At 38.7% G+C, this 144,179-nt stretch overlaps 1 protein-coding gene and 1 long non-coding RNA gene across 12 annotated transcripts in view; one reads left to right on the top strand and one right to left on the bottom strand.

Moving 5' to 3' along the window:
• Positions 1 to 56,970, top strand: part of Nav3 (neuron navigator 3) — a 774,463-nt gene extending 717,493 nt beyond the window's left edge. For 8 of the 11 annotated variants that reach the window (XM_017313946.2, XM_006513680.3, XM_006513679.3 and 5 more), the window contains 17 exons: positions 1,228 to 1,311; positions 10,288 to 10,399; positions 18,152 to 18,273; positions 19,144 to 19,164; positions 19,864 to 20,036; positions 21,557 to 21,710; positions 23,823 to 23,997; positions 30,273 to 30,370; positions 32,563 to 32,658; positions 33,292 to 33,460; positions 34,690 to 34,925; positions 41,888 to 42,042; positions 44,141 to 44,212; positions 44,994 to 45,190; positions 46,068 to 46,186; positions 49,241 to 49,444; positions 53,991 to 56,657. In XM_017313946.2, the coding sequence (XP_017169435.1) occupies positions 1,228 to 1,311; positions 10,288 to 10,399; positions 18,152 to 18,273; positions 19,144 to 19,164; positions 19,864 to 20,036; positions 21,557 to 21,710; positions 23,823 to 23,997; positions 30,273 to 30,370; positions 32,563 to 32,658; positions 33,292 to 33,460; positions 34,690 to 34,925; positions 41,888 to 42,042; positions 44,141 to 44,212; positions 44,994 to 45,190; positions 46,068 to 46,186; positions 49,241 to 49,444; positions 53,991 to 54,110 (2,307 nt within the window). In that variant the 3' untranslated portion in view covers positions 54,111 to 56,657. Of the gene's footprint in view, positions 1 to 1,227; positions 1,312 to 10,287; positions 10,400 to 18,151; positions 18,274 to 19,143; positions 19,165 to 19,863; positions 20,037 to 21,556; positions 21,711 to 23,822; positions 23,998 to 30,272; positions 30,371 to 32,562; positions 32,659 to 33,291; positions 33,461 to 34,689; positions 34,926 to 41,887; positions 42,043 to 44,140; positions 44,213 to 44,993; positions 45,191 to 46,067; positions 46,187 to 49,240; positions 49,445 to 53,990 lie in introns of all 11 variants that reach the window. The other 3 variants (NM_001081035.2, NM_001368815.1, XM_017313945.2) reach the window with 3 other exon arrangements.
• A 39,123-nt stretch (positions 56,971 to 96,093) lies between these two features.
• Gm40757 lies at positions 96,094 to 140,348 on the bottom strand. The gene is made up of 3 exons (XR_872022.2): positions 140,230 to 140,348; positions 135,556 to 135,729; positions 96,094 to 96,216 (listed from the first exon to the last, which is right to left on the bottom strand). It is a non-coding gene; the product is annotated as a predicted gene, 40757 (long non-coding RNA).
• Positions 140,349 to 144,179: the final 3,831 nt, after the last annotated feature.

Here is a 144,179-nt window from a genome sequence, read left to right as displayed (position 1 = left end):
TGTTTGGCAGTGTTCTCTGTCACTGCTTTCCCATACTGTTGTATTAGTGAAGAGCAGCTCGTTGATGAGCCTCAGGAGTGAAGGTGCCAATGCTAATAAGCATCAGAACCCTGATTCTTTAGGAGATTTTCATTACCCATTTGATAGGAGGTACCTCACCCTTTCAGCCCCCTCTAGAGCAACTTTGCCTTCTGGAAAAAAAAAGATCAAACTTTTGTCAAAAAGTTTGACAAGAATTGACCAGGTTCTATCCAGATCTTTTCTGTTATATGTTAAGATTAGAAAATACTCAATCTTTCAGTCGCTTTAGGGGCACAACAAATTATATTAGTATGAGGTAGTATGCCTGCAGTTGTCCCTGAAGCCACAGGAATGAATGAGACACCTCTTCATACTGAGAATTTGTATGCCATGCTATTGAACACAGTAGGAAATGACCTAGTTTACAGATGTACCATCAGCCATTCCAAATCATAAGTGTGATGGTTATACACTACAATAAATGCACTTCTCTAAAATTTAAAATAAAATCCCTCAATCCATCAAAGCTTAATGTTGAATTTGACCATATGCATTTCTGCTGGCCAGCTCTTATTTCTTAAATTGAAGGACATCGAAAGTTGTGGGTGGCTGGAAACATTCTTTTATTACAGAGATTTTAGAGTGAAGACAACTCTTTCCCAGGCAGTTCTTTGTAAGTAGCAAAAGAGAAAAGATAATGTTCTAGCTGTCAGCAGATGTCTGACACTTGAAGGAGAACATCCACACAATAGAAGAGCTAACAATATCTTCAAAGGTCATCATGGAAGTCGAAAAATGAGGAGCACTTGTCCACGGACTATTTCAGTGACCTCCTTTTGGGCTCTTTCTTTCTTAAAACTTGGCAGCTGGGAAATTTGTTCGGTATTTTGGGTGTCAGATCACTGCGTGATGTGCAAGTCAGAAGGTGTTGTTATTTGCAAAATACCATCCCCTTTTGGAAGGCCAGTTCACATTAAATGTCAAAAGACTGACACGCTTGAGTTTAGGAAACCGAAGTTTAGAAGTGGGAAATGCAGATACGTGTTAAAGGAGCATCTCCCCTGGGAAATAGCTGTGATGGTCACATGGCAGAAAACGCTAGAACAGCTGAAACTAAGCACTTTTTAAAATGAAGGGGCTTTATCTTATCCACATGAGATTCTGACACATTTTAACCATCTATCTTCTATTTTTTTTTCCTTTCAGGCTCACCTTGTAGCAGCTTTTGAAAAGAGTTTAGGGAATATGACTGGCCGTTTGCAAAGTCTAACCATGACAGCGGAACAAAAGGTATGGCCAGCAATTGCCACTAAGACTTGCAAGGATGTAGTTTACTTCAGCGAATGCTAAATAAGAGCTAGGTCTTAGTGCCTTAAAAATAACATTACAGAGCATCCCTTCTGTGCTAACCTGGAACGAGGAGAATATGGTGCCTTTTCTTTTCCAATTTTAATTTAAAGACATGATCATATTGTCCATATTGGAACAGAAACACAAATGCACACAAACTTCTGTCATACAGGTGTGTCTTTTGACTTTTAATTGCAATTATAAAAGGATACCACATGCTAAAGAAGACTTTATATAGGAGAATTCAAATTCTTGTTATGTCGTTAACAAGAATTGTTCTTTGAGAGAATGTTCACAATTACATTGACCATAAGCCTAGTGGTAAACCATGGGTGTAAGCTGATACACAAAGAAAGAAGCTAGAAAAGGCACTGGAACTCCAAAGGAGAGACATCAGACTACACCAGTTATGATATTTATTTTTGCATAAAAATTAGTTGGCATCTGTGATGCTGCTTCTATTGGAAGCAACTTTACTTCAGTTACATCAAAACCTTAAAATCCATATGAAGGATTTTATAGTATGGAATGAAGAATACTGGAAACAGAAACGAACTCTTAGGGACAAATACATTTAAATATTCTACTCTATCAAGAAAGAGGTTGACCACTGTCCTAGCAAGACCAATTTTCTTCTCTACTGATACTGCAGTGTCCTTGACCTCCATGTATTGTTGGAAGTAACTGGTGTTGCCTCTGAAATTTATGGGAAGACTTTAGAAAGGCTACATATGTATAGAGTGTGCGCAGATGTCTTTGTATTCATGTGATTCCCAAACAGGATCTATGTTCGAAGAAGATTTACAGCTTGTGCATTTATCTATCTAGAGATATAGCTTTGGGTTTGAGTTTAGGTTTTGCAAGGTATTGTATTACCATGTTTTATAAGTATATAAAACTTGTTTTAAGAAAATATATTAACTGATGAATTTAAAAGAAGATAATCTAATATTCTCATATAAATTAACTAATACAACCAGAAAATGGTCCTCTGGCTTATTCTAGGTCTTTCTTAGACTGCTGCCCATGATGATATATGGCTCACGTTCTTCAAAGGGGGATGTCTAGAAACCTCTCTGAACTCATAAACTGTTCTCTTCCCTTCTGATTTCTTGTGTCCTTTCCTGCCCCCTCTCCCTTCTCCTTTCCCCTATCTTTTCTCTCCTCTCACCCCCTCCTTTTCTTCCTTTCATCCTTTCTCCTTTTCCTCTTTATTGTGGATTGATACATCACTATCTACCATAAGAACTCAGCAAACAGGAGTATCAAGCCCTTTAAGTAGCCAAGCAGGAAAGAATATCTAATGGCATTTGGAACCAAAAACCTTGAACATGAATTCTGGCTATGTTTCTTTAAGAATTTATTTAATCTTGAGCAAGCTTAACCTCAAATTCACTGCTTTAGCCATTAGATGGTTCTAACTATTACCTTTTAACTATTCATATCTTTGAAGGTCACAACAACAACAATAATAAGCACCTTGTAGGATTATCATTAAAAATAAGGAAAATGTTATGATTGCATCATATATACTGGGACAATCAAGAAATGTACATTTTTTTCCTTTTAAAAATCCTAAGAGGCTGGGAAGATTGCTAGGTAAACCTTTGATCAGGCAAATGAGAGATCTACAGTAAAGGGTCCGCAGAATGCAGCATGAGAGCCACACGGCTATTAGAACCCATTATAATTCCTCCAAGGGGCAGAAACATGCAGCTCCAAGAATGAGCTGGCAGACCATATCCAGGTTAATCAAGAGACCCCCAAATACATAAAGATAATCAACATCAACCTCAAACTCCACCCAGACATGCATGCACAACTATACACACACACAGATGTGCACACCCATGCAGAGGCACGTACACCTGTGCAAAAGTGAACAAAGAAAGAACATAAACTATTTCATACCTCACTAATGTCACATATATTTTTGAAAAGGATGGTTGGCAACAGTTGTGTTATCTTGAAGAGAGCCAAGTTAACAGTGACAACTGACAATCCCTTCATATTTCCTTTAAATCTTTTATATGAGTGCAAGTAAATTTTCTTTAAAAAATTATTTAAGATTTCACAGTTCTGTTAACTTATAATATCTGGGGATAATCTATATATAAATACTTGAAATATAACTCTTTCCTACATGAAATTCTGTCATTATGTATAAAATATCCTTAAAATAACATCACCATAGTTCTTTAAATTGTCCAGAAATATCGTGTGTGAAATTGTCTTTGCTATTTTTAACTAAACATAAGGTAATTCTTCAGTTCAGAACTGTACAGAGACACAAACATTAGTAATTATTTATGTACCTCAATTTTGCGTATTGATGTTTTCCTTTGAAAAGATCTATAAAATGATTTGTACTATAGCACAATTCGGTACCAGAAACGGATTCAAAGCAGCAGATGAATGGATATAACAAGTTATCTAAACCACATGATGCAGCCCTAAACTGAAGCAGGTTTTAAGGAAGCTGAGGGACAAAGGGGGATTTCTTGGTGGTTTTTGTTCTCTTTGTCTGACCAGAAGACTGTAATTTAGATTAAAGAGACTAATGTCTTGGCCCAGGATTTAAGGATAAATGTATTGCAAGGTTCTTAAATTGGGGTCACAGAGTAACAAAAGACAAAACACATTGTTCACTTAGACATTTTTCTAAAAGCTGAGGGCAAAACATTTAATCGTATTTCAAGAAAGACATTTCTTCAGGGAACTAAGATAAAAAGGGTATTTTGCTCTCTGGTGATCCGACAATCCTGAGCAAAAGCCTCAAGAAAGAACTGTATTCTTAATCTAAGTCCCTAGAGTTCCAAGGTACATTTGCCCATTTAGTCTTTCACCAAATTTATATTGAAGTTCTAAGAAGAAAAAAAAAATGTATGGATTAAAACATAGAAAGATAGGTTATTTTGCTATCCCTATCTGTATCTATAGATATAGGTATCTGCTAGAATAGAAACTCTAGAAAGAACATGGATGTTGCTCCTGCATTAGAATGTTAGATTATAGATAGTATATTTTGAGGTATTCACTCTTCATATATGAAATATTCCTACAGAAATATGTTCATATAGACATAAGATCTGTATTGATTTTAATAGCCATCATGTGTATGCATCTTCTTATTAATGAATATATTTTACCTGGAATTTTAATTCTGATATGTAACAAATGATGATAACTATATACATATACCTATGCCTATGCCTATGCCTATGCCTATGCCTATACCTATACATATACATGTGGGCTGGTGGAGGTGAGATGGCTCAGCAGTTAAAAACACTGGCTGATCTTCTGGAAGTACTGAATTGAATCCCCAGCAATTACATGGTGGCTCATGACCGTCTACAAAGAGATCTGATAACCTCTCCTGGCATGTAGGTATACATGTAGACATAGTCCTCCTACATTTAAGTAAATACATAATTTTAATAAGGTTCACAAATATATAAGTAAAACATGAGTCACCAGTGTATTGAACTGTACTGAACAAACTCATACTGAAAGTGAGATCATGGAAAAATAAGAATTGAAGCTTCTACATGGAGAACCAAAATCCAAGATTGATACATATGCTTGGATACATACTTAAATATAAAAACTAAACAATTATTCAAATCATGTTCTAGCTTTATTGGGTGCTTTTAGAAATCACATGGTGACATCATCACCTGTAGCCTGTTCCAGGCTCCAAGAATGAATTGGCGGCAATGGGCCTCCCCCCTACCCCCTTTATAAGTGCATTTGCCATTAAACATTTGGGCTTTGATCAGAAAAAAAAAAAAAAAAAAAAAAAAGGGCTGGTGAGATGGCTCAGTGGGTAAGAGCACCCGACTGCTCTTCCAAAGGTCCGGAGTTCAAATCCCAGCAACCACATGGTGGCTCACAACCATCCATAATGAGATCTGACGCCCTCTTCTGGTGTGTCTGAAGACAGCTACAGTGTACTTACATATAATAAATAAATAAATTTAAAAAAAAAAAAAAAAAGAAATCACATGGTATTAAAAGTATGTAGAACTGATATTTCAATTGATTCACCAAACTAACTGCCTTGGATAGTAGCCTAATAATTTTTCTTTTTTCCAGATGCCAAACAACTCCAATTCTTTTTCCAAATGTTTATGCCAGAATACTGTTTTTTATGTACTTATAGCCAAGAAAGCAGAAAATATTTATAAAAATAACTCAGGAGGCAGAAAACTATGGCTTCCTTGGAGATGTAGCCCTACAAAGCCATGAGTATTTTCAGCAGGGTTAGACTGGGTCATCTTAGCTCTTCAGCTTTGAGAGGATAAAGCAGATTAATTCAAGGGAAATTCTAGGTAGCATTTCATGAAAACAAAGCAGCATAAGCAGCGAAAAGAATGAGGGGAGGTGTCACTCAAGTATTGATGGGAGGTGTCACTCAAGTATTGATGGGAAGTGTCACTCAAGCATTGATGACAGGTGTCACTCAATGCATTGATAGGAGGCGTCATTCAAGGCATTGTAAGAGGCCTAATTTTCTCACAAAATATTAACTAAGGAAGGCTGTGATACAATCATTAATATGGAAAAACTTCTGCAAATACTTAGTTTTGGGCATGTGAAACTTAATAGAATTGTGAGATCTTGTTCAAATTTGCTATTGTAATATTCCCTAATATTTAGGAAAAAATTCCAAAGATGATTAAATTAGTTGTTTGTAGACATTGAAATCAAATCATTAGAACATAGGTATTAAGGTGTGCTAGACTAGTCTTGTTAGTGGTCACTGAAAGATAGAAAACTGTCTTCTATGAATGATGGGTTTGGGGTATTGACAACTATGCTAACTCTAAAGTCATTGTCACCTAGGTAAATGACATAGATGACCATGAATTTTAATCTTGGAAAGTGGGGATATTTAGTGCCAAGTATTTGAACTTAACACAGATAACTAAAGATAGAGTCTGCTTTGTCTTTACATATTTTATGCACAGAATTTTTCCATCTAGAACTGTTTATAAAAATGTATCTCTAGAACCTGACAATATAACTCTTAAAGTTTCACAGCATAAAGTGAATATGAATCTCTAATTTTAAAAACATAAAGATTGGGTGAGGCTCTTTCATTTGAATTTAGATGCAGTAAACACAGCAGGGTCTTTTGGTAAGAAACAGTAATAGCAAGATTTCGAGGCAAATGCACAGAAGGCTGGGGAGAGAGAAATGTTCTCAAGGGAACCACATCGGAGCAGTGTGAGATTAACTGAGTGGCATCAATAGGAATTAAAGACAAATTTAGTGTCACATTAAAGAACCTTTCTGAAAGGTTCAGTTGGTTCACAAGATTTGTTGTCAAGCTTGTAGGACGGTTAATGGAACTTTACTAATGAGAAATTTTGAAAGAGATCAAATAGAGCTAGGAAATTGGGTTGAGAAAGAACACCAAAAAGGCTTGTATGGAGGAAATACTCAATTGCTTTGTTTTGAAGCATTTCCAGTATAATTTTTTATAATTTGTTTAGCATGTACGATGTAATGACAACCATCCAAAGAGATGTGAAGTTCATCAAGATGGTTTAAAAAAAAAAAAACAAGCTAGAAAACACAGAAATGTAGACACTTACACCATCTACAGGAGTCAGGGCTTCATTTCTGGAGTACATTACAGGAACTGGGTAGTAACAATAAAATAATATCTGATACCTTAATTCTTAAGAATCTTTGTGCACTTGGGTAGAACTGCATTCTCTTATATGTCTGAAGAGAGAAAGGGAAGTCTGAATGACTATGTTGCATGGCAAACCGAACAGTTATCTCTGTGGTAAACATTTTCAGAATATTTTCATGAAGTCCTAACAGTGACCTCCTAGACTTAAGTACTTCTGTTAACCACAACAAAATACAGACTATCTGAAGTTATTTCACATTATTTTATGATTTATAGATAACTATCTTTGTAATTCATTATTGACCATAGTCCTTACCCAAACTTATCACCATGAGGCAGCTAAATAAATAGACAGGCAGGTAGGTAGGTAGTAGGTAAGTAGGTAGGTAGGCAAGCAGGTAGGTAGATAAGTAGGTAGGTAGGTAGGTAGGTAGGTAGGTAGGTAGGTAGGTATGTGAGTGGGTGGGTGGATGGATGAATGGATGAGTGGATGAATGGATGAGTGGATGGATGGATGGATGGATGGATGGATGGATGGATGGATGGATGGATATATTAGACAGACAGATAAAAGAGGATATATATCTTTGAAAGCAACATTGCAATTTCAATGCATTACAGATATAAAACATAGCTTGACAATATGTTTGATAGCCAACTCCAATGAAACAAAACAATAAAGACTAGAATAATATTGGGAAATTTCTATATCTTAGTCAAATACTTAAAATGTTTTATGTTCATTTCTGTTCTATTACTGAGGAAGAAAGAAAGGGAACCTTGGCTTCCTTGATACCCAATGAAAATATTTCTATTTACTTAGCCACGCTGAGACTTTCTATTTATAATAGGCTTTGGAGGTTTTGATGTTTTTATATAGAACTCTTGCTCCCTAGTTGAACAACAACAACAACAAAAAAACAAAACAAAAAACAAAAAAACCAGCCTATTATACAACCAAAGGCATGAATACTAAAGTTGAAGTTTTGTTCTTCAAAGAAGAAATACTCCTATTGAGTATAGACCAAAACTTTTCATACAATCACTGGAGTATTTAATGAATCATAAATCAATTGAAAAGAATGATCCCCTAACAACTACATAAGATATTATATTAAATGGTATATAAGGGACCTCTTTTAATTTTTTTTTCTGATAGGGAAAAGGTTCACAAACATAGGAATATTTCACCTTGGCTTGTAAGGGAAATAATATTTGGCAAAAAGTAAATGTCCTATAAACTTCTCAGGAAGGTCATGGATGTAGCATGAATGACAAACTAAGGATTTCATTTATAACATTTTGCAGATGTAATGAATAGTGAGTATAGATTTGAATGATTGTGTCAATCCACGTAGAATTTGGCCATAATGCAATGTTATAAAATCCAACACTCTATGAATATCCTGCTCTTTTTTTTTTTTCGAGAGAGGGTTTCTCTGTATAGCCCTGGCTGTCCTGGAACTCACTTTGTAGACCAGGCTGGCCTCAAACTCAGAAATCTGCCTGCCTCTGCCTCCTGAGTGCTGGGATTAAAGGCTTATGCCACCACACCCAGCAAAAATCCTGCTCTTAATCACCTGTATAAATTTATAGCAAAAAAAGGGACATGGTGGTGCACATCTTTAATCCTGGCATTTTGGAGGCAGAGGCAGAGGGATCTCTTTGAGTTCAAGGCTAGCCTGATCTATAGTGATAGTTCCAGGACAGTTAGGGTTTGATAGAGAAATTTTGTCAAAAAAAAAAAGAAAAAAAAAAAACAGGAAGAAAAGAAAAAAGTTTGTAGAAGTACTTCTCTAGAAGAGATTAAAGCTTTGACACTTAAATAACTCAGCCAGCTCAAAATTAAGTTCAATTATTAGATATTTGCATACGAACTTATTTCCATTTCTTCGTGTAAAGCCAGAGCCAAATATTTTAGCAGATTTTAAAAATCTGCGGTATAAGCATCATTGATTCCAAGCCCAAGGATGAAAGTCTGACTTTAATTAAAATTTAACACTCACCTAAGCACTGGTTATAAAATTAATTTTTAAATTATGTGAATCCATTTCAAGTAAATACTTTATCTCTCTGGGGTTTCAAGTGGAAACATTAAGTTTTAGTAAAATTGCCTGTGTTAATTGGACAAGGGACATGATACAGAAGTTGGGGAGACTAAGTAATTACAATGAACCAGGTTACAAATTGTCTACAATATGATGTTTCCTTTATGAGAAGTGAATGCTTACAGTGAATTATTTGAAATCCATGTATAAATTTAATAATTTCCTTCTAATTTTCGTTATGCAGTGTTTATTTATTAACTATTAAAGTACTCAAGAGTTTCTCTTTAAATCTAACCAGTATCTATCAGGAATATATGAGATGGTCAAGAAAATATACATATAAAATAGAGCATAATGTTCATGACTATAATTTCAGCACTGGGGAGGCTGGGCTGTTGTATTGTTGCCTAAGCAACAAGAGAAACTCTTTCTCAGAAAAAGAGAGGATAAACAAACATGAAGCACCAAGAATGTATTTATTCTAACTTCCTCTGTCATTTCCAGATATTGCAGTATCTACCTAAGTTAAGGATTACCAGACATTCCAGTATGTAAAGCCATGAAATTTTATGCAGTGAAATTACTTAGCTTTCCCTCTTTATTCTTAGAGACACTGAGAAAGTACACCAACATTCTTTATTTTGTGACATCTAAGGGCTTTTCATTACATATGTTTCTGTTCACTGATGCATGAAAAAAATATCAGAATGCTAAGGTGAATTAGTATGCCATATAAACATATCAAGGTGGAGGTTCAAAGAACCGAGTTTAGAACAAGAGCAACAATTTATGATTCAATACAGATAATCAATTTTTCAGGGTACAAGGCATTTCAAACAAAATCTAAAATTGGAGTATCTAGACAGTGAAATATAAAAAAACGTACAATGTTGAAATACTGATGATGTTAAATATCCAACATTAGCATTGCTAATGCAAAAATAAGTGATAATTCATCTTACATTGCTTTGAAGGGATCAGCTTTGTGCTTTCGCTTTTTAAGGATTATGGACTATTGAAATTACTTTTATAGGATAGGATTCTTAAAATTTCTTCTTAAGCTAACAAAAACTTAGATACAATTTGACAAAATCAACCAAGTGTACAACTCCTTCAGGAGTTTAGGGCTACACGATATCAAATGCATTTAACAAAAAACTATAAGCAAAGGCATTTTGTTCATTCTAGACATTCAACTTCCAAATTCTGCTCATTCCACAGGAATCTGAGCTTATCGAACTGCGGGAAACCATTGAAATGTTGAAGGCCCAGAACTCTGCTGCCCAAGCAGCCATTCAGGGAGCACTGAATGGCCCAGACCACCCTCCCAAAGGTATTGTGCCATATCCCATATAATAAGCATTATTATCCCATTTAATAAGCATTGCATCCCATATACTAAATATTGAATTTATGCACTAGTTACAGTAAAGTTTCACATGCTCAGCAGAACTGCCTTTTATAGTATGTAGAGTTAATTTTTTTTTTCAGGATGGCAACCTTTGTGACCATTAGCTTTTATTAGCAACTGATTTTTAAATTATGAACTTGTATCCAGTCATACAAATTGTTTTCTACTTGACCTAGTAGGTTGAATCTAGTAGGTGGAGAGAATTGGTAAATATGTGCATAGCTGACTTTGAGCAAATCAAGCCTAACAAGGAATCTGCTAATCAAGATGTGGCATACAGTGGGAGCAAGGTCTTCTCCTCAGGGTCAGTGAAAAGCTAGCCAGAAGTTTTAAAGTAACCAGGAGTCAGATGAAAGGTTATCATTATCATGTCTCTTTGATTCTTTGCTCCAATCCCCATGTTCTGGTATAGTATAGAAGAAGAGTTTATTGTTTTTAAGTCCTGTTTGCTTTACAAGTGTTCTACATTTATATATGTCCTGACTTATCAGCAGGTATCAGAAGGAAGTACATATGTTCTTCCTTCAGTGTAAAATCCTGCCCTCTCCTGGATGTCTTCTCATTTCCAGAGCACTCTTGTGCACTCTTTCAGCCTCTTCAGTTACGAATCACCTTTCAACCCACTGAATGAAACCCCATCCCCACCTTTATATCAAAATTAGTCTATCTAAAACCAATAATGACTTATATGATACTCAATTCATAAACTATTTAAGTTCTTGTATTGACAAGATTCTACTATTGATGTCCAAACCCTCACACTTGAAATGTTAATTTTTGCTGATATTCATGCTGTCATGCATTCGTGCTTAGGGACCATATTTCTAATCATCACGACATGATATTATATTTCATTCTTATTCTCTCACATGCTGTTCACTTCTGCTCCTCTTCCTCTCTTCTTTCTGGTCCCCTATATTCCTGGAAATTGTTCCATCTTCTGCTTTCATGAGCCATATGTTCAGTCACTCTCTTTTCTTCTCCTCACAACTTCATACTAGCCCTGTTATGTCGTCTCACAATCACTTTCTGCTTTCACGTCCTACATACACAGATAAACTTAAATCGACATTTTGCATGAAAGAACACATGGTATTTGTCTTTTGAGCTTGGGTCATTTCTCTTGGCACAATGGTCTCCAGTTCCATTCATTTTTCTACACATGCAACGATTTTGGTTTTCTTTACAACTAAATAAAACTCTGTTCTAGAATGTCTAGATGTCTTGTTGGTGAACATCTAGTCTAGGTTGGCTATCAGGATAGTGCCACCTAAACATGGCTGTGCAAATGTATCTATGGTATAATGACTTAGAATCATTCAAATATCTACCTAGGTGTGGTGTAGCTGAGTTACATTATAGTTCTACTAGTTTCTGTAAGAAGCTTCCATGCTCATTTCCATGGTAACTATAGTAGTTGCTATGGACTAATTATATCTTACCCTTACCCTGGTCAGCATTTGTTGATGATGATCATGATATTTTTCAACTAGAGTCATGTGGAATCTCACAGGGTTTCTCTGTATAGCCCTGGCTGTCCTGGAACTCACTCTGTAGACCAGTCTGGCCTTGAACTCAGAAATCCGCCTGCCTCTGCCTCCTGAGTGCTGGGATTAAAGGCGTGTGCCACCACCGCCCGGCTGTATTGACTATTTTTGCTTTATTATTTTTTCTTAAAAAAAAAAACTGTCCAGTTGATTAGTCTGCTTATTGATTGGGTGACTCCTATTTTGGTATTTTATATTTTAAATTTCCATATTGTTCTTTACTTATATGAGTGTTTTGCCTGGATGCATGTGGAGGACATTGGATTTCATAGGACGGGAGTTCAAAGGGTAGCTAGCTGTCATGTGGGGTCTGGATATCAACGCTGTGGTCCTCTGAAAGAGCAGTCAGTGGTCTTAACAACCCAGTCATCTCTCACACCTGGCATTTAGTTTTTGAAGTCCTGTGTACATTCTCCATGTTTGTTTCCTGTTAGATGTATAGTTGGAATAGATGTCCTCCCATTCTATAAGCTAAGTCTTTACTTTGCCTGATTGCTTCCTTTGTTGTGTAGAAGCTGGGAAATAGCATGCAGTCCCATATGACAACTGAGTTATTTTGGATCATTTCCTGAGTTATTCTGATATTTCTAATCCTTCTAAATTCTATTTAACATCTATTGTTACTGTTGTTAAATGTCCATTCATTCTTCTGTATCCATTTTTAATCATTAGTATCCTAAATTCTCCTCCATTGTGATTCTGAACATTATGGTTTTATATGAACTTAGGTACTGTTCCAGCTACAATTACTGCTTTTACTAGAAACTGTCTAATATTCCTTGACATCAAGCTCACCTCTTGATGCTGAAGGAGCAGTCCATTAAGATATCTTTGAGTTTCTCTTTGGCCCCTAAAGTTCAACTTGCCATGTTTCCACTCACATTTCCTCCATCTGAGCATCCTTTGTCTCTGAAATAGTATCCCCACCTTCTTGTTACACCCAGACATGTCAATCATGAGACCGCTCTTCTGACTGGATACATCTCCAGGTTTTATTGGCTACATGCCTTCAGTAGGTCTTCAGCATTTTCTCTGACCCACCATCATCGCCCATCAGTCCCCTGAACAGCTACTGCAGACACTTAAGCCAGTTTTACATTTCTCCCTACATTTTGGACTAGGGATATAGACCGGTCACAGAGTGCCCATCTAACATGCACAGGGCTCTAATTCTAATCCTAATGCCACATTAAAAAAAAAAAAAAAACAAGCCCAAAATCCTCAATCTTTCTGATGCTGTGTCCTTTAATACAGTTCCTCACGTTGTGGAGACCCATCCATAAAATTATTTTCTTTGTTTCTTCATAACTTTAGTGAGTTGGAATGTAAAACATGTTTTTTTTTTTCCCATTGATGGTCTTTGAGGGTCATGACCCACAGGTGGAGGACCAGTCCTCTACACCATAATTTTTTCTTCTTTTTTAAATCAATGCCAGAGATGGGCTAAAGAAATGGCTCAATGTGTTAAAAGCCCTGGCTGCTCAACCAGAGGACCCAGGTTCATTTCCTAGCACCCACATGGCAGCTCACAACTGTCTCTAACTCCAGTTCCAGGGGATCTGATACCCACACCAATAGATATAAAAATACAGTTAAATAAATCAAAGTCAGAGACGTCGTGTAAAAACATTTACTAACCAGGGTCCCATTGTCTACTGAGAGAAATACACACTATTGAATGTGACACAATCTCTTTTTTACCAGCTAAACTCACTCAACAGATACCAAATACTCAGTGATTATTAATTTCCAGACCTATTTTGTTGTTGTTGTTGTTGTTGTTGGCTTTTTCTGTTGGTTTTGTGTTGACTTGTGCTTTCCATATTAAAATTTCCCTATCTTGAATTTCTTATTGCAGCCTGATTACTTCTGATATTCTCACCTATTTGTTAAAAATTTAAAACGCTTTGGAAAACTGCAGGATTTAGCCAAAGCCAGCCTCCTAGTCCCCTAAGCTGGAAAATGTTCTGAAGATAGTATTCATATTTATGTTCATCTCTTAGACAGTATGAATCTTTTTTTCTTGAATTATTGTAGAAAGTCTTTTGCTCTTTATTTTGACTTAGGTGATATCCTACAGGTACGGGAGGCTTTTTCGAAGTTTACAGAAAATAATAACAAAATCGTATATTATATAGTTGAATTTAAGTTTACAAAAAGTACATAAGGGGGTATAGTTATTCTGAAAGGCAGACTCTTTTTCTTGTGCTACTTCTGTTAAGGATTCAGCAACTTTTCGTGTCACGGAGTTGATTTATATGCTGCATGGAAAATTGCTGCATATTTAAGGCTTATCTCAGAGCTATAATAAAGCAGCTTATGTTCTAAATCTTCATGTCGTAAATAGGTCCAGAAGGGATTTAGAAAGGCTTAATCCTTTCCTTAATACAGCACAAGTCAGTCACTGAAGTGAAACTTTCTGGAAGGACTCCTTTTATCTTGGGCAACAGGTAGCTTAATGTATCTGCTGGAATTCAAATCGAGGGATTTCTTTGCTTGGGAGCGTGGGGTGGGTAATAAGTTATGTCTGAATTCATCCAGAAGTATTAAAAAATATTAAAATGTTACACCTTTAAAACTGTAAAAAAATGGATTTATATTTCTAAAATATTGAAACAACATTCCATTCTGTGAATACAAGTATGTCGTTTGTCTTTTATTGACAGCTGAGGTTGCTTGGTAAAGTAGTCAGTTGTGCAAACCGTGCAACGTCTCCCTGGTTCTTCAAGTGATAAGAAGGACATACTCTCCCTGAAACTCTTTAACTACAATTTTCTCTACATCTGGTCCTAAGAGAAATTAAGCAAGCCAAACTGGCATATCCTAACTGATAATGTGCTTTCACTCTTCTCTAAATTAGTATGCTACGTTTATGACCAGCCTGATAAATGAGCCTACCTCAAAAGATATGTCTTTACTTATAAAAATATTTAAATTATTGCACTTGGTATTCTATTGTTTCTTAAAAATAAAAAAGAGAAAGTAAATATTAAAGAGTAAGCAACTGATCAAGTAGTTTACAATGTGTTCAAATTAAAGGAATAAAAATATATGCATATTGTGTATACAACTATTCATAAATGCATTAAAACTATAAAAAATATTAGAAGCCTGAAAATTAGAAGCATGGAAATTTTTCTTTACTCAAATATATCAGTCTATAGGTGTTTTCCCTTAGCCATGAACTCTAATTCAAGTATATATATATGTGTGTGTGTGTGTGTGTGTGTAATATAAAATCATGGCTAACAGTAATGTTTTATTTTTTATTAGATATTTCCTTTATTTACATTTCAAATATTATCTCCTTTCCTGGTTTCCCCTCTGAAAACTCCCTATATCCTCCCCCTCCCTCCTGTTCACCAACACACCCAATCTCACTTCCTGGCCCTGGCATTCCCCTATACTGGGGCATAGAACCTTCACAGGACCAGTAGTGGAAGAATATGGTTATGTTAAATGAACAATTAGAATGAATCCACCTGGCCCCCTGTATTTATTATCTCCAATATACTGTGCTCTATACAAGGTGCAGGATACAGACAGTAACAGAATAATAAAGAAACAATAAATATAGTTTCCTCCTTTGAGAATTCTATCCTGTAAAGACCAGATAAAAATGATTGTATGTAGTCATTCATGTAGTCAAATATGCATCTCCGAATAGGTCTATGATTATCATTAGTATGAAAAACTGAGAGTCTACCAGGAAGCTTACTACAGATTGTGTAGGCAGGAAAAGGACTTTCATTACATCAGCATTCAAGAGAAGATTCGAAAAATAAATCTAAAGTCATGTAAAGAAAACATTCTCAAGAGACCTTGGAGTAAAACTAAGGAGATGGGTGACTTTACGACTCTCATGCAAGGAAAATAAGGAGACAAGATTAAAGGCGTAGAACTTTGCTGGCGGTGTAAGTACTCACCAGATGCCTAAGGGATATGGATAGAGAGTGCTGTTGGGGAGCCAGAGTCTTTTATGTTCTCGTTAAAATTAGAATCTACTGAGAGGTTTAGAGGAAGGTATCAAGGGGTGATTTTTTTTCTTCTAAAAAGAGATTTCTAACTCCCATTTATAGTCTTGTTTTAAAATAAGTAACTTGATAGATGTTCTATGAGTAGAGCGGGTAAGTGGTATTGCTCTCTTCAGCTGGGCATGGCTGGTGCAGAGGATGAGCAATGGGAAATAAATGAGGGGAAATGTATGCCTTGATAAATAGTGTCCTTATAAAAGAATTGGAACATGGCTTATTAATTCTGAATAGGATAAAGCCTCTAGAACCCTTTAGCGCTGACCTGATCTATTTGTGAGCGCTACTAGGAGAAATGGAGCAAAAGCTCTGCCTTGTGTACCTAAGCCCATGGTCACCAGCAGCAGGAAGGGGAATGTGAATGTTATACTGTACCACACATTAAAAGATGTCCAAAGAAAGCATTGTGAATTTACTGATCTAGGTTTCAGATTGGTAATATTCTATTTATTTAGAAGCAATCATTATTTTTATTGTTACTGATAAAAATTATTATAAGAAATCAAACTCCAAAGATTTAAAAAAAATTTTAGTGCATTCTTCTATAAGATTTTCCAATGTGATTACCTGGCAGGAAATACTAATAAGATACTGGTATTTGTGTATATGACCATGAAATTTATGAAGATATGGTTTTAGTTATCATCCTCTCCACACATGCACTTCTTTGTGCTGTGCTCACAAAGCAATCATTTGCAGGTCACTACCATCTGCTGTTCTTATTCCTTATTAAATTAATAAATGGATCAAGAGTTATTTCATGCTGTTATTTTTTGGAAACTTTTAAAATGCTATATTGCAATTTTTGGCATTTTACAAATTCCACTGGACTGTTTATTTGTTAGGCTAATCTACATTCATGGCAAATTAAATATATTTCTACTAGTGTCCTAAAAGCAAATTTTACTTTATAAATTTTCTTAGTGTTCCACTGACCATACCGGTTTGCTACAAATAGATAAAATTTCAATTTAACTTTTAATTCTAATAGATCTAATGTCTATAAGCTAATTTTTTGGAATGGGTAGATTCCTAAATAAAATATTCAGTACCAAATGTTCTCTTTGAAATTTCGCACTCTAAGATGAAATACCTACATTCTAGAACTATAACACAGACATGTAATAAATATCAGAACTAATGCAGCACCAAGGGTCACACCACTGTTTTTCATTTGTCTAACAAAATGAAGTAATATTTAGTAGTTAAACCTACCTTGTTGCTTTGACAATAAAATTATATCAGGAGCATGCTAAGTATTGCTTTGAGTATTACTATTTCGTGTCAAGACAGGGAGCAGGGTTGTGTTTGTAAGACTTGTACTATATTAAACTCATCTGATTTTCAAATAACCTACTTTGGTTCTTGCTTACACAGAAGTTAAGCACACACACACACACACACACACATACACACACACACACACACACATACACACACACACACACACACACCGGCACACACACCGGAGACAGTTTTATTTAGTTAGGAATCTGTTGGAGGTTTTTCCTCTCACCTTATTTAACCTTGGTAAAATTATAAAGCATCTTTGACGTGCTTGTTCCTCACCCAGCACCTCACCTGTGAGATGATGTGCTTGCATGGTTTACAAGGATTATGTTGGCACTAACCTGGTTTGATTCCATGAAATGGAAAGTTAATGAATTGGCTTTGGTACATGTATTTATAGCACAAATATTAAGAGGACAGAACTCATTCTTGGCATCTTGTAAGTTTCCATTTGCTCATTGGAACTAATCATTTAGAAACAAGCCATTTTGGAAATGCTGTCTGATGTAGGTATCTGTAAAAGTCATGAGTAGAGACTAAACTCATTACTCTAAACTAAAGTCATTTTGGACTAAACTCAGAACTCTTCAAACCACTGGTGCCATGGGCCCATTTGAGAGTATCACTTGACTGTTCATGTATACAACTCTGCTAATTAAAACCAATATGGTCATACTCTATTAAATACATCAGAACAAACTACAGTGGAGTGATAGCTGTAGAAAGCCTTGCGGAACGTGAAAGCCACACACGCTGTGTCTCCAGACTGACCTTGAGTGAACTTGATACCCTCCGTCTGTTTCTAGATCTCCGCATCAGAAGACAGCACTCCTCTGAAAGTGTTTCTAGTATCAACAGCGCAACGAGCCATTCCAGCATTGGCAGTGGTAATGATGCTGACTCCAAGAAAAAGAAGAAGAAAAACTGGGTAAGGCATCTTTTTCTCATCGCATTCAGAACCTGTGAAGGGTCAGGGACTTAGCTTTCTTTCTTGGGGAATGGGGCTTTAGAAATCTGTGGCTGTTGGCAGGGCCCCTTCAGGGACCAGCATCTCAACCCCTTTACTTCTCCTAAGATTAGGGACAGAAGGTGGTGAAGACCTCGTATGCTGGAACTAGAGCTGGTAGTAGGATGGTATTATCATGATGGAGAAGAGGAGAAGGAAGGTGTTAATTAGGATGAGGAGGTTAAAAATAATGATAGGAGAAGGAAAGGCAGATTGGAGATGGTAAAGAAAAAGGAAGAAATCTTGGAACCTCAGCCCTCCCAACCCCTAGATTCTACAGAGTATAGAGTGAATAAATCACCAGCCCATAAGAAATCAACTATATTAGTTTCTAATGATTATATATTATGTGTAACATATATAATATATACTATATATGTGTGTATAGAGAGAGAAATAATGTTGGTATATATCCATATATGGGTATATGGATCCATACCCAACAGAGCCTAGTAGAACTTGAAAAGAACCATTTCTTAAATTTACTGGAGTTGTTTTTGAATAATTTATGATGATATTAATCAGCCACTAAAAAGCAAAAACCATGGGACAGTAAGGAACAGAATTTCTATCAGTTGCCTGAGACAAAAGTCAGCGTTCACATAGATACAACCTTCTATAACCTTGGATGAAACCCAAAGCTAGCGAAGACTTTTACTGGTGCTCTCTGTAAATAATGCAAACAAATATCTTTTTGTTTTAAAACAATGTTTATGCAGGTAATATTTTAAAATACTGATCAGCCTTCCTTGCCCTGATTTGTAATTCCACACTCTTTCATGTTTCTGCAAGGTGAACTCTAGAGGAAGTGAGGTGAATATAAACTATAAACGGTGGACATTTGGCATGCGTCTATACAAAACACCCTACCTTGGCATGAATGCTATTCATTTTGGCAGCAGGCTTTTATACCTTTCAGAAGTCAGAATACCTTGTATGTCTTTCCTTTGTGCCTTTTCATTTTAATCTCAAATGTTAAAGAGAAGTAAAAAACACTTTCTGAATAGAGCTGTAGGGGTACCAATTCTGTTTCTGAATAGTCTTGGAATTGGAAATTTGAATAGAGAGAAAAAAATCACAATTAATGAAGTCTTGGGTGAATTTGGTTTCATTTTGCTTTTTAAGTTTGTACTGTCAGCAGGATATAACTTGATTGTACCGCTAAAGTGGCCATTTAAAACAAATTGCCTTGAAGAGAGAAGCCTTGGGAACAGAGATCCCTTCAAGGTACTTAGTTTTAAATGAGTGCTCTGATGGCAATGCCCTTGACCTTGCACTATTTAAAAGCCCTCCATGTTTGCGCTGCGCTGGATTAATCCAAGAACAAAAGGGAAACACAGAACACAGTATTTAATGTTCTAGGGATACTGTGCTGCCATTGTTAAAACTCTTGCTTTTATATACTGACCCCAGGCAGTGGCTAGGGTGGCACCTGCAAACTAACGCCCCAAAGCCGATTCCCCCCAACAAAGTTCAGATGACAAGAAGCATAACTGTCTGTCCTTCTTGCAGCTGAGAAGTTCTTTCAAGCAAGCCTTTGGCAAGAAAAAGTCCACCAAGCCGCCTTCCTCGCATTCGGACATTGAAGAGCTGACAGACTCATCCCTGCCAGCCTCCCCCAAGCTACCCCACAATGCTGGCGAGAGTGGCTCTTCATCCATGAAGCCCTCGCAGTCAGCCTCAGCGTAAGCTCTTCCCTTTGGAGAATTTTGACCTACTGTTGAAAACTGACTTCAGCCCAGGTCCACAGCTCCATCCTAAATGCAGTCAGGTTCACTCTCACAAACACAGCAGCCATCTCCACCCATCATTTCTGTTCTTGCTATGAATGGTGGACAATATTTGTTTCTCTTATACTTTCTGTTAGCATCTGGTGTTTTTCAATCTTGTTCTACACTCTTCTAAATCATTCTCTCTCTCCTTTTTTTTTTTACTTGCATTTATCCATGTGTCTGTCTAACTGTGCATATGTGCAGGTCACCCCTTGTCTGGCCACCCAAGAAACGAAAAAATGGCCCCGTGATCTACAAACATAGATCTCGGTAAAAAAAAAAAATGGTGTGTTGCATGAAACTGTAAAGACACGGGCTCTAACCTAGCCATGGTTTTGTTGTGGTGGTGGTTGTTTTGTTTTTGGTTTTTTGCCTTTTCTAAAATCATTTGCATGTGTTACAGCCTAGAGTAGTTCCTTGTTTTTCAACTAAACATTACTTTTTTCAAACCCAACCTAAAACCCAAGTATCTTTGATTGTATTCGATAAGGTGGCATTCCAATAGTACCCAAATTTTGATAGTAAACCACCGCATGTAAAAAATAATTGATGAAATAATCCTGTAGGTTGTATAAACAACTATTGAATGTGAATTATCTTGTATGTACAGTGACATAGAAAGCAGTATCACTGTCCTTTGTCCAGGTGATTTCATCACTTATATAAGGAAATACGAATCTTGTCATTTTGTGATCAAGTACCTAAGTCTTCAGGTTGTAAAACGAAAAGTCATTAGTTAATATAAAGAAATCTCTTGACAGATTTTTCTCTAATGCAACTATCCATGAAACCCAAGCAAACCAATAAGGACAAATAGTGCATATGACCTTGAGACTGCTTGCGGCTCCATTGCCAGTATGGGTTGAAATCGGTGGCTTGACTCTATTAGCTCTGCTCGCCTAAGTCTGCAGAGTCCAATGGGAAGTTTATGTAATACCCATCCATTATTTAAATGTCCAAAGCTAATCTCTGTAATTTATTTTCTACAATATTTATATTGGATTTTCACAGAAACCGGATGACAGCATAGCAGCAAATAAGGTTATTGTTTGCACAGTTTTATAAAAGAAGAAATCAACATTCTGAGAGTATAATGATTTGGCTTTTAGAAGGGAGAATTTCATGTTGCAAATGGAGGGTTAAGCCCCTTGACCAATACACAATGATTGGACTTCTAGCCGTATCAGCCACCAGGGATGTCTAAAGATCACTTTTCCATCCCAAACTACTAGACTGTTTTTTAAACTTCAGAAAACAAGACAAAAAAGGTGAAAAGAAAAATAGCTGCTTTCAGTTCTGAACCTATGAATAAATGCTGGCAAAACTTACTCTCTCTCTCTCTCTCTCTCTCTCTCTCTCTCTCTCTCTCTCTCTCTCTCTCTCTCCTCTCTCTCTCCTGTAGCCACTTATTTTGTGTTTGGTTTTTCCCTTAGGATCTGCGAGTGCACTGAGGCTGAGGCCGAGATCATTCTGCAGCTGAAGAGCGAGCTCAGAGAGAAGGAATTAAAATTAACAGATATAAGGCTGGAGGCCCTCAGCTCTGCTCACCATCTCGATCAGATCCGGGAAGCCATGAACCGGATGCAGGTCAGTCCAGGAGCTCTTTCAAGGGACAAAACGGAGAGATCAAAAGCCAGCCCTTTCTCTTCTCTTAGTCATTAGATAACAAAAAACACAGTCTTTTTAAATTTTATTTTGGCAGTCTTTGCAACTCAGCTGTTAATACCAAAATGGGGGATTTGCTCAAATCTAGGTTGTCAGTAGGAGGGCAAACAGGCAGCCTTGTACTCAAGGACTATTCAAGATACCCAGGCAAGTGAAAGGATTCAGGCAGGGAGTTAAGGTTTAAGAAGCTACTATGATTTTTTGCTTTGTTCCTTTCTTACCAGCTACCTTTGTGTTAGTTCTTAAAAGATGTCCTTTTAAAATCTGACTTTTACACATTTTCTATCAAAAAGCTAAAATTAATAACAACGACAACTTGAGCCACCCATCAGAAGCTTTGAGATATGGAAGCAGACGTTACCCCAAATGCTGTTACACCAAAGCCCCCGCCCTTCAGCAGCATCTCTGGTCTTAAGTTCAGAAAGGGTCTGTGCTCTGACCCTTTCCACTTTATTACTGTAAAGCAACAGTGGTTCCCCAGACTCCGGAAAGACGCAAAGCAAATGTTAAGCAGGTTTCCCTACTGCTGTAGAGGCTAACAGAAAGGTTTCTGTGGTTTTTCTGAGTGTAGTACCCTGCTCTGCAAAACATAAATTTCCCCCTTGGTTAGCTAGAATGCTTAGGTAATTTAAATCACCTTATCATTAATTTTGCTTTGCGTGTTTTGTCTACTTTGTATGCATTCATAGAAGTATAACTGGTATAATTTTCCTGGGAAAGTTTAATATGATTTTTTTCATTAAATAAACCATTTTATTCTTTATGAATTTTACTTCAATCCTATTCATCTCGCCATCGCTCCAAAGGAGAGGTATTAGGGCTGATGAGTAGCTTCCCATTAAGGTTGTTCTTTATTTGTCAAGAGAATCTGAACTCAGAAACCAGCACCTAAGAATTCTGGCCAAAGGAGTGCCCATGGTGGGACCCATGGCTCCAGCTGCATGTGTAGCAGAGCATGGCCTTGTTGGGCATCAATGGGAGGAGAGGCCCTTGGTGTTGTGGAGGCTCGATGCCCCAGTGTAGGGGAATGCCAGGGCAGGGAGGCAGCAGTAGGTGGGTAGGTGGACGAGCACCCTCACAGAAGCAGGGGGAAGGGGGATGCAGTAGGGAGTTTCTGGAGTGGGAACTGGGAAAGGGGATAACATTTGAAATGTAAATAAATAAAATATCCAATAGTAATAATAAAGAAAAAGAAAAAGGGTTGTGGCTGACAAACTCCTGAAAATACAGGAGCTTACATGGGATCTGACACCTCCTTTGAATTCTAGAAGCATTGCGCTCAGGAGCATAAACCCACATGTATGTAAGCACATATGCACAGATAAATTGTTTTAAAAAATCAAAACAGAAAAATTTTAGGAACTATCCAGTTACATTCTTTTAAAATGTAGTTTGTGTCTGTCTGTGCGAATGTATATGCACACCTGTGTGCAGCAGTGTCCTGCAGATAGGTCAGAAGGTCAAGTGTTCTCCAACCCTCTCTGCCTAGTCCCTTGAGGTAGGATCTCTCCTTAGCTTACAGCTAACCGATAGGCCAGGAACGCCCAGGGATCTCCCTGCCTCCATCTCCAATCTAAACTACTCTTATTTAACTGCTCGGCTATCTCTTCAGCGCCCCTCCTTTTTTTTTTTTTTTTTTTTTGGCAATGCTAAGAATTGAATTCAGGACCTTCCAAGCCAATCTCTCAAATATTGGGCTATATCCTTAACCTTAAAACTTAGTTAAAGTACATTTTAACAACAGTATGGGACAATGTAGCTTAGTGTCAAACACTTGCCTTGTATGTGTGAGGCCCTGGTTTGATACCCGGTACTACAAGTAATGACATTAGTAATTGCGTCTGTGTCGGAAAATGTAGTAAGTTATGCAGGTGAAATGGGGAACGGGTTCTCTTCTTTGGAATCGTGTTTTCATAATTTATTTTGTTTGACATTTTACCGTAGTATTTAACAAGCGTACAAATTAAGTCTGATAAAAAAAAATTTTTTTGTCATTTTCTCAAATGCTTTTTACGTTTTACTTCTTCACGGTAGAACGAAATTGAAATATTGAAGGCTGAAAATGATCGGCTGAAGGCAGAGACTGGAAACACAGCTAAACCTGCCAGGCCCCCTTCTGATTCCTCAAGCACAGCCTCTTCTTCTTCTTCACGCCAGTCCTTAGGGCTTTCACTCAACAACCTGAACATCACAGAGTCTGTTACCTCAGGTAAGTCAGTGCGCATGTGCATGGGTGGGTGGATGCACGCGCGCGCGTGCGTGCATTCATGCATGTGTGCCTACATGCATACCTGTGTGCTTGTGTGCCTGTGTGTGTGTGTGTGTGTGCCTGCGTGCCTCTGTGTGTGTATGTGTGTGTGTGTGCGCATGTGTGTGCATGTGTGTTGTGAGTGTGACATGTATTTGTTCAGATCCCCACAAGTTTATTCTTTACTCCCCTAATGGCTACTAGAGGGCATCCTGAGATCAGGAAAACCTTACCTGTCTTCAAAATCCTCTCACCAGTGCTCAGATATAGCTAAAATGTATCCTAGAAAGTCATTTATTTTGTTTGTTTATTTAGCTCAATAGTTCTGGGGAGACAGGGTGTGGCCTGGAACTAGCTATATAGGCCATCTAAACTTGAATACTCAATGCTGTACCTGCCTCTGCCTCCCAAGTTCTGGGACTTTTTTTAATAGTTATACACCAACATTCTCTAATACAGAATCTTAGAGACATAGTTTTCTTATCAGTGTTCAAAAAAAATCACAGTGAAGTACTTCTGATTATGAATAGGATGAATGGGAATAAATACTCTCTGTGGTGACTGGTGTTCATGAATATAACAATAATAACTCCGTGCCAGTTAATAGAGTTTTCCTTGTACAGAGCCAATTTCTAAATTTGACTGCACTAGCCTTCACGATGTCAGCCAGAGAGCTGCTGTATCAACCATTCTGTAGCTCTATTAAATTTTCAACAAAGGGAAAAAAGAAAAAAAAAAAAAAAAAAAAAAAACGCTGGATTCTCTCGTTGTAGTCAGCATACAAATGATAGGACAGGGGTACACTTCTGATCTGATTTCAAGTAGAATCATATGACATAATTTCATCTTCATATCTGAGGTGTAACTCAATTATAAGGTACAACTCTTCCTGGGACATTCAATCATCGACATAAAATTTCCTTTAGGACTTGTTTACATGGTATCTGCGGTAATTGCATAGCACAACCACCAGAGGACACCGGAAACCAATGTTATACACATTCCTGGGTAGCTAGACAACACTGTCAGAAACAAGATACCTAACCATTTCCCCCAAATCGCACCAAGATGCACAAGGATAAGAGGGTGAGAAGGAATATTAAAAAAAAAGCGATATTAAATACTCTAAAATTGATTATAATTTTATTAAATTGCATCTTCAAATAAAGTCAGAATACTTAAAATTCTGTTTTGACAGCCTTTCATGTTATAGAAGAAGTACAATAAAAGTACTTTCCTTCACGATCTATCCAGAAAAACAATGAACAGTTCCAATTATTCAGACAAACAATGCTTTTAACCATTTGGGACAGTAGCTTATTGTTCCACTAAAGAAATTACAGAGACTTCATGACTTGAGATTGTATTCTCCTGAGAATTGTTACCTCGGGTGATATGGAAGGACATGGAGTGAGAGACGCTATCCTACTGCAAAGAGGAGGGTTTTAATATTGAGCACATAGAGAAAGAAGTAATATTATAGATAGCAAAACTTATGAACCATGTAAAATGGTGTTTTTAAAGACATTCTTTCGGTAGTCTCCCAAGGTAGGTAGTTTCCACCCCATTTTACACAGGAGTAAACCAAGTCTTAGGAACATGACTGTAGTCATATCTGTCAACATAAATAACGTATCCAGCAAGCGGAAGAAGAGGTTTTCAAGCCCAGATCTGGATGGATCACTCACTGGCTGGAGGTTTTACTAAGTTTTGCCTTAATTATCTATCTCTATAAAGCCAACGCCATTGCTCATTTGTTTAACGGTGTGGGCTTACTCCATGTTGTCAGGAGAAGTTTTTGTATTTTAAGCTTTTCAGAGCTAGTATGTCATGGAGCGGAATGACAGGCATGTGGGAACAGCAACCGAGGTACATCTGATTGGAAGGACAGCTACCTACTCAGCATCATTGCAGAGGACTCTGTACTCTCTCCTTGGTCTTTCCCTTCTCTCTGTCATGAGCACATTCTTAGAACTTCCTGATTCATTTTAGTAGGTGTGGCTTTAGTCTCAAGTGTTTATGTAGGTATCCCACGAGCCCAAACAGATAACCTGAATTCACTATGTTTTACCTCGCCTTCCCAATTTCCCTGTCTCTTCTTCACACATGCTGGGATTACAGGCATGTGCCATTATGCCAACATCATAGCCAGATCTTAAAATATGGCCTTTCCACTATTTTTGTTGTTGTGGTGGTGGTTGTTGACTGAACCAATTTTTCCTGGCCTTTTGCTTGCCTAGAGCTTGTCACTCTTTGGTCTTATGCCCAGTGCCACCTCCTGAAGGAAGCTCTATCAATCTAGGACTTTCTCCTGTCAGACTCTCTCTATTTCACTGCCCCATTCATTTCCAGCACATCCTGAAACCACTTTGTTGAGGACATACATCCAGAGAAGAAAAGAAGTTTATTTTTTCTACTTTGATATGCATCTCAATATTCAGATTACTTCCTTTTTATTCAAAGTGTTTACTTGATATTTATGAATATTTATGAGTAGCTGAGCAAGAGACTGAAGAGGAGCTTTAGTTATGAGTTATAAGAAGTTTAAATATGAGAAACCAATGGTGTGCTCCTCTAAACCGCCAAAACTTGGAACAAGTAAATTTAAGAAACAGTTTTATGAAGCTAGTATTTATATGGGATAATTCGATATATATGTGCATTCTATAACTACCAGCTCAAGTTGATGAACACTGCTGTTTCTTCAAATGCCAATAATTTATATCCTTTGAGAATTTCATTCTATTCCAGTCATTCTAAAAGACATCATAGATTATAAAGTCCTTTATTTATCCTTTTTATTGCTAAAGAATAATTAGCAATAATTCTACAACATTTTATTCTTAAGAGACTGGAAAAAGAGAAAAAGATTGACAATATCACCCCGGAAGTTTGTTAAATTAAGACACCGTCAATAAGACAAAAAGACCACCAACAGATTGGGAAAGGATCTTTACCTATCCTAAATCAGATAGGGGACTAATATCCAACATATATAAAGAACTCAAGAAGGTGGACTTCAGAAAATCGAATAACCCCATTAAAAAATGGGGCTCAGAACTGAACAAAGAATTCTCACCTGAGGAATACCGAATGGCAGAGAAGCACCTGAAAAAATGTTCAACATCCTTAATCATCAGGGAAATGCAAATCAAAACAACCCTGAGATTCCACCTCACACCAGTCAGAATGGCTAAGATCAAAAATTCAGGTGACAGCAGATGCTGGCATGGATGTGGAGAAAGAGGAGTACTCCTCCATTGTTGGTGGGATTGCAGGCTTGTACAACCACTCTGGAAATCAGTCTGGCGGTTCCTCAGAAAATTGGACATAGTACTACCGGAGGATCCAGCAATACCTCTCCTGGGCATATATCCAGAAGATGCCCCAACTGGTAAGAAGGACACATGCTCCACTATGTTCATAGCAGCCTTATTTATAAAGCCAGAAGCTGGAAAGAACCCAGATGCCCCTCAACAGAGGAATGGATACAGAAAATGTGGTACATCTACACAATGGAGTACTACTCAGCTATTAAAAAGAATGAATTTATGAAATTCCTAGCCAAATGGATGGACCTGGAGGGCATCATCCTGAGTGAGGTAACACATTCACAAAGGAACTCACACAATATGTACTCACTGATAAGTAGATATTAGCCCCAAACCTAGGATTCCCAAGATATAAGATACAATTTGCTAAACACATGGAACTCAAGAAGAATGAAGACTGAAGTGTGGACACTATGCCCCTCCTTAGAATTGGGAACAAAACACCCATGGAAGGAGTTACAGAGACAAAGTTTGGAGCTGAGATGAAAGGATGGACCATGTAGAGACTGCCATATCCAGGGATCCACCCCATAATCAGCATCCAAACGCTGACACCATTGCATACACTAGCAAGATTTTATCGAAAGGACCCAGATGTAGCTGTCTCTTGTGAGACTATGCCGGGGCCTAGCAAACACAGAAGTGGATGCTCACAGTCAGCTAATGGATGGATCACAGGGCTCCCAATGGAGGAGCTAGAGAAAGTACCCAAGGAGCTAAAGAGATCTGCAACCCTATAGGTGGAACAACATTATGAACTAACCAGTACCCCGGAGCTCTTGACTCTAGCTGCATATGTATCAAAAGATGGCCTAGTCGGCCATCACTGGAAAGAGAGGCCCATTGGACATGCAAACTTTATATGCCCCAGTACAGGGGAACGCCAGGGCCAAAAAGGGGGAGTGGGTGGGTAGGGGAGTGGGGGTGGGTGGGTATGGGGGACTTTCGGTATAGCATTGGAAATGTAAATGAGCTAAATACCTAATAAAAAATGGAAAAAAAAAGATTATTTTTGATGACAGAGAACTTTCCAATGGAGAAAAGAACTAAGATTGAGTCCCAGAGGAGAGGACTTGCTAAGAATGCACAAAGCCCTGAATTCAACCTACGTGTAATATTGTTAGTTACAATAATAATAAACCTTTGAGTGATAATTTTATATACCTGTTGCTGAACCCAATGACTGCTCAAATCGTCCCTGTGACAGTGCTCCTTGCTACCCATCCCCAATGTTCTGGATTCCTAAGTGAAACACACACAGAAAGAGAAGGGAGGTGGGGGGGGGGGGGAGAAGGAAGGAAGGGAAGGAAGGAGAGAGCATTTTATAATTTAATATGTCTTAAACATTTCAATGACTAGGCCACTTCCAATCTTGCACATGGCTAACACACTCCCCTCCGATATTCCTGAGTTATTACTTACTAAAACCTGTATTCCATCTTGGCTGCCCCAGACCCAGACCTGCAACCCTCTCGGGCTGCGTTCGCCAGCACCTACATGAAGGCTATGTTCTCTGTCTGGCACAACTCAGGCATGGCTTCTCCTCCTTTCCTGGCCTGGCCTGGCGGTTCTCCACCTTCCTGCTCCTTTCTCAGTCCCTTGCCCAGGAATCCTAAAGTCCCGCCTCAGTTTCCCTGCCCAGCCATTGGCTGCCAGCAACTTTGCCAACCAAAACCAACAGGGGGCAGGGTCCCTCAGTGTCTTATGGGTACACATGTCCATTCTCGTGCAACTTGGGGGACCAAATCCACAACATATACCATATCTCTAAAAGTTGTTTATTAATTGCATGATATTTAAGTAATTTTTGCCTCTTCCTGTATGACATTATCCATTTAATTATTACTGACATAATAGAGGCCATTCCAGGAAGGAATGGTAGCTCCTAAGTATATTCCCAGCACTCAGAAGACAAGGATCACCTTGAGTCCCAGGCTAGCCCATAAGGGAATATGATCCTCCCTCAAACAAACAAAAATAGAAAGATTCCATTGTCAGGAGTCATCTTAATAAGTTGTTGTGGTGATGATAGTAATCACAGTATTTGTCTGCATGAAATTATTAGTGCAGTTGGGTCAGACACATGCCTCATCTTTATCCACAGAATAATATCTTCATATTAGTATTAGGTATGACTCCATAATATCATCGCTGCTAAAGGAAAACAACATGTATGCGGGATGCTTTTTATATCACTCCTCCAAACTGAACATTTATCTTCTATAACATGTTTTAAATTTTAACATTTAACTATGTTTAAAAATCTGGTGTTATAAATGCAAGTAAGCATTAGCATACCTTAGTAACTATTAGACTATGACTAAAAACAGAATTTTAGTTTTGAAGCTGTTAGTATACAGGATACAGGAGAACAATGTGTAACATGTTTCTGTAGGTGTGTATAATGTTGTCACTCTTAGTATCATGCTTGACATCAGTCCCTGATGATGATAGACATAAGCAAGGGCTAGCACAACTGTATCTTGTACCCCATGGCTGAAAGGTGTTTCATTTGATGGCCACTCACATCTTAGCACCTCTGTAGTCTTTAAACGAGGAGCTGGATTGCTTTTCAATTCATTGCCATTATAATGGTGCCGAGATGTTACGCAAGTGTTATCAAGATCTATCTATAATAAAGTAAAACTCATGTCTTCACTTAAAGGCAATGGCCCAACACTTAGGTAAAGATCTTGAGGTGCATAAATAAAATTCCTAAACTGAAATATTAGTCTCACCACATAACTCATTCTTTTGAGAGCTGAGAATTTTTAAACAGATAGGTGAGCATGATAAACAGGTACCACTGCACAATATTTACATGGTAGGAGGGGGAAAAGATGGAAAGGAAACAACTCTAACTTAATGTTAATCCATAGTGATTGTTTCTTTTGAATCCCATAGATATTTTGCTAGATGACACTGGTGATGCAACAGGACATAAGGATGGCCGCAGTGTGAAAATTATAGTGTCCATCAGCAAGGGCTACGGTCGAGCCAAGGTATTCTACTAATCTCATATTTAATCTCCTTCTCTGTAAGTCAGGAATGAGAACTCTTATCAATTTAAATGTATTGTATATCTGAGAGCTTGTTCTTGTTGATATTTTATTTTTCTGTATTGGTGCCAGTTGAATATATTATATACGTCGAAAAGATAGAGACAATCTGGGCTCTAAAGCTGCTGTGTGATCATTATACAGATGGAAGACTATAAGATAACAAATATTGTAGATGCCAGAGCAACAGTCTACTGAAATCAGAAGAGCAAATCCCATTAATGACACTTGTCTATGTCCTTTTAAAGCATAGTCCTACCCAATCAGGCAACTTTTTAACTTCTGTATTTAAAAGTTCTCTTCAAATTAATGTTATTTGACTCTGTGTCCCAAACCTCAAAGAACTTTTTTAAATGAATTGTTACATAGTAGCCCAGAATACATATTTGTATTTTTAATCAAAAATAAAGTCCCAGAGTTTTAGAAGGGAAATACTGCTTCTGAAAATGTTGCTCATAACACAGTGTCTCATCTTTTTGCTTGAGCTATAGGCTTGTGCCTGATTTTCATAAGTGGACAATTATGTCTAATGGAATCAGTGAAGCCTACACGACTTCCAATTGAAAAGCAGCTGTTCTAGAGCTCTGTGCATATACCCATTTTCACTGCCCTAGAAACATATCAGAAAGAAAAAATTTCCACTCAGAATAACCTAACTCACATTGTGTTTCAATATCTTTTCCCAGTACAACCCACGAGGGTTGTCTTGATACGCAAGGATAGCCACGATAAAGTGTCATGGTAGAGATGACTTTAAAAAGTCATTTTCTACCAGTTCCAGAGGCAGACAAGTCCAAGATCAAGCTTCTAGCTAATTTGGATGCTGGTATAGGCACTGTGATAGTCATCTTCTCGGCTGAATCTATGGTGCCTTGACTTGTGGGTCTCTGATAGGAATAGAGAGGCACTACCACTTTGACGTCCTCACTCTCATAGTCTGTGCTGACCCTGAATGTCTCTGAAAGAGTGGGTTCCTCTGTATCATGACATTGGAGATTAGGACTTCAACAAATGAATTGGCAGAACATATTTAGCCCCTAATAGTACTAAAATGAATAATATCAAAACCACTTAGCTAAATGGTTGTAAACTTTTTCTATATTAAAAATGACTCTTAAGTCATATTATATCTCTGTAAAAAGTGACAATGATTTACACTTTCTGTGTTAAATATTATAAAGAAAATGAGGGTTAAAGTCAGCTGCGTGATTTACTTCTGATAATATTTCTTAATGAGGTGGTACATGTTATATGTTGTAGAATCCATGTATTCTAAATGCTTGGCTCAATTATTATTTTATTACATTTTAATGGCCACTAGACTTTTAAAACTAGAATTGTAATGTGTTAACTAAATCTACCCACTGGTATCATAATTATTATACCATATAGTTACTTCCACCTAACCAAAAAATAAAGAATATTACAACTTAATTGCAGCTGACAAAATCTTGAATTTCTCATATACCCAGGGAAAAACCCTCAATTGCCTACTCTATAAATAATTTAGATACGAGACAATCATTTCTAGTATTAAGGTCTGCCTCATAATAAGTCCTATAAGTTCCTCTTGTGGGTTCCTAGAAATTTTCTGACAAATTCAAAATCATACTTCTTTTCAAATAGGCAAATATGTTACCCATAGGAGCACGGGGAACCTAGTTGTTACTGATGCATTGGTTTTTTAAAAATTCAAATTAAAAATGAAAACACTGTGTGTTTGGTTTATCAAAGATAAAAATCACAAAGTAATAAGACAAAGTTCCAGATTTGTTTGACAAGATCCATTCTGTATTCTATATTTTCCTTCTGCATGGGTTCTCAGAGGAGGAATGAGTCAAGTACATCCCTATGAAAAGCAAATCTGTCTGACAGCTGTCATCTTCTCTTTCTTCTAAGTAGCTTATGCACCAGGTTCTTTTGGCCTGCCATGTCATCTGAGCTTTTTTCTTTTTTGTTGTTGTTCGGATGATTGCATTATTTGTTTGGTTGTCTAACTCATTGGGTTAAATTTCATTTTATGTAAGCCACCAGATACCGTCTTAAGCAGTAACTCCATTAATACATTTAATTAGGAATTATAGTGATAAAGTAATAAAACTATTGGGTCTTATCTTCATTTTGTTCTCCTTAAGGACCAGAAGTCTCAGGCATATTTGATAGGATCCATTGGTGTTAGTGGAAAAACTAAATGGGATGTCTTAGATGGTGTCATTAGGCGTCTCTTTAAGGTAAGTTTTTGAAAGTAGCTTAACATCAATTTTAATATTTCCCCTTTTGATGCTGTACTTAACTTTCATAGCTTAAATGCATCTGATTCTCCCTACCCCATCTCCATATGGAAAGATTTCTTTCCCAGTACTGTTTAATACAACAATTCTTACATAGTCTATCATTTTATTAATTTTAAAAAATGTATTTGTTTTATGTGTCTGGGTGGTCTGCATCTAAGTCTGTCCACTATATGCATGCCTGATATCGGTGGCCAAAAAAATTACATCAGATCCCTTGGACCTTTGAGTTGCAGCTGTTTGTAAGCTGTCATCAGGGTACTGGGAGTTGAACCCAGGTCTTCTGGAAAAGTAGCAATTATTCTTAACCACGGAGTCATCTTCACACCCAAGAAGCCTGTAGCACTGAGCATCCCAGGTTGGTTTCCCATGTAACTAATAAAAAAGGTCCAACCACAGTTAGCTTCTGAGACCGGGGAAAATCGCACACATTCCGGGTGACATGGCCATAGAGAAAATTGTGACTCAAAATTCTTGACAGTGTGTGTTATAACCTCATGAATTTATATTTGTTGCAGAGGAGTTGAAGTTCTATTTTGACTTTTTTCCCCCCTTTGGTGTGGACTATTTTAGGAATATGTGTTCCGAATTGATACATCCTCTAGTCTTGGTCTGAGCTCTGACTGCATTGCTAGCTACTGTATAGGAGATTTAATTAGATCTCATAACCTGGAAGTGCCTGAACTGCTACCTTGTGGATACCTGGTTGGAGATAATAATATCATCACTGTGAACCTGAAAGGTAAAATGAAAAACATAACCTTTACCCAGACCCCTCCATTTCATTTGCACTTATAACTTGTTAAAGTTTGCATACATTATAAATTATATTGACCTCTGTCATAATTTTGGTATGAACCAGACTATTGGGTTGTCTATATATATAAATTCCTACTAAAACCATTAAAATCCCAATAAATTCATCTTTTCAGTCCTGTAATAAAGTTCTGAAGAGTCACCAAGATTTGTACAAGAAAGGTATCTTGGGGAATTTCATCTTCTAGATCGTTTTTTCTATCTCATCTTTATAAGAGAAGCTTTCAATGAAAATTATTGTATTTCCTGAACTAACATATTCATCACTATATTTTGGAGATAAAATATGTATATTCAGTAAGCATCCACATTGGAGTAGAGAATGAAAGTCAGAGATAATACATGCTGCCTCCCGGGTTCTGGCTCTGGTGACTAGTTATAGCTAATGTAACATCTGATGCCGGCTTGCCTCTTTAGTTCCTTGTTTGAATGTGTTCAAGAATGAGAAGGTGTCTGTATAAACTGTGGGATAATAGAGGGATTAGTCAGTATTTGATTTTATGATGAAAGTAATTGGGTTAGTAAAAGAAAACAATGTTGCTCTCTTCTTAATCCTTTACCAAACACTGTAATTTATATATATACTTTTAAAAAGCTCAAAGGGTAATACAGCTATGGTGCTTTTATGACTGACAGAAGCTAATGCGTATGGGGAGGAGTGTAAGGATTGTCCTCTTTAGTTTTGGCTTTTTGAAAGTGGGTTTCAGCATGTAGTCTCTGCTGGCCATGAACTCATATTGCCTTTCACTAAGCCTTCCTCACTCCTAATGAAGCCATTTTCCCATCTTCGTTCTATAGAATGTTACAAATCTCCCGTTCTTCTGTAACACTTTAAATACAGTTCTAAGACAAATTATTTATTTTAATAAATAAATTATTCTTTTTTTTAAAAAATCAATTTTTATCTTTCATTCTTTAAGCAATAATGGAAAATATGCAGCCGACAGTGAAGGAAACAGCTTAGATTTTTCACTGTATCTTCTAATCAATACGTCCTCTTTTCTAATGACATCCAATATGTGCAAGTTAGAAATAGCTACAAAATTATTTCATAAGAGCTACATTTTTATGACTCACGAGGTTTTATTTGGGTAATACATTTCAGTTTTTCTCCAGAACAATAATGCCTATTATCTCCTTTGTTTCTTCCTTCAGGGGTAGAAGAAAATAGTTTGGACAGTTTTGTTTTTGATACACTGATTCCTAAGCCAATTACCCAAAGGTACTTTAACTTGTTGATGGAGCACCACAGAATTATCCTCTCAGGACCAAGCGGGACGGGAAAGACCTATTTAGCAAACAAACTTGCTGAATATGTCATAACAAAATCTGGAAGGAAAAAGACAGAAGATGCCATTGCTACCTTTAATGTGGACCACAAGTCAAGTAAGGTAAGTCACAGATACTAAGAAAACAACCCTCATTTACCCAGAAATATCTTTAGCAATTAGGGTTTAAAATGTTGTGCATTTTCACACTTGAAAAAAAAATCGATGTTGTTCACTAAAATTATAATCTAGTAGGTGAAGAAACTTTGCTTTAACTAATATGCATACAAAGGCTGCTTTTACAAACAGTCACTTACCATGTACTTGGAAAGGCACTGGGATTATACAGAATCAGATGCTGATTTCCCTTAAACATACTTTTACAAGATGCTAGACAAAGGGGGCAGCTATTATTTATGGTGCTATGGAAACAAGAGAGTTACATGACTCCACAGGCTGAGCCAGGCTCTATAAGAAAACAAGAGTTGGTTTATGCATCAAGAAATGGACATAAATTAACTGGGGCATTGCAGAAATCGGATTGATTTGGGATCAGCTGTAATAGCTGCAGAAAGTCTGGAAAAGCAGCAGTTTGCTTATATCATGTCTCCAGAGAACTTCTGCTTGAGAAGTTGGCGACAGTGAAGAATATTGCAGTGGGCCACAGTTCTAACATGCCTTGCTAATCCAACCAGTCTACATTGTCATGTGAGGCTAGAAAAATCTCACCAGCACTTTCTATGATACTTACTTGAATAAGAATCAAGTGGTGGCTAATGTGTTCATAACACTGCACTAATTTTACCACTTGTAGATATTAAAATCTCAGCTACTTCTACCTGAGCACTCTTGGGAAAGTGCATCTTGTCATAACCATTATGTTGATAGAGTCCTAGTGAGAGAGAGAGTCATACCATAGTTTCAAAATGACCTAGTTGGATGATGTCAACTTGACAAGCCTTTCTGTGTGTTGGTCAATTATTGTCACTGTATGTAATGAAACAGCCGTGAGAAACTTAGAGCAAGGGAAGAGTTATTCTTTCCTACACTTTCTTGAGAGCTCAGTCCGTGGTCATCTGGGCCCATTGGTGAAATGGTGGTGTAGAACATCACAGACACCAGAGGACATAGTGAAATGGAGATGTCCAGCATGGTAACTAGAAGTCAGAGAGAAAGAAAAGGGATGTTTTCAGAATCATAGGGCTATGCTTTAAAGAGATGTCTCAAGGACACTCTTCCATCAGAGCCTCCCTTTGAGTCTCCCACCTGGTATCAACACCTCAGCAGATGCATCAGTTGATGGTATTAGCAGTCCCTGGATAGAGTCAGTTCCTTGAAGCCTGCCCATTAGCATTTAACTGCATAATGAGTGAAGCCTTTGAGGAGTCATAGAACATAATATCTGAGATTTGCACATTTGCAGAAGTACCACCACTGCTCTCAAAGTCATTGGGTTCTTCAAATACCCCAAACGTGGAACTAAATGAACAGAGCCATCTCAGACGGTTCATTAAGTACTGGGGGGATTAGGATCTATTACTGAATTCCTTTATACCTTCATTTTGATTTCGAAACTTTAAAGTGAAGAAAATTGTGGGGCTGTGGTAAGAAGTCAAAGAAAATCTGTGTGGGTTTCTTTTTTTTTGTTTTGTTTTATTTGGGTTATGACACTAGGCATATATATGTTAGCACACATACCTAAAGTATACTTATTAATTATTAATTATAGCCCTTTTTCCAATGAAGATTTTGTGCACAAGTACGTACCCTCTCCCCAACAACACACATAAACTTTGTTTCAAAATTATTCCCAAATTATACATACAGTACAATGGGGTGTCTTAAACTCAAACATTCAAACACACACAGCCTTTAAATCCTGGATATTTTCTTGGAATTCAGCATTATTCGAATTGTGGTTACCTCACTTTTTATTGCTGCTCTGCTGAGTGACGTAGAAACTGAGCTGGAAAACCTGAGTCTTCTCTGAGCTGAAGGAGAAGGAGATGGTTGCTCATTTGTTCCTATCTGCATGTTTAATGTCTCCTGTGATCTTCCTTCTTTATATCTTCACATGAAAGCCTTGTAGTTGCTGCACTTTCCTTTCCAGCCAAAAGATAAAAGGACCCAGAGGTCTCTTGGGTACACCCTATGCTCTCTTTGGCTTTTCCTCAATGTTGACATGCCAGAAGTCCACACAAGTTCTTTGTTTTTGAAAAATAAAACAAAGGTGGGTAGGGGGGAAGTGGTTAGAAAATAAGGAGAAAGGATTCAGAAGAGGAGATAAAAGCATTTTGATGAAGTGTGGGAGTATTTTGTATATGATTGGAATCAAATTTACCAACTCTAAAATTAAATGGGATGCATTTTGACAATGTAAAATATAGTTGGTCAATATCTGTAATGAAATGTTCTCCTTTGAAAGATCTATGTGTTTATATATAATCTTTTCAGTTTCAATTATTTTTTTAAATAGTACTTGGAGAAATTTTTAATAATGGTCATTAAATTTCTACCTACATATTTTAATGCTCTTTTTGCTTTCAGAAGTGCAAAGGCATTATGAGATCAGTTCATATTTTCTTACAGCTAAGTGGTCAGGGGTGGGATTTTTCAGGAGTATTTAAGTAGAACATGATTCTAGGAAGTAGTGATGGGAAGAAACTCTTAAATAAATGACGGAGCACTAATCTAGAAAACGCAAAATTCAAGTGAAAGATGTTGATTTTTCTCCCTCAGTTTTTCACGGATGAATGATCTGTCATTCAGGATGCTTGCAGAAGTCGGACAAGAGAATATGCCTTATTATTTTGAAGTTTAAAGCAAATACACAAAGTCATTTAGGGAGTTGTTTAGAGGAGAGGTTTTACGTGGGAGGGTGATGTAAATGAAGAAGGAATATCAAGTGAAGATTGTGCTATGGGTAGCAATAAGGAATATAGAACTTTCTAAAAGAAATTGCTAATGAGGCATAAAATAATAAGTCTTTTGCTATAAAAAAATAGAGAGCCATATAATTGCTGCTTGGTTTTATGCTATGGCATTACAACGCAGAGGACATGTGGCCAGCAATCAATTACTCAAAAAGAAAAAAAAATAAACAATATCAAACAATAATCCATCAAAGGGAAAAAAAAAGCAAACTGTCTCCTCGTGTTTTTGGGTACCTCTTCATTTTACATTCTGTTCCTCTTCCCACACTTCAAGCCCTCCCTCAAGCTGCCAGCTGGAATATTGTGATTGAGAGCCGAGCACACAAACAATTACACTTTGTGGCATTTGATATAACAGACCCAGAAGGGTGGAAATGGATTTAGAAAAGAGTATGTGGCCAGCTGAAGCCACTTGGAAGGTTAGGTAAAAAAAGATCAGAAAACTGGCCTTGGCAGAGTCCTTTGTAATGTGTCTAGAGTCGAGATCCAAGAAAACCAGGATTCAATCTCTATAGAGTGGTAGTGCTGCCACAGTCTCATGGTCTAGATGGGGAGTCATCTCAGTGCCAGGTCTATCTGGCTTCAGGCATTGCTCTCATTTACCTACCTCAGTAAGAATGGCAAATGCTTAATACAACTTCATCAGTCCATCCACCTAAGAGTTGTATCCCATAAATTGGACTGAGAATCACAAAGTGCTTTCCAGAGGGCCTGTAAAAATCTCTATTTGTGCTGTGCACTGGTGGCCCAGGTGCTGGTGTGCTCTAGGCAGAGGCAAGTGGATCTCTGTTCTACAGAGAAAGTTCCAGGCCAACCAGGGTTACAGGGAGAAATCCTTTCTTGAAAATAAATAGATAGATAGATAGATAGATAGATAGATAGATAGATAGATAGATAGATAGATAGAAAGAAAGAAAGAAAGAAACAAAAACCTGTATTAGCACAGATGAGTGGCCCATGGCTTTGTCCTATTTCCAGCACTGCATTATATACCTTTTAAATGTTCTTCTGGTCTGAATTCTCTTGCTTCCTTGCATATACTATGCCAATATAAAAAAAAAATTGTTTTCTGAAAAAAATTGTTCCAATGATTCTGATTATTTTTTCTTTCCTTCCTACTTCTCTGGTCAGATCTTTCTTGGTTAGTTCCATTGCTTGCTCAACTTCACCTAACTGTAAATTAAATATTCCCAACATTCTCTCTCCTCTCCCTCTCCCTCTCTCCCATTCTCCTCTCCCTCTCCCCCTCTCCCTTTCTCCTCCCTCTCCCTCTCCCTCTCCCTTTCTCCTCTCCCTCTTCCCCCTCCCTCCCCCCTCCCCCTCCCCCTTCCTCTCTCCCTCCCCCTCCTCCTCCCCCTCTCCCTCTCCCTCTCTCTCTCCCTTTCCCTCTGTCTTTCTCTATGTCTTTCTCTTTCCCCACTGAGCACCATTGGCCATGTCCACTCTCCCCAGTCAGAGAGTGCCCTTCCAACCTACAGATGTGTTCCAGATCAAATTATATGTAGAAATGACAGATGTGGCCCTGAAAGGCATCAGAAGACAATCCTGCTCCATCCACCTCTACCCCATTCATCTTCCTGCCTTCTTAAACTCCCACAACTGTTTTGTTTCTGACTTTGTGCCTCACAGCTCCCCTAAAGCCCCCCTTCGTTCTATCTGTTCACATCATGGGAAATAGAAACTCTCTTCATAATTAAAATCTGCCTCAATTATAATTCTCCAGTGGTTTTTGTTGCTTTCTGCACTAAACCCAAAACACAACACTTCTCCTGTTCAGCATGACAGTGTCCCTTGGCTTCAACAATCTCAGGGTTCTCTTGGCTCATCTCCTTTCTGCACGACAAAACCCCAATTCTACATTTCCTTTCTGTGAACGCTGCATATGTCTATGTGGTCAACAGGAGAGGTTGTGTTATCTCACCAATCATTTCAGACTGTAAATTTCCCTTTACGTTATGTCCCTCTGTGTCTTTTTCACAAAGCTCACACTTAGAATTTGTCTTTGAACAATATATTCTCCTATTTCTGACAGAACTCGTTCCTGTCTTTCTATGTGAGGAGCTTCTCTCCCATTTCTAAGTATTAAAATATTCCCTGCTCTTTAAAAAGAAATACAGCTATAGTGACAAGTGCTTCTGCTACTTGAAAATATTTCCCAGAAGCTGTGAGTGATCTTTACATGTTATAAAAGAAAATATAAAAATAATGTCATTTATGCTTAATTGTAGTTATATATATGTATTGCCAAACCTCTTTGTAGATAATAAACATTTTGAATTCTTTCATTATTATATATTATATTATGTATGTTATATATGCACAATATATAATTATATACACATATGTGTATATAATTATATATAATTAATATATAATATATCATATGTCATTATAATATATGTATATAATTATACATATGTATATACATATAATTGTATATACCTATACATGTATATACATATACATATAATTATATAGAATATATACTTATATAATATATAATGACTATAATTTTATACTATGTATCTATAATTATATATGTGTACATAATATATAATTATATAATGTGTATATAATTTTATATATGTATATATAATTATATCATATATTGTATATTATCATTGTATGTTTCTAATGACAAATAAATTGCTCTCTCCTACAACAGATGAACAACAAAGGTTTCATGGTCCACACTTTTCAGTGTGATATGTTTCTATTCTGTGTTCATGAATCCAGGTTCTTTTATTTTCTTCCCTTTCCATCATTTCACAGATCACAACCATGCGCTGGTTCCCACTCCTCAAGATCCTTATTATCTTCCCAAATATATCTTGCAGCTGTACTTCCTAACTTTTACTTTTGTTCTTCATATTTTGAACATTTTCCTCCTTACATTCTGTTGTTTAAACCTACGACAGACTTCTCTTAACCCTCAGTGTGCTGTCTCATGAGTTTTACTTTCTGTTTGGTATTGTGATGTTCTTATTGACTTGGTTGTCTGCTCATCTACCAGATGTTCTTGGAACAAAGAAACTGGGTTTCTGAATTCCTAGTGCCACTGTGCCTGGCACATGATAAAGGCGTGTTGAAACAATGAATAACTTTCCAAACTTACCAGTTGGAGTTTTACTTATTATTCACGATTCACCTCATAGGCTGTCTCCCTATAGCTCATGAAAAAACCTGAATGAAGATCACTCAGGGCCTCTGCTGCTCCCTTGCTTGCTTTGTCTACTAAGCTGTTAGTTCTCTAACTTAACTTGGTGGAAGGAGTAAGGAAGCATCCGGCATGCGTGCTGCATGTGTTTACCTGACTGACAGAAATTGGGATCCTGGAATTGTTTTAACCCTGAGCAAGATTTACAAATTGAAAATGGCATTATGAATATGCAAATCATATGGAAATGTTCCAACTGATTAGGATAATTCTAAGAAACCTGATTTTGCTCCTGACCTACCCATCTGCAAGAACCGTCAATCAGAGAACTGGTTATCATATTTAGGTTCAAAGTTATTAGACAAGAATAATGCCTGAAAAATGAAAGGAACCACAAGGAGTGCCATGTGCTGATGCTAAATGGTCCCATGAAAGATGAGAAATGCTTTCTGTGTTTAAAATTGCAGCAGTCACCTGCAAGCTATAAATAAATAATTATCTATTTTTTTTTATCTGAGCACTGAGGCTATGTGGTTAGATTCAACTCATCTAAATAATTCAAGTCAAAATGTTGGGAGTGTATTAGAAACCTTAAAAAGTGTCATTTTGGCTTTATTCTCTAACTGAAATAGCTTTGGTAAAAACCTACTTCATTGAAATATCAAAACCAATAAGAACCTTGATACTTGTAGCTGACCATGAGGGATCCTATCCAGAACTCATCTGGCTTTCCATAGGAGGAGGAAGGAAAGGTATCCATGCTTTCAGTTTGGAAAGCCTGTGGCAATAGCCTGCCTTCTTCCCTGCCCCTCTCTTCTCTTAAAATGTGAGCCTCTCCATTTTAGATTTGCTTTGTGGGTTATTGCCATAAAATCTTCTTATGAATATTAGCAGAAAAAAAGCTGAATGAAGGACACACTATGCTCTTTCTCAAAATGTGGATGCTTGCGTCATCTGGAGACTTATTAGCGGTGGGTTTGTTCTGTGTCTTTAAGGAACTGCAGCAGTATCTTGCCAACCTGGCTGAACAATGCAGTGCAGACAATAATGGGGTAGAGCTCCCTGTTGTCATAATTCTGGACAATCTTCACCATGTGGGCTCTTTGAGTGACATCTTCAATGGTTTTCTCAATTGTAAATACAACAAATGGTAAGCTCATAAAATAAATGGAATCATCAGGTAGAGAAACAGTGATGTCATTTACTTCTTTATACTGTTTTATGTTTTAATACTTGTAGTGGATACCATTAGTGTAATTAATATCTAGTGATAGCCTATATCTCTACAGAATTTGTGTGCATGCTTTAGAATGTCTATTTATCCACAGCTACGTTTCAAGAAGGATTTTTGCTTTGTTTGTTTCATTTGTTGCTATTTGGGTTTTTGTTATTGTTTAGAGACAGGGTTTCATTATATTAACCAAGTTAGCCTCAATTCCACAAGTAACCCCCTTCCTCTCCCTCCTCACAGCATTGTGTTGGTCTTCAGGAACTTTTATGAAAGCATTATGCATTTTTGTGATGATGTTAGTTTCCATAGACACACTGGATGTCTAGAAAGCCCATGGTAGGATGCTTTGGCTAGGGCGTGTAATAACTAGAAGGAGATTTTAAAGCTCCCTAGGCGTTTATTCCATCACTATCAAAGTAACAGTTCAACTTTTCTCTAGAGATGAAGTTAATTCACTCAGATACATCTCCCTCCAATAATGTAATGCTTTATTATGCAAAGTTAAGGGACACATTAAATCAAGGCATAAAACAGTATAAAAACCTGCATGTGTGTTGAAGAATGATCTCTAGAGAAAATCATACAGAACACAACAATATAAGTGGCACTAACCATATTGTATTGGTGTTTTAAGTAATCAATCATTGCTAGTGACAAGCGACTACCAATTGATCAGCATAAAATAAAGGTTAAAGGAGGAATCAAAGCATCATGTTTAAGAAGGCTGGGGAGATGGACAGCATCACTTGCTCTTACAGAAGACCTGGGTTTGATTCCCAGTGCCTACGGAATTGTTGCTCCTATTGATCTATCACTCCAGTCCCTGGAGATCTGGCACCCTCTTCTGACCTCCATGGGCATCAGGCACACATGTGACACACAGACACACACAAGAGCAAAACACACATGCACACAAAATTAAAAATATCTGTGCTAAATCAAATCTTCAGATAAACTGAAAATTAACAGGGTATTGGAATAAACACACCAGTTATAACATGCTAACATATGCTGGATGTAGTGGTTCATGCCTTTAATCATAGAACTTTAGAAATGGTCATATTTCTGAGTTCAATGCCAGCCAGGGCTATATAGTGAAGCACTATCTTAAAAAAAATTAGAATAGACAAACCATTGTGCTTATTCTGCACATCCCACCCCACCTCTCCCCCACTCCTGTTGTGTTAATTGATTAACACTACTCTAATCACTTGGCAGTGGCATTCCTCACTACCTGCCCCAATGTTCTGAGTTCCTGAATGAAAGGCACACACACACACACACACACACACACACACACACACACACCCTTCTACTTTAATATGCCTTAATCAGCTCAATGGCTGGACCACTTCTAAGCATCCAAATGCCTAACACCTCCCCTCCAGCACTCCTTATATTACTTACTAAAATCTATATTCCATGTTTGCTGCCCTAGACCCGATTGGTGGGAGGGTGGAAGCTGGGGCTGCACTTTCCCTGCTCTTACATGATTGGTGTGCTCCCTCTTCTGCACTTCTTAGGCCTAGACCTGATGCTTTGTCTGGCATGGTGGTTCTAATTCCTTTCTCTCCTGGTCCCCTTGCACTGGAATCCTAAAGTCCCACCTCCTCTGTCTCTTTGCCCAGTGATTGGTTGCCGGTCGCTGGCAACTTTATTAATCAATTTTGGGAACCCAATTAACATAATTCAAGTGTTAAAACAAATCCACAACATCTCTATCTATCTGTCTGTCTATCCATCCCCTATCTATCTATCTATCTATCTATCTATCTATCTATCTTCACAAAGGTTCCCATAGGGAGAGAAAGAAGTCACTTTGCCTCAGTGTTAGATTTCAAGTTAGAATCCCCAGCAGACACTTTGTTTCTATTATTTTGTCACTTTCCAATTTAACATTATGAAATTTTCCTCTTAAAGGAGAATAATGTGTATTTTTCTTAATTGTTTTTCTGAGATGCATTTAATCGCTTTTCCCTCTAGAACAACTTAATGCTCCATTCTCCATTTTTCCTAGCCCTTATATTATTGGAACCATGAATCAGGGAGTCTCCTCATCACCAAATTTAGAACTACATCACAATTTCAGGTAAGGACTTGAAAGATTGTGTGTGTGTGTGTGTGTGTGTGTGAGAGAGAGAGAGAGAGAGAGAGAGAGAGAGAGAGAGAGAGAGAGAGAGAGTGTATGTGTGTATGTGTGTGTGTGTATGTGTGTGTGTATATGTGTGTGTATGTGTGTGTGTATGTGTGTGTGTGTATGTGTGTGTGTATGTGTGTGTGTATGTGTGTGTGTGTGTGTGTGTATGTGTATGTGTGTGTGTGTGTGTGTGTGTGTGTGTGTGTGTGTACGTGCGTGCGTACATATTCTCTTCTGTGCACCTGTTCTACTTTCTCTCTAATCATAAAGGTGTCTTGAAGGCTATTTTCCCTTTCGGCTCCTGAGAATCCTGCCCACAGTGACTCACTTCCCCTGGCACTCTGTTTAAGCAGACATCCTGGGATCTTTAACCTGTAATCAGAAGTGTTTCTTTTCCTGCTTACTACTTTCGTGGATAAGATAGAGCGCTCTTCTTCTGAGTGAAGACTGTGAAGAGAGCTCCAATTTCAGGGTCTAGGATTCTGCTACATAAGCTCCCTCAGCATGTGTGTACCTCCTCACTCTCAGGAACATAAGCCCCTCGGAAGCTCTCAAGTAAAACTCACTGTATTATTACTCTAATGGTAATAGATTTGCTAAATGTTTGCAGCATCAAACTGTGGCCACTAATTAACAAGGGAACATCAGTGATTTGTCTTGCAATGGAAGTTACTATGGAAATAAAGTTTAGGTTTAAAAAAATTAACATAATTTTTCTTTTCTTTATTTGTAGGTGGGTATTATGTGCAAACCACACGGAACCCGTGAAAGGCTTTTTAGGCAGGTATCTTCGCAGGAAACTGATAGAGATGGAAATTGAGAGGAATATACGTAATAACGACCTGGTCAAAATTATCGACTGGATTCCTAAGACATGGCATCATCTCAATAGTTTTCTGGAAACTCACAGTTCTTCTGATGTCACCATTGGTGAGTTCCACAATTACAATTGTCCATTTTGCAGACACTGAGCATACTGGGTAAACGTAACAGATTGGGAGATAAAACCACAAGGATAGCTTGTCCTTTCAAAGATTCCGAAGATTAAGAGATTCTTTTCTAAAACTGTCCTCTTCTAAGTGTTCTGTCTGCAGTGATTTCACTGTGTCTGACAATTATGGATAGTGAAATTAAAGTTCGCAATGGGAAGGTATCTAAAGACCACATTACTAGCCAAAAGAAAAAAGTACAAAGAGTAAATTTTTTTTATTCTAAAAGAAAAAGAAACCACATGTTTTATCTATTAGCCCATTCACCTGTGACTGTGAGGGAATGGGCTTTTTATGAACAACTTTTGTATTTCACTTTTTTTTAAAAAGATAAAACCAAGTTAATTTCTTTGGGGGAACAATGCAGTTTGTTTTTTCTGCTCCTTCTTAAGGTTCATGTGCAGAGGGGCATTTCTCAGTGCCATAAAATAATCAAAAGGTCCTCAGCTGCAGGCAGGAATTCTGTCCTCAGCTCACAGATCTGTACTGATTCCATGTACTGCAAATAACTGCTTTTTGCCATGAACCATTCGTCTAGCTGGAACAGAACTCTGTACAGTTTGTAAATCAGGCCTGGATTAGACACTTCGCTATTTCTCATGAATCCCTGTTATGCCTTAGATTAGTATTTCATTGTTAAGGAAAAAGACAGTCCTGGAGGCCCTCTTCCATAAATATGTGTTCATGATGACTGAGCTAATCAAGCTAGGAATTTTCTAGGAATATGTGTATTATATTTCTCCAAAATAAGTCTAAGCATGTGTTTATATTGGTAAATGTAACACTTCTGCAACATTGTGCCGATTGTGTCTTCTCAGGTCCTCGGCTCTTCCTTCCTTGCCCCATGGATGTGGAAGGTTCTAGGGTGTGGTTCATGGATCTTTGGAATTATTCCTTGGTACCTTATGTTCTGGAGGCAGTGAGGGAAGGCCTACAGGTAGAGTACTTGATTTGTATTATTGTGAAGAGAAAAGAAGCCAATAACTAACTAATTAAATAAATAAATAAATATAGAAAGAAGGAAAGAGAAAAGAAAACCAAATTATTTTAAGAAATAAAACCATTTATTTATTTATCTATTTGCTTGCTTGTTTGGCTATTTATGTAGAAAATTAAAGTAGGGAGCAAGAAACACTCAGCAGTATGTCTATTATGACGAATGTGCAGTAGTTTGTCTGTTAGAACAAGGCTGTTATTGTCTGTGTCTGTGCAAAATGGAGTTCTTCCTACCTTATGCATTGAAAGCTAAGATTGTTGCAATGGGGGTTTAAAATGTTCTTAGTAAACAGATATGTAATTACATACTTATACGTCTTAGAGCACAGACTATGAAAATGACACAGCTTTAGTTCTTCATAACATTTTGCATTTCATGAATGTTTAAAAACCAATGTGCTGTGTACAGTATAAGGTGGTCTTTCAAACTTCATTTGTTCAAAGAATTCATATTATCATTTATGAAAACACATTTTATAGTAGAGAAATCATATTTTTAAATTTATATTTTGGGAAGTTATTTGCTCTCCAGATATAGTTTTCATATTAGTAAGCTATTATCCTCATCTTTATATGTCAAGTCTTATTTCATATTTGCTTGCTAACAAATAAAAAGCAACAGAAGCCTTAGCAGCTCCAAAGTGGTGATTATAAACGGCACAATTTCCTCAGATTTTTTTTGTAGTTTGGGAGATAAATGGACTGTTTATATTACAGTAAATAATACCTGTAAGTCTCTTCCTTGATCATTATAATTGTGTAAAGCTTCCATCTGAGTGAGTGATTATCATTTAAAATTCATAATCTCTCAAACAAAACTTCTATATGCCTCTAGCTTCGTGCTTTGGCTCACGATGCTTTGGTACTAGATTAGAGTGAAAACCGAATCAGTTACCCTGTAGGTGTAGAAGATCAAGTAGTGACCCCACCTAAGAAAGGTGAGGGTGTGGGGGAGAACCCTCTTCTTGGCTGATGTTCAGTCCTTAGTGAAGCTGAAACTTTTACTCTGTGAAAGACTTTAGATAGTAGGAATCTTGGAGAACTCCAGCTATGACCTCTAAAGCAGAAAAGGTCATATACTGTGCTCTTGCATCTACTAATGTCAAAGGACCTTGAGCTAAAAGTGCAGAAATGAACCTGAGTCTCTCCGTTTGGAGGAATGGAAAGGGAAAGTCATTTTTGGATGAAGGCTAGTGCCTGCTGAGAAACCATATGGGGGATGCTCTCTGCCACATGATCTGTTTGGAAAGGATGCAGCTGACACGTTGAGTTATTCTCCTGGTGATTCCATCTTTCTTGAAATGTTAGCGATTAAATCAGCTCTTCCTGGGTGTTCAGATTTATCCTATTATAATATTTACTTTCTGTAACCTGGATGCTTGCTGTCCTAGCTGATTATGAAAGACTGACTCTGGTTGTTTATACACACTCAAGTCCTTTTTAGGTCAATTCTAGCCTCCAAATTAATAATAATAATAATAATAATAATAATCAACTGTCTTGTGTTTTATTTATCTCTTGTTTTATTCTATGTGTATGAGCACGTTGCCAGAATTTATGTATGTGTAACACATACATGCCTTGTGCCCCTAGAGACTAGAAAAAAAGTGTCAGTTACCCTGGACCTGGAGTTCAGAAAGGCTGTAAGCTGCCACCCAAGTGACAGGCATTGAATCTGGATCCTTTGGAAAAGTAGCCAGTGCTCTTAACTGCCGAGTCAGCCATCCTTCCATTCCCTAAACATAAACTTTCTATGAATTGTACATTTTTTTCCTTTTAATTAGCTGTACACATATCTGTATTCTGTACCCTCTATTAAGCAGTTTTCAGCTGAGACAAAATTTACTACTCCAAGATGAGACCTATTTAAATAAAACAAAACAAAACTAAACAAACAAAGGAGACTAATGGGCAACAAATAAGCTTTAGATGTCTGCCTCTGTCCCCTCTTCCAAAAGGCATCTTGGGGCGTAGATAATTTCGTATTGTCACAGATTCAAACTTTAATATGATTTCCAGAGAATCCTAAAAGTATTGTGTGAGCTGGTACTCACAATGCCTATGTTTTTCTTTCATCTTACTGAGAACATTATCATCTCTGGACACACCATGCACCACCCTCTGAGGTGGTGACACTAAACTCTGGATACCCAGAACGGTCCTGGGTGGTCCAACACAGGTCACAAGGGTAAAGAAAGGACACTTTCCTCTTCCTAGGTGTGGCATTTTTGTTCCCACGTTCTCCTGGCCTGATGCCTTCTTTATGAAAATCTTGCCAGTCTGTGTCCCCTCGGCAGTTTGATGTCAGTGTTGTTCCTAACTTAGAAAATCCTGGGTCCACCTGCTCCCCTGCATTCTCCAGATATTGCTTTGTGCAGTCTCTTACATTTCTTTTTTAATAGGTTCATTGTTTTCACATAGATTCTTACAGAATGCATATTTGGATTTCCATTTTTACCCCTCCTTTCTCGGTGATCTTATTTATAAATATATAAAACGTCTTTCAACAGGAATCAATGGAATTATGAGGTTATTAGAGGGAAATGGTTATCACCATACCCGAATGAGAAAAGCCTTTCTTTCTTTCATTCATCATCCTTCCAAAGTACAGTTTGGCACAGAACTCCCTTTACTGTAAAAAACATATTCTGTATTTCAGACCTCTCCAAAATTTAGCTTTTGTTTATCAACCTTGAGATGTTTGGTTTTTTTTTTCACCTGCATTTGAAAAGTTATTCATAAAATCAAATGTGTGCACTGATGTCTTTATTGCCGTATAATACACCTCCTTCATGCTTCCCTCCACATCAGGTGCTCCCTCCTATTTTGCAAAACTTTTAAGCATCAAGTGAGCCGCATAGATGGACATATTTAACCCATGGGTAATTCTCTTGACACATATGCAGGAACTGGATGTGAGAATAGCTACCTGATTAGCATTCACTTCATATTTTTTACCTAATAGAAATGTTTTTTGTTTGTGGTGAACCTTTAGATGTATGGGAAACGTGCACCGTGGGAAGATCCCTCCAAGTGGGTCCTTGACACGTACCCATGGAGTTCTGCATCCTTGCCTCAGGAAGGCCCAGCTTTACTGCAGTTGCGGCCAGAAGATGTTGGCTACGAAGCCTGCACATCTACAAAGGAAGCCACAACGTCAAAGCACATTCCCCAGACTGATACAGAAGGGGACCCCTTGGTAAGGATGTCTGATCATTCCTCTCTAGCTAAGCCACTGTAGTCATTTTTACAACTGTAAACGTGTAGTCATTAGTACTAGCTAATATATCAAAGGCCAGCTACTATAGGGAATATATGGAACCAGCCTGATACAAGTAATCATTTAAACTGTTAACTTTAGTGCAGTTTCCCTGGTTGAAAATTTTCAAAACAACAACAACAACAACAAAACTGTTTATCTAAAATAAAAAAGTAAGAAACCCTGAAACTGGGACAAATTCCATGACAATAATTTTTCTCTGATTATACATTAAATTGTGTCAATATTTAAATAATCAGTATATTAAATCTTACCACTCGGTATTGAAGAGAAAACTAAAGTTTGTTCATAAATAAAAATATAATCAAATGTATACAGAACAAAAACTGTGTTTTATAGAGATAGAGATAAAGACAGAGATAGATATCTACTAGCCTAATTAAATACAGTCTTCTGTTGCTCTCAGTTTGGAAAGATAAAGGCTTTTGTTTTTAAGATTTATTTATTTGTATATGCAATATCGTTTTACCTGCATTTATGTCTGTGTGAGGGTTTCAGATCTCCCAAATCTAGTGTTACAGACAGTTTGTGTGCTGCCATGTGGGTGCTGGGAATTGAACCCAGGTACTCTAGAAGAGCAGTCAATGCCCTTAACCACTAAGCCATCTCTGTGACAATATGAATGGGGTTATCTTTACCACTTTTTTATTGTACTAGTGTATATAATTTTTTTTTCACATTCCAAAAACATTTAATCAGGTAAACAAATCTAGTCTAAACACACTTTTACTTATTCATAAATACTGATTTACATATAATACCCCAGACAGTTTTATCCTCAAAAACACCATCCAAAACTTCAAGTTAGATATATTTCAGGATTAGGTTGGGTTCTTATTTTTGAAGTTTGGTTTTTAACCATGTCTTCCTTCAGGTATACATCATCATCAGAAAGTGTATATAATTTTAATTTTAGAAACAATACAATAATTTAGGTAAGTGTATAGAACTCTAAGATATGAAAATATTAAGTACATAATGTAATTAGCAATACAATTATTTTTAGTATATCTTTTTAGTATAGCTCTACTCTTACAGCATTTTACTAGTGAGAACCTCAAGAGGAATTCATTGTCCTGTTTGCTCAGTGCTAGAAGGCATCACCTAATACTAAACCTTGGTTCTGATGTGTTCTGTTGGGAACACATATACACCTTCTCTGTCTTTGTTTTTATATACTTTCATAATCACCATTGGAAAGAAAAAAAATTGTATTGCGGTTAATATAAATAAGAGTTCCTAGTGAGAAAATTACTATTGTCAGGAGCGTGTTTTCGAATCTTAACAGGGATTATATGCTCTGGTATACTGAACATTATTTTAAAAAATGCAGTGGGCAATCGCCATCGCAACGCTAAATCTTGGCACATGCATACTGAGTGCTAAGGTCCAGGGATCAGAGTGGGGATCGCTTACAGTCTTAAAAGGACATCGTCCAGTAGTGGTGTGCGTGCCTGCATAAACTGCCTAAGATGTAGGAGGCATGGTGGGCAAAGCTATGAGTCTGGTAAGGGACCTCACAGATGGTGTGGTTAATCTGGATGCTGAAGCAGGCATTGGCAGTTTTCATGTGGTTGAATGTGGAGCCTCTAACATTGAGGGACTATCACACAGGACACTGCCAAACTGCACAGTGAAAATTAACAGTTAGAGGCCAAATATCCGTTAGTTTGAAGAATTAAAATGATAGACTTACCCAACTGTTAGATCACTTTGAGCCATTTTATTTTTATGGGTAGTTAAAACTTTATCACACAGACCGTGGACAGCCAGTGGGTATTTTTTTTTCCGATTTTTTATTAGGTATTTTCTTCATTTACATTTCAAAGGCTATCCCAAAAGTTGCCTAGACCCCCCTCCACTCCCCTACCCACCCACTCCCACTTCTTGGTCCTGGCATTCCCCCATACTGAGGCATATAAAGTTTGCAAGACCAAGGGGCCTCTCTTCCCAATGATGGCCAACTAGGCCTTCTTCTGATACATATGCAGCTAGAGACACGAGCTCCAGGGGGTACTGGTTAGTTCATATTGTTGTTCCACCTATAGGGTTGCAGACCCCTTTAGCTCCTTGGGTACTTTCTCTAGTGCTTCCATTGGGGGCCCTGTGTTTCATCCAATAGCTGGCTGTGAGCATCCACTTCTGTGTTTGCCAGGCCCCGACATAGCCTCACAAGAGACAGCTATATCAGGGTCCTATCAGCAAAATCTTACTGGTGTATGCAATGGTGTCAGCGTTTGGAGACTGATTATGGGATGGATCCCCGGATATGGCAGTCTCTAGATGGTCCATCCTTTTGTCTCAGCTCCAAACTTTGTCTCTGTAACTCCTTCCATGGGTGTTTTGTTCCCAATTCTAAGAAGGGGCGAAGTGTCAAGTGGATATTAGCCCAGAAACTTAGAATACCCAAGATATAATTTGCAAAACACATGAAACTCAAGAAGAATGAAGGCCAGTGGGTATTTTTGACTAGTGTTTTATCTGTTTAGATTTGTAGTATCTTAAGGTCTTTCTAGTAACAGAGCAGAGGGCGGAACATGGTGTTGGGGTAACTGGCAGTGGGAGACACACAGAGGAACATGGTAAAGTAATAGGTATTATCTTGGCTGTGGGTCTACAGAGGATGCAAAGGAGACCAGGGGAAAATGATGTCCAGAGACTCTACGTTGATCATAATGATAATTGAGTGATATGTAAACCTACCTTCTTTTTATAATGTCCTTTGATTTCAATATGCAAAAGAATAACCATTAGTCACAGAGTAAATCTCATTGTGTGTGTTTACTACAGATTTCAGATTGGGAAATTATGCTAATTGAACCTACTATATAGCAGCATTTCTTTTATTTATTATTTTATGTCTATGAATATTTTGCTTGTGTGTTTGTTTGTGTGTGTGCGCGCGTGTGTGTGCGCACATATGCATGCATGTGTACCATATATGCCTGGTGCCCAGTAGGGTCAGAGGATGTTGTATCGTCTCTTTTAAAGTCAGGAGGGTGCTCAGACACGGTCCTCTTTAATAAATCAGCTTCTTTAATGCTTTAAGCTTCAGACATTTTCACAAACTACTTTCATCCCATATTCTTGTGTAGGTGGTTTAATACATTGTAGTAGTTATGGCAGAAATGCTATTGAAAAAAAAATGTCCTGAAAACTATCAAAATGATTTCAAAATACTCTCTAACCATAGCCTCTGTGTCCAAACGACATTCCTGCTGGAATTGATGGTTATCAGCTCATTACTTATTTCCCAAGCACTTATCCAACACATGGTTTCTTTTTCTTTTTTTTTTTTTCTTTTTTTTTTTTCTGACATACAAATATCCATAGCCTGATTACAGACCAAGAAACCTTGTTTTAGATATCCTCTCTCTATTTCTCTGAGTTGAAAGATAAAAGACAACTTTGATTGCTGAGGAGAAAAAAAAAAACTATAGTTAGCATTTGGCACTAAGAAATATAAAGTTTACTGTACTGTTAGAAACCCTCAATAAGAAAACAAGCCCCTGACCCTCAAGAAGACAGGTGCCAATTACCCTGTGCCTTCCGAAATTGTCCAGCCATCGATTTGCCCAGACTGGTTTTAAACATTCTTTTTTCCCTAGCTCCTGTCTCTAATAGTGGAACTGCAGATCTATTGAAATCCAAGCCTTTTATTTTATAATACATTGGAGAGCTCTCCTTCTCCCCGGGTGCTTTCAGGCACAAGTCCCCTCTACTGGAACAAACGCTACCGTTCCCCTAGGACGCTGAGACGCCTGAGACAGCCGCTATTGTTCCAGGAGGAGGCTTTTGTTCTCAGTGATGTATCAATCATATTTCAGCTAGAGCCTCGGTGACAACAAACACTTGACAGTGATTCTTTCCTTCTCCCTCTTCAAATGCTCACGGTCTGCTTCCTCCAGTTACCCCCTCTGGAGGTCAGTTCCTGAACAACAGATGGTGTGTGCTGTGTGCAGCAGCTGGCTTCATTCCACTCCGTTGTCTCCTGCTTCTCTCAAGGGACAATGCTTGCAAGCCTCTATGCTGTGTGTGTGTGTGTGTGCGCGCGTGCGTGTGTGCGTGCGCGTGTATGTGTTTGTGAATATTCACAACTTTCATTTGCCATTCAGTGCTCTCTGTTTCTCCCAGCCAAAAAAGTGGGGAAGCCTGGCTTGCTCTCCAGCAACTAACCCAGATGTCCAGCTGTGATAGGGTTTCCTTTCCAGTTTCCCCGCTGAAGTAGCATTCATTCACAGCCCCACATAAAAGAGTTATCTTACGGCCCTATTTTGTTCTTCTGGAGAGAAACAATTTAAGAGCCAGGTCGGGCGAGCGAAAACCCATAACTGTTATGTGCATTTTCATTTGGATGGGATGAGCAGACACAGTTCTACTGAGATGGCTCAGGGCCCTGCTCGTTCTGGGGCTGGCTGACTCAATGCATGGTTGCTCACAGGGATGTCTCTTTTCCTTTCTTCAGATGAATATGCTAATGAAGCTCCAAGAAGCCGCCAATTACCCCAGCACTCAAAGCTGTGACGGCGATAGTGTCAGCCACCGTGAAGACATTTTGGATACATCTATTGAATCCACCCTCTAAAGGGTGAACGAGTTAGGCAAAGGACTATGCTTTTCAAAAGGTGTTTTAAAAGACAGGTATTGTCACTAAACCACTGCCAGTATGAAAAGTCCCCTGTCCAGGGCCCTGGCCCAGAGTTGTGGTGTCCACGGAGGTAGCAGAATTAGGTTGGAACTGACAAGATGCTAAATTGAAATGGGAGCTTAAGTTTACTTTATTCCCAGGCATTTTTATAACCATGGAGTTCGCAACGGCTCCATTGCTTGACTGGAAAGGGCCCTAAAGACGGGGCAACCGAGTAGATTACACACGGGATAGTGAGACTGGACTTTATTTTCTTCCTCTTTCAAAGTTTACAGTGCAGGCCTATTTTTTTTCTTTTTCTTCTTTTTCTTTTTCGTGCCTTTCTTTTGTTTCCTCGGGGCGGAGGCTGCCCTTCTCAGGCAGGATCCTTCTGATCCATGGAACTTCCTTTGTGCCACATGGTGCTGGTGACAGGGCCCCAGTAGAGTTTGGGCTGTGTGCTCCCTCACTGCAGAATGAACCCACGAGGCCAGTCCTCCATAAGCACAAAAGGAATTGTGCACCCACCGCAAAATAAAATCGCCTGTGGCCAACGGGAAGGACCAGCTTCCTTCTAACTGCCGTGCGCTCCTCCTGAAGGGCGCTACCCTCACTTAGGGTATGAGTCATGGGTTTTATAAGGTTGTTTTTACCACAGTGGTCTTTTCAAACCACCTGCCAACTCCCTGAACCAGAGTTTTATACCAATTATTAGTCAACACTGACAAAAGGCTTTTTAGGGCTTTGTTTGTTTGAGCCTTTTCAGTGAAAGAAGGAACATTTTCTATGGTGCTGTCTCACTGCCTTAAACCAGACTTCTCCAACAGTTTCAACAGTTCGTTTCAACACTAAACCATTGGTAATTTCCACTGTCTCTTCATTGACAACCAAGCAACACACCAGTTAACACAGCAGCCTCATTTTCTGTATATCATCTTTTTAAATTTTCCTTTTCTTGAAGAAATGGATAGGAGAAAGATCAGTATTTTTTATCATATGAATAGAGATTTCTTTGCCTATCCTGCAAATAATTCGAGAACCATAGAACCCTTCCTTGGCCATCACTTAAAAGCAGAGACATGTGGCTGCATTCTGCCTAGTTCTAAAATGAGAGCATTTCTGAAGGTGGGAGATTCCTAATCTGGATCCAGTTGAACTACAAGTACTGGATTCGGCATGAGCACAAACCATTTGGCTTTCCTCCCCTCATGTTTATCTTTCAAAGACAAAAGTTAGTTTTTGGTGCATGTTTTGAGTGCTATCGTCATACACGAGACATTCTGCATTAAGGAGCGCTGATCTGGTCAGTCACTGTGGAAGAGGAAGTACTTATACTGTACAAGAAGGTTAGATTTGCACAGTCTACTGGGTAGGTATTGTAAATAATGATTTTTTTTCCTCCAAACTTGCACAAATTCAAAAAAAAAAAAAAAACCAGACACAAACAAAAAAATTGTATTTTATCCTGTTGGTGTTAAGAGGCGTCTCGCCTGCTGAGGCTCCCTGTCTGCTGCAAGCGAATACAGAATGCAAACCCTCAAAGCTGTTATTATCTGGTGTGTTTGTCCTGTACTTAACAAGTTGTTGTGACAATGCAGGAGCCATCAGTGCTAGAGTGAGCATGCTTCAGAACTGTACATGAGGCCGGTACAATTTTGGATGAGTAACTGCCTGAACGTACATATCTCGTGGCGGGCTATTAAGACAGTGCCTGAGAACTAACCAGTCACTGGCAGACGTACACCAGCCACAGAGGACAGGTTCCAAGTTTATGAAACCTAAGGTCTATGTCACGGTAGAGATGAAGCTCTGTGCGCCTTTTAGGAGATATCATTGGTGCTACCCTCTGTGACCACCTTTGGGTTGGTTTCCGTAGAGCAAAATTAGCAATGAGAGGTATCTGGTGCAGATTTCGGAATGTCGCTAAGAATCTAGGTCCTTTCACGGTGCTACTGCCCCGAGGGATACCAGACTGAGCTGAGGCACACAGAATTGTCACCCTGACTTTGGAACCTCAACTGTGGATCAAACCTATTGTGCACCATCAATCTATGTAGCTGGATGAGTGGACTAGTCGCCCTTGTATGATATGTGAGCTAAAGGAAATTGCTCATCTTTCATTTTTTTCGAGACACACAGTCCACACATGAGCATCAAGAGAACTTCCTGCAATACATCCCAGTAGGTACACCTAGTTTACAATTTAAACTAGTTTGTGAAACATTTGTCTGTATACATTTTATATTTTGTACATTTTTTGATGTAACATATCATGTAAATAGGAAGAAGCAGTGAAAAAATCATCCGAAAAGTTTTGTAGTCTTTGTAAAGCCCCATACAATAAGTATTTGGTGTCAATGGATCTAACGGGATGATGTATTTTCTATTGGTTTATTGTCCCCCTAGCTTGTAAACCAGCTTGCATATATTTTTTTGCAAATGTGCACCCTGTATCTGTCTAAATTATTACCTTGCCATTAAAGTGGAATTATTTATTGACAACAAGGTGTGGTGTCTATGTATGGGGAAATTTTGAATAACTATGTGCAGGGACATGTCAAGCTATACAATGTTTCTTCACTATTAACACACCATCATTAGGCATCTGTGTCCATCTAAATTCCATAAGCACCTGAGGAAGGATTCCAAAGCTTTTAAGGAAATAAATTTAACTAAATGCAGTACCTATGTAGCTCCTAAAGTGAAAGTTATTTATTCAGTGAATATTTTTGAAAATTCTGAATGGTATTCAAATATGCCTGATATCAAAACACAAATTAATATAGAAATAAAATGTCAATATTCACTGATTTAAATCAACTCATTCTGTGTTTGTTTTTTATTCCATTAAGTTATCTGTTGGCCTCTTAATTCTAATACTGATTTTAAAGCAAAAGTAACTCTGTGTGTGTGTGTGTGTGTGTGTGTGTGTGTGTGTGTGTGTGTAAAGAATGAAAGGGAAGAAGGAAGAGAGAAAGAAAGAGACAAAAGCAGAAAGGCAGAGAGAAATTTTAAAAATGCAAAGAAACTTCCTTTAAAATTGTGATTTCTTTCCAAAGAGCCTAGACAGTTCTTTAATCCTAGTAGTAGCATGTATATTTGGATACTTACTGATTTTTTAACAGCTGAAAAGCACTTGAATGACTTATAATCAGTGTCCTTATTTCTACATTCCGTTGAGAAATACAGGAAACTTCGACAGTTCGTCTCATTCGGATTGTTTATGAATTAATCCGGTGCCTGGGCTGGCAGTGTAGCTTAGTGGTAGAACACTTAACTTGCATGTCAGAGGCACTGGACTTTATATATATATATATATATATATATATATATATATATATATATATATATATATATTACTTTGGGGGAGAAAACAGAACTTGAAAATGACTCTTTTGAATGAAACATAACACTGCACAGTGGGAATCCCAACGCCACCATTCTTCTCCTGCGTCGACCACCGCAACGCTGTACGTGTCTGTTTTCTCACTGTAAAATGATAAGAAAAGTACCTGCCTCTTAGATGTCACTGTGAAAACCAAATGTTATTTATTATGTACAACTGAAATGGGCAGTGCATAGCCTTCCTATTGTCACCAAAAGTAACATAAAATATTTATTGACATATTTTCAATATTTTAAAAAAGTAGTATGTGGAAAAGTTATTTTTGAAATAATTATTTTGTTTGGTTTGGATGCTTGGAACCGAACACAGGAAATTGTGTATGGTAAACACATGCTGTGCTACTGAACTACACCCTAGTCCAATATATACATTTTTGTAAGCATATATGTTTAATTTAGCTTTCTTTTGTGTAAAATGAGGCTTGTGATTGTTCGCATTCATAAGGTTTCTTAGGAGTGCTGAGGAATAGACCTTAAAGTGCTCTGAACAATGCCCTCTATTCCAGAAATGTTTAATAGATGTTTGTTGTTGTATTAACATTATCTTCAATTTAAAACATCAATAATAAAAATAGTTGGGCTTCAATTTATAAATATACTCACTGTGATAGAAGGCTGCTATTAACAGCATATCCTGCCAGGATCTGAAAGAGATGGCTCAGTGCTCACTTCAGATAGACCACAGTTGCTCCCAGCACCCAGATCCGTAGGGTAACAATTGACTATAATTTCTGTACATTATGTACATCCACATGGTGCACATAATATCACATAGGCACACACACACATAAACACTAGATAAATCATTTTTAAAAGAGTATCTAGTTATCCCATTATTTTGAAAACTGGATACGTTAGCAGAAAGCTCTGAGAAAAGTAGCTGGCACATCATAAATGCTACCCAAGTGCTAGCTATCATTACTATTGTTCAATGAAAGTTTATTATATACCTAACATATGCCAGACTTCTTGTGGAATCAGATGAAAAGGGATGTAACCCATTTTTCCACAACAAAAACAATGTGGGGGGGGGGGAAGAAAATCATTAAGATCTCCCTTCCACATGAAGTATCCATTATCTGAGTAGTCACCAGGGTCTTTTAACTTGGTTGCTAGTATATTCAAAATAAAATATCTTGTTCATGTGGTGGCTTGCTTGAAAGGTACATTTCTGTTGAATAGTTTGTTGGAGAAGTCTGGAGACATTTGCACAATGTGGTATCCTCCACCATCTCGTGTATACACAAATAGGAACAGTTCCTCACTTAATTGGCTTTGTACATCCCCCAGTTTCCCATGTTTACCATTTCAGTTCAGGTTGCTATAACAACAACCTAGTGTATAATCTAAACTGACTTATGTAAGTACATACAATAACTTTTGAGACAGCCTAGCTATGTAAGCATGGGTCAGTGTTCTGTAATCTCCCATATGCTGAAAATGCTAAAAGGTAAAAATGTGAAGGGTTCTCTCCTCATAGACATATTTAGAAAAGGTTGAAGAAACCAAAACAAATGATTATTTAAAGATTCTCAGGTCATTAGCTGTCAAGGAGAAGAGTGAATGACTGATCCGTAGGATAAATATTAATCTTAAACCTCATTAAATCATCAATGAAAATTGCTTAATGTATTCTAATTTACTCAAAGAAGGTAGTCACAAATGACATCATCCATGACATCTTGTCTGAGCCGAATTTGGAGTGATACTCATATGGTCTACTCTTCTGCCTCAACCACAGCCCTGGGATTGTAGTCAAGAGCCACATGCCCAGGTTAGAGCACTATTTTTTCTTTCAGAGAACCTTCTTCTTTTCAGTCTTTCTCATGTGTGATGCCCAATTTGTCATTTTGTTTTAGATGAGCCTTTCAATCTGTCAAATTAGGTCAAAGATCTGAATCATTTCCTTTTCCAGAACCAGTGTGTGAATGAGTAGGGTGGAGGAGGAGGAGGAGGAAGAGAGCGACCCACTTACAAGGTTTCACTCACAGGGACTAGAATGTACTTAATCCTCAATAACTATGTGCTGAATAAAAGTATTTTTTGAATATGGAGATAGCAACTAAGCTTACCACATGCTAAATGATTATATTAAATGGAAGGTTAACCACCTTTGGAAGTGATGTTTCTTAGGAAGCCAGACAATTAATTAGAAAGCCAGACTACTAATGAGAACAGCTAATAATTGGTGACCAGAGAAGGAAACAGATAACCTAAGGTCTTGCTAGTCAGTGAAGGTGGTATATTACCTAATATTCACGGTGCTTTTCTTACTTAGATGTAATGATCTGGAGACTTCCTTTTAAATTTTCTTGTTTCTTCTGCTCTTCAAAATCTCCGCTGCCTTAGTTATGTGTAGGGCAATTTCAATATGTGAGGTTTCTTTTTTGAACAAATATACACCAAACAGTTGGTAATGAAATGTTAAGAGTCTAGAAGGCAGGTGGCAGCTGAAGATTCCGAAATGAAAACCCTTAGCATAGGAAGGGAGCCTGGAATTAATTGCACTTTGGGATGGTTCCCCACAAGGAAAAGTCTGACAAAGTGAAGCAGACTGAGAATAGAACCGGAGGGTTCCAGCACCGATCCTCAGAGTTCATTTGGGTTTTCCCAAAAAAACTTTTACTCATATATTTGCATGCATTTAATGTAATGTTTGTCAAGAAGTGTGTAACTGGGGAATTATTGAAAGTGAGTACGAATGTTTCTGTTCTAGCCATTCTGTATGATTGTTTTGGGATGAGATTTTATACCCTAAAAAAAGGTGATCAGTAATAAAGTGCAACCAATATTATGGGGTCATTCTGTATAAATAATGTTTACCTATCCAACATCCCCCAGTAGACAGGGGAATATCTACAGACCTACTCATAAGTGATTTAGATATTCATTCTATGTTAATCCTGTGCATATTGTGCATGAAGTGCTATCTAAATTGTAGAGCTGAGACCAAACTCCATTTAGAGAGAGTATAGTGAAATCATCATTTGCTAAGAATCGAAGGTTTGTTATCCAGTTCTCAGACAAGGTTCCTTGCCGGTAAGATTTTCTATTGCATTTCCTGATTTCTTTCCTGTAGTGCACTGGACTAGGTAGTCTCTTTCGACCTTTCTGGTTGGGATTTGAGACTTAGTGATGGAGCATTGCTAAACAGAAAGATGACTCTGATTAAGCTTATGAGGCTTAAGACTTGAATGGGGAAGAACCAAATTTAGCTTCATTTTTACAGCATGGCTACTGTGTAGCCACAGGAATCTCTAGTACCAATAGGTTTACAAGGAAGGGAAACGCATCTCCTCTGCTTACTTGAGATGCTTTATGTAACTCAGACTACAGCAGTACTCTCAGGAGAAACACAAGAGCCATATAGGCAATTCTAGATTTTTCTCATGACCACATTAACAGGCAACTACTACTATAGCCAACATACTACTTCAATGATTAAATAGAACTATTTTTATATAATAGTTATATTATATAAAAGTTATAAAACTTTTGCATGTTTTGCCACCTTCCTTATTTATGAGATTTTTAAAAATCCTTAAAATTCATGTATTCTATGCTTACAATTCAGATGTCAAACTTCAATCAGAATAATTCGGTCTGTATTTAGATTTCAGTAAAAAATGGAAAAGATTGAAATAAATACTGAAAGTCGGTATCAGTCTTGAATTTAAATTTTAGTAATCGCCATAAAAATATAACTAAATGTTGAGTTCCTGAATTGTTCTGCTCTCAGGTGCTAAAACCTCTCTGTGCTCAGTGGTTAGTACTGAATAGGACCACAGAGTTCTAGCCACACTTGATCCCTCTTGAGATGCTGGGGCTTTCAGCTGAAATGCAAGCAAAGAGCTTGGTTCAGAAACCTTATATATTGTATCTATTTGAAGAACTAATTAAACTCAAGATCATTATAGTTTCACTCTAAAGTTTGCCTCTATTTGCAGAAGTTGCATTTCTTTATCTTGAAACTTTGGTAATAGCTTAGTTTCTGATTTCTGTGGCTGTGTTACAAAATCACTAAAGGGAGAAACATACAGGCCACCATGATGATGAAGTCAAAGTAGCAAGAACTCGAAGAAGCTGGTCACATCGTCCACAGTCAGAGGCAGAGCAGCCTAGATGCAGGCTGCCACTCAGTTCCTTTTCTCTAGTTTTACAGTTCAGAAGTACAGCCAGGGAATGGCACCGCCCACAGTGGCCAGTTCTGCTCAACAGGATCAAGATAAACTCCCATTTCCTAGGTAATTCTAGACCTGTTACATTGAAAATGAACAGTAACCATTACAGCTTACCACCACCCATGTCTGTCTTTTCTAATATTTTCCACCATGTAGTATAAGGCCATAAATTTAACCATGAAGTTAATAAATGTGACTATCCTTTCTTTAAATAGCTTAAATTTCTGTATCAACCTATTTGTCTCATCTATCATATATCTAAGCTACTGCTAATCATCTGTCATCTCTATTGAGATATGTTTTTAAAACAGTAACAGAACAAATTTTTCTTGCTGTCTAACTTCATTGGGGCAACTATAAGAAAGTTCTATCATGAACAATGTGTTTTCCATATTAAAATATCTATTTCCCCATGCTTCTTGAGAGTAGCTAGCCTAAGATTAAAGAGATAGAAGACTCTGTATATGGTGAGGTCCCACTTTCTCATAGATGGCTTCTGCCTTCACCCTTATGTGGTTGGGAGGTGAACGAACTGTCTAGGATTTCTTTGATAAAGCCATGATACTGTTGGTGATGGCTTTACTTTCATGAACTAATCACCTACTAATAGACACCCTACTGGTCCATTCAAATTGAGAGGCTACGATTTTAACTCATGGTTTTTATGGAGACACAGTCTATCATACTTTATTTCTGTATTTGGGTAGTAACAGAGCCTTCCTCACTTTTAAAAATTTACCTATCTATCTATCTATCTATCTATCTATCTATCTATCTATCTATCTACATTCTGAATGTTGCCTTCTCATGTCCCCCCCTTGCAGAGTTCCTCCCTAATCCTCCATCCCCTTCTTCTCTGAGAGGGCAGCCCCTCCAATATACCCCCCACCCTGGTGCATCAAGTCTCTGCAGGATTAGACATATCCTTTCCCACTAAACTCAGACAAGGCACATAAACATATGCTACATATGTATTAGGGAAACAGGACCAGCCCATGTATGCTCTTTCGTTGGTGGCTCAAACTCTGGGAACTCCCAGGAGTCTAAGTTAGCTGACACCATTGGTCTTCCTATAGGGTTGCCATTCCCTGTGGTATTCTCCAACCCCCATCCAATATTTGTCTGTGGGTATCTGCATCTGTCTCAGTCAACTTCTAGGTAAAGCCAACCAGAGGACTGCTACGCTAGGCTCCTGTCTGCAAGCACACACAACATATCATCATTAACAGTGTAAGGGATTGGTGCCTGCTCATTGGATAGGTCTCAAAATGGGTCAGTCATTGGTCAGCCAATCCTTCAGTACTTGCTCCATCTTTGTCCCTGCATTTCTTTTAGACAGGACCAATTTTGGGTCAAATGTTTTGTAGATGGATTGGTGTCTCCATTCCTCCACGGGGGGGGGGGGGGGGGGGGGGTCCTGTCTACTACTGGAGTTTATGTCTTCAGGTTCCATATTCCAACTATTGGGCATTTCTGCTAAGGTCACCTGCATTGACTCCTGGGAGCTTCCCTCATCCCAGGTCTCTGATACTTCTTAAGGCATCTCCCAGTCCCTGACCCCTGGCAGATGCATATTTCCATTCATTCTCCTGGCCCTCTGGGATTCTCTCCTGTTTCTTCCCATATCTGACCCTATGTCCCTATTCCTGTAGCTCTTCCCTTACCCACTCAGGACCCTTCCTCTCTCCCTCTGCCTCCCATGACTATTTTGTTTCCCCTTCTAAGATATATTCAAGCACCCTCACTTGGGTCTTCCTTCTTGTTTATCTTCTCTGGGTGTGTGGGGTGTATCATGTGTATTCTTAAATTTTTGGATAATATCCACTTACCAGTGAGTACATACCATATATGTCCTTTGGGGACTAGGTTCCCTCACTCAGGATGATATTTTCTAGTTCTTTCCATTTGCCTGCAAAATTTATGATGCCCTTGTTTTTAATAGGTAAAATAATACTCCATTGTGTAAATTTATCACATTTCCTGTATCTATTCTTCAGCTGAGGAACATCTGGATTGCTTGCAGTTTCTGGCTTTTAGGAATAAGGCTGCCATAAACATCTGGGAGCATTTGTTCTTGGGGTATGGTGTAACATATTTTGTGTATATGCCCAGGAAGGGTATAGCTGGGTCTTCAGGTAGACCTATTTCCAGTTTTCTGAGGAACTGCCAGATTGGTTGTACCAGCTTGCAATCCCACCAGCAATGGAGGAGCATTCCTCTTTCTCCACATCCTTGCCAGCATCTGCTGTCACTTGAAGATTTTGTTTTCTTTTGTTTTGTTTTTGTTTTGTTTTATCTTAGCCATTCTGCATGGTGTGAGGTGGAATCTCAGGGTTATTTCGATTTACATTTCCCTGATGACTAAGGATGCTAAACATTTCTTTAAGCGCTTCTTTGCCTTCCTCACTTAAAAAAAAAGAAAAATCAGGTCAGGTTCTATAGACTTTTTTTTAAGGATAAAAAAACTTCAGAGATCCTCAAGGGCATTTAAAGGAGTAGGACTGCTCCGAACACAAGATCGGAATCTCATGGCAGATAAACATTATCTTAACATTTACAAATACAAACGAGGATGGTATTGAGAGATTTGGGGATACCGTAATAAGAATGAAAAACCTATAAACACTTAAACTGTGCTATGTAGACAAACTATGTCAGAGGAAACAGACTGAGGAAATACTTTTCCTAACTGGTGTGGTTTTCCTCTGGCTTTGTTCCCTTTTATTCTTTCGGTTCACCGTTTCTTAGTCCGCTTCTGCTTGCCAGTCTGACTCCCTCTTAGGGAAAATTGTAGAAATACTCCTAAAATGAAATGTATTTCCCCACTACATGAATGTTTTGGCCTTAACACAAATGTTTAGTGGTTATTTTCAAATATCAAACAAATATCTTGACTAGATATGCTTTCTTATTTGTATAAACTAATTGTAAAAAAAAAATCATGGGTTTCACTGTGACACCTCCATACTTTTATAGTTTCTTAACATCTGAAAGTATAAATGTAGCTTATCTGAAGAAGTTATAGCACTGATTATAGAGAATACTACATATATATAGTTCCTACTTGAGTGTAACACAGCAATTAGCCTTATTTTTTCCTGTGTGCCCTTTAGCTGTTGGTTTTCCTTGGCATCAACTGATAATTTTATTAGCCAGCTTGAGTAAAAGATGCCTTTCATGCTGAGTAATTGCTTGGAAAGATGAAGTTATTAATATTACCAGTATATAAAAGCATCAGGACTTAAGTAAAATGAAATTAATTTTACCATCACAATTAGAATTGGCATTGATTGTATTGTAATTGTCAACTGGAAAATAATGTGTCTATATTCTATTAGCATGGAAAATAATGGCAGAAAGTTCTGTGTGGCCAGCTGGTGTCCTCACTGGGACAGTGGCCTCCCTCCTTGCTCCTGGAGGACACTGTGGATTTGCAGTCTGCTCTGGAAATTTCCTTCTCAAAGAACAAATTGCAAAGGATCTGTAAGACCTCCAGAGAACTAGAAAATAGATCGTGTGCAAATAGATGAAAACATTTCTCCAGCCAAGCAAATATTGATACGGCTAGAATCAGACCTATAGTCACAATGTGGCCATTAATTTCAGAGAAAGGTCAAGTTAGAGATACCAGCAACATCTGTAAGGCACAAATAAAAGGGAAACTTGAAAAATCAAAGCTGAAGGCAGTTTTACAACATTGCCTTTTTTATTGGGAAATTAACCAGTGTTAATTTAGGTATAGAACCATAGACTATAGGAAAAAATTCAAACTCATAATATAAAGTATTTTAAGATGCTTTAGTAATATAAGGTAGGTATTGGAATAATTTTTAGCTATTTTTCTATAAAATGACTTATTCTACTAAATGATTCATTTAGAATATAACACCTAAACCTAAGAAAAGTTGATAGGATCCCAAAACAAATACAACTGTGCAGCTGTCAACTGTTAAGTTCATGCCACATTTTTTTTAAAGAATTATTTATGTATGTTGAGTACACTGCTGCTGTCTTCAGACACACCAGCAGAGGGCATCAGATCCCATTACAAATGGTTGTGAGCCACCATGTGGTTGCTGGGAATTGAACTCAGGAAAGTGCTCTTAACCGCTGAGCCATCTCTCTACCTTCATGCCACATTTAATCTATATAAAACATAAACTGCAAAATTCTGAAAGTAACACATTGGTAGTTATGGTTTCACGTACATTTCAGCATTTCAAAGTAGATTTTAGTAATTATCCGTTACTCTCAAAGTAAGACATCTGTTTGATTTGCTGACATATATTTTATAATCTTATTAAGTTAATGAATAGTTTAAAGACAAGTGAATGGCTAACAAAAGGATAAACTCTTTAGGCTTGCAAGGAATTGTCATTTCATTATAAAGAAGGCAATAAAGAACTCAACAGTTTAGTTCTATCCCCAAAGCAATAGAGGATGGGCTGGGGAATCCACAGACAAATGGTAGAAGCAGGAGGCTCTCACAGCCCACACGTATCACATTTGCATCTTGCAAGAAGAAAAGTCTTCTTGGAATGACTGCTAGCCAACGGTGAGGGTTTGACAGGTCTCCAAACTTCCATGTAGTTAGAGCTTAATCGACCAATTCACATATGGTATTTGGAGGTTAGACTTTTTGGAGATCTTAGAATCAAGAGAAGGTTTCCCTAAAAAAAAATGACTTGCCCTGATCAATGGTTTAATCTCTTCTTAGAATAATGGATTATTGGGTTATTAGTGATGGCTTTGTTATTTTAAAAATGTTCTATTCAATGTTCTCCATCTTATGCGTTCTAACAAGTTATCATACAGCCAGCAAACCCATACTAGATCCCAACACATGCTATAGAAACTGGAGACAATGAGCCCAAGCACCTGTTTTTTAGAAAGACTTCATGGGAAGTTTATGACAGCAGCAGAAGAGGAATGCCAGATTTTCTTTAAAGCCGTTGCCTGTTTTTAAAAGCCCTACTCTTCCCGAATCTTCTTCAGAGTATCAGGAGTACCTAGTGTAATGCCTATGGCATACTAGTATGTCACAAGAAGAGAAAATGTTCTCCTCAATATGTTGGTATTCAGACCCACTTCAGTGGGTCTCAGTGATCTTTGCAAGCATCAGAAGCCAATGAAAGCCCCAACAGCCTCTGCATCCCCACCAGCAAGCAAGTTCAAGTCTCATGTGTGCTGTGTTTGTGTATATGGTGTGTAGAGGGTAGTTAGGAAATCTTAGTAAAATTTGTTTTGGATATTTTATTTATTTTTCAAATGTTATCTCCTTTCCGGATTCATCTCCCCTCCCCCGAAACCCCCTACCCTATCCTCCTTCCCCCTGCTTCTAAGAGAGTACTCACCCACCACCACCCACTCCTGACATTCCCCTATACTGGGGCATCAAGCCTTCCCAGGACCAAGGTCCTCTCCTCCCATTGATGTCCAACAAGGTGATCCTCTGCTACATATACAGCTGAAAAAACATATACATGTTTACTTTCTTACTGTGACAAGAGGTTTAGAAAATAGACAGTAAGAAAATTGGAGATAAGACTTTATTTTTATTTTCTTTTTATAAATATTTTTTATTATTACGTATTTTCCTCAATTACATTTAGAATGCTATCCCAAAAGTCCCCCATACCCTCCCCCCCACTTCCCTACCCACCCATTCCCATTTTTTGGCCCTGGCATTCCCCTGTACTGGGGCATATAAAATTTGCCTGTCCACTGGGCCTCTCTTTCCAATGATGGCCAACTAGGCCATCTTTTGATACATATGCAGCTAGAGTCAAGAGCTCTGGGTACTGGTTAGTTCATAATGTTGTTGCACCTACAGGGTTGCAGATCTCTTTAGCTCCTTGGATACTTTCTCTAGCTCCTCCATTGGGGGCCCTGTGCTCCATCTAATAGCTGACTGTGAGCATCCACTTATGTGTTTGCTAGGCCCTGGCCTAGTCTCACAAGAGACAGCTATATCAGGGTCCTTTCAGCCAATGCTTGCTAGTTTATGCAATGGTGTCATCGTTTGGAGGCTAATTATGGGATGGATCCCTGGATATGGCAGTCTCTAGATGGTCCATCCTTTTGTCTCAGCTCCAAACTTTGTCTCTGTAACTCCTTCCATGGGTGATTGTTTCCAATTCTAAGAAGGGGCAAAGTGTCCACACTTTGGTCTTCGTTCTTCTTCAGTTTCATGTGTTTTGCAAATTGTATCTTATATCTCGGGTATACTAAGTTTCTGGGCTAATAGCCACTTATCAGTGAGTACATATCATTTGAGTTCTTTTGTGATTGTGTTACCTCACTCAGGATGATGCCACTGTTGCTGTCTTCACACACACCGGAAGAGAGCTTCTAGTCTCGTTACATATGCTTGTAGACCACAATGTGGTTACCGGAAATTGAACTCAGGACCTCTGGAAGAACAGCCATGCTCTTAACTGCTGAGGCAAGGCCTGACACTATTACTGATGTTATGATGTGCTTACAGACAAGAGACTAGCATGGCTGTCCTCTGAGAGGCCCTACCAGCAGCTGACTGAGACAGACACAGATACTTATACCCAACCATTGGACTGAAGTTGAGGACCCATATGGTTGAATTAGGGGAAGGTTGAAGAAGCTGAACGGGAGGATAACCCCATAGGAAGACTGGCAGCCTCAACTAACCTGGACCTCAGGGAGCTCACAGTGACTGAGCCACCAATCAGGAGTAGGATGGCAGATAGATATACAGCACACATATAGCAGAGGTCTGCCTGGTCTGACCTCAGTGGGAGAAGTACTTAATCCTCTAGAGACTTGAGACCCCAGGGAAGGGCAGGGAAGCACCCTCTCAGAGGCAAGGGGGAAGAGGAATGGGATAAGAAACTGTGGGAGGGGAGCCAGGAAGGGGAGTAACAGCTGGAATGCAAATAAAAAAATTGTTCAAAATACAAGGTTTTTGGTGGTTTTTATCCAAAAATAGAAATTTAGAGTATTAAAAAGAAAAATTGGAGATAACTCTATATTTTGTCTTTTTGGTCCATTCTTCGTCTTAGCAGTCTCTTTATAAGACAGTGACTTGAACATGATAGTTGTTCAATTAATGATGCTGACTGTCTGAGACTTGTGAGAACTTCTGGAATTGATGGTTGCTGATTAATCATCTTTAATTTTTAAAAATTACATTAGCCAAAATGTGCTATCTTTAGGGCCTGCTGGTTGAGGAGAAATTTATTCCCCAAGTTGATGGAAGTAAACATACAAAGTTTGATTACAAAGGGTAACAGTATCTTGTCAGTACTCGGAATTTGTCTTACCTCTACTGAAAGTCCATCTTGGAAACTTGGTCTTGCAAATATTTCCCATGTGTTTGAAGGCCAGATCCTTGGTCACAAAGAAATGAGGTGAATTTATAGATTGTGCAACCGAGTTTGAAAGAGATAACTATCCTTGATTCATTTCTTTTTTTTTTTCATCTTCATAATTCAGATTTATTTATAATAGAATGGTCCAGGAGGAAAACAATTCTCACCCTATTTTCTTTTTTTTTAATTTTATTTTCCTTGATTCATTTCTACAAAAACAAACAAACAAAAAAGAAACCTTGTTGGAGAAAATCGCTCTTCTTGGTTTACCTCTATTTCAAATCCCCAGATGCTCTCACATTCCCACAAGCTAACTGATTAATCTTTATGGATGCATTTCGTCATGTCTTTACCCTTCATTTCTTTGTGAGTTCATTCGCATCTCAATAAAATAAGAAATAAAAAATAAAATTAAAAAGACAAAGAAAGAAACACAAAATATGACTGATGCTCGGTGGAACCTGTGGTGTTGGTGTGGCATGGGAAGATGAAAAGATGCTTAGGATACTGCCAGATACAGTTTCAAAGTGAAGCCTTATTGACTGGTGTCTGTAAAGTTTGCTACAACAAATTTTAAATACATTGAATGGCTTGTTCTGTTAGCTTTCTATTACTGAGTGAAACATAACCATATTCGTTTACTAGTGCATGGTTTTGTAAGTCGTAAATCAGGCTGGCACCCTTGCTTTCTGTGTGGACAGTCTCACAAAATTGGGATGAAAGTGTCTGCGAGATGAGACAAACCTACAGAAAGGGTGCACATTCAGGGGTTGGCAGAGTTGGTGCGATTAACGCTTCCATTTCTTTCCTGAACATCATCTTGGCATCCCTCTCAGATCCAGGAACCAGGCTGAGTTCTTTCTGGTTCCCTACATTTTCAGTGCCTGGAAAGCTGATGAAATTGTTTTCCTTGGACTTTACTTATCGATTACAGTGTGATTAAGTTGAACTGACCTAATCACCTGCTTTCTGAATAATTAATATTAAATATGCAAATATGTCATCACAGGAACAAATTCTACTTCTGACCCAAAGGAAAATTATGTAAGAAATAGTATCATTTTCTCTCACTCTTAGACCTTGCCAACCATAGGTGCCAAAGCTTAAACATTAGACTATTTTAGATAAAAGGAATGCCTTTTCTCCTAAAAAAGAGTCTCTGTTTTCAGCGTAGAGTGTACCACTCCAATAACCAATTATACCCCAAAGATGACAGCCACCCTTTGCAGATATTTTCTAATCTAGTACCATGGTGAGTACTACCATGGTACTCACTCTTAATATATTCCTAACCAGGTTCCCTATACAAGAAATCCAGTTTTCTACAATGTCGGTAAACAATACTGAAACACAACATTTGTGATAGAGCACATATTCTCAGCTCTCCAGTCCCAAATTTCCCCAGAAAATGAACCCTTTCAAAGAGAGCTGTGCTTTAGCAATAATGAAGCAATCCTGAGCTAAACATTTGTGCTCTTCTTGCCTCCCAAGGCCGAATCTTATAATAACATTCCAGTACACTTACTCATTCTGAACATGTACTGGTTTGGGTCTGATAAGTGAATAATATCGCAGAAATTAAATGCTACCACTGAGTTAGCCCATGCAAATGACACAAATGTACTCTCAGTGGACAAATGTGTTCCCGTGTAATCATGCCAGCAGCAGAAAATGGAATCTGTCATAAAAAATAAATAAATAAATAAATTATCCGAGAGTCAGACCACGCTCGCTGAGCGCGGAACTAAATTTCTTTTGCCTTGTTCTTCGGCTGAAAGCCTAAATAAGCACTTTAAAACAGAATGAAGGATCACATTGTTCACCCACTGTGGTTGCTACAGTCTCAGAATTCAGATATATGAGACACTTGGGGAGAGGGGCTTCTGTTCTTTGTATATGTTATTTTCTGTGAGCCCCCAACTCATCTACTATACATTTGCAGTTTCAGAATGGAGTAGGAGAGACATGTAGAAATGATCCAGGACATGAAGATACAGAAATGAAAGAGATAGCTACAAAGAGCGAGGGTGTGTGTGTGTGTGGTAGAGGACAGCCATTGTCCAACAGGGAGAGCATGTGGTGGAGACTGAGATCATAAATGATTGAAATCGTGGAATTCCATACAAGCTGTTGGGAGCTTGTTAGACATTTTAGTGTCCGAATAAGATATTAAGGAATTAACCTACAGTGAAGGGGAAATGCTTTAATTTAGGATAGTAAAGGACTAATGTTACTGAGAGCATAGCTTTTAGAATCAGTCTGTATGGGTTCAAATCCTACCAGTTATAATTTTAATATTTATAAAGCCATCAAGGTTTTCATTGCAACTTAATTCCCAATCAATATTATGAAGTCATAAGGTGATTACAAATGAATGATAAGTCATAAACTCTTTTGAGTGATATAAGCAAAATTATAAAATGGTCTGGAAAAAGTACACAGGTCCTTTTGTTCTGACCCTTGATGATGGGAGGTCACAGATGAGGACACGCCCTCTGGAAGCAATGGTATGGTGTCAGCAGAGAGCAATGTTAGCAACTTAACCACAGACATTTAACCTCCAGATCTGAAAAGTATGACCTGAGCCCACCAGAATAGGGTCCTAAATGGTGAGTTGAAGAAGAGTAGACCCACTGTGAGAAATAAAGAAGATGGATAGCTAGGACCCAGCCTTGTACAAGTGAGTTTATTGAGTCTCTCATCTTATATACTGTTTGTAGGGGGAAGATGGGCCCAAGGTCAGCAGAGAGCTAAATCAAACAATGTTGGCAAAGAAAACACAGGATATCTCAGACAGAGATGCCTTAGCACTGATAACTACAGCCCTCCAAGGGAGAAAGTCAGGTTTCCAGGAACCAAAACCTTAAAGGGCCCAGGCTCCAGCCCCCAGCCCCCAGCCCCCAGCCTCCAGCCTCCAGAATGGACCTGGCCAAGTTGACCCTTGCAAGGACACAGAATTAACATCCCCTTTTAACCTTACCTGGAGGCCTCTGAGAAAGTCTTCAGTTGGTTTGGCTCCCAATAGATATGCGGATCTCATAAACACCCAGTCTCTAAGACTTGTATACAGTAGCCTTAACAGCGACCTTTCCCTGTTACCAGTGTATGTGACTTTAGGCAAGTTATTTCTAAACCCCGTTTTCTTACCATCATATAAAATGACAAGAATGATAGGGATGGGTTAATATGTTCATATTCAATTAGAATATGCCTAATGCAACTGTGCAATAAATATCAGTCACTCTGCTGCAGCAATCCAGGCTAGAGCTAACACTGAGGTTCCTAAAAAGTAAATAAGTAAATAAATAAATGAATAAATTAACTGGTAGGAGATCATTTTTTTAATTTTAATTTTTAAAGTATGTTATTGTCATTTGCTGTTCTAGGGAAAAGGCACAATTTATCTGCCTAAGTTCCTCTGACATCAGTGGTTCTCAACCTTCCTAAGGCTGTGACCATTTAACACATGTCCTCATGTTGTGCTACTTTAATTATTTTGTTGCTACTTCATAACTGTAATGTTGCTACACTGACAGCACCATATAAACATATGATATGCAGGATATCTGATATGTGACCCCTGTGAAAGGGTCACTACCCACAGCTTCGTATCAAATTTCTTGCCCTCTCTCTTCCATGGCTTCATGCCTTGCTTGCGGCTCTACAGCACAAACCCTAATCTGGTTTATCTCTGTTAAGGCCCTGAAAAAGGAAGTATGGACGTTTACTCTTAAATGTAGATCTCAGTCTAGGCTGTTTTCTATCTGGCCAATCCACTTTTTGGATATCTGTCCAGCCGGTAGGTGCCTAGCTATATCAAACAGCAGTTGCTGGCTTAGATGGTTGTGTCCCCAGTGGCAAAAAAAAGATGCTCGCATACATAGCTCCTCTTCTCCCTCCCGGCGTCTGAAGAAAGATGGTTGGCTGGCAAGTTCTTTTGCCGTCTCATTTCCTCTTCCGGTCATTGGAGCTTTGGGCTGTGTCTTGCACAGCACGGGACCCATGAGGATGATAGTCTAAAATGAAGAGCTCTTTCCTTGCACTGCCGAGTATGTCCAGTAGGGGGCCCAGCCTACACTTTCGCAGATGAATGAGGAAGTACTTTGAAGACGCTTTTCTAACTGCTTTGGATGAATGCAGTAGAATCATATTAAATCATCGGAACGTCTTTTGTTATGTTGATTGTGTCCTGGTTTTCTGTTTGAATTGGATGGAGACTTAAAAGATCTGAGTGTCTCCCTCAGCGATGTGCATGTGATTCTCTGCAGCAGCTCTCAGAGCTAGATCAGCCCTTTCCTTAGTAAAACAGCTCAGCCTCAGGACCTGCAATTTACTCTAGTGTCCTTTTTTTCCTCTGTTACACGCTGTCCTTTAAAATGTCATTCCTTGTTTGATAAGAACAAAAGAAAGAGAAAATGCTCTTAGTATCCGTCAGTCTGAGCTCAAGTGCTCTCTCTTGGACTGTCTCCTGTTCCATTTGCAAACATCTGTCATCTTTCCTTGCTGGCTTCTTTCTTGTACACCCCTGCCCCAATATATCCCTCCCTTCCTTACCTTGCTTGGATTTTCTTTCTTTAACTACACTTAGTTATAACTATTCCAGCCTTCGCCTTTTCAGAAGTCTCTCCAGGTTTTTCTTCTCAAGCATGTTGGGACTTGGTTGCAATCTTCAAGTTATATATTTTTCAAAAACAAAACAGGTGACATCTTCCTGTGTTGGGGGGAGAGAACGTGACTGCTTTCACTCAGTCGTTTTCTGAAGCTCGCAGAATAAATGAGAGCACTTGGAAGCAGAATGCACTTGCCAGTGAAACTGTTTTATGACGGGGGGGGGGGGTAGCTTTTCAGTTTGTGGACATTGCGTTCTGTATGAAGAACATCTGCACGACCTTTGCTGTAAAATGCTCACCTCTGCCAGACTTAGATGCTGAGGGGACCCACACAAGAAATGAGACCCACCATTTTATATAGACAGTCTTGTGTCAGTAATTTTTTTTAAATGACACTTAATGCATAGGTGTCAACATTGATAAAAGCAGCCTAAATGTAATGGGCTAGATTAAAGCATGTGATACATGAGGAAATACGTCTGTTAAAATATGTTCGTAAATAGTAACATAAGGTGTCAGTGGTCTGGTCAGCACAGTTGTCTCGTGCTTTGCTTTCTACAAGTCTTTCATATCCTTAAAATGTTAATGAATGCAATTATACTTCTGTAGACTATTGAGTCTTTGGGTCATGGGAAACTTCCTGAGGTTACATATATTGGCTGAGAAAACAGCAGTTAAAAGTAAATTTCGGGTTGGTGAGATCTCAGTAAAGTGTTTGCCTTGGAAGCATTTGTTAGGAAAAAAAAATATATGCATATATATATATATATAAAATGTTTATATGTATATGATGTATGTGTATGTGTATATGTAAATGTATGTATATATTATCCATACATACCTTCTGGTTCAAGAACAGAATTTTTGGGCTGGTGAGATGACTCAGCAGTTAGGAGCACTGGCTGTTCTTGTAGATGCCCTGAATTGAATTCCCAGCAACCACATGGTGGGTCACAACCATCAATAAAGGGATCTGATACCCTCTTCTGGCATGCAGATGTGCATGCAGACAGAGCACTCATACATAGAAAGAACAGAAGGGGGGAGAGGGAGAGAGAGGAAAGAGAGAGAGATGGGAACAAATACAGACTTCTGCAGCCAGACATTGTACAGAAAACGAAAGACTTTGAAATATTCAGCCCTAAACGTGGGGGGGCGGGGCACGTTGCATGGGGGCGGGGCTCAGTCAATCAATTGATTGTCTCAATGAATCCCTCCCCTCAGGGCTCAGGAAATCCACAGAAAAGGAGGCAAAAAGAATGTAAGAGCCAGAGGGAACAGAGGACACCAAAATTGCAAGGCCTCTGAAACAATAGGGTCTAAGCCAGCGGTTCTCAGCCCTCCCAGTGCTGCAACCCTTTAATGCATATTGTGGTTGCGCATGTTGTGCTGACCCCCAACCATAAACTTTCATTCACCACTACTTTGTACCTAATCTTGCTGCTGTTATGAATTTAAATGTAAATATCTGGTATGCATGATATCTGATAGATAACCCTTGTGAAAAGATCAGGGTCACTACCCACAGGTTGAGAACCACTGTTCTAAGAGTTCCTGTTACAGATATAGAAACTTACCAAGCCAAGGTCATGTCGCTTACAAATCTGCCCACCTTTTTGAATTAGTCAGAAAAATGTAACTTTCCCTTTTACTTTCTTTCTTTCTATCTTTCTTTCTATCTTTCTGTGAATGCTTTCCCTAACACTGGGTTTGTTTGTTTTTGTTTTTTGTTTTTTGCCACAGTGTTTTGGTTTCCTTATTCTTTCTCCAAAGCCTTCCTCCCAACCACGTGGCTACGTGTCTGCCAGGTACCTGACTTCTATCCGTGTTTAAATCACTGATCCTTTCCCCTTCTCTGCTCCATTCCTTTCCTCCCCCAGGCATCTGTGGAGGGTTCACAGCATCCTTTTTCTTTTAAACCCCAACAAAAATTGTCCATAAGCTTCTATTTGAGTCCATTCTTAAATTTATCAGTGAGACTGAAAACCCCAAGAAGCGGCCCTGATTTTCTCTGGATCACATAGGAACCTGAATTGTGATCAAGATATAAAGGGAATTTTTTTTTAAAAACTGGAGACAAGAAACACATACCTGGTGTTTGCTGGCCAGCCAGTCTAACCTACTAGGTAAGCTCTGGGTCAAATGAGATTCTCTGTCTTTGTTGTGATTGTGGATAGTGCTTCAGTGTGTGCTCCTGTCCCACACAGACGCTCCTGCACACACACACATACACACACACACACACACACACACACATACACACACACACACATACACACACACACATACACACACACACACACACACACACACATACACACAAACATGCACACACACACATACACACAAACACACACACACACACACACACATACACACACGCACACCCACAGAAAGGTGCACATAGACATAGTAAATTATATAGCTCTAACCCTTGAAAGAGAAAGGTTGATTTTAAAGCACTGGACCTTTTGGTTGATGATTTCCTTTCAGAAATAACCCAAGAGAACTTTGTACAGACCATTTCTCCACAGTCCAGGCTTGAAAGACTGTCACTAATCATTTAGGGAATTTTCTATGTGTGGTCGGGGCACTCAAAATTATACCTGAAAAACTAGGTATGTCAGAAATGCATTTTTAAAAGTCTATGTGAGATTTTAGAATACCTTTGTGTTAATTTTTGAAGTTAAATTCATAACCAATTTATGAGACTGAATGTTAAACCACATTTTTCTTTTGTTTCTGTTTTTATATGAAAACTATTGTTTTTTTTATCATCTAAATACAGTATTATGAAACAACCATGTTTATCCTCATTCATATTTTGACTAGATTAACTGTAATGGCTTAAAACTCTCTTAAATAATAAAAAAAAAATGTTTTAAACAGCTTAATTAAAACCCTTCAAATATTTTAAACCAAATCTATAGATTTAATTTTTAAGTGCTCCATTTTATGCTAAAACATCAACATGACAAACTTTTAGCATTTCAGGCATCCAGAAATGGTCTACTTGCTTCTTGCATGAATTTCACAGGTATGTATTTCTCAACGGATTAACATAAGAAACTCATTTTATGTTTACCATCTCTCCATATCCTGCTGAGCTGCCCACCCAATCAAGCAGATTTCTTCAGACAGTTACCAGATAAGTTATTTATTTCTGAGTAGAGAACTGGAACAAGGCAGTGATCTTCTGACAGCCCTGAAGAGAAAAGAAGAAAACCACAGGAAGGATATTCTTTACTCTCCTGGTCTACATGGAAGCTTCTGTTCTGTTCCCCAAGTTCTGCCATCTTCTGACCCTTTGAGCTAAACCATTAAAACTCTGATCTGCACAGGGCTCTCACTCTGTACATGAGGACATCAGTCTGCAGGTGTAAGAGAAAGCCTGCCTTAGATGCAATCTGTCAAGGAAGAGTTATTCAAGTCACAACAACAGTCAAAAGTACCGCAGTATGGGAAGGAGAACACATTCACTCGCAGAAAGCAGGGCCATTCTTTTTTTTTTATTATTTGAAGTTGAAATATAATTACAGAATCTTCTCTCTTCCCTCTCCTCCCTCCTAGCCATCCAATCCATGTCCATCCTCTCTTCTCTTCTCTTCTCTTCTCTTCTCTTCTCTTCTCTTCTCTTCTCTTCTCTTCTCTTCTCTTCTCTTCTCTTCTCTTCTCTTCTCTTCTCTTCTCTTTTCTCTTTCTTCTCTTCTCTTCTCTTTTTCTCCTCTCTCTCTCTCTCTCTCTCTCTCTCTCTCTCTCTCTCTCTCTCTCTCTGTCTTCCATGGTCTCTCTCATCCATGGTCTCTCTTTAACTGTCGTTACAAATGTGTATTCCTAAATATAGAAATACAACCTGCTCAGGCCTTACAATGGTACTTGTATGTATATGATTTCAGGGCTAACTACTTGGCATGGCTGCTTAAGCAAAAATCTGAACAAGGATGGTGCATGGCTGCTTAAGCAAAAATCTGAACAAGGATGGTATCAGTAGACATGTTAACATGGAAGGAAGACGACTCATGGGGCCTCCTCAGCCCTAGACAAAGAGTATGGGCAACTAAGAAATATTGAAGGCAAAAGAAAGAGTCTTCCCTAGCTAGGCAAGAGCTCCCCAAATCGGCTGTTCACTTTTTCAGGTGCCGCGGCGAGGTAGTGAAAAGATACCAAAAGGCAAAGGCTGGGGGTGGGGTCAAGAAAATTAGGTCATTTGTATTTGCTAACTTATCCTAAAGTTACATTGCCACCTTTTCAGATACTGGAAGATGGCCTCTCTGCTCTTCCTTTCTGTCTTGTTTCTTTTCTTTTTAAAAAAAAAAAGTGTATTTACATGAGTGTTCTATTTGCATGTGTGCCAGCGTGACAGATGAGGACATCAGATTCCATTGTAGATGGTTGTGAGCCAGTGTGTGCTTGCTGGAAATTGAACTCAGAACCTGGAGAAGAGAAGTAAGTGCTCTTAGCCAGTGAGCCTTCTCTCCAGTCACCCAGCTCTCTCTTCGCTCTTAAGATGCATTTTCTCTCAAACCGGGATATACACAGTGCTATCTCATGCCTATCTCCTGGACTCTCTGAAGCTAATAGCTGCAGGATTCCCATGCCTGCTAGAGAAAGGGAATTCAGAAGCCTTTCATTAGGATAGACCTGCAGAGAGTTTAGTCAGGCTGAGAAAAAAGAAAACAACATTCAGGCCATTTGGTAAGTCTCTAAGTGGTTGATGTCAGGTTTGTTTGTTGTTTGTTTGTTTTGTTTTCTTAGAACAACTAGAACTAGGTGAAAATAGAGCATGTATGAATCAAATCCAAGCCCTTGTGCACCCAAAGATAAGTGACTAAGGAGGCAGTCAGTCACTTCAGTCCTGTAGGTTGTCACTTGAGGTTTTCTACTATCTTAATAGTAGACTATTTTCTATTTTAATAGCACTCCTATTCTAGTCTATTATTTAATGTATATCTATCCCATCTGGTTCTTCCAACTCCAACGCTTCTTGATGTTAGAGCAACACCGTACACAGTAAGCACAGACGTGCATAGACACTCGTTATTCTGGCTTAATGAGTTTCCTAAGGGTGGGGATTGCTCTTCATTGTAAGATAATGTTACCTGTCAACTTGCAAACTGTGCACGATAACTGAGGTTGAGCAACTCACACTAAAGGAAACGTATGCCAGTCATATACTTTTAAAAGGAGTTTTGTGATCGTCTGTATATACTTTCCGTTTTGTTTTCCCAGGTCTTTCTAAGGCTCCGCATCTCAGCCTGCTAGGAGTCAGTCAAGTGCTTGCTCTGATTTAATAAAAAGCAGAGGCTGTCCTGTGGAAGGTGAGCAGAGGTGGATTGGATTCATAAGGGAGGAAATTAAATCTGCACATTTTAATTGATTCCCCCACCTATACTTCTGCTGATAAGTTGATAAGATATTTTACACATAGCAAAGCTGAATTTAATAAAAGTATAAATCAGGAATACTAATTGAAAAAAAAATGTTAGAAAGCCTTATAAAATCATTTCAGTTTGTTTGGGCCCTGATAAAAGACAAAGGTGCTTTGGGGGGATTTATGTAAATGTAATGAGTTAAAGCATTTATCTTACAAACCTGATAAACAGCAGGAGGTACCTTAGAGGATGAAAATAATTAGTTCCCCCTCCCCTCCCCTCCTGTCCTCCCCTCCTTCTCTCCTCTCCTCTGTGAACCCAAACTATTGTTACAGTTATATTTGTTTATCACTTCCGAATGACTTATTTCAACTCCGCACCGGCACCTCTTTTCTCATAATCTTTGTATGCATTTCATGTTGGGGATAGATGTCCATCTTTAATAATGGTACCACTTTTCCTCCCTCTCCTCAGGACACAAGTTCCTGAGTTGCTGTAAGAACTTGTTATGAACAGTCACTCCTTGCTAGAGTGTCCCTAATACATTCTCTTCGTCAAAGTCCTTGATCTGTTTCAGTGGCTATGAGGCTGACCTTGTCACTTCCTGTCTGAAGATCTTTTGAATATCTCCCCATTGTATACCATGAAGTTAACTGACTCTCACTAGCCAACACAAATTCATTCTGTACACATTGTCCTCACCGTTTCAGTCACACTGGATGCTCACTGTCCTCTTAAGATCTTTCCTCTTAAGATCTTGCCCCTTACGATCTAAAAGCAGATGTTTACACAAATATAATGTGATACATTTTAGTGTGAATACCCGGATATCCCTTCCACCACTAAACTAGTATTGTTTGGTACCTACTATATGCCATGTATCTTATGAGGCTCTAGAACACAGTGATAACATGCCATAATTGTGTAAGCATGTTAGCATTCCTTCTAGCATCCGTCCAATAGTTACCTAGCAACAGCCAGGTATAACCTTGGCTTGCTATAAAATGACTGTTTGGCTTCTTAGACTGTCTAACCCTTTTCTCCCTCTGATCCCTCTCCCTCTATGTCTTCTCTCTCTCTCTCTCTCTCTCTCTCTCTCTCTCTATGTATTCTCTGTAGGCCTCTTCTCTTCTTCCTCTCCTTCCCTCTCTCCATCTATTCTCTCTCTTTCTCTGCCTCAATGCCCCTTCCCATGCCCCCAGATAAATTTCATTTTATACTAGACCCTTATTGCTGGTACCTGGAGTGGGGGATGCCTCAGCATGGGCCCACTAAGGGACTCCCTGCTGCTATACCACAGGCCATTTTACAAAAAAAAAATTACAAAGTACATACTTGTTCGCACACACTACACTCACATACATAACAGAATTCTCATATTTCATAGAGGGAAAGATAATTCTCAAGTAAACAAGCAATTATGATAAGGTCCAAAAACGATAGGAAAGTGGGACGTGTCATCCTAGGAGACAGAGGGATGCACAGAACATCTGTATGAAATGCAGAGTGTTCTAGCTCATATCTAGCATGTCTCCCAGGCCCATTTGCTAAAGGGTTGATCACTAGCCTATGGTTTGATAGCTGTGGCCTAGTGAAAGGAAGTTATGTCACTTGGAAAGTGTCTTTAGAAGAGATGTTGGAACCCACTCTCTTCCTCTCTCTTGACTCCCCATCTCATAACATAAGCCATTTCTTCTCTTGAGTGCTCTGGCCACCATTGCTTCCATTAGTTTGGGATCAAATGCAACGGAGCCAACCAGCCATGGCCTGAAATGCCTGAAACCGTGAGGCAAGATGAATCTTCTATCCTTATAAATTGTATATCTTGAACATCTGCTACCACTGCCGAAAGCTAATATGGTGGCACTGACTTGAGTAGCATGAGGAAATTATTTGGACTGTCACCTGAATGTGTGGAATAAAATATTGTCATGCACAAAAATAAAATAAAATAAAATAAAATAAAATAAAATAAAAATCTGGACAGAGCAAAGGAAGTTAAGAGTCTGTGTAAAATACGAAAATGTAAATGTTGGGAAGCTCATTAGAAAGTGATTGAAATGATTAGGGCAAGAAACTGTAGTTTGGACCTGGCTCATAAATAGAGTGGATCAGGTGGGAATCGGATGATTGATTTCCAGATCAACGAAGAGTCAAAGATGACTCTTGTAATAGTTCATTTTATATTAACTGAATGAACCGTAATGATTAATTTAATCAAATACTAAACCTGAATATTATTAGCATGTGTGTGTATGTGTATGTTTATGTTTAAGACATGCTCAATATCTATAGTCAAGTAAAGAGTACTTTTTCTAATGAGAGGTTTCTTCCAGTCTTTAGTTACTAAAAGTAAGGATTTAAGTTTATGGAAAAAGAAGGAATTTTGACTTCAGAGTTAACCACAATGTCAACAGTAACAGACATCAGGGAGTAGATTCAATCTGGAGGTCAATTTTGCTATATTAAGCTTGAAATATTCAAGCAGACAGATGGCATAAAGGATTTGCAGTACTAGGGAATGGTCTCATCTGGGCATCATGAAGTCAGGCCCTCTTTAGTCTAGAGGATCCATAAAGCCAACTCTAAAAAGGAAGGAAATGTCAAGTAAAGAAAAGATTCTCTATTTTCACCTCTTTTTATCTCTGTCTCCAGTCTCATCCCATTGCTTCCTCTTGTAATGAAACATGAATTATAATAAACAAATAACCTTCCTTGTCCTGCTGTTCCTCACCTGAAAATAACATCTCTTTGTCATCTTGGGAAACATGAAATCAGAAATAGCATCCCAAAAGGTTTTTGTTTGGTTGGTTGTTTGTGTGTGTGTGTGTGTGTGTGTGTGTGTGTATGTGTGTGTGTGCGTGTGTGTGTGTTTTGATGAAATTCTCCAAAACCCAGCCAAAATGACTTCCCCAAAGAAGACTTCTGCTGTTTATTTCTTGAAAAAAAAATAGTTTGTTAATCAAAATATTAAACGCTAGATATATAAGATTCCATTCTCAAACCATCAAAGTCATTAAGGGCCATATGCATATAAAGGGAACTTAGAGACAAAATAAACTGCAGTCATTAGGACTGGAAAGGTAGACAGGAGGCTATGAGATGAACTAATTGCAAACGGGTTCTTAGAGACTTCAAGTTAGCAGCAGCTGAGTCTATCTATCACTCTTCCTTTTATTGGTTGTTCTTGTTGCTTGTTTTCATTTGTCTGTTTCTGTTCAAGATTCTTTTTTAAGTTCTTGTTTGTTTGTTTGTTTGTTTGTTTGTTTGGATCAAAGAAGGTTCATTCAACCAGGTCTGTAACTCATGCCTGTAATGAGCTACCAGAGACTGAGAGGCCAAGAACCCTGCTAATGCTCAGTTAGCCTGGGCAGCTTCTCTAGAGCACTGTCCTCAAAGCATTGCATCTGTTACCATTTTATCTGAGCATCTGTGAGTTCTCCCAAGAGAGCCTCAAGATTGATCATTAGACCCTCAACTAAGATCTCAGCCAAGAATTCCCTCACCTCCAGCTGTATGTAATTTCCCTCAAGGTGCAGGTGGTCTCAAGAGGCAATATATATATATATATATATATATATATATATATATATATATATATATGTGTGTGTGTGTGTGTGTGTGTGTGTGTGTGTGTGTGTGTGTGTATGTGTGTATGTGTGTATGTGTGTATGTATGTGGCATGTGTGATGTGTGTGAAGATGGCACATGAAAGAGAGAGGGAGACAGGCAGTGGGAGCTGCTGAACGGGATTCTCCATGTAGGCAACTATGAGGACGCCGTCTTCCATTCTGGGACAAGACTCTCTATCATTGTGGCTGTTTCTAACCTGGGCCCTGAAGGTAAAAACAATAAGCTCATTGGTTCCATTGTTTTGTCACCTGTTCTTTCATGTGTGACTAACTAGAGTTTACTTATACCCAAATTATCTCGTGAGTTTCTGATGAAGAAGTTCACAGAAATGATGCACAGCATAATTTGCATAGACTCGAGTTATCTTCGACGCGTCCCGTCGAGGAAGCATGATGCTCAAATGCTTTGTGACCAATGCAGTTGACCTGGAGCAGTTGCTTAAAGTACTTTATGCTTAATTCTCTACTGGTAGTTTGATTCCAGCCGCATTATCATGAATTCATATTGTTAGGAGTGACTGTGAGATTGTGTCCATCTGATGTTTTCTGGAAGCTTTCATCTACCGAATTCAGCATCTCTGTGTTGATTTTATTTACAACAAGCTTTACTGCGGAGTAGGCTGGGGATGATTTTGTGTTTTCCTCTACCTTACTAATCAGAATCTTGTACAACAGAGCTCTTCCTTCTCTTTTTGTCACTTGTTCAATTGCTAATACATGAAAGCAAAGAGTTCGTGAGTGTTTATTATTCATGGATTACAATCTAAGACTATTTTTTTCCTCTCAAATAATTCTAGCTTTGGTCCCTGTGAGTGCCTGTGTTTTTTGATGAAGCCCTTTCCATTTTATTGTGCCGTGCCTGCTACCACATCATGGTCAAGTTTAGATTGCATTTTTACCGCTCGAATCCTGCCATCAATTATTTCTCCAAGGATGCTTCATGCTCTTTAACGGAGCACAGTGTTTAAAATCCATTATCTAGCGGCTATGTTTAATGCTACTGGAATGTCATTGCTTTTGATTGCACTTTTATGAGTGTCTGGACCTTGTTAGGTTCTGGCTACAGGTTCATTGGGTCACACCCACCTATAGCAGCATCTTTCTTACAGCCATGGTAAAAAAAAAATTAGCAGGTTCTCTTCTGAAAACTGGTCTGAGTCTCTAACCATCTAACTCACTGCAGAGAGGCCTAGATCAGACTTCCCACCTCAATTGGGTGTGTCTGACTTTCTTCACTTCCCCTATATCTTGGAAGTCTCACATTATATTTCTAGAATTCAGGACCCTCTCCCCTTGCCATCCAGGAGCAAGGGGCAGCCTAGCTGCCATCTCATGCTGTGGCATGCTCACTAACAGAGGAACATAAACCCTCCCCCTTCTTATGAGAGTGTCACTGTACCTTGTGAGCCTGGACTCTCATAAACGCACCCACCATGCTGCTGTCTACCTAGCTGTCTTCAAAGCTCATATCTTTAATAAAACTATTATGTAAAATGACTATTGTTCTCAATATCTCCCTTGAATCTCAAAATAGAAACCTTTTAACTTTTGATTTCTTATCTTGATATTCTCTATCATAAATGATAATTCTTGCTGTGGGTTTTAATTAGGATTATTTTTTCTTTCCAACACTCTGGAATACTTTCTATATCACTGGGATTGTACTGCCCTTGGGGGTTTATGGAATTTTGTTGTGAAAACATCTACCTTTGGGACCTTTAGTCTTTCTAATTTTTTAGACCAACTCTCACTAGGTAGTTTTACCTGCCCTAGAACTCACTATGTATTGTAGACCAAACTGGGCATGAACTCACAGAAATCCTCCTGCCTCTTTCTCCTAAATTCTGGGATTAAGGGCCTGCTCCACCATGCCCAGATCCTGGCGCTATGTAACAATAAAACTATGTTTTATCTGGAAGCGATGGGGCATCCTTGTATCCTAGTATTCAGAAGGCAGAGCAGTAGGATTGCCACAAGTACCAAAAGCAGTAATGGCTGCATAAAAGACCCTGCCTCAAACAAGTAAGTTTTAAAATAACCTTTTCTGGGTCTTTTAAAGGAATTTGTCTTGAGTAGGGCAGGGAAATGTTTTATAAACTAAATCAAAATACTATTTATGTAATAGATGAATGTTCTGGCTGAATTGTGTCTCCTCAAATAAGTGTGTTAAAACTCTACCCTCTTCCCCTTGTAGTACTTACATGGTGATGGTGACTATGCTTAGAAAAGTCCCCTTTGCATGGTAGTTAAGTGAGTATAAGGTCAGGATTTCAAGGCTTCACCCAGTCTCACAACTGTCCTTAGAAGAGGGGCTCTGAACACACAGTGATTCATAGTGGTGCACATGCATGTGTGCGTGTGTGCATGCATGTGTGTGTGTGTGTGTGTGTGTGTGTGTGCCTGTGTATGTGCGTAGAAGGACTAGTGTAAATGCAGGAAGAAGAAAACAAGATCTATACTTGGTCATAGATGTCTAGCCTACACACTGCTAGTTCATAGTCTGTGGCACTGTAGTTAAAACAGTGAAATTCGGAGGCTACCTGCTTTCCATGCTGTTTTTTGGGGAAGTCCTTCTGCTTTCTTCCTCTCAGCCACTCTTCCTCCTTTCCTGAGGGACCCTCGGGATATTTTCATTTGATTCTTTTCCTTCTTGGATGTGTTTCTACAGTTGGTGCTGCTGCAGTTACTCTTTAGGAGGGTTTGACAATTAATGTTATAAACTAGAAATCATACTCTACATAAGCAGAAACTTAGTATGCAAACATCAATGAGGCTTTCGTAAGAAAGATTTGGAAAGTGGAATGTTATATTCTTCAGTTCAGAAGATCAGAAAACTATATACCAACCTGCCGTTCTTCATGTGTGTGTAAAAAAGACCAGCATAGTATAATCAGTGCCTGTGGGTACAGAGTGTGGCAGTCAACATAGCAGAAGTAAACATTAGTTGGAAAACTATCATTGGTTTTCTAATAAATGGCTCATGCCCACACAGTGATGGAAAAACATCTTATCTTCAGGAAACTAGTGAACAGAGGGAGATGGCTAGGGAGGTGGCTGAGGGCGACTGTCATAGCCAGCACTTCCAGGATTTTCCACTCTGCCCATTTCTTATTATTTCTGCTCAATGCTAACACTTTGTCATCAAAGACACATCTATCCCCAGCAAATGGCAACTAAGCTCTCTAGGTAAAGTATAAGGTACAGACCAAGATAACCAAGCACAGAAGTGATCTATGCTTAACCCACCAGATTTATGTTGAATATCTATTAGACACAGCATAAAAATCTCATCAGGAGCTCATGATGACAGTGTGGGATTTCCAGGAGATTTATTTATACTGGAAGAAAGGCAGAACAAATATCTCAGGAGATAATATAATCAAATCATTGAGGATTCTAAAGTCTATAGATTTTTCTCTTTGTTTCTGTAAAAGTATAAACATTTTCTAGTCTTAAATTCTCTCTTCCCAAACTGTTTGCTCTCCTTATCCACTGCTTGGAAGAAATAATTCAGTTCTGGATGTGTAGCTACTCTGGGCGCAGAGATAATACATTGAAATACTGAACCTGTGCTCAAGTGTACGTGCCCTTCCCCTGAGAGAGTCACTGGATGCACATTACCGGGAGAATTAGAATGTTGAAGCAGAGAAGCGAAGGGAAAGAGACAAGGTTCGTGTTTTTGACTTCCAAATTGGCTCTGCAAGCCTCCAGCAGAAGCAGTGGTCAGTGCCAGGAGACTGTTGAATGTTGTCAGACTCTGTGCCAGGGGGAAGCATAAGAGACAAGCCAAGCCTGCAGACCGTCCAGGCCATGTGAGCAAGCTCATTGTGTTTCTCTTGCTAGGGAGAGCCTCATTAGCAGCTGTTGTTAATGCCAGGTAACTTCACTATTAAAACGTGCCTGAACTCGTCCAGGTGAGACCCACCTGTGCTTAGATTCCATGCTGCTGCTTATTAAATTGCCCTTCTAAGGAGCCTCGCTCTCTGCTTTTTCCCTCCTCTCCTCTCTTGGGCCCATTTTCAATCACCTCTGACCTTTAGAGGGAAATACTCAGAACAGAAAGCAGAGTACAGGGAAACAGAAAGAGTTAATCTTGCAAACAGATTGAAGGAGACCTGAGATTATATTATTTTTAATTTGCTTAGTATGGGTATAGTATACGCATGGGTTCCTATGAGTGTATGCAGATGTAGGTAACTGCATGGGTACACATGTATGCATAACTGTGTAGCAGCCTGAGACCAATATCAGGTCTGATTAAGTCACTCTCCTCTTCAGTATCATCATCATCATCACCATCACCATCACCAGGAACCTGGAACTCATGATTGGCTAGGCTAGATAATGAACCTTAACATCCACATGTTTCCCCAGGGTTAGGGTTACAGATGCCTCTCAATTTGGCTTTTGCATGAGTGTTACACATTGGGACTTAGATCACAATGTTTTCAAGGAAGCCACTTTACTGACTGAGCCATAGTCCCAGCCCCTTCCTCATTTTTAATATGTACATCCAAGTGGTTTTTCACATTCACTCAGAGTAGAGAGCAAAACCTTTACAGTGGGCCACCCCGAGCTGCCCCACACTATATAGCTTAGGGGAGTCAAAGCCATGACAAACCCCCTCAATACACGATGAGGAGAAGGTTTGAAAATGTGTGTGAATTGTCATGAAGTTGTGTCAATGGATAGAAGAAGAGTGGTCATCATGTATAGTTTAGTTACTTGAACGAATTTTGCACATTGGTGGTCTCTCAACTCAGAGTAGAAGCTATCAGCTTTATACTGGGCTTTGAAGTTATAAGCTCAAGGGCTAGACTATTCTACTGGTGGATCTTCGCCTTGGTTGATTCATTGATTGATTGGTATTTATTTGGTCTTTTTTTTTTTTTTTTTTTTTTTTTTTTTGGAGACAGTTTTTCTGGGCAGTCCTGATGGTTCTGGAACTTGCTCTATAGACCAGGGTGTCCTCAAACTTGGAGGTGTGGGCTACCACTGCCTAGCAGGGTCTCCATCTTTACATGTCTGACCTCATACGTTTCTCTCTGCTCTCTCTCGTCACTCCAGCTCTGGTGACTTTCTCACTTGTCCCAGGACTGCTGAAGCTGCCATTTCATGAATATGGAATATCATTCTACACAGAGATACATCTGCACCGCGTGTTCCTTTAGGCTCAACTGCGGCCTTTGAACACATCCAGGTTCCAGTCATTGGAACCTGTGAATGTTACTTAATAAAATAAAAGACACTGCAGGATGTCACTAAGTGAAGATCCTGAGACAAGGGAAGTTTCAGAAATTTTCCAGGTGGGCTCCAAGTACAGCCATTCGTGCTCCTTAGAGAGGAAGGAAGGGGGAGATTTGATGCAGAAGACGGTCATGTGACCCGACAGGCACATCCTATCCTGGCTCTTTAGAAAGGGAGGGAGGGGCCAGGAGTCAAGGCAGGTAGCTCCCTTAAAAATGTCAGTCTCCTAAAGTTCTCCCGAGCAAGGACAGCCTGACCTCCTCCTACAAAGACTCTCAATGAAACTCTCCAGGATTCTGGGATACAATATGGAACTCTAAGGGAGTAAAAGTTTGTTGTTTGAAGCCAACGAGCTTCTCACCATTCATTAAAGCAGAAACAGGAAGAAAATTAAAAGCAGCCATATTTGCTTAAAGGGTTGGGTGGTTGCCCACCGAATGTAAAACTGCAACCCTCTCTGCTCTCTCCCCCACCTCTCTGATTCTATGCTTGGTCCATCTTTAGTCACATGAATGTCAGACTTTTGCCAGTTTCTGTTTTGGCAAAACAGAGTTTGTTAAATGAGGCAATGTCAGCCTCATTAGTGAATGGGGAGAGAATATTATTCTCTATATAACACACTGAACAAATACCTTTACACAGGGAGTGTGAAAAAGACCATGTTTCAGATAGGAACTGAAGAGTATTGAAGTTTCAAATACTCTGAAATGAATGGGTAAGCCAAGAGCAGGAAGAAACGACTTCATGGTTTTGATTTGTTTTATTGGTGAAATATGTTGAGTTGTGGTAGGGCGTGGGAGTGGATACCTACAGCTCTGAACTGAAATTTTTCCACTGCCCCTCCCCTTTATCCATTTTGTTGGGACTTCTGTAGGGAATAAGAGTTCAAGGACAGGAGAGATTGGGATGAATCCTTTGGGGCCAGAAGCCCTGAAGTAAACCAGTAAATCTTGATGTCTTCACAGTTTTGTTTTTCCATGAGAATGTAACAACATAAACACACAATTTCCTGCATGAAGGGCCAAGCATATAAGCTCTATTGCAAAGTAGCAGAAGGAGGAAAAAATATATGACTTTAAGAGCTGGCACAGAATTTCTCCTAGGGAGAGAAGAGTCATGTTTGGTCATAAATATGAGAATGAAGCCCCTTGGGCATATGAACAGATGGTTTATGATCAAACAAAGGACTAGCTAACGCTCTGCAGCTGAAATGATCTGAAACTTTGGTGGGAGCTACCAGCATATGCGGTTAGTCTGTGGAGGAAGGCAGGAAATAGCAGGCTACAAAGCTAGATGTCTAGTAGGTTTAAATAGAAAATCCTGAGAAGTTTTAGCATCAAGAGTACCTAGGAGACAATATAAGAATTTTCTTGCTGTGCAAATGGGTTAATAAACCTTTCCACCTCTGATCCCCAAATGATAAAGTGAACTATGAACTATGCATAGCCTTGGGATGGAGGAAATATGGCCACTTAAGACCCCTGAGGCTAAATCTTGGGGATAACTGGGGGGGGGGGAGGAGGCAGAAGAGTTCAGGAGTAGGATGTGGCATGGGGTAGAAAAACTAATGAAGTATAAACTTGCCTGCCATATCTTTACTCAAATAATCATACAATATTTAGCAAATTCAAGCCAAGTTCATGCAAGTATTTTGGATGCAATCACTGTGGCCAGCTGTAGCTACTGGACATGGCAAAGAAGCAGATGTTTGGATTATAAGCTTAACTAGGAACATTCCCGTTGCATTTTCTTAGTCTTTAAAGGAAAAAAAAAACCCAAAAACCTATAGAGGAATGAGTACAAGGAGAGAAAGTGCTTATGGCCCCTTTTGTTGGCTACTCTGGTCCACATTTGTCCTTTGGATCTTTTCTTTTAAGAACTCAGTTCTGGCCTGTTTTGTTCTGGGATATGTTCCCTTCCCTTCTTTTCTGCAACCATACATACACAAGATCTCTTTTCTCATCATGCCAAGTGTCGTGCTCCCTGATGCCCGCGTGCTCCCTGGCACCTTTGAGAGATGTCCTGCCAACAGAAGCTGTGCCGGCCCCCACTGCAGCTCCAGTGATTCAGGCTTCGGAATCAAACAAGTGCAGACCCTATTATTAATCAAAGTAGGCTCAGAGGAGATTTGCTTGGGAGCAGTGCAGAGAGCAGTAATAACATTAAATAAGTGCCTGTGGGTAGTTACACAGGGAAAAATGTTTCTTTTCTTGTAAGATGACAGATAAGTGGAAAAACACATTAGGGTTTGAGAGCCTGGGTGGGAAAAGTGCTGTCAAGAGTGGCCATTTCCAGACCTCTGCTGCTCGCCAGAGTGTCCTGTGTGTCCCAGTGCCTCCTCTGCTGGGGCTGTCAGAGGGCTTCACTCAGAGACCACAAGATGAGCTAAGGCTCAGCACCTTTTCATTGTTTCAAATTTTAGATTATTTTTTTAAAAAAACGGTTTGTTTTAAAAGCAATAATGCACTATCCCTGGGATGCAGAACTGGTGGTCTTAGTTCTTTTGAGTGTTCAAATGGCTCATTCATTTTTTTTTCTAACCAATTTCTGTTCAGTGCATGCTGCAACATAATACAAATATGATATAGGTATATACCGCCACATAAAGGAACCTTTAATATATATATATATACATATATATATATATATTAAACAAGTAAAATATATTACTTAATATACATATATACATATATATGGCAAAATGTAATACATATATAATTATATAGAGAAAGGCAATGTATGTACTATGTAATGTGTAATAAATATGTACTATGTAACACATAACATATAATACATAACATATAGGTTATATATATATATATATATATATGGCAAAAATACATGTCTACATGCAGATACAAACTAAAGCAATTAATGTTGTAGTCACTATTATATTTTACATGCCTCATTTTCTGTCATCATACTTCAGGAGCTGTGGTAAAAGAGAAAATACACACAAGAGGATTAGTCTTCTTGTTTTCAAATCTCCTCCTCCTCCTCCTCCTTCTGCCCCTTGCCATCTGTTGGGCACCCATGACCATGTATAGAAGGACCACTGAGAACGACACCAGAGGCATCCAAATAAGAAAACACTCAATAGATAATCCAGTCTTGGAAACAAGATGTCTGCACCATCTCCCTTCATTTCTTCCACTCTCTTGTATTCAATAGTTTCAAAGTGGATCAATCATTTCATCAAGGAATTCATTCTAAGCTGTGTGGGGGATGCTGAGCACCTGTAATTCCAGCATTGAGGAGGTTGACACCCATGACCGTGATTTTAAGACTATGCTGGAATATGTAAAAACAAAACAAAACAAAACAAAAATACCGTACCTCAAAACTAACTACAAGAAGAAAATCAAAGAACAAAGTCTCCATCTTTCCCAACTCCCCGAGCCTCTCCCAGTTCTTCCCGACCTTGCTTATCACTGTCTCTCCAGGGGCAGAACCGGTGCCTACACCACTTGTGGAAGTTTCTCCACACGTGGTGCTTTATCTTATTAGTCCTGTTACACATTTTTCTTTGAAAATTTTTACATGTGAACCAGTCATTTTCTAAGATATTTGCTGTTGGTTCACAGATTTCTATCTTCTCTCCCAGTATTTTCTATGTTCCATATCTGCATTCCCAGTGAAGAAGAAAGTCTCTTCAATAGTTCCTACCCACACCATATTCCTCTTTCTGAACTTGTATGTGTTGAGTAATCAGTACACCCCTTCCCGTCTACCTTAACCAGAACACCCTATTTTCTTTATCTCAGAGTGTATCTTCCTAGTGATATGAAGTAGTTCAATACAAACAAAATAAGACAAAAGCAAAAACAAACCAAACAAACAAAACCCAAGATCTACCTTTTCCTCCCAGTGTTGCTCATTGCCATGGTTTTCTCCTACAAATGTAGTGATGGTCTTCATAGCATTTGGCTTATAGTCTTGACGTAGGTCCTCGAATTATTATAATCAAGATTTCTCTGCAAGTTCTTAAAGAGACTCACGATTTTACATAAAATCTGTAAAGATCAATAATATTAGATAAAGACATAAATATCCTATGAAGTTGTTTTGTTCATCCTCTGTTGTTCTTGCTATGAGAGCCACATGGGAAGTTAGAGCCACTGAGAGTTCTTATGTCCTATCTCTCCTCATACATCCCAGTTCCATGCAATTGCTGGAGAGGATGCTGAGTGGGGTGCCTTGAACTATGTAATCCTTTCTTTTACTCTTTTTGTCTCTGAAAGAATACCTAAGAATCTGTAGGATTAAAAACAATCTTCATCTATAAAATAGCATGTAAAAGGCTCTGGGTTTATTTCCCAGCATCACACATGGACACACAGGCTCAGACATAGTCACATGCATGCATTCACACACTTGAAATGCATAGGATATATTCAGGCAAGATCATTAGATTTCTGTAGAAGTCAGTATTTGGCAAAGGTTGAAAGAAAAGACATATAAATAGATCAATGGATGAACATGGATCTCTTTGCTAGTAGAAATACACAGTAGAAAGACCCTACATTTGGATTGTTTTTATAGATATGGAGTGTTGTCTAAGGTTCCCCTTCACTTAAGATCAACAGGACTCTTGAATCTCTTAAGTATCTGTAAAGTAGAAAGAACTCTATTTTGGAGAATGACTGACTCATACTAATACTAGGTCTCACCTGTGGGAACAATAGCTATTTATATCCTTATTGCTCAGGAATTCTGTCAGGAGCCTTGTTCGTGTTTTGCTAATCCTTTTATGCTGCCACAAGTGAAATAGGAACTTTTTTCCCATGGGTGCAAATTGTCACAGACTTGGCTTTATTTGTATTGAAAAAGAGATGTTTAGTAAGCTTGTGATCAACAAGCAGGATTTTTTTTTTCTCAATTTAAGTTTCACAGGATAAAGATCATCAGTGAACTTACTTGGAAATGGTTGACAGGACTGGGGAGCTAAGAGTTGTAAAAGATCTCCTAAAATACATGTTGACACCTGAACTGCTGATACAAGAAAAGAAAAAAGACATATACATTGGTCAAACCCACGACTGTCTTGGGTTAACAGTATAAAAACAAGCAGAATGTTGTTCACACTTCTGTGTAATTCATCTACATGATTCAATCCCACACTTTTTGATGGTGTGCATTAGGTAATACCAGCTGACTTTGAAGTTTCTCAATGTGCTCTCAGAAATTAAATGGTGATTGACATGTCTGTGAACTATTGATGTGAAACCAATGCATGCATGTGCATATTTTCAGACATTAGCTCTTCTGCATCAGATTCCCATAATATCAATCAGTGCAAACTATTTAAGAAACTTTGCTTCTGAGAGAGGTATGAAATGTCTGTCAAATTATGTCAATGCCTTGGGGAAAAGGCTGTGAGGCATAAAAACAATGTATAGGCTTTAGAAGGGCCCAAATGAGTGGGAAAATTCATTTCAGATGGTCATAAATGTAGTTATCATATCCACACTAGTTAGCCTATAAGCTCAAATGGCTTGAATAGATTATCTGATAAGGTCTAGATTATCCTAGCTGGAAAATGATGAATAATAAGGAAATAATATCAATCTACAAAACAAACAAACAAAAACTAGAAAGATGATGTCTCTGTTCGGAGAAAGAACAAATGATGCAGGACTGAGGGTAAGCATCACAGTCCATCACACAAAATACATGATACGGACTTTGGAGAAGAGCCACAAGGATAGTCTAGATAAATAGTCTTTTGTTTATTTTCTTCCATGTGGGAAATACTTAACTGGTCCAGTGGTGGGACAAAATACTTGGTATTTAACAGAAAAATAATGTTATTTGCTTAACACTGTTTTGTAGGTAGCAGAAGCTGTACTGTGGAGTTTTTGTAACTGGGTCACCATGGGCATCCTGATTATCAGAGCTAATATTTATGTGTTCCATGTTCCTCAGTGCGTTGTGAAGTTTATGTATACCACAATGCAAATTTGTATGCAATGGCTATTCAGAGCAGATTCAAATCTGAAGCAAAGCTCCTGTATAATATGTGCCACCCGAAAGCTAGAGTTCAGGAAAGGCAGAATTCATTTCCTTGCCTGTTGCATAATGTGGAACACACTCAGCTCTGTGTGCTGGTGAACTCTATTATAGCATGTTTCTAGGAGTAAATTTCTATCTCAATGAAGCACTAAGAGGAAGAAGCTGAAGAGAACTCCCTATACTGTCTCTAGCCTCAAAGCAGCGATTTCAAATGGTATACACTATAAAAAGTAATGTTAAAAAAAAACAAAAACAAAAACATTGGGTAGTGACTTAATCAAAGCTCTAAAACCTACAGAGCAGGTTGCCTGGACTTCCTAGGGGGAGAAAACACAGGAAAGGTGCAGGAAAGAGACTAAAAAGAAAAAGGATGGAGAGAAGGATTGGGGAAATTAGAAAGAGGCAAGGCAGAGGAGAGACTAGATGTTTCCACAGAACAGGAAGCCCTTCCTGCGTCATTCTCCACCCACATACACACTTGGACAGAGCGGTGTGAAAAATCTGTGAAGTACTGAGAACATGCCCACATTTTCTAACCATCTCCTCTGAGCTGTTTATTCAGAATTGTTCCAAAACTCAAGAAAATCATCTTCCTTCTGCATCTATGTAGCTGTCTGCAGCTTCTAGCCTGTGGATTTTTATCTCCTCCAAATTAAATCCTCGCTTATTTGTAAATTCTTCCAAAATATAATTTGGGGGAGCCAAATTGAATTTTGGATCTTGCATATTTACCTATCCCATTTCTGATTGATCATCTAAGTGTATTATTCATGGTGGTTGGTTTGCACTGACAATCTAGAACTTTCCAGGGGGAGACGGGAGAACAGAATTTCGAGGAGAGAAGGCAATGTGGGAAAAGTGGAGAACACAGAAGTGACCCGAGTCCCTCCTTTCAAGCTGAGTGGATCAATGCTAACAGCTGAGGGAAGCCAAATTGTCCACAGTTGGGCACAGTCAATCCAAATCTGCCCTGAGCAGCCGAGACTACGGTACATTCAGACCATGGCGAGTTCAGCCTTTGGTTCTGATGTACACATATTTCAGTTCCAAGAGTAAAGTTTAATTTGGGCAGAACAAGCTCACTGGAAGAAGAATAAATGAATAAATGAGCGTTAATATGGTTTAGATAGCATGCCATTGTGTGCATTGAATTTTCATTGAAACCGTGCACGGCAGCATACCTATGGAGAAACATCTACTATTTCCTTTCAAAATCAGTTGACAGCTTCTGGCTTGAAGAGATTTCAAATCTATGAAAGCATGTGAGCCTGGAGCCAGAGTCTCTTTCTCTTTTCTTTGTTGCTGCTTAGAGTGTCTTACATAATCATGTTGCCCAAATCAAACGCATAAAAAGTAGATTCTAGGAAGTGACAAAAGACCAAGTGGCCTTAGCTTTCAAGGCCACTTCCTGTCAGAGCTGTGGTCAGATGCAGTGATATATTTTCCATTTAAGTACCCAATGAATTAGTATGGTTCTTATTATAATGGTGACCTCATCTTATCATTTTTAGTTTGGCTGAATACATTTCAGGTCCTTGGAAACAAAGGGAACATCATTAGAATATGCATGAATTAGATGAATTGGGTAAGCAGAGAAAAGTCAAAGGTTTGGGAAAGGGGAAATTGCATTTTATGGAATAATAATGGATGTTTCATCCATTCATTGCTACATCTTCTTAAAACTAAGTATAATTGTGATTCTTATGATAACTTTGAAGCAACCTGATACTTTGACCAGGATGTGTTATAAGAATTATCTATGGACATAACCTACTTCTTAATAAATAGCACAGTTCAAGCTAAAGAGTCACATAGATTTCTTTTTATGTCACCGTCTCTTTTTTTTTCCCCCTCTCAAACAAGAACTTTAAGGAATAGCTTTGTGAAAAGGAGGTAAAGAAAGCCTTTAGGAAATGATGTCGCACTGAGCAGTTCGTTTGGATTGATTGACTTCTCCATTAGTCCCTCCCGATTGAGGACAATAAGGGTTTAAAACCCGTCTGTTCAACCTATCAGCTCGAATGCAAATTTCCACTAGACTCGGTGAATTCATTCCGATGTAAATTATAAACAATAAAAATCATAAACAACTCACAGTGACAGACAGAGAATAAACAGGTCCGTGTCTAGCACTTTGGAAGCTGCGGTTGCCTAGGAAAATGTAAGCTAAGAGATGCCGCATCACCGAGTTCAGGCATCCCAGGTGACAGATGGCACAAAATCAATAGCTGATCAGAGACAAGCACTTGGTATTTTGTCCTGTGGGTGGGAGGAAATAAGTGTTAAATTTTTAGGGGCGGGGGAACCCAGTGCAGAAACAGAATCTGCATACAGACTGAGAAGCAGGCAAAAGTTTAGCTGTCTTTCCTTAAACCTGTAGAAAATGTCGGGTGTCCTAGCAAAGTTAGACAGATTCTTCACTGGCCACAGACCTCGTACTAACCACTTTAGATGTAAAACTTATCCCGATTGCTTGTTAACATGGGAAACAGAAATTCCTTGAAGTATTTAGCATTGTGCAATATTTGGGACAAGGTCTTAAAGGTGGAATTTAAAGTGAAAATCTCACATGTTCATGTGGCCAAAAGTGTCCTGGGATTTTGGGTCCATCGACATCGTCCACGCTGTTCTGCTCCAAATCTTAGCAGCTTGATCACAAAGGATCTTCCCATTTCACCACATTAAGAAGCTGGCTGGATTTAGGCGCTAGAAATCTGGCAATAATCCTTGATAGCTCCTCCTTTCTTATCATGTAAATTTATCTATTTTTGCCTCTGCAAATTAACACCTCCACTGCAGGTGCTTTGGTGTCCAGAGAGACCTCTCTCGTTTGACAAGGAAAAAGAATGGCTCCTTGTAGTCTGTTTTCACGCCTGCCCTCTAAGGATTCCTCTGCAAAGCACGGAAGTGGGTCTCTTAGAGACAGGTCCTTGGTGATGCTGTTTCAAACCCTCAGTCACTCCTACAGCGCTCTTAGGAAATCCTTGGGTTTGCTTGCAGAGCTCTGCATGACCAGCATCCCAGCATCCCAGCATCCTGAGGTTTCCTTGGCTTTGCCCTCCTCACAAACACTCCTCTGCTAGCTCTCCTGCATCTTTCCCCAGGGTTTTCAAGTTCACAGGCATCTCTTGCTGCGCTTGAGTGAAGGACCTCTTTCTCTTCCAGCATATTCAATCCATTAGCCGGTCCAGACTGACTTAGCTTCATAGGAAAAGTCAGTTTCTCAGAGCATCTTCCCTTTCTGACACATCAAGTACCTTCATCCAATCGTACTGTAGGCTAATAATTTCTTCCCTAGGCTTGTAGCTGTAGTTGATCTTTGCCACTTAGTGGTTTCTTGTTTTCTTCAACCTTTACACCCCCCCCATATCCCCCCTCCTCTGTTTCACTCTTTGTTATGAGATAGGATTGGAAGGTGGGTCTAGGATGGAGAGAGGGAGAGGGAGAGAGGGAGAGAGGGAGAGAGGGAGAGAGAGAGAGAGAGAGAGAGAGAGAGAGAGAGAGAGAGAGAGAGAGATCCCTGAATCTAATTTCTTTCCTTTTGTTTCTTCTTTGAGCACAACTACGAACAAACCACAGCCAACACCCCTGAATGTCCAACAACCACCAAACCTGCCTTTCAGAGTTCTAGCCTTTCCAAGCCCTCTAAAAAGTTGCCAGAATTCAAAATGTCTCACAATCCCAGATACGATCTGCAGTTGGCAGATCCATGCTTTCTGCCAGAGCACAAGGCAAATCAGAGTTAGCTGCTGCAAACAGTCTCAAGCGCCCCGGCGCCCCACGCCCCACTCCCCACACCTGTGATTAAAACAAAAACACATGCTTATATCATGTCTGTGTTTTCTAAAGAAACCAAAATTCTAAAACTGTCATTACACTGGCGCATAAACACGTTCAATGGCTTTTGAAATTTACTGAGTAAATGACTGTGTCTCCATCCCCCACCCCCACCGCTCCTTTCTATGAATTGAACAGTTTCTTTAGGGGCAAAGAGAACCTCACAGTCTACTTTGAAATCTTTTGAACTTTATATAGAAAGCACTTCCTGAAGGCCCCATAGATGTTGCACTGCATATTACAGGGCTCTTCGAGTCAGGCAGATAGATAGATGTTCAGTGGCCTCACACTGTGAGTTTGTATTTACTGTGAAGTAGGTTTTCTTGAAGAGCAGTTCGGTGACAATCCAGACATAGTTGTAAGCACAAGTAATGTATAAGTAGGTATTTTTCTCCGCTTCCAATAGTGCTTTTCTGCTTAGTAACAGGGGACAAATTAAAACAGATTTAGTTTAGTAGAATCCACTGGATTATGAGAGCAATCACGTGGGAACATTCTGAGTTGTATGAGAGTCAAGCAGAAAATAGCCTTGTCTGAGAAGTTTTTGGTGCATAGCTGAATTAAACACCTTTACCATCATCATGAACCTTTATATGTATATATATATATATTCAAAGTTCATTAAAGCAGTTTACCAACACTTTCTATGTCTACATTTTGACACCAAAACAATAGATCTTTCCTGATAATGAACAATTAGCTAAAACAAAATTTGAAGTACTTACTATCTATCTATCTATCTATCTATCTAATCTGTCTACCATCATCTATGTATCTATGTATTTTTTATTTGTCTGTGTATCATAATCTATCACCTATCTTCTGTCTGTCATCTATTTATCTATGTGTACAGGTGTTTTGTCTGCATGTTCATCTCTATACTATGTATATTCATGGTGATTGCAATGACCAGAAGATAGACTTGATCCACTGTAACAGGAATCACAGTCAGTTGTGAGCCACAATGTGGTTGCTGGGAATTGAACCTGGGTCCTCTGGAAGAGCAGCTGATGCTCTCAGCCACTGAGCCATCTCTCCAGCCCCAAACTATATTTTTTTAAAACAGTAAAGACATTAGAAATGTATCTTCTTATAGTGCTATGGGCTGGAAGTTCGAAATACTTTTAAACAATGACAATATTAGAATTGTCACATCAAATTCCATGTATTAATATGTCCTTATTTATAAATCTCTCTCATTTTTGCTTTGTATTTGACTATCAGAGGCATCTATTGTATCTTTACTGACTTGTCCAAGTTAGGTTATTTAAAAAAAAACCTTATATTGTTGTTGTTGTTGTTGTTGTGTGTGGACACATGTGCCATGTTGCCCCTGTGAAGGTCTGAGGACATCTTTGCAGAATCTCTTCTCTCTTCTCCCTTCTCCCTTTTACATAATGATCTGGCCAGTTTTATGTAAACTGGACACAAGCTAGAGTCATCTCAAAGGAGGGAACCTAAACTGAGAAAATGCCTCAGGAAGATCAAGTGCAAACAAACCCATGGAGCCTTTTCTTAATTAGAGGCTGATGTGGGAGGGCCCAGCTGATGGTGGGCCCTGCCAGCACTGCGCTGGAGGTCCTCAGTTGTTGGCTGAGGAAGCCAACAAGCACCATCCCGTATGGCTTCTGCGCCAGGTCCTGCCTCCAGATTCCTGCCCTGACTTCCTTCCGTGAAGAACACCAATCCGGAAACGTAAGCTAGATAAACGCTTTTCTCTCTAACTTGTTTTCGGTAGGTCTTGCTGCTTTATCGTAGCTATAGTAACGCTAACGAAGATAAATGAGGTCCAGGAATCCATCTTGGGCCCTCAAGCTTGCAGAGTAGGCATCTTTAACTGCTAAGGCAGCTCACTGCCCCCAGTTTTATTTTTCCCAATAGAAACATAGCAGAAATATGAAGGAACGTTTTACTACTAAGAAATTCTACGGGCTATGATATGGCTATATAAAACAGATAATGCGTACCAGAAAAGCATATTTTTAAGGTGTGACCCTTTGCATTTTCATGTTTTGCTAGAGGGTGATATGTTAGGCATTTAGGGGCACACGCAGCTGACAATTGGTATGCTATGAGGGTTTTCAGTCCAGCCTATGTTGAAAACTCAGTTGACAGATACTTTGTCCAATATTTACTTCGGTGATAAATGACTCGGTATTTTTTTTCATCGTATGCAGAATATGCAGTTGACTAACTTTCTAAGTACACAACCAGAAGGTTCTTGTGAAAGGAAGCGTCTAAAGGCAGCAAAATCTTTAATTGGTGCTTAAATTCAGGCAGCTGTCTTTCTGCAGCTAGGCTGCCCCAGAGAACCTGCCTAATGTCGTGCTCAGGATTCCTTTAGAAGCAGCTCCCTGTTACCCTCTCTCTCGGGGTAAGAGTTGTGCGTTCGCTTCAATTAACCTCCTCACTTTAAGCAAAACTGTGTGGAAAGACGCATAGAAAAACGCCATCCTGTTTACAGAGCTGAAAGCAGCCCTGCCTTAAAGGCTCGCTCTTGCTTCTTAACCTGCAAGCTAATGGTAGACAGAGTTCAGCCCTTAAACCCAGCAGATGGCTGAGTACACAGGGCCATTATCCACCCGCCCGTCCCTTTTCCGCCGTAGAATGTTTGCGAGAAAAGCGTCCACAGAATGCATTTCTTTTCTCTGCCTTTTGACAGGTAAAGAATACGTGGAGCATTCTATAAATCATGTCTCGAGGTGCTAAACCTCATCGATTTCGTAAAGGGTTTCAGAGAGTTAGTGCATGTGAAAGGTCCCTTCCAGTCTGCTGTTCTGAAGTTGCAATATTATTACTGCACTGGCCTGATAAAGTCTCTCTGGTTTTCAAACTCATTAGCGGAAGATTTGTTTTCAAACTATCTTCCCCTTGCCGCAAACAGTCCCTTCAAGTGACTAATCTGAGGACCAGTTTGATGGGCGTCACCTGAGAGTTCTTTAGGAACAAGTTCTTGGACCCTTCCAGGTGAATCGTATGTTGCTTAAAGCTTACAAAGGAAAAACCTTCTCAAATAAAATTTAATTTTTGACCATTTCATTCATATATAGAATTCATTCTGTGAGTAAAAGAGGGTTAAGACTGTAGACGGTGAAGTCAGACTACCTGAATTCAGAAGAGGTTGGGAGTTTTAGCCAGCAGTGAGTCTGTGGGTAAGTTACCCCTCTGGCTAAGCTTATCTAAGTGCACGAGTGGACTTCCTCACGGCGCCAATGGTCAGCCTAGGCTTAGAAGGGTTCCAAAAGAAGGGGTGTGTGGGAACGGCAAAAACAAATGACTCAAAGTCAAGTCATGAGTCTAAGCTGGCAGCCTATGCTCTCTTCTGGAGATGGCTTTCCAGCTTGCGTTCTCTCTGTTCTGCATTCTTACCCTCTGATCTGCTTACTCTAGAGATCTCTGGACAGCTCTTTCTCTTTGTTCTCCTTAAGACCGTTCTCCAAGCAGTTCTCTCTTGCTATTCTAAAACATTCTCTGGGTGGCACATCTCCTGCAGATCGTTAGCCCAGTCTTTAATTTTCCAGATCAATCCAATCATTTACTTCAGGTTTCTTCTTGATTATCCTAAAAATCAGCCTCCAGGGATTCCCAGCCCTTTTATGCTTAAAGAGACAACAAGCACACATTTTGTTTTAACATTGCAAAAGAAATCGGAGTTCTAAAGTCCCAGCATTTACCATTTTTGCTGAGACAGAGTCATACCTTTGCCTCCCAGACTCATGCTGTCTCTGATTATCATCGAGTCTTAAATGTTAATGGGAAATACATCTGCACAATGGAGTACTACTCAGCTATTAAAAAGAATGAATTTATGAAATTCCTAGGCAAATGGATGGACCTGGAGGGCATCATCCTGAGTGAGGTAACACATTCACAAAGGAACTCACACAATATGTACTCACTGATAAGTGGATATTAGCCCCAAACCTAGGATACCCAAGATATAAGATACAATTTGCTAAACACATGAAACTCAAAAAGAATGAAGACTGAAGTGTGGACACTATGCCCCTCCTTAGAATTGGGAACAAAACACCCATGGAAGGAGTTACAAAGACAAAGTTTGGAGCTGAGATGAAAGGATGGGCCATGTAGAGACTGCCATATCCAGGGATCCACCCCATAATCAGCATCCAAACACTGGCACCATTGCATATACTAGCAAGATTTTATCAAAAGGACCCAGATGTAGCTGTCTCTTGTGAGACTATGCCAGGGCCTAGCAAACACAGAAGTGGATGCTCACAGTCAGCTAATGGATGGATCACAGGGCTCCCAATGGAGGAGCTAGAGAAAGTACCCAAGGAGCTAAAGGGATCTGCAACCCTATAGGTGGAACAACATTATGAATTAACCAGTACCCCGGAGCTCTTGACTCTAGCTGCATATGTATCAAAAGATGGCCTAGTCGGCCATCACTGGAAAGAGAGGCCCATTGGACACGCAAACTTTATATGCCCCAGTACAGGGGAACGCCAGGGCCAAAAAGGGGGAGTGGGTGGGTAGGGGAGTGGGGGTGGGTGGGTATGGGGGACTTTTGGTATAGCATTGGAAATGTAAATGAGCTAAATACCTAATAAAAAATGGAAAAAAAAAGAAAAATTAAAAAAAATGTTAATGGGAAGGACATTCCTAAAAAGAGGAATGTAAAACATCTACATTAGTATACAAACAAGCCTTATGCCCATAGCAGTCATTGACAGTTCTGAAGGCCCATGGCTGCTGGCCCTGTACCAGGGGCAGGAACCATGTCAGTCTGTCCCCACCAAGGCTGTGCCAAATGAGGTAGAACCCATGAACTGTTGGCAGTCATATTCCATACATACATACCAATATGTGTCATTCTTTAATACTTGGAGCTTTTGTGGAAATATCTAGCAATATTTATGTGACCATGAGTATTTGTAGGCTATTTCAAGACAACCCAAAGGATTGAAGAAAAAAAAAATAGAGAAATCGGAGGGAAGATCTTTTCAAATAAAATTTAGTCTTTGATGATTTCATTCACGTATAGAATTCATTCTGATGACCCTCACAGCACCCTCTCTACCTTGTCCTTTTCCCCATTCCAACCTGCTTCTCTTCTTTCTAGGTCGCTCTTTCACATTCATAGTCTTTATTTTGTTTCCCACTGAGTTTAATGAGGACTGAATACACAGGCAAGGGGATGGAAATAGTCACTGAAGCATGGTAGGTGCACCAAGAGCTACACAGCTGAAGACAATGACTTCCCTTCCTTGGTCTCTGTCGATAGCCCACACCTCCCTAGGGCACACATTATGAGCGCTTCTCCTATCTGTGACTGACGACTGACAGTTCTAGAGTGTTGCAGATCCAGCACTGCCACCAAGTATAGGTTCTGGGAGTTCCTGACTGCAGTGGCTGTATCCTGCCCAGAAGTGAGCATTTCACAGCCCTCCAACCTGGGCATCTGGCTCTTATATTTCTTTCAGGTCTCTCTTCTCAGATGTTCCCTGAGACTAGACAGAGTGATAAGAGATGTCTGAGAATTCTCCGAAGCACAAGTAAAGTTCTATCATTGTTTAGTCTAACCAAGCATGGCTTCGTGCCAGCCATTCTGAAAATTCATACAGATTTGAAAACAAAATCAAAATGGGATGTGAGAGAAAACAAGTTAACATTATAGGCATTTCTCTAGGAGCCAGAGTAAGTTTAAGCACAAGTTTTATAGCTGACTGCTAAGTCCCTCTTTTTCCTTCATTTGAGGTGGTATGTGTGTGTGTGTGTGTGTTCTAAGAGATACTGCAAATGCTTGCTTATTGTCTACATAGCAAAACTTTTCTTCTGTGTGTACTAATAAAATCAGCCATCGCCATCATTCTCTTCTATGTCTATAATCAGCTTTTGAGTTCTTTGGGGGAAGTTGGATGATATACGGGTTATTTTTATCATTTTCCCCTCAAGAACATGTTCTTCTAACAATCTCAGTATTTATTGCACAGAATCTTCTCCCGTGCCCTAGAATAGTCTTTGTACCTCCAGGCGATTTGTATATGCTTCTCTGTCTGAGTTTATGTTGTGATCTCATACACACCTAGACAGGAGTACTGCCCAAAGATGATTATCATAGCACATAGAGAACTCTACAGTTTAGAAGCCTGAGCTCTCAAAGCTTGTTTTTACTTTAATACTTTTTGCTGACCTATGTACTTGATATTATCACCTACATTTCACAAGCAGCTTGTTATTTCTTTTCATACTTAGAATAATTTAATCAGATTTGGTTTTTGATCTAGAATCAATGTGCTACAAATAGGTATTTTATAAATATGATTTTTCTGACCGATAAACATGGTAGAGAGTTTCTTAAATTATTTCAGTAGTAATGGTGCTTATCAATGTATCTGACATATTTTGTTTTTTTCCAAGTATGTAATATTTGGAGCACTATATAAATGTAACTGCATTTTTTTGTTTTCTGGTAATTTTCTTATTTATAAATAAGGTCCTTCTATCTTCTTGAACTCCTTTATTTGTTCAAGTATGTATTTTTTGTAAGTTATTTCAGATTCTATAGTAACAAGTGACAAAAAAAGGATTTACTAAAATTATACACACACACACACACACACACACACACACACATATAGATAGATAGATTCTGGCTTGCTAGATTGTCTAGGAATTCTGCTACAGTAATCACTAACAAATAGCCCTTCTGGCTCTTTAGTGTTCTTAGATTTTTTTTAAAAAGTCCACTATTAAGCAGAATGTTGGGTATAAATGCTGATTTGTTTACTTCCTTTTTAAGCATTTGAATCTATTCTTGTGCTATAAGGTTTTGTTTTCTCAGTGAAGACCATCACATTGCTGCAGGGGAGTTCACGCAGGGGTTAATCTGACCATGAGCTCTGTAAATTTCACAGCACATCCGTAGGTGTTCTGGGCTCTGGGGAGCAGGTGGGTGTTGAATGACTAGACCTGTGTTTCTCAACTTATGGGTCTGGACCCTCACACAAGCCATATATCAGATTTCATTTGTATCGGATATTTACGTTGCCATTCATAGCAGTAGCAAAATCAGAGTTATGAAGTAGCAATAAAATAATTTTATGGTTGGGGTCACCACAACGTGAGGAGGTGTGTTAAAGGGTTGCAGCATTAGGAAGGTGGAGAACCAGTGCACTAGAGTATCAACACTTAAGTCCTTAACTTAAGCCGTGCGTTCTGCATTATTGAGCATGTGGAATAATATGACACTGGGACCTTGGACAGTGGCCTTGTGTCCTGCTCAACTGTTTGGTCTCAGCACACCTACCAACACCCTTATACCTCCAGAACAACATACATTGCTTAGACATCTTTCAGATACTTGGTGGCTTTTTGATATGCATATATTTCATAGACTAAGCAGTTTTACAGTTTTTATTTGTTTTGTTTGTTGGTTGGTTTTTGTTTGGTTGGTTTTTCTTTCTTTTTTTTTTTTTGTATTTTCTTTTTGTTGTTGTTGTTTGGGACAGTTTCTCTGTGTAGCCCTGGCTTTTCTGGAACTTATTCAGTAGCTCAGGGTGACAACCTTGAATGCAGAGATCTACCTGCCTCTACCTCCTGAGTGATGGAATTCAAAATGTGTAGCACCATACCTGGCTCACAGTACTACTGTGCATGCTACCCAAGGAGAAAGGTGAACACCAACCCAGCTACAAATGCTTTGATCTACAATGATGATCTGCCTGCAGTCGTATGGTGCAATGGTGGCACAAAGCTTGTGGGAACAGGCAACCAATATTTGGATTTAAGACCCACTGAACTGAAACTCATCTCTTACACTTCTCATGTGGCCAAGACCCTGAGACTAGATAGGCCATGGGTACTGGGGAAAGCAAATAATTGTACAAGCCCTATGGATGTTTCCCCAATCTCTGTGAGTTCCTATGAGTGTCATTCCCATTATGTTTCGGTCTTGATTTTTGGGCATCCTCTATCCCCCCCTGGCTCTTATACTCCTTCTGCCAACTCCTTCCCAGCCTTCCTGAACCCCAAGGGGCAACATTTGATGGAGATATATCATTTAGGTTTGAATTTCCCTCTTTCTGTGCATGTCTCAGTGTTTATTCCATGGACTGCAGAAGGAAGCATCTCTCTGATGATGCATGAGCAAGCCACTGATCTTTGAGTATGGCGGAATGTCAGGTGGAGTCATTTTATTACCATAGCAGAACAGTAGTACTTCCTACAGAGTACATTCCAGCACCATGAATACTAGTCCATAGGGAGAAAGGGTGTAAGTAAACACCAGTTCATCATCTCTGTGTCCAGTGAGTTGTATAGGTGTTGTCTTTAGTAATAGAGCCTTGCTGTCAGTTTGTGGAAAGCAATTATACCCTGGGTTGTATGGGACTTCCCATGGGACCCCTTTGGGCAACAACGACTCAATTAGATGTAACCCCTTCTTGGTACTAGAATCTTCAATAGGTGGTGAGAGATGTTCAGTTTAGAGTCTTTCTCCTATGTTATTTGGTGATTTCATTTAGATTGCCTTCATCCTATATATTCTAGGAAACTTATGCTGTATTAGATTTTGACACCACCCCTCAAATGGTCCAAAATTTTAGCCCTACTTCCCTGTATTCACTCGATAACCCCCAAATCCCTCTCCCTCCATATTTGATTATTTCTAGTACCCCCCACATGTCCTTCCATAAATATCTATGCTATTTCCCATTCCTAGGAAGATCACTCCCTTTTTACTAGTCACTTTACACCTCATCTCTATTATCATCTGGATTGTAGCTTAGCAAAGACTTAACAGCTGTCTTAGTCAGGGTTTCTATTCCTACACAAACATCATGACCAAGAAGCAAGTTGGGGAGGAAAGGGTTTATTCAGCTTACACTTCCACACTGCTGTTCATCACCAAAGGAAGTCAGGACTGGAACTCAAGCAGGGCAAGGAGCAGGAGCTGATGCAGAGTCCAGGGAGGGATGTTCCTTTCTGGATTGCCTTCTCTGGCTTGCTCAGCCTGTTCTTTTATAGAACTCCAGACTACCAGCCCAGAAATGGTACCACCCACAAGGAGCCTTTCCCCCTTGATCACTAATTGAGAAAATGCCTTACAGTTGGATCTCATGGAGGCATTTCCTCAACTGAAGCTCCTTTCTCTGTGATAATTCCAACTGTGTCAAGTTGACAAAAAACTAGCCAGTACAACAGCTAACTTACACATATAACTGATTGTATACAACATTTGTCTTCTGGGTTGCTGGTGTTCTAGGTTACATGGGATAATTGAAGAAAGAGACACTGGAGGATGGATTTAGGCTTCTCAGCAGCAGGATAGATCATCCTCTGAAAGATTGAATCTGCCTTGCAGAACCTTTTTGTTGTTACACAAAAGGAACATTTAGCAAGTCTGTTTCCACAAACCAAACCCTGTTATCTGATCTAGGAGTAGTCTGAAGGAGCCATTGCCTAAGCAAGTCTCAGCCATAGGAAACTTCCTAGTTTACTTGATAAGTCTTAGAACTAAGTTATGCAAGGGCCTTTTAATCCTTCAGGAAAAACAACTTCATAAACTTCAGAGAAGAATCACGGACTATTTACCAAAGGATGCTTTAAAGCCTAGGTACTATCACTCTGAAATTCAAGCCAGATACAATGGCTCTGTTAAATTTCTGTTACACCAAGTCTGGTTGCCTCACTCAGGATAATTACTTCCTGCTCTATCCATTTACCTGGGACTTGCATTACTTTGTTTTCTTAAAGGCTGAGTAATATTCCATCATGTAAATGTGGTAGCATCTGTCAGGGGACGTACAGATTGTTTCCAATTTCTGGCTATTATGAAAAGACCAGTAATGAACATAATTGAGCAAGTGGCTCTGTGCTAAGGTGAAGTATTCTTTCAGTTTATGCCCAAGAGTGGGATAGCTAGATTTTAAGATAGATCAATTCTCCACCAGGTGGTGGTGGCGCACGCCTTTAATCCTAGCACTTGGGAGGCAGAGGCAGGCAGATTTCTGAGTTCAAGGCCAGCCTGGTCTACAAAGTGAGTTCCAGGACAGCCAGGGCTATACAGAGAATCAATCCTCATCTTCCTGAGGGAACCATAGTGCTTATACACATTTGTGCTGCTCCAGCAGTGAATGGGTGTTTCCCTCATTACACAGCTTTGTAATCATGAACTGTAATCATTACTTTTATCAAAATTAGCCATTCTGATAGGCATAAGATTTTCAAAGTCGTTCTGACTTGCATTTCCCTGTTGACTAAGGGTGTTGAACATCTCCTCAAGTGTTTGTCAGATGTTTTGAGTTTCCTCTTTTTGAGAATTCTCTGTTTAGATCTGTACCTCACTTTTAAAATTGGGTTATTTGTTTTCTTGATATATCATTCTTTGGATAGTAGCCATCTGTCATATATGTATTTAGTGAAAATCTTTTCCGATCCCATTGGCTGCAGCTTTGTCTGAATGACAAAGTCCTTTGCTCTGCAGAAGCTCTTCAGTAAATGAGGTCCCATTTACTAACTGTTGATCTTAGTACCTGTGTTTATGGTATTCAGTTCAGAAAGTCTTTTCCTGTGCTAATGACTTCAAGGATATTTCCCACAACCTCTTTTGTTAGATTCAGTGTATCTGGCCTTATATTTATATCTTTGATCCATTTGGAGTTTTGTGTAGGGTGACAACTATATATCGATTTTGGTTTCTTCTACATGCAGAGTTCTGGATTGACCAGCACTGTTTGTTGAAGAGGCTGTTTTCTTTCCCATGTGTATTTCTGGCTCCTTTATTAAAAACCAGATTATGGATTATATTAATCCTGCTGATCCATGAGCAAAGGAGATTTTTCCATCTTATGATATCTTCTTCAGTTTCTTAAGTATGAAGGCTCCTGATTTTTCTGAATTAATTTTGTATCCTACATAGCTGAAAGTGTTTATCAGCTGTTGGTATTTCGTGTTAGAATTTTTATGATCGTTTAGACATGCAATCATACTATCTTTGTGCAGGATAGCTGTATGTCAAATGACAAAAAACTATAGTTATTTGAGAGAAGAAAACCTCGATTAAGAACAATGCCTTGTGGTTGATAAAGTTGTAGGCAAGCCTGTGGAGCATTTCTCAGTTAATGGTTGATGGGCAAGGGCTCAAATCACTGTAACTGGTACCACTCCTGGCCCCATGATCCTGGCTGTTATAAGAAAGCAGACTAAGCATGCTATGAAGAATATGCCATTAACAGCCCTTCATGGCTGCTCAGTGGTGGACTATCCTGTGGAACTAAAAGGTAAATAAGCCCTTTCCTCCTCAACTTGCTTTTGGACATATTCTTTGTAGTAACAATAGTAACCCAACTAGGGCAATCTATAGCTAAAGATACTTTGGTGACTTTCTCCCTTATTTATTTTCTATTTTTTAACTTTATGTTGAGTCATTATGAATTTCACATCATGCAACCCAATCCCACTCATCTCCTCATCTCCATGTTCCTTTGTACCCACCCTTGGCCCTTGCAACCTCCCAGTATGAAAGAAAATAAAGATAGACTATTCTCAAGTTCCATCCATTTGCCTGCAAAGTTCATGATCTCTTTGCTTTTCATAGCTGAATAGTATTCCATTGAGTAGATATACCACACTTTCTTTATTCATTCTTCAGTTGAGGAGTATCTATGTGGTTTCCAGTTTCTGGCCATTATAAATAAAGCAGCCATGGACATAGTTGAGCAAATGTCTTTGTGGGATGGTAGAGCATCTATTGGGTATATGCTCAGTAGTGGAGCATAGCCGAGTCTTGTGGTAGAACTATTCTGTTTTCTGAGAAACCACCAAATTGATTTCCAAAGTGGTCATACATGTTTGCAATCCCACAAGAAATGGAAGGGGTATTTTTTCCCTTGCTCCATACCCTTGACAGCATATGCTATCACTTGAGGTTTTGATCTTAGCCATTTTGACCTATAAGATGGAACCCAGATTTGTTTTGATTTTCACTTCCTTGATGACTTTGAACATTTAAGTGCTTCTCCACAGTTAGAGATTTCTCTGTTGAGGATTCTGTTTAGTTCTGTACCCCATTTTTAAACTGTTATTTTGGTTGCTAACTCAGATTCAGACATTCACAGTGCATGGAGCTTGGGAAAGCTGTAGTGTGTCCCAGTGTGTCACACAGTAAACCTTTTTGTCCACACATTTTTACCTGCAAATGTTCATTGCGATGAGTCTCTAGTCTGTTTCAAGGCCTTTGGCTCCTGCTATACTGTCAATACTGGAACTTCACTGGGATTTCTCTTGGATATCCTGTTCTTGCCCTGTGTCATCAAGATCCTGCAGCTTTAGATATGCAGGCACAGCCCTTTCACAAGTTTAGGGACATCTTGGCTTCACTTTCTCTTCTATCTCTTCACAGTTTACCCCATCTGTTCTATCTCTCCATTATACCTTCACACACTGTAGTGCATGCATGGTTGGTGCCTGGATGTCTTCTTCTGGCTGCCCCAGCTGGGTGACCTGTTTCCTTCCCTATTGATAACCAATCCCTTGATCTCCTCCTGTTGTCTAATTGTTCTAGCTAAGACTTAACTGCTGTATTGAATAGGTGTGAAGAGGGTGGACAGCCTTGTCTTGTTCCTGATTTTAGGAGAAGGGCTTCGTGTTTCTCTCTGTAGGTTGATGTTGGCTGTGGACTGGCTATAAATGTCCTCTATTGTTTTGAGGTATGCCCCTTGGTTTCCCTAGTCTCTCCAGAACTTTTATCATGAAAGGATGTTGGGTTTTGCCAAAGGCCTTTTCTTCATCTAACTCTAAGAAAATGAGATGATGATCATGTGGTCTTTGTTTTTCAGTCTATTTATATGCTGAATTACATTTCTCAGTTGTCATATGTTGAACCGTCCTTGTATAGATGAGATTGAAGCATGATTGGTTATGCTGAATGATCTTTTTGATGTGTTCTTAGATTCAGTTTGCAAGTATTTTATTGAGTATTTTTGCATCTATATTCTTAAAAGAAGTTAGCCACTAATTCTTTTTTCCTTTTGAATCTTTGTGTGGCTTGGGTATCAGAGTGACTGTGGCCTTGTAAAATAATTGGGCAATGCTTTTATTTTGTGGAATCTGAGTAAAATTGGCATTAACTCCTTGAAAGTCTGCAAAAATTCTACATACACACAAACAATTTGGCTATGGGCTTTATTTTGTTGTTGTTGTTGTTGGTTGGGAGACTTAATTACTGTTTCTATTTTACTAGGGGTGAAAGATCTATTTAAGTTGCTTATCTGCTCTTGACTTAATTTTTATAGGTGGTATGTATAAAAACATTTTCATTTCTTTTAGATTTTCCAATTTGGTTGGGTACTAGTTTTTAAAGTATGTCCTGTGATTCTCTGAATTTCCTTGGTGCCTCTTTCATCTCTAATTTTCATCTCTAATTTTGGTAATTTGTATCTTTTCTCTCCACCTTTTTGTTAATTTGGACGATGATTTGTCAGTCTTATTAGTTTTCTTAAAGAACTACTCTTTGTAGCCTTGATTCTTTGTAATATGTGATGTTGTTTGTACCTATTTCCCTTATTTCAGCCCTGAGTTTGGATGATGCTTTCTGTCTACTTTTTAGGAGTGTTATTCTTCATTTTTTTGTTTGTTTGTTTGTTTTGGAACTTTCAGGAATGCTGTAAAATGACTAGTATGAGATCTCTCCAATCTTTTCATGTTTGGGTATGTTGTGTATTCATTTTCATTGAATTGTACGAAATCTTTAATTTCTTAATTTATGTCTTGACTTTTTTTTCCTTCAGCAGAGAGTTTGTAAGCTTCCTATCTCTGCTGTTGTTGATATCCAGCATTAATTTATGGTGATCATTAGGATGTAGAGAGTGTTTCAATATTTTTGTATCTGCTGAGACTTGCATTGTGTTCAAGTATGTGGTTAATTTTGGAGAAAGTTCTATGAGGTTCTGAGAAGAAATATAGTCTTTGCATGAAATAATCTGTAAATATCCTAAATTAAGCTGTCATTTAGCTACAGCTTTTCTCGTTTTTATCTGGTTAAGCTGTTTTGGTAGTTTGAATATGCTTGGCCCAGGGAATGGTATTATTAGGAGGTGTGGCCTTTTTGTAATAGGTGTGGCTTTGTTGGAGATAGTGTGCCACTGTGGGGATGAGATTTGAGACTCACCCTGGAGCCAGGCAGGGGACACACTTCTCCTGTTTGCCTGTTGATCAAGATGTAGAACTTTGGACTCTTCCAGATCCCTATCTGCCCAGATCCTGCCATGTTTCCCTCCTTGATAATAATGGACTGAACCTCTGAAGCTAGCCCCAATTAAATGTTGTCCTTCATAAGAGTTGCTTTGGCCATGGTGTCTCTTCATAGCAATGGACACCCTGGCTAAGAGAGCTGTCTATTGGTAAGAGTGTGGTATCACCCTATTACTATGTGTGGGTCATTATGCATTTTAGGTAGTGTTTCTTTTATAATCTTGAGTGCCATTGTGTTTTGTGCATACATGTTTAAAATTGCAATATCCTAGGTTGCTTGGGAATTTCCACAGGAACCCCCTAGATCAACAACTCAATTAAATGCAACCCAGTCATGCCTCTGGAAGCCTTGCCTGACAGTAAGAGATGCTCAGTTAAAACTCTGTATTTCCCCATTACTCCATTACTAGGAATCCTCATTATGATCACCTTCATAGATTCTAGGAAGTTTCCACTCCACTAGTTTTTCATACTACAACCCCAAATGCACCAAAGTTTAGCCATCTCTCCTGGCACTCTTTTCTTCTCTCCATGTCTCCCCACCCCAATCCTGTCCATACCCACTGGCACTCCTTACATAAAAATCTCTTTTTTCCCCTCCCAGGAATATCCATACATCCCCCTAGAGCCCTTCTCTCTGGGTCAAAGAATTGTAGCTTGTTATTTATTTAACAGCTAATATCCACTTATAAGTGAATACATACCATGTATATCTTTCTAGGTCTGAGTTACCCCACTGTAATTAATATTTTTCCAGTTCCCTCAATTTTCCTACAAAATTTAACCCATTTATTTTTATTTTTTAATCATCTGAGTAATACATTATTGTATAAATATATCATAATTGCATTATCCATTTTTATGTGGAGGGACATCTAGGCTATTTGCAGTCTCTGGCTATTATGAATAAAGTCACAATGAACATGGTTGAGAAAGCATTCTTGTGGTAGGATGAAGCATCCTTTGATGCCAAAAATTTGTATAGCTGGGTCTTGAAGTAGATGAATTCACAGTTTTCTGAGGAACTACCATATTGATTCCCAAAGTGGCTGTACAAGTTTGCACTCCAACTAACAGTGGAGGAGTGTTCCTCTTGCTCCACATCCTTGCCTGAATGAGCTGTCACATGTGTTACTGATCTTAGCCATTCTAACTAGTGTAAGATAGAATCTCAAAGTAGTTTTAATTTCTGTTCCTCTGCTGGATAAAGATGCTAAACATTTCTTTAAGTGTTTCTCAATTATTTGAGTTTCCTTTATTAAGAATTCTTTATTTAGACCTGTATCCCATTTTAAATTGGATTATTTGGTTTTTTAATACCTGGTTTCTTGAGTACTTTATACATCTTAGACTTATTGGATGTAGAGTTGGTAAAAAATATCTCCTTTTAGGTATGCTGCTCCTTTATCCTATTGGCAGTGTCCTGTACCTTAGAAAAACTTTCAGTCTCATGAGGTCCCATTTATTAATCATTGATCTTAGTGGCTATGCTATGGGTATACTGTTCTGAAAGTCCTCTCCTATGCCAAAATATTCCCCACTTTGTCTTCTATCAAGTTCAGTGTATCTGGTTTTATGTTGAGGTCTCTGATCTACTTCGACTTAACTTTGTGGAGGGTGATATGTGCAAATCTATTTGCATTCTTTTACGTGCATGTATTCAACGTGACCAGCACAGTTTGCTGAAGATGCTTTCTTATTTCTGGTGTTTATTTCTAGATATTTTTTTAATAAAAAATCAGGCCGGGCAGTGGTGGCACACACCTTTAATCCCAGCACTTGGGAGGCAGAGGCAGGCAGATTTCTGAGTTTGAGTCCAGCCTGGTCTACAAAGTGAGTTCCAGGACAGCCAGAGCTACACAGATAAACCCTGTCTTGAAAAACAAAACAAAACAAAACAAAACAAAACAAAAAACAAACAAACAAAAAAATCAGGTGTTCAAAATCAGAGAGGGGACTAATATCCAATATATATAATAAACTCAAGAAGGTGGACTCCAGAAAATCAAATAACCCCATTAAAAATGGGGCTCAGAGCTAAACAAAGAATTCTCCCCTGAGGAATACTGAATGCTCAGAAGCACCTGAAAAAATGCTCAGCATCCTTAATCATCAGGGAAATGCAAATCAAAACAACCCTGAGATTCCATCTCACACCAGTCAGAATGGCTAAGATCAAAATTTCAGGTGACAGCAGATGCTGCCAAGGATGTGGAGAAAGAGGAACACTCTTCCATTGTTGGTGGGATTGCAAGCTTGTACAACCACTCTGGAAATCAGTCTGGCAGTTCCTCAGAAAATTGGACATAGTACTACCAGAGCATCTCGCAATACCTCTCCTGGGCATATGTCCAGAAGATGTTCCAACTAGTAAGAAAGACACATGCTCCACTATGTTCATAGCAGCCTTATCTATAATAGCCAGAAGCTGGAAAGAACCCAGATGCCCCTCAACAGAGGAATGGATGCAAAAAATGTGGTACATTTACACAATGGAGTACTACTCAGCTATTAAAAAGAATGAATTTATGAAATTCCTAGGCAAATGGTTGGACCTGGAGGGCATCATCCTGAGTGAGGTAACTCAATCACAAAAGAACTCAAATGATATGCACTCACTGATAAGTGGATATTAGCCCAGAAACTTAGAATACCCAAGATATAAGATACAATTTGGGAAACACATGAAACTCAAGAAGAATGAAGACCAAAGTGTGGACACTTTGCCCCTTCTTAGAATTGGGAACAAAATACCCATGGAAGGAGTTACAGAGACAAAGTTTGGAGCTGAGACAAAAGGATGGACCATCTAGAGACTGCCATATCCAGGGATCCATCCCATAATTAGCCTCCAAACGATGACACCATTGCATACACTAGCAAGATTTTGCTGAAAGCACCCTGATATAGCTGTCTCTTGTGAGACTAGGCCAGGGCCTAGCAAACACATAAGTGGATGCTCACAGTCAGCTATTGGATGGATCACAGGGCCCCCAATGGAGGAGCTAGAGAAAGTATCCAAGGAGCTAAAGGGATCAGCAACCCTAAAGGTGGAACAACATTATGAACTAACCAGTACCCCAGAGCTCTTGACTCTAGCTGTATATGTATCAAAAGATGGCCTAGTCGTCCATCACTGGAAAGAGAGGCCCATTGGTCATGCAAACTTTATATGCCTCAGGACAGGGGAACGCCAGGGCCAAAAAGTGGGAGTGAATGGGTAGGGGAGTGTGGGGGAGGGTATGGGGGACTTTTGGGATAGCATTGGAAATGTAAATGAGGAAAATACCTATTAAAATATATATAAAATAAAATAAAAACCAAATTAAAAAAATCAGGTCTTCATAGGTATGTGGATTAGGGTCTGGTACTTCAATTCTATTGACCAATGTATGTTTTTATGCCAACACTGTGACTTTTTTTTTCTGTAGCTAGAGAACTCTAGCAGTTATTGCATTTTTCACAATTGTATTAGTTATCCTTAGATTTTTGTTTGTCCATATGAAATTGAGAATTATTCTTTTAATGTCTGTAAAAAAAATGTGTCAGAATTTGGGGGGGGGTACATTGAATCAGTAAATCACTTTTAGGAGGATAGGCATTTTTCTATGTTAATCCTACCACTCCATGAAGGTGGGAGATCTTCCCATCTTCTCATATCTTCTTCAAATTCTTTCATCACTTTCTTAATGCTTTCTTCGTACAGATCTTTCACTTCCATGGTTAGATTAGATTTACCCCAGGGCATTTTATATTATATGAGGCTATTGTGAAAGGTATTGTTTCCCTGATTTCTTTCTCAGTCCATTTGTCATTTGTAGATAGGAAAGCTACTGATGTTTTTGAGTTAATCTTGTATCCAGCTAATTTGCTGAATGTGTTTATTAGCTGTATGACTTCCCTGTTTGAAATAATAGGGCTACTTATGTATACTATCACACCTTCTGCAAATAATGGTATTTCAACTTCTTCCTTTTTTATGTTTCCCCTACGTCTCCTTCTGGTGTCTTATCTAGCTAAGACTTCAAGGACTATATTGAGTACAGATAGAGTGGACAGCCTTGTCTTGTCTGTGATTTTAGTGGGATTGCTTTGGTTTTCTCTTCATTCAGTTTGCTATAAATATGATTGCTGCTATTTGCCCTTAATATATCTAGGTATGCCCCAGGTATCTCTACTCAATCCAGCACTTTTATCATGAAGGGATGTTGGTTTTTTTTAAAGGCTTTTTCTGCATCTACTGAGATGCTCATTGGGTCTTTTTTTCTTTCAGGTTATTTATATGGTAGTTTACATTTATTGATTTTCTTATAATGAACCATTCCTGAATCTCTGGGATGCAGCCAACTTGATCATAATGAGTGATCCTTTGATGTGTTGTAGGATTTGGTTTACAAGTATTTCATAAGGAAAATTGATCTGTAATTCTCTTTCTTGGTTGAATCTTTATGTGATTCGGGTATTAGAGTAAATCTCCTAAAATATGTCAGGCAATGTTCATTGTTTCTGTTTTGTGGAACAATTTGAGATGTCTTGAAGAATATTGGTGTTAACTCTTCTTTGAACAGCTGGTAGAATTCTGTGCTAAAAACATGTCGCTCTGAGATTTTTGTTTGTTAGTTTATGAGACTTTTAATAGTTGCTTCTGTTTCACTGGGGGCTATATGACTATTTAAACTGTTTATCTGATTTGATTTCACTTTGGTAAGTAGTACCTATGAAGAAAATTATCTATTTGTTTAGATTTTCCAAATTGTAAGACCACAAGTTTTTGAAGTATGACCTAATGATTCACACGATTTCCTTGCTATATTCCCCCTTTTGTTTCTAATTTTTAAAATTTGGATTTTCTCTCCCCTGCTTTCAGTTAGTTTGGATAAGAGTTTGTCTATTTTGTTGATTTTTCTCAAAGAACCAACTCTTTGAATCATTTTTTTGTTTGTTTCTATTTTATTGAATTCTGCCCTTGGTTTGACTATTTCTTGCTATCTACTCCTTTTGGGCATTACTTCTTTGATTCTAGAGCTTTCAGGTATACTGTTAAGTTGCTGGTATTAGATCATTCCAATTTTTTTTTAAATATAAGCACTTAGTGCTATGAATATTCCTTTTTGCACTGCTTTTATTGTGTCCCATAAGTTTAAGTATGTGTGTATTCATTTCGTTGAATTATAGAAAATCTTAATTTCTGTATTGACCGGTTTTCTATTCAGCACAAAATTGGTGTTAACATCTAGCTTTAATCTACAATGGTTTAGTAGAATGTAGAGAATTGTTTCAATATCTGTTGAGGTCTCCTTTGTGTGCAAGTATGTGGCTAGTTTTGAAGAAAAGTGCATGAGGCACTGAGAATATGGTATGCTCTTTTGTGTTGGGTAAAATGTTTTTTAAAGATCTGTTAGGGACTCCAGCACCGGGGTGCCTTGCCCATGGAGTCTCCAGATACCCGCAAGGACCCACACAGGATCACCCACAGGATCCTAAGACCTCTGGTGAGTGGTACAGCATCTGCTCCAATCTAATCGCGAGGGACCTGAGACTGCATTAACTAGGGAAGCAGATAACACAGCCTAATTAGGGGCACAAGTCCCTTCCGGGCCACTCCAGCACCGGGGTTCCTTGCACACAGTGTTTCCGGACACCACCAAGGTCCTCACAGGACCCTCCACGGGATCTTAAGACCTCAGGTGAGTGGAACACAACTTCTGCCAGCAGGCAGGTTCGAACACCAGATATCTGGGCACCTTCCCTGCAAGAAGAGAGCTTGCCTACAGAGAATATTCTGACCACTGAAACTAAGGAGAGAGCTAGTCTCCCAGGTCTGCTGATAGAGGCTAACAGAATCACCTGAGGAACAAGCTCTAAACAGAGACAACTATAACAACTAGCTTCAGAGATTACTAAATGGAGAAAGGCAAACCAAAGAATCCTACTAACAGAAATCAAGACCACTCACCATCATCAGAACACAGCACTCCCACCCCACCTAGTCCTGGGCACCCCAACACACCCGAAAAGCAAGACCTGGATTTAAAAGCATATCTCATGATGATGGTAGAGGACATCAAGAAGGACTTTAATAACTCACTTAAAGAAAAACAGGAGAACACAGCTAACCAGGTAGAAGACCTTAAAGAGGAAACACAAAAATTCCTTAAAGAATTGCAGAAAAACATGACCAACAGGTGATAGAATTGAATAAAACCATCCAAGACATAAAAAGGGAAGTAGACACAATAAAGAAAACCCAAAGTGAGGCAACGCTGGAGATAGAAACCCTAGGAAAGAAATCTGGAACCATAGATGCGAGCATCAGCAACAGAATACAAGAGATGGAAGAGAGAATCTCAGGTGCAGAAGATTCCATAGAGAACATTGGCACAACAATCAAAGAAAATGGAAAATGCAAAAAGATCCTAACTCAAAACATCCAAGAAATCCAGGACACAATGAGAAGACCAAACCTAAGGATAATAGGAGTTGATGAGAATGAAGATTTTCAACTTAAAGGGCCAGCAAATATCTTCAACAAAATTATAGAAGAGAACTTCCCAAACCAAATGAAAGAGATGCCTATGAACATACAAAAAGCCTACAGAACTCCAAATAGACTGGACCAGAAAAGAAATTCCTCCCGACACATAATAATCAGAACACCAAATGCACTAAATAAAGAGAGAATATTAAAAGCAGTAAGGGAGAAAGGTCAAGTAACATATAAAGGCAGGCCTATCAGAATTACACCAGACTTTTCACCAGAGACTATGAAAGCCAGAAGAGCCTGGACAGATGTTATACAGACACTAAGAGAACACAAATGCCAGCCCAGGCTACTTACCTGGCCAAACTCTCAATTACCATAGATGGAGAAACCAAAGTATTCCACAACAAAACCAAATTCACACATTATCTTTCCACGAATCCAGCCCTTCAAAGGATAATAACAGACAAAAACCAATACAAGGACGGGAACCACGCCCTAGAAAAAACAAGAAAGGAATCCCTCAACAAACCAAAAACAAGACAGCCACAAGAACAGAATGCCAACTCTAACAACAAAAATAAAAGGAAGCAACAATTACTTTTCCTTAATATCTCTTAATATCAATGGACTCAATTCCCCAATAAAAAGACATAGACTAACAGACTGGCTACACAACCAGGACCCAACATTTTGCTGCTTACAGGAAACCCATCTCAGGGAAAAAAACAGACACTACCTCAGAGTGAAAGACTGGAAAACAATTTTCCAAGGAAATGGTCTGAAGAAACAAGCTGGAGTAGCCATTCTAATATCGAATAAAATCGACTTCTAACCCAAAGTTATTAAAAAAGACAAGGAGGGACACTTCATACTCATCAAAGGTAAAAACCTCCAAGAGGAACTCTCAATTCTGAATATTTATGTTACAAATGCAAGAGCAGCCACATTCATTAAAGACACTTTAGTAAAGTTCAAAGCATGCATTGAACCTCACACAATAATAGTGGGAGACTTCAACACACCACTTTCATCAATGGACAGATCATGGAAACAGAAACTAAACAGGGACACAGTGAAACTAACAGAAGTTATAAAACAAATGTTCTTAACAGATATCTACAGGACATTTTATCCTAAAACAAAAAGATATACCTTCTTCTCAGCACCTCATGGGACCTTCTCCAAAATTGACCATATAATTGGTCACAAAACAGGCCTCAACAGATACAAAAATATTGAAATGGTCTCATGCATCCTATCAGACCACCATGGCCTAAGACTGATCTTCAATAACAACATAAATAATGGAAAGCAAACATTCACGAGGAAACTGAACAACAATCTTCTCAATGATACCTTGGTCAAGGAAGGAATAAAGAAAGAAATGAAAGACTTTTTAGAGTTTAATGAAAATGAAGCCACAACATACCCGAACCTATGGGACACAATGAAAGCATTTCTAAGAGGGAAACTCATAGCTCTGAGTGCCTCCAAAAAGAAACTAGAGAGAGCACACACTAGCAGTTTGACAACACATCTAAATGCTCTAGAAAAAAAAGAAAGCAAATTCACCCAAGAGGAGTAGATGGCAGGAAATAACCAAACTCAGGGGCAAAATCAACCAAGTGGAAACAAGAAGAACTATTCAAAGAATCAACCAAACGAGGAGTTGGTTCTTTGAGAAAATCAACAAGATAGATTAAACCCTTAGCTAGACTCACTAGACGGCACAGGGACAGCATCCTAATTAACAAAATCAGAAATGAAAAGGGAGATATAACAACAGATCCTGGAGAAATCCAAAACACCATCAGATCCTTCTACAAAAGGCTATACTCAACAAAACTGGAAAACCTGGGCCAAATGGACAAATTTCTAGACAGATACCAGGTACCAAAGTTAAATCAGGATCAAGTTAACGATCTAAACAGTCCAATGTCCCCTAAAGAAATAGAAGCAGTCATTAATAGTCTCCCAGCCAAAAATAGCCCAGGACCAGATGGGTTTAGTTTAGAGTTCTATCAGACCTTCAAAGAAGATCTAATTCCAATTCTGCACAAACTATTCCACAAAATAGAAGTAGAAGGTACTCTATCCATCTCATTCTATGAAGCCACAATTACTCTGATACCTAAACCACAGAAAGATCCAACAAAGATAGAGAACTTCAGACCAATTTCCCTTATGAATATTGATGCAAAAATCCTCAATAAAATTCTCGCTAACCGAATCCAAGAACACATTAAAGCAATCATCCATCCTGACCAAGTAGGTTTTATTCCAGGAATGCAGGGATGGTTTAATATATGAAAATCCACCAATGTAGTCCATTACATAAACAAACTCAAAGACAAAAACCACATGATCATCTAGTTAGGTGCGGAAAAAGCATTTGACAAGATCCAACACCCATTCATGATAAAAGTCTTGGAAAGATCAGGAAGTCAAGGCCCATACCTAAACATGATAAAAGCAATCTACAGCAAACCAGTAGCCAACATCAAAGTAAATAGTGAGAAGCTGGAAGCAATCCCACTAAAATCAGGGACTAGACTAGGCTGCCCACTCTCCCCATACCTATTCAACATTGTACTTGAAGTCCTAGCCAGAGCAATTCGACAACAAAAGGAGATCAAGGGGATACAAATTGGAAAAGAGGAAGTCAAAATATCACTTTTTGCAGATGATATGATAGTATATATAAGTGACCCTAAAATGCCACCAGAGAACTCCTAAACCTGATAAACAGCTTCAATGAAGTAGCTGGATATAAAATTAACTCAAACAAGTCAATGGCCTTTCTCTACACAAAGAATAAACAGGCTGAGAAAGAAATTAGGGAAACAACACCCTTCTCAATAGTCACAAATAATATAAAATATCTTGGCGTGACTCTAACTAAGGAAGTGAAAGATCTGTATGATAAGAATTTCAATTCTCTGAAGAAAGAAATTAAGACCTCATAAGATGGAAAGATCTCCCATGCTCATGGATTGGCAGGATCAACATTGTAAAAATGGCTATCTTGCCAAAAGCAATCTACAGATTCAATGCAATCCCCATCAAAATTCCAACTCAATTCTTCAATGAATTAGAAAGAGCAATCTGCAAATTCATCTGGAATAACAAAAAACCTAGGATAGCAAAAACTCTTCTCAAGGATAAAAGAACCTCTGGTGGAATCACCATGCCTGACCTAAAGCTTTACTACAGAGCAATTGTGATAAAAACTGCATGGTACTGGTATAGTGACAGACAAGTAGACCAATGGAATAGAATTGAAGACCCAGAAATGAACCCACACAGCTATGGTCACTTGATCTTCAACAAGGGAGCTACAACCATCCAGTGGAAGAAAGACAGCATTTTCAACAAATGGTGCTGGCACAACTGGTGGTTATGATGTAAAAGAATGCGAATTGATTCATTCCTATCTCCTTGTACTAAGGTCAAATCTAAGTGGATCAAGGAACTCCACATAAAACCAGAGACACTGAAACTTATAGAGGAGAAAGTGGGGAAAAGCCTTGAAGATATGGGCACAGGGGAAAAATTCCTGAATAAAACAGCAATGGCTTGTGCTGTAAGATCGAGAATTGACAAATGGGACCTCATGAAACTGCAAAGCTTCTGCAAGGCAAAAGACACCATCAATAAGAGAAAAAGGACACCAACAGATTGGGAAAGGATCTTTACCTATCGTAAATCAGATAGGGGACTAATATCCAATATATATAAAGAATTCAAGAAGGTGGACTCCAGAAAATCAAATAACCCCATTAAAAAATGGGGCTCAGAGCTAAACAAAGAATTCTCACCTGAGGAATACCGAATGGCTCAGAAGTACCTGAAAATATGCTCAGCATCCTTAATCATCAGAGAAATGCAAGTCAAAACAACCCTGAGATTCCATCTCACACCAGTCAGAATGGTAAGATCAAAAATTCAGGTGACAGCAGATGCTGGCGAGGATATGGAGATAGAGGAACACTCCTTCATTGTTGGTCGGAGTGCAAGCTTGTACAACCACTCTGGAAATCAGTCTGGCGGTTCCTCAGAAAATTGGACATAGTACTATTGGAGGATCCCACAATACCTCTCCTGGGCATATATCCGGAAGATGTCCCAACAGGTAAGAAGGACACATGCTCTACTATGTTAATAGCAGCCTTATTTATAATAGCCAGAAGCTTAAAAGAACCCAGATGCCCCTCAACAGAGGAATGGATACAAAAAATGTGCTACATTTACACAATGGAGTACTCCTCAGCTATTAAAAAGAATGAATTTATGAAATTCCTAGGCAAATGGTTGGACCTGGAGGCCATCAGGTGAGTCACTATATCCTGAGTGAGATAACACAATCACAAAAGAACTCAAATGATATGCACTCACTGATAAGTGGATATTAGCCAAGAAACTTAGTATACCGGAGATATAAGAGATAATTTGTAAAACACATGAAACTGAAGAAGAACGAAGACCAAAGTGCGGACACTTTGCCCCTTCTTAGAATTGGAAACAAACACCCATGGAAGAAGTTACAGAGACAAAGTTTGGAGCTGAGACAAAAGAATGGACCATCTAGAGACTGCCTTATCCAGCGATCCATCCCATAATTAGCCTCCAAACGATGACACCATTGCATACACTAGCAAGCGTTTGCTGAAAGGACCCTGATATAGCTGTCTCTTGTGAGACTAGGCCAGGGCCTAGCAAACACAGAAGTGGATGATCACAGTCAGCTATTGGATGGATCACAGGGCCCCCAATGGAGGAGCTAGAGAAATTACCCAAGGAGCTAAAGGGAACTGCAACCCTATAGGTGGAACAAAAATATGAACTAACCAGTACCCTGGAGCTCTTGTCTCTAGCTGCATATGTATCAAAAGATGGCCTAGTCGTCCATCACTGCAAAGAGAGGCCCATTGGACTTGCAAACTATATATGCCCCAGTACAGGGGAACCCCATGGCCAAAAAGGGGGGGGGTGGGTAGGGGATTGAGGGGTTGGGTATGGGGGACTTTTGGGATAGCGTTGAAAATGTAAAAGAGGAAAATACCTAATTAAAAAAAAAAGAATTGAAGTGTCATGTTGGTAGATGTTTTCCTTTGATTAACATATAGTGTCTTTCCCTCTCTCTATTGACTAATTTTATTTTGAAGTCTAGTTTGTTAGATATTAAAATGGCTACATGACCTTGCTTCTTAGATCCATTTGCTTAGAATATCTTTACAACCTTTTACCCTGATTTAATATCTGTTTTTGATGTTGAGATTTGTTTCTTTGATGCAGCAAACTGATGGATCCTGATTTTACATCCATTTTTTTAATCTATCATTTTATTAGTGAATTAAGACCTTTGATACTGAGAGATATCAATGACTAATGATTGCTGATGCCTATATTTTGTTGTTCTAGTTTCAGCACTGGTGGTGGTGGTGGTGGTAGTGGTAGTGTGTGCGCACGTGCGCGCGCGCGCACTTTTCTTCTTTTGGCTTTCCTGTTGTGAGATTTTTTTAATTTCCTTTGTTTTCATGGTTTCTTCTAACTTTTTGTAGGGCTGAATTTGTAGATAGATATTGTTTAAATTTGGCTTTATCATGGGATTTTTATTTTCTCCATCTATGTGGAAGTTTTGCTGGATATAATAATCGGGGCAGTCATCTTTGGTCCCTTAGAGTCTGCATCACATCTGTCCAGGCCTTTCTGACTTAGAGTCTCTATTGAGAATCAGGTATAATTCTCACCATCTGCCTTTATATGTTACTCGATCTTTTCCCCTTGCATCTCTTAATATTCTTTTATATATGCTATGTTTAGTATTTGATTATTATGTGGTGAGAAAACTTTAATTTCTAGTTCATTCTATTTGATATTCTGTATGTTTCAAGTACCCTTTATAGGCATTGTCCTTCTTTAAGTTAGGAAAATTTTACTCTCTGATTTTTTGAAAATGTTTTCTGGACCTTTGAGTTAGGATTCTTTTTTCTCTATTCCTAACATTTTTAAGTTTGGTCTTTGCACAATGTCCCACATTTCCTAGATGTTCTGTGTCAAAATGGGTTTTTTTGTTTGTTTTTTGTTTGTTATTTTAGATAATATTTTCTTGGACTGATGTATCCATTTCTTCTATTATGTGTTTTATTATATCTTTAGTGCATTTTTCTTCTTCTTTTTTCTTGTATTCTCTTAGTAAAGCTTTCCTATAATTACTTATCCAAATTCTAAATTTTCATTTTCAGAATTCCCTCAGGTGTGTGTGTGTGTGTTTTGTGTTTTTCTGGCTTTAAGTTTTGTTTTCATTTCCTCTTTGAGGACCTGCTCTCATCTTCATACAGTTGGTTCCGAGGCCTTTTTCTTATGCTTCAGCTATGTTAGAATATGCAGGGTGGGTGGGGGGTGTGCTGCTGTGGTATGATAACCTGTTATTGACTTGATTGTCTTTTTATACTGGTGTCTATGCATCTGGGTTATACATGATTATAGAGTGAGGTGCTGATTTCCTGGTTTGTCTTTGTTGGTTGGGTGTTTTCCTCTTGAATTTCATTTTCCTATTTGGATTTTTGGCTATTGTAATGGCTGCGTGTTACCTATTTTACTGGCCTGCTTAGCAGTTGTGTTCACAGTAAATGCCTAATTCAAGGCTAAAGTGGTGGCATAAGTTGGGAGAAGGGAAGTTGGGGGAGGGAATGTTGGGGGAGGAGGTCGTTGTAATTGCTTCTTTGAGGATGGGTTCAGAGAGGACAGGGAGACTATAGTAGGTCCCTGCTATGGAGCTGGAGATGAGACTGTGGGATTGGATCTGGGGAGCAATAGGAAAGGTGTACGTCCACCAGCAGCCTATTTGTTACCTAAATGAAATACTCTATCACCCAAGAATATACATTTGCTGTTAGCCTGGTTTTGAGAGGATCTCTCTCCTTAGTTCAGATAGGTATGCCCAAGCTAGTTTAACTCACTACAATCTTGCTGATTCTGTCTCAAGGAATGCTTGGTTTATAAAAACTATCCACTGCATCCAGCTCTCTTGTCTGTTTGGCAGATTGAAGTCTAATATTAGTGTTCAGCATCATCCTAAAGGCAAACATTGATCGTAAGATCCAAGTTCCAATTCTGTTAAATTGTGGATTGATTTTTTTCCCCTTCCCTCTTTCCTTTCCTCCCTTCCTCCCTCCCTTTTGTAATAGCATCTCCTGTTATCTAGGCTGGCCTAGAACTAGACTAGAGGAAAGGATGGTCTTGGACCTTGAGCTTCTAATCTCCTGGTCTCTACTGTTCTGGGTTTACAGGCACACCATATCTTGGCTTTAGTGCATGCTAGGCAGAAACACTCTAATAAACAGGCTATATTCCCAGTCCTTTTTGCTCTGTTTATTTTGTTCTTTATTTTAGGATTTTTTTTGGATATTCCTCATTCATCTTTCCTGTTGAAAACCTTTGTTCTCTACATAGGTGTAAAGTCCTTGTAACTGCATCTCTTTTTCTGCTACATACTCTTCAGATGCTGTAATGTTTTAGAAAAGTCCACTGAATGTAGAAATCGCTTTATTATTTTTCCCCTAAAATATACATTTCCCATCCCCTGGAATGGGCACAATGACACACGTTTGCATGAGGGTTGAGCATTATCTCTGTGAATGGGGTTGTTTTTCCCTCTGAGTAACTGGCACCACCCACATTGTTTATCTCCCTCGCACACCACATCTACTGTTTTCCATAGTAAATTGATTTACATGTTTATCAGGCTGCTTTTCCCCTTCCTCTTCCCATTTAGTTTCAATTTCTCATGATTAGTTTAGCTAGCCTCCAGGCAAAGGCACCCTCCAAAGGGAAAAGAGTACTTGAGTTTGACAGTGCTTAGCAAAGATGATGAAAATAGAGAAGTCGTTTTAGCAAAATGAAAGCTGTGGAGGAAGGAATGTGGCTGTGGGGATAGGGAATATTATACAGACAACTATGAGACTTAAAAAGAAAAAAAGAAAGCACTGAAAGTTAGGTAGCAATGATCCGTATGGGACACTAAAATAGCCTTGAATTTAAGATGAAAATTGGCTGATTTTAAATGCAAAGATATACACGCTCACAAACACACAGGGATCCCAGAAAGACACAAAACTGATAATGTATGTGTAAAAGACATGTATGGTCAAAAGAAGAAGAAAAAAATGCCCTGACTCAAGAATGTGAGACAAAGAACCTCTAAAGATGCTACTAAGTTCATTTTGTTTTGGCCATCTTCTACTGGACATGAGCCCTTGAGATGTTTGAGATTTAGAATGGTTTGTTTTCCTACTGGGAATCCCTTAAAGAAAATTTTGTTTTGTTTGTTTTGTTTTGTTTTGTTTTGTTTTGTTTTGTTTTGTTTTATAGCCATCATTTGGAGATAGCTTCTGGGTTAGGGATGAGGGCTTTTGTTTAATTTTTTCAGCACTAGGACCCCACCTGGTTCAGACCCATACAGGCCCCATGTATGCTGACATAGTCTCTAAAGTTCAGATGTGTAAAGGGTCCTGCTGTATTCAGAAGGCTTTTCCTTAGTGTCCTCTGTCCCCTCTGTCTCTCCTACTCTTTCAATGTCCCTGATGCTTGAGGGGGAGGAAGGATCTGATGGAGCTGTCCCATTTAGGACTGAGTGTTCCAAGATCTCTCCTTTTCTGCAAATTGTCTGGCTGTGGGTCTCTGTATTTGTTCCCATCTGCTGCAGGACAAGGCTGCTTTGATGATGGCTGAGGTAGGCACTGATCTATGAATACAGCAGAATGTCATTAGAAGTCATTTTATCAGTACTTAAAACAAAACAAACAAAACCCCCAAAACCTCATCTGAAGTTGCTCAACATGGTATTTTAAGTAGACTGCTGTAAAAAGGGGATCTTGGAGACAACGAGCAATAGAATGTATATGCAAGGCTTTGAACGAACGTTTGAACAGAAATTTTAAGGGCAAGAAGTGAACTTTTAAGGGATGATGAGGTAAAAGTATGCAAGGGAGATACGACGACAACACCCATTACCTCGTAGGTTCCAGGAAGTAGTATCCCTCACATGTACTTGGAGGATGAAGCATGGATCTCTGTTGCATGGGGTAAGGTGAAGGTAGCCTGCTGAAAACTTCACCTGAGAACTCAGCTAATGAAATGCCACTCATTAGGAAGGTGTTGTCAGGGACCAGGGAGCCCACTATTTCTCAGACTGCAGGATACGCTGTTGTTACGTTTTAGCTAACAAGTGTCAGAAACATAACTTGAACTAGTGCAAACAATAAGGAAGGGTTTTGGTCTTGTTTGAGTTTTTCTTTAATAGTACTGGTGTAGTTCACCCTCCTGTCAATTCTTGGAGTTTAAGGAAAAACAGTGTGGTTTGGTTGCAATCAGGATTTCTCCCAACCTCCTGGCTCTCTTTCCTCATCTCTGATCACCTCTCTTCACTTGTATGGCAGATGGACTTTATCCTCATGCTACCAATGAGGATTTACAATTCATGAAAACTTTCTGAAGGGGAACTGAGAGCCCCACCCCACCCCCACCCCCAGTTAAGTCAGATCTGGTGAAGATCTTTGATTGATCTGGCATGGACCACAGATATATGTCTGAATCACTCCCTGTGGCCGTGGGAAAGGGACAGGATAGTTAAAGGTCTTCGTGAATGGGAAGGCAGGCACATTAATAGAAGCAAAGGGAGAGGGAGGCAGTCCAAATCCAAAGGAAAGAAAGCATGGTTCTGATAGATGGCTCAAGTTATACTTCTGAGCTAAAAATTTACTTTCATTTTTAAGTGAAAATCTCTCTCTCTCTCTCTCTCTCTCTCTCTGTGTGTGTGTGTGTGTGTGTGTGTCTCACTCCCTCTCTCCTGTGATAGAGAAAGGTAGGAGACAGACAGGCAGGCAGACAGACAGACTTTGGAAAATGCACTTCTGACCTTTATTGACATGCTTTGTTACATGCCCTCTAAATAAAATTTAAAATGCTCTCACGTATTTACATCTAGGTACCTGTATTGTGTGCCAACACCGATAACTGCTTTACCAAACAGCAAGCCGTATCACTAGTAATCATTGAGAGCAAAACAAAAACTTAAAGGATGACAATGAAGCAAAACAGCAATACATGTTAAATGAGTGGGTGTGAATTGCATCTCACAATCTATGTTTCTGAACCGAATAAAGGTATCATCAAATATACGTTGATGTATCAAAGTATGATGCATGCGCATGAGCAAAGGGAAAGACCCAGAGGTTCAGGAAGTGAACTGTTCAGTATACCACATTGGAACAGGATGAGAACGAAATCACAGAAACAGGACACACTATGAGTCTGCAAAAAATACCCCGGTCAATCCCGAATGCTAATGATATTGTAAGTTGGGCTCATCTCTAACAAAACTGTGGAAATCTTTAAATGAATGAAGAAAGTAGAAATTATGGAGAAAAGGAAAAGCAGTCAGGAGCAGACTAGGAAAAGAAAAGAAGACAGAAGTAGATGTGATATGGTTACATACCTGGACTGCCTACTATATTTCAATGAATAGATCACCTACATAATAGTAATTCTCAAGATTATAAATCCCAGAGAGACTGGTTAAGATATTGAAGACCTCTCAAACCTCCTGGAGAAATGAGGTGTCATTGTATTAGAACATCTGTAAAGGACCACAGTGCCATGAATATTTTTCACCTTATATTTTGAGACAGAGCCTGAGAGTGAACCTGGAACCCATGGATTTCTAGCCTGCCTGGACAATAGGCTTCAGAGATCCTGCATCTGCCTGCCTTTCCAGTGTTGGCACTGTGGGTGTGTCCCTCTTCGCTCTCTTTACATGGCCTTGGGGGATGTGAAGTCTGTATCTCATTCTGTGGTACTAGGTCTTTACCCACTGAACAATTAATACATTTTATTGCAAGTCGCCAATCCCAAAGCAACTGAAAACAAGAGGCCAGATTCCCCGGTTGTGGTCATTGTTTGCCAATTAGGAGAAGTGAAATGTTTATAGTGTTAGATGCTGCCACACTGAAGTTTCCATCATAAAACAAAACAAAACAACTCCCCTAGCCTCCTTGCAAGTAAAAATTACCTTTCTATACTTGGCTTTAGTCTTACATTGAAAAAGAATTCAGTCTAGCTTGTCTTGAGAAATGGATAATTGAGAGAATATGTCATACCAGTGTCATACTGAGGTTTTTTTTTTTTTCAAGCCAATATGAAGGACAAGGTTCAACAAAATTCTGAGCAATTTTCCCCAGATTTTCCAATACACATAATTCCCCACAGAGAGTGAGCAGTCAAGTAGATTATGGTTCTATAAAAGAGAAATATAGAGAGAATGACAGAGATGGTCAAATGAAGCTATTGGCAGAATGGAACTACTTTAGCCAGATAGACTTTAGAAAGATCATTTGTAGGGCCAAAGGAAGAAAAACAACCCAAACGCATCATCTTTGGGACTCGTATGCCTCCATGCTGAAGCAGGATTCTGATAAACTCCAACATGATGGAATCTGTGTATAAAGCCAAGCCACAATCACATTGAATATAAACTATACAGGTACATTGAAGACACAGACTGTCCTCAAATCCCCCTCTGGGAAAGTTCATGTACATAAGAGATCACATATTAAGGCAGCCTTTTCTCAGAAGCCGTCAAGTTATCCTTTCCTCAAAGGCCAGGACTCCGACCCTTGAATGAAAATGGGGAATGACTTTCACACAATCAGAGGCGACACTTCAGTCCAATCTGGTGTTCATGAAGTCCTACACGACTAACACGTAGATCGCCTCTCCTCCTCGACATTTTTAGACTCAGAAAATCTTAGCACTTCTTTCATGTAACAGGCCCTGTCCTTTTTATAACTTGTGAAAAATGTGATTAGCTGGTGAGATCTCAGCTGAAGGAGATTTGTCGTCGATGGATTAACGTGGAGTTTCCCTTTCAGACACTGTAGGGTATAGTGATACTATATATATATATAATAAGGGAGCCTGTCTACTGGTACCACACTGGCCCTGACAAGTTAAGTTTTCATTCTCCTCCAGTGATCGCAAATATAAATGTTAAATTCATGGAAAAGAAAAATGGAAATGTTCAATGTTGTAGCATATGTGAATTAAAATCTAAATTAAAATTCTGCAGAATTCTGAGTTGTGTGTAGAGAAAAATTTTCTTAGTAATAATTAAATTGCACAAGTAATTGCCACATTGCAGCAGCATAATGTAGATGTAATCTACTTCCCAGAAATCGTCTGCTATTTGTCACAGAGGGAAACTACAGAATGCAGTTAAACTTTTAAAAGAACTAGCGGGGAAGGACTGAAAGCTATTTTTTTTGAAGGACAGTAAGGTTCTCACTTGCATTTTGTTTTGCCGATGAATTCAGTCTTCTAGATTCCTTTGGTATGACTCATGGTCTTTTTTTTTAGAAACGTGTTCTTTTTCAGACAGATAGAATGCAAAGAATTTTCCTGAGCTAGCTTTTGCTGAGAACAGCCTTGAAACTGAGAGTGATCAGCTGGGCATGGTGGCACACGCCTTTAATCCCAGCACCTGGGAGGCAGAGGCAGGCAGATTTCTGAGTTCAAGGCCAGCCTAGTCTACAAAGTGAGTTCCAGGACAGCCAGAGCTATACAGAGAAACCCTGTCTCAAAAAACAAAACAAAAAACAAACAAACAAACAAAAACCCCAAACAAACAAACAAACAAAAAACCTTCTGTAGAGAACCTGTCTCTTCAGTGTGTTTAGGCTTTCAGACTTTCAGGTGTATCTATGAGCATGCTTGTGGCTGAAGAAAGCTATGCATGCAGCTCAACACAAAACCATAAATATGTCTTTTAAAAGTCATGAGGGTTTTGTGTTTTGTTTTGTTGTTAGTTTAACTTGATGGTACGCAGTTCTTGAGTTTGAGCTCTGCAGATGGCAAAATGTAAAAATGGTATTCAGATTCTGGTCTTTTAGGCTAAGGGAGTCTTCGTTTTAGAAAGACAGAAATAGAAATTTGCCACAAATTTGTGATTTTTCAGCTGCCAGGTGAGGTGATAGGATGAAAGAATACTGATTGCTTTGGATTCTTATTTCATTTTATTTTAATTCACTTAAGTTTCTAAGGGTGGAGACTCTTAGTAAGGCCTAAAATAGAAGCCTGAAATAATTAAGTGAGTGGTAAGCCCTTCCTTGATATTCATTCTTCTATAAAACATTTAACAATGGATTTTAATTATTTTTCCTTTTAAAAAAATCAATATGACAGTCTTATTCCTTGAGAATTTGATACCTGTGAAATGCATTTCAGTAATATCCATCCATCCAATTCCCCCAGCTTCTTCCATACATTGGCCTACATCTCTTCCTAACTTTAGTCTTTCTCTGGATCACAGAGTCCAGTTAATGCTACTCAATGGACATGGGTATAGGAGTATTTATTTGAGTATGAACAAACCTGCTAGGTGTCACACTCCTGATGCTATACTCTTCCTTCTTCAGCAGGCATCAACTGTCACTAACTCTTCCTTGAGACCTTGTGAGCCTCTCCCTGATTTATGGTGGGGTGTTTATTGGGTTGATTTTGTGCAAGGCTTACATATGCAACTATACCTTCTGTCAGTCTATGAATGGATGAAACATGTCAGACCAGTAGACCCTTTTTAGATGCAGTTTCCTGCAATATGTACCTCTTAGCATCTGTCCACACATTCGTCCATTATGCTATCTTAACCTCAGGGAAGAGGGCTATTTAGAACTGAGCATTCCATAGTCACTTATTGTCTGTGTTTGACCAGCTTTTAAATTTCATGTTATTTAGCACCCAGTGCACAAAGATGCTTTTCTGAAAAGTACTGAGAGTGGCACTAATCACTTGTATAGAAGATGTATTTAGCATAATAATAGTTGTAGATTATTTCTTAGGCACACATGATGTTGGTTAGATTTACAGTACCAGACATGAATTATTTCCTGTGGAATGGGCCTTAGGTCCAATCCTAAAGTGGTTGGTTACCCCTGTAACAACAATGGCTCTGTTGCACCTATAGGCAGATGATACAACATACTGTACAGAGCTGATTTTCAGAATCACAGTTCTTACCATTACAATATGAGTTTACATAGGGCTTACTTTCATAGTTAGAGGCAGTCTATATCTTGAGACATAGCAATTTGAAAGAAATACAGAATAGATTTCTTCCAAAGAACCATTACCTCCCTTTTCAATCAACATATAACTATTGTCTGCTTGGGAAGGAAGAGCTAGATCTCCATGCCCTTCCTGCTTTCTTTCCTAGGATTGTATATTCCCTTTCTTCAAAATGAAGAGTATAGCATACAGGATGTCTTCCCCCTTCTCCTATTCTTGCCATCCCTTCTACAGACTATGCATAATTAAAAAAAATCAAAGAACTCTGCTCTAAACGTTATACTAAATAGAATAGAATAGACACAATGCCAAGGGCCAGCAGATAGTGGACTTTACTCCTTCTGGTCCATAACTGAAGAAAAACATAGAGAAAAGACTTATGTTGAGTTTTTAAAGCTAAGTAGGATTTTCTTTTTTCTTTTTCTTTTTCTTTTTCTCTCTCTCTCTTTTTTTTTTTTTTTTTTTTTTTTGGAAGACACATGGGAAAACATTAAGCACAGGAAAGAAATGAGAAATGGAAAAAAACCATAATATAATGATAGTTGGATTGAAAGATGGATTAGAAACTTTGGGAGAAAAATAAATATGTTATACAGCAAAAGAGGAGAAAATTTTTATTTAAAAAAATAATTTTACAAAGAAGTCTGAGTTCAAATACTAAAGAATTCCTTCCAAAATTTTATGACAATTTTTAGAGTGGACTTAACCTTATAGATTTATTTTTTGGGGTTCCATATATACTTATCCATGTAGAATACCTAGGATTCATGCTGAGTATTGCCACTGTGTGAACCTGCAATCAGACCATCATAACAAAAGATGAAAAGTAAGTTTTAGTTCCAAAATAGCAATGGATATAGCAGTGAGAATTCTCCAGTATTGGGTATAGATAAGTTTCAAACTGCTCAGAATGAATTCTTAGACATGGAGGTGCATGTCTGATCCTAGCACTTGGAAAGGAAAGGAAAGGAAAGGAAAGGAGAGGAGAAGGGAGGGGAGGGGAGGGGAGGGGAGGGGAGGGGAGGGGAGGGGAGGGGAACTGTCAAGCCAGTCTGACTACTTAGTGAGTTCCAGGCCACCCTGAGCCACACAGCAAGAGGCAGTCTCCATTATAAAATGACAAACCCAAAGCAAACAGAGTGAAGTCCCCAAAAACAACAGTAAAACACAACTATTTGTAGATAGGAAAACAACTATTCATAAATAGGAAAGCCAGAATATTAGTTTCTTAAATGCACAAAGAAAATTCAACTCCTTATAAAAATCAAAATTGTGTTGGGTGAAAATGAAAGGGAACCAGGGAATGGCACTGTTTTGATTTCCTTCAGTGTCTTTTGTTCCCCTCATTGATATTTATTTTTTATTATTACTAATCATTTTAATTGTTTACATTTTAAATGTTTAACCTCCCAGGTTACCCCTCCCCAACCCCCAATTCCATTTGCCCTTTTCCCCTTCCCCTTTGCCTCTATGAGGGTGTTCCTCCACCCACTCATCCAATCACTCAATCACACCTCACTGCTGGCTCTAGCTTCCCCCCACACTGACGCTTTACACCTCCACAGGACCAAGAGCCTCCTCTTCCATTGATGTCAGATAAGCAGTCCTCTGCTATGTATGTATCTGGAGCCATTGATCTGTCCATGTATACTCTTTGGTCAGTGGTTTAGTCTCTGGGAGCTGTGGGTGGACTGGTTAGCTAATATTGTTCTTTGTATGGGGTTTCAATTTCCTTCAGCTTCTTCAGTCCTTCCCCTAACTCTTGCATTGGGGTCCCTGGGGGGGAGGGGCGGCTCAGTTAGATGGTTGACTGTGAGTGTTTGCATCTGTATTGGACAGGTAGAACCCCTCAGGGAACCCATACCAGGCTCCTGTCAGCAAGTGATTCTTGGCATCTGCAATAGTGTCTGGGTTTGGTGTCTGCAGATGGGATGGATCCCTAGGTGGGGCGGTCTGTGGATGGTCTTTCCTTCAGTCTCTGTTCCATTTTTTGTCCCTGGTTTTCCTTTGCCAAAATATGCAACAAAGGGGAGATAGAACCTGCAGAGACCACCTCCAGGAGATAGGCATGGCCCCCAATTGAGGGATAAGGCCGACCACCCATTCCTTCAGTGTCTTAAACATTTCAGTTTTGCTTCCATTGCCAAGCTCACCACATGGTGCTTCCTGCTGTCAACATTTGCTCTGTATGCTCCCACCTACTTTTTATGTCATACATCGAATACCACGCTCTTTTAAAATCACTTTTATGTAATTTAAGTAAAACAGCACCTCTTCTTTCTTATGTATGAATTACCATGCCTCCACCCTAGATACCAATGAAATTGTCTTCTTTATTTCTCCATAGATGCATGTTTTGTTTCTTCCTTTAGATGGGTGCTCTTTTGTGTTAGGAATCATAACTGGCCTGTACACTACTTCTCTTTTAGCATGAAAAGGGTGCCTATGCATCAACACATAATCGAGAGACTTTTGATGTTACAGTTACTTAAAGGATATACATGTGGACCATTCTAGCTATCTGAAAAAACATAGGTATAAACCCCTTTTGGCTTCCTGGTGCATTTTCTCTCTCTCTCTCTCTCTCTCTCTCTCTCTCTCTCTCTCTCTCTCTCGATGAGAATACTGCTACTCTTGCATTTTTCAAAGCAGACAGTTTTTTTTTTTAATATATATCAAGATAGTGGTTTAAAAAAGGAGTGGGTGAAAATAAAGGATAGCAACAATGCCCCAGAAAGAAAAAAGAAAAAAAAAAAAAAACCTGGAGCTTTCAAAAACTTGATCCCAGTATTCCATTTCTCAAAATAACTGCAGGAATAACCTAATACCTTTATGATACATTTAAGCTCATGTTATGTGCCTTAAAGCCCTCTACTTTCATGGTGTTAAAGCCATGACTAGGAGAAGAACACACAGATTTAAAAGCACAGGCTCACCTGGTATTTTCAGCTTTTGGGGGCTGCTCTGAATTATACAGCAGGCATTTGTTTGGAAAAGCACAGATACTGAGAATGTCCCTAACTGGGCCAAGCAGAGTCGAGTCACTGTCAGACTCCTGATACTGTTAACATAGAAATGAGGAATTGAAGTCCCTCGGGACAGGTCTGCAGCTGTAGTTAAAAAAAGAAAAAGAAAAGAAAAGAAAGAAAGAAAAAGCTTAAGTGTTACTAGGAAACATTTATTCATAAACGTTGAGGAATTCATCTGCATTAACAAATCTTGCTTTTAGGAAATAGTAATTTTACAATAGTATTTCCCAGTCCATGTAGGATATAGAACTTCTTTTCAAGGACCTGGGAATAACCATTATTTTTATTATTTTTGACTGAAGGTCTTTGGATAGTCAATGGCCATATCAAATTCCCATAAATTCTGCCAGAATGGTGAGCAGTTCTGATGTTCCATGATACAAATCCATATGTCCCAGAAAACATTATCATATGTCTGTGTATGATGGATACACAGGGAGGGGAGAGATTACAAAGCAGAAAAAGACATTTTAACAGTAGGGTATGAATTATATTTTGAACGTGATAATATTTTTTCTTGAAATATAAATTGTAATAAGACAGTGTAAGTTGAAATGTTTCAGAAGTCACCAAAAGCAATAAAAAAGAAAAGATGTTAAATATGTTGCTGGATTACATGATACCTTAATGTACTTATAGAAGGCTACAAGTTTATAATTGGGCAGTAAGTACAATTTCATTAGTCATTTTTCTAGATTGAATGGGAGAATGGAGAAAGCCTGTGTTCAGAAGGAAGGAAACTTGTCTGACTCACAGAAGAACCAAGCTACAAATTGTTGTTCAAGCTAAGCTTACTGAAAGCTAAGGACAGCTTTCAATCCTTCATACTTGACATCCACCATGATCTTAAGAAGCAGTTGGAATTGTAAATTTGTAAGCCACGAGAATTTGCTGGAAATTCAATTCGGATGAAAGGTATAGAAATTACTGTGCTAGCATAACGCCAGGTCTCATCACCCTCCCCCAGATTTCCTAATTTCCTGGACTCTTTTTGGTTTCCAAATCCATCTAGGATCTTGCTTTTCTCATCTGTGTTTGCATAGAAGAGCAATGGTGTTATTGAAAAATGCATCTCTTTGCATACTGAGTGTTTCTGGTTCACTTATACAGGCTTTAGGATGTCAGCTAGTTCTTAGTTCTCAAATTGTACATATTTATGGGGTTGTTTCTATTCTACAAGATTGGTGGTGCCGAAGTAGAGCTCTAATATGCAAGGTCTGACAGCTTATCATGAATCATACCATTTGTAATAATCTAAAATGAATTGATAAAAAGTATTTCAGAATGTTGTTATTATACAGAAAAAGAAAAATATCTGAATCATCAGCTTTATCAGTGAATTTCATTAGGTAGAAGGATGGAGATGGTAAAGAGAAAAGTGGAAAATTACCCACAAAATTTCATGTTAGTACGCCAATAATCTGACTTGCCCTAGTCTGGTGGTACAGTTCACTAAGCATTGAGTGTTAAAAGCCCAGGACAGCTTGAGTCAACTAGTCAGTAGACAACCCATAGTAATGACAGTGTGGCAGAGCTCAACTGAAGGTAGTGAGCCCGGGCCCAGAGGCCCAAAGCATTTGTCACCATAGCCAGGTTAGCTTGATAGACACCCTGGTTTGAAGAAAATCAATTCTGAAACCTTCAAGTTCTCTGACAGAATGCAATGCAGATCGCCTCATTTCAAGTTACAAAAGAAAAAATGAGTTTGAGGGGATTATGATAGTATCAAAACATCAAGTATTTCTCCCTCTGAATTATCAGCCAACATTGCAAGAGTAGAGGGAAGTTGGTAGAATAATTATTACGTTCTCAACATTAAGTGTGCATTCACAATTATAAGACAATCCTGGGATTTAAAGTTGCCCTTCACTTCCTCCCCTCTCTCTTACTCCTCTCTGAACTCAATGTGCTATAAAGGAATATGACTTGTTTTTCAGTCTGTTTACTGTTCCCCATCTTGGCTGCAAACAGAGGACAGAATTGCATGGTAATGTGATCCATGTAATAGTTGAGCATTTCTTACAAAAAAAAAAAAAAACAACAACTTTAAAAACCTGTTCTCTTTGTAGAAACCTCATAAGAAACACAAGTTTTCTTTTAGATGGAAATTATTTATAAATACCAGGAAATTGTCTTGTATTGAATGTCTTTCACATAATAACAGATATTTTTTCTGATGTCTGACAGTTTTATTTGAAAGCTTGGCTGGTAGTTTCTTTTTACATTTCTTACCAATTGTCTCTCTTGTTATTTTCTTTCTTTGGAGAGGGGTCTTAAAACGACCCTTCTACTCACTATGAATGCAAAGGTGACCCTAATTTCTCATCTTCCTGCTTCATTGCCTCAGGGCTAAGATCACAGGAGTGTCAGAATCCCAGGCTTATGCAATGCTCATAATGGAACTTGGGGTTTTATGCATGCTAGGCAAGTACCATAGCCACTGGTTAAATCCTCAACCCCAGCCTTTCAATTATTTTTGTTGTGTTTATGTAAAACCAGAGGAACATAGTGACAGAGAATTTAGAATTAGACATTTGGAACTTTCTCGATTTAGAACTTCTTTTTATGGTGTCTGCTACGATACTTCCTTATGAATTCCATGATTAAATACCATGCTACACAAAATGAATTACATAATGTATATTGCTATAGAGTATTCTAAAAGAATTAGATATAATAAAACATGTTTCAGATTCATTTATAAAATTTGGAAGCACCCATGTACTTATGAATAATTAACTTCCTAATTATAAGATCCTTCTCTATTCTTATAAGTACTTCCCATTGCCTGTAATAGAGAAAATTTTTTCTTTGTCTTTGACGTGTTTGAAAGATAGTTTTTTGACATATGCTACAATGTTAATGTTTCCTTTCTTTAGATTAATTTTTATCATTGAATATTTCATCAGAAAGTGGATTTAAAACCACTTGTTTTGAAGCTTTGTCAGGATAGGAATAGTCAGATGAAAACCCTAAACTAAAGATGTCAGTGTAGTCTTGATTTCCCTTGTGGGAACTTCTCTCTGTGGCTGTGATGGTTGTATTGTCTGCTCTTTGCCCTCACATTCTCATTAGGTGCCAGGGAGTCTGCAGTCCCAGGGGGCCAATGCTTCATAGTTCTGATCTATATATGAGAACGAACGTCCTTGTTTATTATTAGATATCTTTGTCATTTACATTTCAAATGCTATCCCCAAAGTCCCCTATATCTACCCACCCCCTGCCCTGATCCCCAACCCACCCACTCCTGCTTCCTGGCCCTGGCATTCCCCTGGACTGGGGAATATGATCTTCACAAGACCAAGGTCCTCTCCTCCCATTGATGGCCAACTAGGCCATCCTCTGCTACATATGTAACTAGAGACACAGCTCTGGAGGTACTGGTTAGTTCATATTGTTCCTCCTATAGCGTTGCAGACCCCTTCAGCTCCTTGGGTACTTTCTCTAGCTCCTTCATTAGAGTTTCTGGAGCTATTCTCTCATGCTATTCCAGAAGGAAGGAAGGAGGGACAGAAGGGAACCACTGATTTCAATATTCAAAACTTCCCAGGTATAGTGAGATTGTTAAAGAAGCAGAAGAGGAGTGGGTGGGTTTCCTGGTGGGAAGCGTTCTATAATCCCCGGGTAAATCACTGAGGGTAAAGCTGGACTGTAACTGCAAATTGCTTCTAGATAAAAATCTCTTTTACTAGAATACTTGACTGCAAGACTTTTGGCAGTTTTTTTTCAGAGTCACCCTTTGTCTCTCTTCCAGTTTCCATGACAACTATTCAAATTGTTAGCTGAAATCCTGGGTGCGACTTATATAACTCACTAGTGAGAGTGTTAGTATCTTACAGATTTCTGCCTAGAGCAACACAAAACCCAGCAGATAAATTATTGGTGAATAAAGGAAGATTTTCCTGTACAATATAAAAGGTTTCACTGCAGTGTTCTTTAAATATTTTACTTCTCTAATGCAATTGGAATAATTCAATTAACTTACAAAAGACTTTCAGAAAAATATCCCTACTTAGTTTTAATTAATTCTTGTCGTGTAGTTATTAGCACAGTGGTAATGTTTTGAAATGCTGTTAAAATTGAAGGAAAGCTACCCAAGTCCCTTTCAGTGTTTATTATCTTTCAGAGTGAGAAATTCTAAGAAAATTCTCTAAAATGAGCGTTCTACAAAGTCAAAAGGCAATAGCAGTGAAAGAAATATACTAAAATTGTTAATGTCTATGTAGTATTTCACAATTGCATATTATCCCCAGATGCAATAATCTGGCTTGTTGCTTTAGAAATAGACTTGAAGGTCAATAGTCAGAGCAACTAAAAGGTGAATAGTGTTGAACATAAAAGGAGATATCTAGGAATTACAAAGATGAAAATAATTAACAATCTCTCGCTTCTTCATGCCCACAAAATAAGCCAATGAAAATACAAGCAACCAAAGATGAGCAAATAGAAGAAAAATGATATTAAGCCAAGTACTGCGATGGGGAGATGATGAGTCCACTGGTGGAGTGCCTGCCACACAAGCATGAGGAGATGAATTCCAGCCGAGAACCCATGTAAAGAGCAAAGCACAGCAAAGCTCACCTGTAGTCCTGGAGCTTGGGTTGTGGTGGCGAGTGCTGGTGAGTAGAGACATACAGGACCCTTTATCTCTGAGCAGGCAGTCTAGCTAAATCAGTGAGCTTCAGGTTCATTGAGACATCCTGTCTTAAGTCAACGAGGAATTGAGAAAGATGCTTGATGTTGGTTTCTGGCCTTCATTTGCCCTCCCACCTACCCCCATATAAATGCATATTTGCATATATCACACACATACAGCGACTTCTGCTCCCCACCCCACCCACACAAATATATTTTCATATATCATACACAGTTAGACCTCTGATCCCTAAGACACACACACACACACACACACACACACACACACACACACGAAGAAAGTTACCTAAAAGTTATAAATTAGAGCTAGAGCTAGGTATTGCAACTCCGGTGATAGAGTACTTGCCTACCTTGAGGCTCTGACTGGACTCTCTGAAGTTCATAAAACTTGGCAATAAGGCACATGTCTGCTCCCAGCACTCAGGAAGGAGAAGCTAGGCGAACAGAAGTCCAAGGTCTTCCTCTGCTATATAACAAATAAAAGATTAATATTGATTTTTGGAAACTACTTAAATTACATTACTGAACATGTTTTCCCAACAAGTTGAAAGTAGCTATAAGAGGAAATCTGACTATTAGGATGGGAAAGATGGTTTGGCAGCTAACAGCACTTATTTCCCAGTATGCATTTTGGGTCCAGGGGATCTGTTAAAAAGTCCCTCCTATATGTGCAGGTTTGTTTTTATAAGATACTGGTCTCTCTGTTGTAGAAGAGTGAGGAGTTGGAGAAACTTGATCCTGGATATTGACTAGGTTATATGGATTATTGGCCAAGGTTTGTAAGCAGTTAGGAGAGAGGCGCATGAAATTCAAGAAGAACGAAGACCAAAGTGTGGACACTCTACCCTTTCTTAGAAATGGGAACAAAACACCCATAGAAGGAGTTACAGAGACAAAATTTGGAGCTGTGACGAAAGGATGGACCATCTAGTGATTGCCATATGCAGGGATCCATCCCATAATCAGCTTCCAAATGCTGACACCACTGCATACACTAGCAAGATTTTGCTGAAAGGACCCAGATATAGCTCTCTTTTGTGAGACTATGCCGGGGCCTAGCAAACACAGAAGTGGATGATCACAGTCAGCTATTGGATGGGTCACACGGCCCCTTATGGAGGAGCTAGAGAAATTACCCAAGGAGCTAAAGGGAACTGCAACCCTATAGGTGGAACAACAATATGAACTAACCAGTACCCGGGAGCTCTTGTCTTTAGCTGCATATGTATCAAAAGATGGCCTAGTCGGTCATCACTGCAAAGAGAGGCCCATTGGACTTGCAAACTTTATATGCCCCAGTACAGGGGAACATCAGGGCCAAAAAGGGGCAGTGGGTGGGTAGGGGATTGGGGGGCTGAGTTTGGGGGACCTTTGGGATAGCATTGAAAATGTAAACGAGGAAAATACCTAATTAAAAAAAAAAAAAAAAAAAAAGGAGAGAGGCTAAGGAAAAGCTGGCCTAACTACTTCCCAGCATGGTTATATTAGGGAGTTGTTTCCTCATGGAAAAAAGCTTGACCCAGATGATGTGAGGTCATCTCCAAAGCACTCACAGTACAATTCTATGCATGGTTTATACAGCACCTTAAATCATTTTGTAAAAAGTATTTACATGCCATTTAACCAATTGAGAAGAAAATTAAGATATAATGAGACTCAAATGGCACTTGAATCATTTAGATCCTTCATAATTGAATGAATAGCAGTAAATATTTAGGCAGGAACATATTTATGATTCATAGTTCATGTTGTACTATGTGTGGGTTCAAGGCTTAGCTAGGAACTCTTTCCCAATTCCAGCTTGATGAGGATAAGCCCCAAGTTCAAGTTCCCCTTGCTGGTTGTTCTTAAGGTTCCAAGATTCATTCTTTAGTTTGGGGTTGGGGAGGGTCTCATTATTATTCTCATGTTAGTTTAGCATAAACTTAGCATTATCATAAAAATTACTCTGTAATTCCTTTCCTCTTTGTTCAAGGAAGCATAAATACTATCCCAAGTTCAACCAAAGTAATTTAAGTCAACTAAAGTTGCCGTATCTAACAGTGTTTAAATGAGAAAGAAATAGTTTAGTAATTTTGGAAAAAGTAATCCAACTGTTTGGATACCTTAAGGGATGTGAATACTACCTCAGGACAGAAAATATATGTGATTTGTTGCTATAGCAAAAATTTAAAAAGGCATTGAACAGCAGAATAGAAAGGGTAAAATGGGTTTGTTGAAAATCTAAAAATCAAACAAACAAAAAAACAAACCAAAACAAAACAAAAAACCAATTTCCCCAAAGTTGGCTCTTCATGCTTTATACTCTTTAAGTCATGTTGGCTTTAGCTCTACAAAACTGTTTTGTAGATAAGTAGAGGAAGTTACTGATAACAATTTTATTACAAAGATCTTTATATAAGTATATAAAATGATGTTAGAGAAAGGGAGACAGAAAATTATTTTTGTAATGTTTGTGTATAATGTGCAGTTTAGATTTTATTCCTGGGAAGAACTTCTTTATTTAATTTTAAGTAGATTTTAGTATTTTCTGATCTCAAGCTAAAAATACTTTTAAGTTGAGATGATACTTCTGCTCAAATATTAAAGGTTTATGAGAAGCTTTTGCTATGACAAAACCTTAGTGGAAAATTTAATTTCATTGATTCACCGGAAAACATGTTTCCTTCTGCAAAAACATAGTTTTTAATTGGTTTGCCTTTGTTTGTAAAAAGTTAAAATAAGGCAGCATGGAATGATAAACAATTTAACAAGTATCATTATAACCAATATATGGAATTGGCCAATATTAATATGTTAAACATGATTTGGATCTATATTATCCTTTTTATAACATATGTGTACTCTAGCAATATTTGACAGTTTTTTGAAAATCATGCAGAATATTGCATTTATTGAAATTATCAATAATAAAATCTTATATAAATACTTGCTTATATTTGTTTAACTTTTATATTATAGAGAATTATCATATGTTTTACAAATAGAAACAATTTCCTATAGTGTTGACAGCATTAAATCAGACAGATATCTTTGATTCCTAGGGACTACTTTTATAAATGGAAGTTCTGTTTCTCAAATGATTGTTGTGTTGTATATTTGTTATATAATCTATTAATTGAATATTTCAACAATTTCTATTGAGTAGTAAACTCAAATTATTTCATATTATATTTTGAAGACAAAATAATTTTTAAGACATATTGGCGTGAATATTCTCATAGGCGATATGTTAGATCCATAAGGCCTCACATCAGATGAAGTAATTTAGGTAAAGACAATAGTTTTAGTTAATTTTCTATATTTAAAAAAATTTGAAATTTTTAGTACCGACTTACTTTTTACTACTATTATATAAAAAACTTTTCTTTATCTTTTCTTTTTTTGTTTTGTTTTCTGGAGGATTTGGGTCCTGAGTTGTCTGACATACATGCAATTCTTACAGCTGCATATTTTTCAGGAATGAAGATAGAACACTGGCTAAATAACACTGGTAGTAGTGGTCAAAGGGGAGAGGTTTCCCAAAAGGCTCTAATTTCTATTAGGAGACAAAAAAAGAGGTGACCTTATTTTCTCTCCTCATTTTTGAGTCCAGATTCATCATCTCCAAATACCTTCTTCATATCCTCCTGGCAAGAGAAAACACCCCAAAAGAGTAAGATTCAACTTGAATGTAATGAGAGAAAGTCTAAACGTAGATGAAGTCCAATCTACCACTCACCTTTCAAAGAAGTAGATCAGAAATTTTCCTTCAAAAACATTTGAGACAGCTTTTTCTGTATTTAATTCCCATTTGTTGTATTTCCATGAACTCCTTTCCTGTATGTTTTCTGAGTTAATTCTTCACCTCTTCCTGTGCCTTTGGTGGGGTGGGG

Source organism: Mus musculus, chromosome 10 (assembly GCF_000001635.26).
Source record: "Mus musculus strain C57BL/6J chromosome 10, GRCm38.p6 C57BL/6J".
NCBI lineage: Eukaryota > Metazoa > Chordata > Mammalia > Rodentia > Muridae > Mus > Mus musculus.
This window is presented reverse-complemented; position numbering and strand designations above follow the sequence as displayed.